The sequence below is a fragment of the Pithys albifrons genome, chromosome 3 (genome assembly GCF_047495875.1).
Source record: "Pithys albifrons albifrons isolate INPA30051 chromosome 3, PitAlb_v1, whole genome shotgun sequence".
Taxonomy (NCBI): Eukaryota; Metazoa; Chordata; class Aves; order Passeriformes; family Thamnophilidae; genus Pithys; species Pithys albifrons.
The window spans coordinates 37,717,542-37,822,464 of record NC_092460.1 but is presented as its reverse complement, the minus strand read 5'-3'; the positions used below and the strand labels follow the sequence as shown (position 1 = coordinate 37,822,464).

Below are 104,923 nucleotides of genomic sequence, written 5' to 3'. Positions count from 1 at the left end.
CACCAAGATATAGAGCATCATATAAAAAGTGATTCCAGTCAGGAAGGTTTGTGTACTTGTATTCCAGTATCAGAAGGCAGGCCATTTCTCCCAAAGGAACATCAACTGCAACCTGAAACATACTGTGCCTGCCAAATTATCTGTGCTCTCCTACCTTCAGCCAGCAGGATGCCAATCCCAGATGCTTCTTGTATTCTCCACCTACTACTCAAAAAAACCCTGCCAAAACATCATCTCCAATATTTCCAATTATCTCCAATGAGATAGCTGCCAAATTGGACTGTCAATCTTTGCCACCATGGAAATGGATCTCTTCTGTCAAGAGCCATTTTCTTTTAACACAAAATAGAGGCCTGCTAATCTGGTATTATTTGGAGCAGTGAGTGCAGGTGGAATTGAAACAATTTTTGTGCTAGTACTGATTTGACCAGCCCCAAGAACATGATTTTTCTGTTTCAAGCTCAATCTTTCCTGTAGGCTGGAAGTCCTCTTCACGGGGTGTCCTACAGTATCACAGGAGCTCAGCTGCTGCACAGTCCTGAGAACGTCTAGGAAAAGGCCAACAAGGTGGGGCTGAACTACAAGTTCTTAAATTAAAAACACAAAACAAAACAGCCACTTTTCATTTGAAGAGCTAGAAGACTATTTGTCCTTAATTTCTTTGATCAGAAACCCAGAGATCTGTCAAATCACCATACAAAAACAAATGCTATGAACAGTTCTAGGCAGGAAGAACTCAGTTAGCAGGAATTCTAGGCTCCGGATATCTACTCTTTGATCTTTCCACTTTACCTTTTAGGAGATGAAAGGAAATCTCTGCTCCTCTAGGTAGGGAGTGTGGTACAAGTATGGGGATACAACAGATGTTTATTTTACTGTAACAATTCCCAGATCAACCTAGCATAAATGAAGTCTCGGCCGTTGTCTAGACTGCCTCTTCCTCTATGTCAGCCTTATTTAATTATATCTGCCCTTGGAGAAGCAATCCAAAAACATTATGGGTGACAGGGTTTTCTATAGCTCCCTTCCCATGCTTTCTGACAACAGTCTGCTTGTGTAAGCTTGAGCATCTCTGCCCCTTCACTCAGGTGCTTCTGTGTTTTTCCCCTCTATTCCCACTCTCACATTTCACTAACATCCAAGCCCTCTGTCAGTTAAGTGCTGTACTGTGTCCAAGAGCAACCCTTTGCAAATTTTTCCCTGCTAAGTCATCCAGTGAAATACAGAGAGTGCCTGTTTACAATGCCACTCCACCCTGAGTGCTCACTAGTTTTCCTTCTGCTGCAGAGCAGTCTGTCTGAAAGTCACCTCATGTAAAATTCCTACTGTGAGAATGGAAAATTTCAGACAAACATTCATAAAGTTACAGTGAAATGAAAACAGAGGAAACCAACAGAACCTGACCTACACTATTTTAGAAAAACCAACCCTCAATATTAACTTTTTGTCAGAACACACTTGTCACAAAAATGTTATTTCCCAGCAATTCAACATTGCCCCAAAAAGTTTTTCAAGCTCAGACAAAGCAAAGAACATCTGCTGTTCAGCATTTTTAGAGGCCTTTGGGCTTCTGCTTATCAACTTAGAGATACATGAGAACACTACTGGAGCTGAAGGTTTTGTATTTGCTTTTAAGCCCAGAATTTAAAGTGATTACAACCAATTTATATCAAGAGAATCAGCATTAGAAGAGAATATTGCTTTGACTCAGACACTGATTCTCTTTTCCTCATGTTTTAAGTTAACTCAATCTTGTCTGTTCAGACTACTGTAAATTATTGTAACCAAAAATGTTAAATCTGGTCTCAGTGATAGGAGAAAGATTTAAAAGAAGCATTTTAAGATTACAGAATCTGTTCTCATGTAATGGTTAGTATTTATCAGAAAGAAAGGTATTAAGCAGTCATACTAATTTCAATTTTTTTTTATCAGTATCAGTAAACAAACCACCTATTGCACAAATACTTGGAGAAAACCAAACATGGAAGGAAGTCACCCAACATTAGTCACTGCTTTTACCAGGGCCCAAATCCATTTTATGAATAGTAAGAAGCAGCTCTCAGATGGCAACAACTTTAAAGCCACTCTCTGCAAGTATTATGAAAACCATAAAAAGCCCTAAGGGACAAACACACATACCAAGAGATCAGTATAAGCCTATTTTTCTGTGTTCCCAGAACACAGCACTAAGTTTCTGATTTGCAAGACCATGACACAGGATTTTCTTAGAAACCCATTTTTACTATATTTGCCAGTGATACCTTGTACAAACACAGAATTCCTTTCTGTTATTATGTGCTGCCTACCAGAGAGGGCAAGTTTTCTACTGCTTGTTAGAACAATCGTATAGGTTGCTGAGTGAACTTCAAGTCTTCAATGGGGTTAATTTTCTACTAGCTAAAGTATACTATTCATGCCAGTAAAATAAAAATTTAATTAATCATTAGCATATTAGTTGTCAGACACCCCAAAGTACCTGCCCAGAGAGGTGGTGGATTCACCATCCCTGGAGATTTTTAAACGCAGATTGGACGTGGCGCTGAGTGCCATGAACTGGTAAAGGGACGGGAGTTGGACCAAGGGTTGAACTCGATCTCGGAGGTCTTTTCCAACCCAATTGATTCTATAATTCTATGATTCTATTCTAAGTAGCTCTGTTTAAAGAAATGCTCAACAGACTCGTTGGTCACAAATTCATCACACTCAGGTGCTCTACAGGTACAGTACCACAAGAACAGTAGACAGCTGTCATAGAGAAGTCATTAATATTGACACCAGATGGGGGACAATTTTTCTTGCTTTTATGTAATCTCTAGAGACAGCTGATATAACCCAGCTCCTCCAGGATTTCTACTATTAGAGAACTGCTGAAAAAACCATCTCATTACACATAGTAATGAAACTGTATTTTATTATAAGCAAACCCAACACTTATATCACCAAGAAACCAGGATCTATACATACACTTTTCAAAAAGCTACTCATGTAGGAACTGCTGTACTTGGACATCAACTTGTACTTCCAATTAGAGAGTATGGAGTGTTACAAAGAAATAAAACCAAACCCAAAAGTAATCAGAAAAAAGCAGACCTCATTTATATTCTGGTCCTTCCAGACAACAGTCACTAGCTTCAATTCACAGTATTCCAAAATCACAGTGACTGCTTTTTCAAACTTGCTCAATGTTTTCTGCTTACCAATTGCAGACATGCTGTTTGGCAATGACAATCTACCAGTCCACACAGTGTGCTCTTGAGAACCATTTTTGTATTTCCTTCTTCCAAAAAAGAAAACAGCACAAAGTCACTGAGTACATATATTGAATCTTTCGGGGGGAAAAAAAGATTAAAAAAAATGGGTGTGTGGAGGGCTGTCTGATGCAGTGAAAAAGCTACATAGACAACTCATAGGCAACAGCAGAAGCATATCTGAGAACCTGGAGAAAGGCAGGAAACCATCTTCAGTATTCTGCATAGAAAGGGTAGTCCTTGTGATTTTTGCACCTGGAAAAAATCAAAAAGCAAATATTATCTTTTGTTTGAAAGACATTATATGCAGCTGTAACCACTTCAAAGAACCACCAAGGGGGGCAGATGAACCCCATAAAAGCAGAGTCAGTTTTTCTGTTTTCTCAGTGACACGCTGTGTTTGCAAAAAGATTTTGAGTACCCTCTGCAGTTTGGGCTCCAAGCATCTCAGGTGGTGTGACCTGGGTGCTTTGCAGACAACTAACTCAAGGTTTTGCTGTTTACTGACAGAAGACCTATTTTTGCAACCTTCTGACAAAGACTTCAAATCTCACTTTTGAGAGTTCATCTACTTTCCGACACCTCCTGAAGAACATACAGGTTTTGTAATATACCTGAAGTCATGGCAGAACAACAAAATACCATAAGCAAAGTTAATCAAGAATTTAAGCCTCCACTACACTCATTCCTCCAATATGAATAAAAAGCATCCTGTTGCAGTTCCAGCTACTAAAGGTTTCTTGGAGACTGAAATGAAAATGAGGTTTGGTTCCTAAAATGGACATTTAAAAATCTTACTCTGGAAAGTTATTTTGAGAATGATCCCTTTGGATATTGAGTTTGCGTCTTCTGAATTTCAATTCAGCATACTATCTATAACTTCATATACTGAATTTTGTCATAACTTGACAGTTTCTTTTCTTTAAGCTGTTACTTACATGGTCATTTCACATGCTCTCCAGTTTCTATTAAAGCTGAGAATAGTTGCCATCTCCTCTTGAGTCAATTCAAAGTCAAGCACCTAACAAGAGGAAAAGCTGAAAATTATGTCTCTGAAAAGTCAGTGCTTGTAAGCTAAAAAAAAAAACCAAAAAAAACCACAAACCCAGACCACCAAAGAAAAAAACAAACCACCACCCCCCCCCAAAAAAAAAATTAACAAGTCTACAGTGTGGAGTGCTTGTTCAAAGAAGTCACTTTTTTCTTGCAAGGAAAGAGACAACTCTCTGAATTTCTGAGACTCCTCTAGCTGCAGTAGGGAAGGGAGGTAAGAAGGGAGAGGCAGGAATTAAAAAAAAACAAAACCCAAAAAACGACCAAACCAAAAAACCAAACTCAAGTTGCAGTTACATGCACCAGTTGTTTTGAGAGTTTGGACAGGACTGAAGTGTTGCACAGTGCCTCCATTCTCCATCTGGGAAAGATGCACCTTTCTGTCCTATTCCAAAGGAACAGTTGCAACACCAATATTCCACTAAATGCAACTAAGTCCAAGAACACTGAATTGAAAGCAGCAACATAGTGCTGGTATCCATAAACCTTTTTCTTAACAGATGCCTTTTGTGGTGTGCTACTGCATTCAGTCTCCAAACAAGCTGTCAGATGACTCAGTCACATGGCACAGAACAGGAAGCATCACATAAAGTGACTGTTCAAATCAACAGAATAGTGTTTCCAAAAGCTTTGTTCACATCTGCTCTTCAACTGTAATTTTCAATTCAGCCCTCAGTAGACAGTAGGTAAAAACAAGGAGAGAAAAACCCCAGTATTCTTGTCAACTGGGAAGGGTGAGAAAAGACCACTACTTGCTCTGCAAGGAGAAGCCGTGCCATCCCTGAAGGGCAGCACCCAGCTCACTGCCAATCCCTCACCTTGAAGTTCTCCACAATGCGCTGTGGTGTGACAGACTTGGGAATCACAATCACATTTCTCTGGATGTGGAATCGAATGAGAACCTGCAAGAGGCATATCACTGTGTCAGAGAGAAGATGGCTCTTGTTCTGGACAAGCAGAGCCTGTTCCAGCAGTGATTTGCTGTAAACAGTACAATTGAGCAGAATTAACCCATTACTTGAAGCTGCTTTTCAAATCATACCTGAATTTATCTAAGCAGCACATTCTGAAGCACAAATAGAGAAGTGGTGGAGCCCTACATAGGTCTCCTTTCTCCTCTCCCATACAGTTTAAGTGATACTCAGTTCCTTTCCACCCAGACTTTTTAGTAGGCTACTCAAGTGTTCACTTCTCTGCAACAGGACTTGAGATGGGAAGGCTGAAGCATGGCAGCAATTGAACATGGATCAACAGTATGTTTCTTGTGATGGTCAGAGTGCTTTTGTGAGCACACACACTGAAGGCCTCATAGTAAACATACCTGCATTGCTACTTAACACCACAGGTGACAGGGAAGGAAGAACCATGCTGTCCCTTACACTGTCATTAAACTGTCCTTTGTGCTGTCCTACAGGAAGGGGTACTCTGGCACCTACCCACCTGTGCTGGGGTTTTACCGTGCTTGGCTGCAATCTCTTTGATCTTAGGGTCATCCAGAAGGGAAGGATCCTCTGGCTTAGCCCTAGATAAAGGAAAGAAGGTGAGTGGCAAGAAACTGCATAGATCCAGCCTAGCAGAGATGTGTATCTGAATAAACATGTAGTCTCAGTGCTTCAAGCATAATCCACACTAGCTTCCTTTCAAAGCAATCTTACCATGGTCTGTCAGGAGAGCCAAGGGGACTGTATGCTGTCACAGCAATCCCTTTGGATTGACAGTACTTGATCAGCTTCTCCTGGGTAAGGTATGGATGACATTCCACCTGGCAACATAAAGTATAGAGATTAACAGAGATTGTGACTTAACTGCTTTAACATGTTTCAGGGATTAGTTTTTAACCAAAGGCTAATTTTTTGTTCAATTTATAGTCTCTAAGCAGTGTTATGCAGCCTTTGTTTTCTGTATGCCATCATCCCTTTTCTACTGTTTCTAGTTCTCCTTACAATGAAGGGTCCAAAAACTAAAAAAACTCCTTAAAACTTTGCTGATGCAGATCATCTCCAACATATGGGATGACCAGCTGCATAATTGCTTTAACGAGACAATTCAGTAAAATGCACACACAAGAGAACTGTAAAATCATAGCAAATAGGATTGCAGACTTGAAAGTTTAAAGCTCTCTTTTCATCCTTAATTAAACATGCCATAATACTTTTTTACAGCTACCATATTAACTTCAATACCACTCTTGTTTTTATTTGCTTTGTGTCAATACTCACTTCTGAACACCTCCAGTCTGCAAGTGGTGAGAACAGCTACCTGCTACAGATTTTAGACCTTCAACCCACTATCCATTACAGACTTCTTACAAATGCATGGATACTTCATATGAATTTCCATAAGAATAGCCACGTAACAGAATACAGACTCCTTAACAGTGGATCTGTATTCTGACAAGGACATGCACAGATATGCAGTATGAAAGGAAATTATTCATGTGTCAGAAAGGAGTGAATGAACATGAATATTTCATACGTTGCATAGAGGGACCTTCAGGATAATTTCACATTAGAGAGTACTACTTTTTTTTCAGCCATCACCATCAAGAACCGTTTTGACTGCTCTGCCATTGGAGCCTCCTGCAGCTGCGCTCTGAGGGAAGTCCCTGGAAACTTGTGCTGCTGGCAAGTGTAACAAGGGAATGCAAAACACAGGATCAGTTTACAGCTTTGAATACTCTATTTGTGGTTCTAGCTGCTTGCTGTTTCAGAAGCCTGCATGGCTGTTTCCCTTCTGAGACATGTTGGAACATTAAGTAGAATATGTAGCTCAGTTTTTGGGACAGGTTCGGCAACTGCAGAAAGACAGTTACTCGCGAGTATTCAATAGGCAGAATTTATGTGACATAAGCAAGGCAAACTTATCCTTACCTGTCCACTGGCACTCACATTGAAAAATTCTGAGGTACATTATCCAGTATTACATTTGGACCAGGATGAAAAGCCAATGTTGTCCATTTAAACAAGTATCTTAAGATATTGCAATCCATGCTGTGTGATAGTAAGTACCTAAGAGTCAGACTTCCTTACTGAATTAAGTACTAGTATCATTGTAGTGTAATTACTACCTTGTCAAATTAATTTCTCACTGCAAATGAAGCCAACATGCATCCTGATTGCATTCAAATTAAGAATGGGAATGACATGAAGACAGTAGATATATATGAAGTATCTGCACAGATGAAGTGTTTTCAGGAAGCACTACCATAATTAGGCCAACAGGTAAGTGTTAATAATAGACAGGCTTGACAGCATTTCTTCAGAAGCAATAAGTTATGAAGGACATGGACCAAAGACCCATTGCTCTGACCTAAACTTGCTTACAGTAATCAGAGCTTGAGAACACTTACAAGTGGGAGAGGTCCAAGATCAGTGACCTCTATGCAAGAGACAAGGGCAATTATTATACAGTGATAGTGGCAATGAAACGTGACAATGTTGAAAGGTATCATAAAACTTAGATACTAAGTTTTCTAAAAGTACATTGGGGCTGATAATGAAAAAACACATTAGAGAATTATTAACTTTGCTCTTGTCAGAACATTTCAGTTCTATGTTGAATACACTTCAAGGCAACAACCCTATTAAGTTTTCTGAAAAAAGGTGTTAAACCCTCCTTTCAGTACACATGCTCCAGATGCCACAATAAATTACCCAGTTCAAGCAATCAGGTATTAATAACTGAGACTCAAGTCCTTCAAATGCCATAGTAATCAAGGTCGACTAGATAGACCTCAGAGGGGTCTATCCTGGGACCTGTTCTCTTCAACAACCTATGCCAGGCTATAATTGTGTCAAACTTGAAGGTGATGCCAAACTGAGGAATGACCAATGAATACACTCAAGGGCAGGGCTGCCACTTCAGAGGGACCCGTTCAGGCAGGAAGAACACACAAGTAAAAACCTTAAGGAATTCATTAAGGCTTCTGATGAAGCCCTGCACCTGGGAAGGAATAGCCCAAAGCCATGTACCTGGGAAATTAAGGTTCTTGGCAACAACACAGGCTGGAGCCTGACTGCCTGCAAAGCAAGTATGCTAGAAACAACCTGGGGGCCATATTAGGCTGAGCTGGACACGAGCCAGTAGAGAGCTCTGGTAGCAGAACACAGCCAGTAAATTGTGGGAAGTGATAGTCTGCCTTTACTCACACTTGTCAGGCTACCTTCATAATACTGTGTCCAGTCTTCCCCCCTTCCCAGCCCCGCTCAGAAGTAAGACTGACAGACTACCATGAATTCAGCAGAGGAACACCAGGCTGGCTAAGGGCTGGAGGACCTGCTGTCCTGGGAAAGGCTGAGTGAGCTAGGCTTGTTCTGCCTGGAGAAGGGAAGGCTTCAGGCCTCCCAGCAGCAGCTTTCAGTGCCTAAAAGAATGTCATCCAAAGACAAGCCAAGCTCTTCAGTGAGGAATGGAGGAAGGCATAAGACACAAGCTGAAACAAGAGAGGTTGAGACTGGATGCAAGAAACCTTCCTCCCTCTGCCATACAACCACGGCAGGGGGTCAGGCAGCACAGCACACTTCCGAGGGAAGCCATGTGGCCTCCATCCTTACAGGTTTTCAAGATGGATAAAGCTCTGGACAGCCTGGTGCAATCTCACAGCTGATACTGCTCTGAGCTGCGAAATATGAGATTATCTCCCAAGGTCTCCTACTGTCTGAATTTTCCTAAGATTTTATTCAAGTGCTGCCTATGTACCTGGATACTTCTCTGCAGTCTACCTTGCAACTCTATTTCCTCCTTCCTCCTAATCCTCATTAAGTCTGGGAGCAGTCCATAAGGCACGTTCTTGATCAATTCCCTCAGTCAACAGCAACAGGAACTGGCTTCACCACAGAAGAGTTACAAAGTGGACATCCAGTTCTCTATATATACACCAAGTTTTATTCTACATCAACAAAGTTTTCACACCTCATCTGATTTTCCCCTGCTTCACCTTTACCAGTGATTATGGAGCTGGTCATTGTCAGATTTCCAAGCAGTGATGCAGAAAATCCATAAAAAAACAGCACCTTGTGCATTAAGAAGCAGGCGGAGGGTGGGACTGAGCGAATACGTTGTGCATACTCCATTCCCTCTTTCTATAACCTTATTTCAAAGTAAGATCTTATTCTTTAAAAAGAAACCATCATACAAAAACAAAACCATCCAAACATGTGCTTGCTGTCACTTTGCAACGTACCTGGTTATTTGCAGGCTTGTATTTCAGCCCTGGCTTGCTCAAGATTCTTTCGATCTGCTCATGGTTGAAGTTGGAGACTCCAATGGCTTTTACCAGACCAGCATCCACCAGTTCTTCCATTGCCTAACAGAAAGAAACAAAATCAGCATCTAGCATACAAGGCAGGACCTGAAGAACACAGTCTTTCTGATATGGCTTATTTCCTTCATGAGAAGCCTGAAATAAGTGTTTAGATTTTCAGAGTTCAAGTTTGAGGAAAAAAACCCAGAACACTGGCGTACTTGTGCCTTGTCTCCCCTGTCACCAATGCTCAAAAGACTAATTCTTTGAGATTCTGGATAGTCAACAGCAAATTAGAAGGGGAAAATAATGAAATTATACTCAAGAAACTACTATTGTATTAGTGAGTCCTTACAAATAGATATAAGTACATGAGCCTGTTTAGACTGCTGAAAGTAATAAAAATATGGTAGAGACTGCTAAGAACAAAAGGCATTCTCATGCTGCAGTTAAAACTTACCTCCCATGTCTGTAGAATGTCTGTGTTGCTGGGGATAGCCATGCCTTTGTCATCTGTGGGGAACAGCTCCTCTCCTGCCTGTGAGGGGAAAAATTGCTTGAAACACTCCTTACCAGAAGGCTGGGTTAACACCAGCTGAAGAACATACTACAAATTTGTATTGCTGGACATTAAATTGCTGGCATAGAGAATGTCAGAACAGCCAGTATCCCAGTTAGGGCTATATGCCCGTTATCAACTTCATTCAAAACCAGTTATTTTCTACTGATACATTATTACACCACAACGAATTTTTACTTTGATAGTTCTGTCCATATGAAACATTTTAAAAATACAGATGCTATGAAGAACAGCTGATCTCAGAAGCAAGAAGCATGAAGAAGATTTTGATCAAGCTCTAACTGAGAGACTAACCTTGGACATATTCAAACAGTCCTTTGCATGCAGTCAGTAAAAGTCAGGAAGTAAAAAGTTCAAACTTTTGAAACCCAAGGTCTGTGGAACACTAAGGCTTCCATAGCAAAGGCCATTTAAATTTGTATTATATTAAAAGACTTGGTGATTAAGGACACAATCTCTTTCTGTGATTCTGTAACATGCAAAGGAACTGATGACTGTTTGAATATAGCCCTCTTCCCACAAAGGAGGAACCACACCATTGTCTGTTGAGCATACTTTTGATTCATGGAAGGCAACACAGGCAGTAATCAAAAGGAGAGAGAGATAACTTCAGATTGCAGCAGGGAAACCCACCCCTAATTCAAGGTCTACTTCTTCCATAATCAAAAGGGCAGCAGGTGCCACGCAAGCAGAAACCTCACAGGTAAGCATCAACAGCCTGGCTCACGTGGCCACAGTAAAGCTGAGCACCAGAGCAATGCTGACACACAACAGACACATGATCTGTACCAGTTGGAACAATCACTGGGCTATAAAGCCACAAAGCTCCTGAAAACGGCCAGTCACAACAAAGCAAACGGCACTGCTGTTACTGTACCTTAAAACCAAGAGGCCAGTGGATGAGATACAGATCCAGGTAATCCAGTTTCAGGGCAGCAAGAGTCTTCTGGCAGGCTCCCTTCACCAAAGGCTTCTCATGAAACGTGCACCACAGCTAGAATCAAAACATAAAGGCACACTATAACTTCCTGGGTTAAATCTCTTAGAAGCCTTCTGTACTGTTCAAGAGAGCGCCTGGCCCCTTTAGAAGGTGATATGAAACTAGGTCATACTACAGCTCTTTAAATGGAGGTTGGTCTGTGAGCAGGACTGGCCTGGGATAGTGTGGCAGCACACATGACCACATAGTGTCCTAGCAGACAGCAGAAGTAGTCTTCTTTCATTAAGACTTAAATTAAAAAACACCTACTAAAAGGTTAGATATTGGATGAAAGACAACAGCATAAATTCACACCAGGAAAAGTTAAAAGCATCACCTGTATTGGTGATACATACTCTGCATAATTCTCAATAGAGAATGAGGTAAAGTAGGAAGAAGGAATGCCCTAAGTGAGGTTCTGAATGCTACATCACTGGGCAGAAAAGAACTGGGAGGTTACTTTGGGGGAAAAAAAGGTGCCTCCTGGTATCCTGTATCACAAGATCCATACCTTACTGACAACAAAGAGGTCCTCTCGTTTCACAACACCTTCTTTGATTTTTTGTTGTATTCCTTCCCCAACTTCATTTTCATTTTGGTACACGTAGGCACAGTCAAAGTGACGGTATCCAGCATCGATAGCAGCCATCACTGCAGCTGTTACCTTTCCTGGTTGGGACTGAAAAAAAGAGATGGCAAAAAACCTCTAATCAATATATTATTAAAGACCTTACTCATAGCAAGTTAAAATTAAGAAAACCATTCCCTTCAAAGCAATCTCCAATTAAAATAAAGCAAAGCGGGGAACCCTGGCGGCGGCCCGCCCGAGGTGTTGGTGGCGTCGGCAGCGCTGCACGACCACGACAGGGCCCAGACCGCCCCAGCCGCGCTCCTTCCATCCCCACCGCCCTCCTGCTGCCGCTAAAGGTGAGTCCCGGTACCTTCCATGTGCCCAGCCCGAGGATGGGCATCTTGGCGCCAGTGTTGAGCTGCACGTACGTAGCCATGGCCACGAACAGGACTGCCACAGCTATCGCGGCCACCGCTCTTTTAACAGCGGCCGGAGGGGCCCGCCCCGCCCCGGCGCGGCGCGGGGTTGGCGGGGCGGGGCCGGCGCTGAACCCGGGAGCGCAGGGTTCGGACGGCGGCCAAGGGATAACGGCGGCTATTTTCGAGCCCACATTTTGGAGTGAGCGTCTTAGAGCGCCCCCTGCTTCCCTCTCTCTCCCCTTCCCCCCCTTTTCTCTTTCCGTCCCCCCCTCCCTTCCCTTTCTCTTCCCCCCTCCCCTCTTTCTTCCCCCCCTCCCTCCCTCCCTTAGCTCTCTCTCCCCCCTTCTCTCCCCCCTTCCCTCTCTCCCCTCTCTCCCTTCCTCTCCTCTCTCCCCCTCTCCTCTCTCCCCCTCTCCTCACTCCCCTTCTCTCTCTCCCCCCTCCCTCCCCCCTCCCCCTCCCTCCCCCCTCCTTCCCCCCTCCCTCCCCCTCCCCTCTCCCCCCTCGTTCCCCCCTCCCCCCCTCCCTCCCCCCCTCCCCCCTCCCCCCCTCCCTCCCCCCTCCCTCCCCCCCTCCCCCTCTCCCCCCTCCCTTCCCCCTCCCCCTCTCCCCCCTCCCCCCCCTTCCCCCCTCCCCCTCTCCCCCCTCCCTTCCCCCTCCCCCTCTCCCCCCTCCCCCCCCCTTCCCCCCTCCCCCTCTCCCCCCCTTCCCCCCTCCCCCTCTCCCCCCCTTCCCCCCTCCCCCCCTTCCCCCCTCCCCCTCTCCCCCCCTCCCCCTCTCCCCCCCTCCCCCCTCTCCCCTCCCCCCTCTCCCCCTCCCCCCCTTCCCCCCTCCCCCTCTCCCCCCTCCCCCCTCTCCCCCCTCCCCCTCTCCCCCCTCCCCCTCTCCCCCCTCCCCCCCTCTCCCTCTCCCCCCTCCCCCCCTCTCCCCCTCCCCCCTCCCCCCCTCCCCCCTCTTCCCTCCCCCTCTCCCCCCTCTTCCCTCCCCCTCTCCCCCCTCTCCCCTCCCCCTCTCCCCCCCTCCCCCCTCTCCCCCCCTCCCCCCTCTCCCCCCTCCCTTCCCCCTCCCCCTCTCCCCCCTCCCCCCCCTTCCCCCCTCCCCCTCTCCCCCCTCCCTTCCCCCTCCCCCTCTCCCCCCTCCCCCCCCTTCCCCCCTCCCCCTCTCCCCCCCTTCCCCCCTCCCCCTCTCCCCCCCTTCCCCCCTCCCCCCCTTCCCCCCTCCCCCTCTCCCCCCCTCCCCCTCTCCCCCCCTCCCCCTCTCCCCCCCTCCCCCTCTCCCCCCCTCCCCCCTCCCCCCTCTCCCCCTCCCCCCCTTCCCCCCTCCCCCTCTCCCCCCCTCCCCCTCTCCCCCCTCTCCCCTCTCCCCCCTCCCCCTCTCCCCCCTCCCCCTCTCCCCTCCCCCTCTCCCCCCTCCCCCCCTCTCCCTCTCCCCCCTCCCCCCCTCTCCCCCTCCCCCCTCCCCCCCTCCCCCCTCCCCCCCTCCCCCCTCTTCCCTCCCCCTCTCCCCCCTCTTCCCTCCCCCTCTCCCCCCTCTTCCCTCCCCCTCTCCCCCCTCTCCCCTCCCCCTCTCCCCCCCTCCCCCCTCTCCCCCCCTCCCCCCTCTCCCCCCCTCCCCCCTCTCCCCCCCTCTCTCTCCCCCCTCTCTCTCCCCCCTCTCTCTCCCCCCTCTCTCTCCCCCCCTCCTCTCTCCCCCCCTCCTCTCTCCCCCTCTCTCCCCCTCTCTCCCCCTCTCTCCCCCTCTCTCCCCCTCTCTCCCCCTCTCTCCCCCTCTCTCCCCCTTCCTCCCCCCTCCCCTCTCCCCTCTCTCTCCCCCCTTCTCTCTCCCCCCTCTCTCTCCCCCCCTCTCTCTCCCCCCCTCTCTCTCCCCCCCCTCCCCCTCCCCCCCTCTCTCCCCCCCTCCCCCCTCTCTCTCCCCCCCTCCCCCCCTCTCTCTCCCCCCCTCTCCCCCTCTCTCTCCCCCCCTCTCTCTCCCCCCCCTCTCCCCCCCCCCCCCCCCTCTCTCCCGTACTGACTGCAAGTCCTCCCGCGACGCTTCAAGGCTATGGCGTCACGTTCCCGGGATGGGGATGACAGAGGAGACGTGACACAGTCTTCATAAGAGCTGTTGGTGGGCTGCGAAGGGCTGAGCCCTTTGCTGGAGCAGCATGTCCCTGCCACAGTGATGGAGGCCTACGCTGGTCCCCCTTGTCGGACCTGAGTGCTGATACAGAGAGATAACATGAGGAAACTCGGTGTGTATGGCTTGCCAGAGCCAGAACCTGTTCTCTCTTCCAAGTGGAACAAACGCAGTTGACACTACCAGTAATTCACGATATACTGAGTTTAATAAAAACTTTGAGTTTTGGAAGGGTTTTTTTTTGAAGTGTTTTGAAAGTCACAGACGAGAAGCAGACTTTTTAATGAGTGACATAGTTGTCCCTCTGTCTTTAGAGACATACCAAGGACATTTCAGAATAAAATGGATGATTGTAATCATATGTGGTAGTGGCCAGTGATCTCACATGAAAAACTGGCTTTGACGTTTTTCCAGACAAGCATATGCTGTTCTGCTGAAGAGGTCACAGTGTAGTGGAAAAAACCAGACTTGCCCAGGATGCTTTGTTGCTTATTCACAGGGAGACAGTTTCTTCAGGTGTAATCCTTTGCTCTCGGTGCCTCTCCCTGCTCTCTGCAGCTTCGTATTTTTTGCTCCATTTAACTAAGGACTGGCAAGGTAATTGGTTTTCCTCTTTAATGTTCCTCCTGTTTAGAGTCAGCACATCAGCATCCCTAGTAGGATGGGATGCGTTTTTACCTGTTTCACAAAACTATTACGCAACTTGGTGCTTATCTCTTACCATTTAGGTTTATTTTTCCCTGATGGTTTCTTGTCAGAGAGATGCTTCCATCTTATCACAAGAGGCCTCAGGCAGAAGTTCTGTATTTTGTTTTTGCTGTTCCCTCCTGCGAAATGGGAACTTCTCCCCTCGCAGCTGTAAGTAGTCAGCTTTCTGTTTACCTCTTCCAAGGGTCTGGCAAGGGCCATCACATGATGGCAGGGCCTCGGAGGAGGAAGTACTGCAGTGTGACAGCCATCCTGCTAAATCTTACCTACTCTGTCCTTGATAACATGGTCAGCTGTTTCTTTACACTGAGCTGGCAATGAGGAACTGTGCAGGGGAGGAGGGATTTTTTTTGTTTTTTTTTGTTTTGTTTTCTTGATTAACGTGTGAGGTTTTTCACTGTAACAGGATATGTAGTATTATGAGTTTTCAGTTTGTTTTGCTGACTTTGCATTTAGAAACTGTAATTGCACCACAAGTTGTGACTTTGGAGACCAGCAGTGTTTGGAATCTGAGAAAAGGACCCAAAATAATGGAAGCGGGTATGTCCTTGTGGAGGCAGTTTTTACCAGAAGACTGCAGAAAAAAGCATAAGAAACAGGGAGGTGACAGAGCTGCAAGGTGCAATCAATCTCTGGTCCTACAGGAGAGTGAGAGCTGCAAGAGTCTGCAGCTTCAGACGTACCAACAGACACAGGCATAACTTAAGCCACGCTTTAGAGGTGACAGCATGCACGTTTCAAGCTTGAATCCCTGGGACACGAAGTGGAGCCTTTAAACAGGAGATTTATGTTGCTCTGGGGGGGTGCTCCAGTTCAGTCTCTGGTTGCCAGGAGTAGATCTGAAGGGCTTGGCTGGCCCTAACTGTGGAAGACCTCAGCCTCTTTTTTGCTCTGAACTCAAATCGGTCTAGGGGCACGTCTTGGTGGATCTCTCATCTTCTCAGAGCTGATGAGGCTTTTTGTCCCTGAGCTAGGTACCCTGCGCTCAGAGCAGTAGGTGCTGCCAGGGAAACTGGCCCCTGAGGCTGGCAGGGCCAGTAATTTGGGCTCTGCTCCCGGGCTGTGTTACAGCTGAAATGTCCCCAGCACCGTCGGGGCTGTGGCCGGCGGGGAGGGGGCAAGACGGGTCGCTGAGGGCTGGCCGCTCTCTGGCGGCCGCTAGAGAAAGTGCTGAGGGGCTGTGCCTTCCCGGGGAAAATCCACACATTCAGCCGGTGGAAAAATACTACCCACTGCACACGTGTGTTTGCTGTTTATGAATATATTTTTTAAAATTTCTTTTAAGGGGAAGTTGTGCAAACCCTTTTCTCAGTTAGTTCTGGAGTGATAAAACTGCTGGTTGTCTCACTCATCCTAAGGAAGTGAATCTTTAATTCACATTTCTCAGATTTTATTCCAATGCTCACAACTGCTGACTAGCCTCCTTAGCCTGTCATGTTGAAGCAAGATAAAGTGTAAGTGTGAAGGTGTAGTTCAAAGTCTCTCCCTGGTTTCTCATTAATTCACATTTTCAAAGAAAATTTTTATTCTTTTAGAACAATTTTATTGTATCTTTCTTTCAAAGAGAACCAACAGAATATAATCACTGAATATATGCACTGTGACTTCATTGGCTGCAGGAGGAGAGATGCAGTAAGAGAACTAGATAAATGGATAGGAAGAATATCAAACCAAACTCTGAAGGAGGGCAGGATATGACAATCTTCAGTATTCGGCACTGAATGGGTAATCCTTGTGAGTTTTGCCTCTGAAGGGAATAAAAGACTTCATTTTAGCCATTATATCTATATATGATATATATATATATATATATATATATATATATATATATATATATATATATATATATATCAAGCTCTAGTAGTGCTTAGGGAAGCCACCAAGGTGAAGGCCTGGGAATTGTCAAAATGACCTTGTATTGTTTTATCTAAAGTCTTTGATTTACTGTCCAGGGACAGAGCTGAGTGCTTAGCTATGCATAGCAGTGCAAATTAATAGTGTGTAGGCCAGCTGGCGTGTGTGTATGTGGCTGCAGCTGTGGTCTGCCTTGATTTGCTTAACTGCTCCCAGTTGCAAGTGATTAGTATAAAAACCCTGGATCATTGATAATAAGCTGATTTCTGTCTATCAGTCAGAGGTCTGTCATTCCATCTTACCAATGCGGGATCTAGATTTTATAACTGTAGAATGATTTTTTTCCCCAGATTTGTTTTCCTGTATAGCGTGTACTTTTTGTACATTTGGAACATTCAAATCCCTTCATCATTCAGGTTCTTGGCATTCTAGGCAATATGTAGATATAAAACACCTGTGTATATAGTATTCATTATGTATGTATGTATGGTTAGGCTTCATGAACAAAGATTTGGGAAGGGCTCTACCCACCTGGGTGTGTCCTTTGAGCCTGTGCAGAGGATTTTTTAGGTGAGGCACAGCATGCGCAGAACTGGCCCCACCCTTTAACTCCTAAGGTTCATCTGCCACGGCTGAGCGAGCTTGGATGGTGACAGTGAAGTCCTTAGGACTAGAACCTACGGCATCTGGTATTCCCAGGAGGTCTCCCATCCAAGTATACTAACCGGGGCTGACCCTGCTGAGATCTGATGGGATCAGATATCAGGGAGGCATTTAACTGCCTATTCATTCTTTTCATTCATTATGTAAGGTTTGGGAAAAAACAAATACTGAATGCTACCACTTACGTGCTCATTGTATAGACTCTCCAGTTTCTGTTAAAACTGAAAATAGTTGCCATCTCCTCTTCAGTCAATTTGAAGTCAAACACCTAACAAGCGAAACAGATGGAAATCATCTCTCTGAACAAACCAGAGACTGTAAGCAAAATCTACAAAATTAAAGAACAAGTCTAAAAGGGAGAGGAGTTGTTTAGAAGAAATAACTGTTTTATGGAAGAGAAAAAGGCATCTCTCTGTATTAGTAAGAATGCATGAGCAGAGGGAATTGAAAAAAATATATCCAAAGTTGCAATTACAAATGCCTGCTGTTGCAGGACACTTGGCAAGCACTTGCATCTGCTACTTGTGCATCTTTCTATTCTGTTCCAAAGGAACATCTACAAGACTTCCATAATTCACTCCATCTATCTATTTTGAAACCTCAATGACCAGATTCAGTCAAGGATCATGGAATTAACAATGGAGCAACACGGTTTATGGACACCAGGACTGTTTTCTTAATGCTACATAAGCCTTTTGTGGTGTGCTTACTGCCTTTGAGTGCCAATCAAGCACCATATGCCAATTCATCTGCAGAATAGAAGACCTCATGTGACATGACTACTAAAATTACCAACATACTGTTACCAAAACCTTGGTTTGCTCCTGCTTTTCAGCTGTAGCCTTAAATGTAGCCCTCAGCAGAGTCTGTAGGTAAACAGACAAAAATTCCAGTCCTCTTGTCTGAGGAGAAGCTGTGAAAGGTGAGAAGGCATCACTGCTTGCTCTGCAAGGAGAAACCATGCCATCCCTGAAGGGCAGCATCCAGCTCACTGCCAATCCCTCACCTTGAAGTTCTCCACAATGCGCTGTGGTGTGACAGACTTGGGAATCACAATCACATTTCTCTGGATCTGGAAGCGAAGGAGAACCTGCAAGAACAGACAACCAAGTCAGAAAGAGGGTGGCTTCTGCTATGGAAGAAGCAGAGCCCGTTCCAACAGCCACTTTCCCTAAGCTATACCCACTTCTGCAGAGCTGCATTTCAAATCATTCCTGTCCCACCACTCCAGGTAGCTCTGTCTGGAGAGCAAAGAGGAAAGTGGTGGAGGCCCTCATGGAAGACATCCTTTCCTATTCAGTTTTGGGACAAACACATCTTTTCTTGCCCACCCAAACTTCTATCAAGGTTTCATTCTCTGCAACAGAACTTGAGATGAAGACTGAAACATTACAGCATCTGAAGATGGGTCAAGAAAATGTTTCTTGTTGACAGTTAGAGGACCCTTCCAAGCATGCATTGCAGGCCACACAGTAAGCACACCTGCATGGCTACCTAACACCACAGGTGACACGTAATGAAGAGCGACCTTGTCCTCTACGTTGTCATTAGCTGTCCTGTGTTACAGAAAGGGGTACCCACTGTTTGGAATCTGTGTACCTGTGCTGTGGATTTCTTGTGCTTGGCTGCAATCTCTTTGATCTTGGGGTCATCCAGAAGGGAAGGATCCTCTGGTTTAGCCCTATGCAGGGGAAAGATACAATAGCAATCCATATTTAGATCAAGGATCTAAACAGTGTCAGTGCTTCAAGCATAACCTGCGCCAGTTTCCTTGAAAAGCAATCTTACCATGGTCTGTCAGGAGAGCCAAGAGGACTGTATGCTGTCACAGCAATCCCTTTGGATTGACAGTAGTTTACCAGCTTCTCCTGGGTAAGGTATGGATTACATTCGATCTACCAAAGAAGAGTAGAGAGACTGACAGTAGTACAACTGCTGTAACTCACTCCAGGGATTATCTCCTAATTCACTTAGAGGTTGGTATTTGTCCTTATGTGCTAGTCTTTTACAAGATATTATTCAGTCTTAGTTTTCTTCGGCACCTACGTTTACAGTGAGATTTCTTGTAATTCTGGGTGATTGCTCCAGGGAAAAAGCATTTCATAAGGCTCATCTCTGAGTTCTTTAACACCAAGAAGGCACATTCTGAGGTGTTTCTCAGACTTCTAAGCAGTACTTTAACAAATACTGAAAACCCCAATGCATTGTATGTTCAACTGTAATGTGGAGTGGGATTAGAAGGACATGTTGCATTTGCTCTCTAACCCCTCCTTATCTGTTCTAGTAAAAAAAATCCCTTTCTTGTGTGTTTGTGTGAATGCATTCCATACATATCTGTAGTTTGGGACATAGATGTATTTTACCCTTCTCTATTTTTGTAACTACATGCAGAGAAAAGCTCTGGAGTTTAGTACTCTAAGTGAACTTGCAAGAGCTAATGAATTCAGAATTGTAAGAGATGTCTGAATCTGTGAAATGTCCCTTGGAGAGATGAGTATCTACAGCAGGTTATGGAGCATATAAGAGGGCAATGGCTCTGTGTGCAAAGACTAGGTGATTTTTTTTATATGTGTCTATATACACACTTTATTTTTTATTTTACATAAATAAAAAATCTTCAGGGCAGGAAGCTGCTGGTATGCCAATACATGATCTGCTTCTGCACAACAGTTAAAACTGACCACCCTTTTCCAGCTGGGTGATTGAGTGAATTGTGCATGCCTGTAGGAGAAGAAATGTGTTGTGTGAGCAGTTATCTATAAGAGATGGGTACCATTACTAATAACAGAACAAGTGTTGTATTTGAAGAAGTTCTTGTTGTAATTTGTGTACCACTACTTCATTCCCTATCTGGACACAGGAGATCTACAACATCTTTAGGTATACCCCAAAGTAATCATAGGGTGTTATTGTGCTGTGTCTGTTTTCTCCTCCCTCTTTGCGTCTCCTCATGCAACTGTAATCAGATCTTTAATAATCCCTGAAAAATCTAGTCACCTGCAGTCACTTTGCAACTTACCTGGACATTTGCAGGCTTGTGCTTCAGTCCCGGCTTGTTCAAGATTCTTTCAATCTGCTCATGGTTAAAGTTGGATATTCCAATGGCTTTTACCAGACCACAGTCCACCAGCTCTTCCATAGCCTGATACATAGGGGAGCAAAGTCAGCATCCAGTATGCAAGACAAGGCCTTAAGATGTTATTCCTAGTATGGCTTTGTTTCCCTTCGTGGGAAGGGAAAGGCAACTCTTTGGAGTTGCAAAGTTTGCTTCTAGGAGGAAAGCGCAAAAGTGCACACTGGTGTATTTGTGCCGTGTCTTCCGTCTCACCCAAACCCAAAGGCTCCTTTCTTGAGATGGCATAAATTCACACTAATTTATTCACATATGGAAAATAAGGATAATCAATAATGTGTTGCTGAGTGAGCACCAAAGGGCTGTACTGCAGGCTGTGGGCAAAAATCACAAACCAATTTATTTCAGCAAAGTGTATTTGAGCAGTTTAAGAACGGTAGTAAAGTTCTGTTTCTGTTACGGCCAAGCAATCTGGTCTGCAGCTCTGCTGAAGATTATCGGCTTGACTAAGCATATATGTTTTAAAAAACAAGACTGTATGATAACACAGTATGATAAATACATAAGACCTTCGTGACTGCTGAAGGTAATGAAAGCATGGAAAAGCAGAAAACATGCTTCTCCCACATGGGATTGAAGTGATTGAACTTACCTCCCACGTATCCAGAAAATCTGTGTGGCTGGGTATAGACATGCCTTTGTCATCTGTGGGGAACAGCTCCTCTCCTGCCTGCCAGTGAGAGAGAAAATGCTTGAAACACTCATTATTAAGTTAACAGCAAGACAGCTGAAGACTATAATAGTTTTAACTGCTACTACAAAAAATATCAATATTTGTCTACATCATTCAAGCAGGTTTTTGGCATTTTGACAGCAACCATTCCTATTAGGAGGGACAGGTGTATCTCCCAGATGCAGCAAAGTGGTGACTCACTAAAACACATGCAGATAAAGAAGTCACACCACTTAGGGAATAAAGCAGAACAAACAAGCTTCCTGTACTTCTCTATCATACCTTTAAGAGAGAACAGGTTTTTTGAAGGACCTGTTAATGTCCCAGAAACATTTAAGGTTTGAACTTAGGCTGCTAGAAATATTAGCATACTACATTTGCTTTTTTACTACAGTTACAAGTACTTCTAAAATCCATAAAAATAAAAAAATCAAAAATCAAAAACCCCTTTGGTATCAAGGGCAAGCCACATCTGCTGAAAAAGGTATTATGGTAAAACACACAGGTTTCCTATGAGGGGAGCCTCAGTTTAAGTTGGTGACATTCAGAAAATCCCAGATGTACAAACTCAGATTCCAACATCTCCATATTGCTCCACATCTAATGTTGTGCAGATGTCAGAATATTGTGCCATGACACTTTTACATAAAGTCTTTGTTCAAATACAACCAATCCATGGCAGCTTTGAAAGTATGTCAAACAGTTGACAAGGTCAAAAGCAGCAGATAGGATGGAGGCCTTAACCTGTCTTTCTGTAGCAGAAAAAAAAAGCCAAGACCAGACACAGACTCAGCTATCAGCTCCTTTGAAGTACATGCAGTATAAGATGCACTTTATGTACTTCTGACATGGATGTCAAATACTCTCACCCTTTGAAAACCAAGGTCTGTGGAATAACTTTTAAGACTCCTACAGCATAGGTCAGCTCAGTCTATACTATATTAAGGACTCAGTGATTAAAGAGAGAAATGGGAGACAGAAACAGTCTCTTGTTCTGTGATTCTGTAACGTGCAAAGAAAACAATTTCTGTCAAGTAGCAAAGTACAGCCTTCCTTCCTACAAAGCAGGGAAGGATTATTTAGCCAGAAGTAAAGCAGCAGAACTCAAGCTTGCAGCTGTGAGGTCTGATCTTAGTCTGCCTCCCTGTTATCAAAAGAGCAAAGGACACTGTGCAAGCCACAGTCTCAGTGGCAGAGATCAGGAGCCTGACTGATGTGGCCAGAGTAAAGCTGAATGGGCAGTATCAGCACACTGCTGGTACACACCAGACACATGCTCTTTCTGGACTGAAGCAGCAGTGGTGCTGCGAGTGCAACTGACAGTTTTGAGGAGCTCTCCCAAGAGGAAAAGCCAAGGGCATTGCTGTTACTGTACCTTGAACCCAATAGGCCAGTGGATAAGATAGAGATCCAAGTAATCCAGCTTCAGGTCAGCAAGAGTCTTCTGGCAGGCTCCCTTCACCAGAGGCTTCTCATGAAATGTGGACCACAGCTAGAGACAAAAAATAAGGCACACTGTGACCTCCTGGGTTAAATAACTTGGAACCCTTCTGTACTGTTCTTGCAAGAACCTGTTTCCTTTGGAAGGTGATGTGGAATTAGGCCACCCTGTTGCTTTTCAGATGGGGCTTGCTCTGTGTGCAGGACTGGGCAAATGGCCAAAAGGGCACTATGTGCTGTGGTGGCAAATGTGATCAAACAGGGTTGTAAACCAAAAAACTGATACTGGTCCATTTGTCAAGATATGCAAAGGCCACTTATTACAGGCAGATAAGGGTTAAAGAGCTCTTTTAAAATTAATAACTTCAGTAGTGAGCCAAAGACAGAATTTCTGGCAGAAGCAAGGAAAAATCAGGATACTTTCTGTGACCATTTAAGCTTTGAACAATCCCATGAAAATAGAGACTGTGAAGCATGTCTTAGATAACTCTCCAAAACACAGTGACAAAAAGAAGTTTCCATCAGTGTTGGCCTGAACTATGCTCCAAATTACTCCACACTATAGCATACAGCCTTTGCCCCTGCTCTGAATTTCGCTCTACACAAAGCAGACCTTCCCCTTTTTCCTAGGTCACCATATCCTTACCTTACTGACGACAAAGAGGTCTTCTCGTTTCACAACACCTTCCCTGATTTTCTGCTGGATCCCTTCCCCAATTTCACTCTCATTCTGGTACACGTATGCACAGTCAAAGTGGCGGTACCCGGCATCAATGGCAGCCATCACTGCAGCTTTTACTTGCCCAGCTGCGGACTGAAAAAAGAAGGTTAAGATCCCAAATCAAAGCATACATGCCATTTCCTAGTTATTTAGAAAGTAAGGAAACACACACAATGAGGTTTTAAGTAAAGTTCTTCCACGCCATGTTCTTAAAGCTAGATTCATCTTACAAATGCAGGCTGATGGGTTTGAAGCCAGCCTCCAGCCATTTAAATAATATAGCCTTAGTCCCACGCAGGCTCAGTCCAACAGCCAGGCAGAGTAGATCCTTCAGCACCAGGGCAGCTCACCAGAGTTGGACCAGGGGAACAAGTTTTGTGTAAGGGCACTCTGCAGTGCTTTTGTCTAGAAGTCCTCGCTTCCCAGTGCTGTGTCTAAGACAGCCAACTGCCCACCTGAGGGAATTTTAGTTCTGTGGGGAGTGCAGTGGTCTACACCTTAGACATCCACATCACCATGGAGTGCTGTACTGTGCTCTAGCCCAGCTCCGGCTGAGGCACATCTCACTTGTAATTTGAAGCTTACGTCAGCTGCTCCCTTCAGAGACAGAAGAGAGGTATGTTTCTATATCCTGTCAGGGCACATAAGAGCTGTGCACAATGAAATGTTGGCATATCTTGTTCATACAAATCCAGCAATATTTGTTTTCAGGCATTGTACAGATCACTGACTTTGTAGTCATCGTAACAGCAGTTCAAATCTCTTTGTCAGAACTTGCTTGAAACGCATGAATTGTCTTCTATAGCTGTATCTTATTACCAGATGATTCCTGGTGACCTCTCCCAGGATTAGTTATTCAGCACTGAAGCAGCAGGCAAGCCTAGTACCCCAGTGCAGCGGCACAGAAGTCTTGACAGCGGGAAGGGCTGGGGAGTGGGAAGGAGAGGGACCCGAGAGTTTGTAGCCTCGGGGGTCTGGCCGGGAAGGGAGAGGATGAGACCCGCGCATCCCTTGCGGGGGTAGGTGAAGGAGGGAGCCGACTCAAGGGGCAGGGAGGGACCCAAAAGTCAGCTCTCCGTTGTGGCAGGAGAGGGGGCGACAAGGACAGAGGGCACGCTAGGGAAAAGAGTTTCAAAAGCAGCGTGGGGCTCTGCCTGCGGAGGCGACCAGAGCGAGAGGGTATCCCGGGCGGGTTGTCCGGGGCGCCGTCAGCGCAGCGCTCCAGCCCGGCACGTCGGTGGGAACCGAGCCGAGCTGCTCCAGCTTCATCCCCAATTCAGAGCGCTCCGTATCCCCTCGGAGGTGATTGCACCGGGTGCAGACCCAGCCCTGCTGACAGCATGGGACCGCGGCTCGGTCGAGGGCACCGCCGAGATCCCCATTACCTTCCATGTGCCCAGCCCCATGACAGGCATCTTGGCTCCGGTGTTGAGCGGCACGTAGGTCGCCATCGCTCCAGCCGGGAATGCTGCCCCGTAGTACCGCCTGCGGAGCCTTTACTGTCGGCCGGGCCGTGCCGGCCCGTGCCGGGACCCGCCCGCCCGGGACAGCCACCGCCCCACTGCCGCCAGTACACCCAGTTTGGGCGGGTTCGTTCTGCGTCTCCCCAGGTCCCCGGAGCTGGTCTCTCCGCGGATGCGGGCTATGAGCCTCGGGATAAGGAAGGGCTCTGAGAGCTTGCCCCCGTGGCAGCGATGGTTCGGGATCTTGCAGAGCTCCCGTGATGCCGATGTGAATCTGGAGCTTTCAGCTCTCAGTGCCCCTCGGAAGGTGGAATGATACTTGAGGTAACAGGAGAGTAAAAGTGAGCTGCTTTGTGGAAGTAAGTTAGAAAACAGTGAATTTAAAGAAGAATGTTATTTTAGTGTTTAATTTTTTTTTTTGAAAACTGCAGAAGAACAGGAGAAGGTGTTGTGTTAACACCACCCGAGAAACTTTGCTGATTACTCCTGCTTGGAGAATTTATTCAGGTGCAAGCACCGCTGGGAGTATAATAGTTCATTTTTCTGTGTGTCCCTTTCCCACAGCAAATCTTCAGCTGCTTTATAGCTTTGTAATTTTGCTCTGCTTACCTGAGGGCAGACAATTGCCACTGTAATCTTTCTCCTGTTTTTTGTCAGAACCATCAGCCATCCTCAGAAAGGTGTGATGTTTCAGGTTACATCACAAAATAGTTATATAATGCAGTGTTTGATTTTTTTTTCCTGTATTCCTTCTCTGTAAATCTGCTCTGAGCATGCTCAAACTCCTGAGATTTGGTGCAGGAGTCAATGAAATCAATGGAAAGACTGGGATAGTAGGAGTGCTGATGGCAATATTAAAAGAAAGCTGTTTGCTGGAGGCCTGATGCCATCCTAGTCTAGGGGGTTTCACACTTCCTTTTCTCCTTCCTACTGTCCCTTCCTCAGTTCAGGGAAATAGACACTGTCCATCTGCAGACCTGTACAGAAGTCCCCTGTGACTGGCATTGTGTCTGGTGGGCATTCCTGGTAAGCACTGCTGATGGTGGGTGAGGGACTGGAGCAAAGGTTATCAGAGGGACAGAGCTGGTGTGCAGAGTGCATACTGTTGGGGAGGTGGGCTACATGGTATTAGCTGGGCTCAGAAATCAGTTTTCCATGCCTGACCTCTGTCTTGGTCTTAATTATTTGCAGAAGTCATGTGGAAACTTGTCGTAACAAAGATTGCTGTCCTTCACAGAACCTATTTTAAAACATAAAAATTATCACCTGCACTAGCCCCTTCTTGCTGATGCCTACTAAGGGCTATGCAATATGCACTTCACTTTTTTTTTTTCCCAAATAAAGTGTTGAACCATGCCTGTGATTTGGTTTTTCAGGGCAGATGAAGCACCAGTTTGCCTCTGGCTCTCTTATTTCCTGAATGTTCAAGCTAGTCGTGTTCTGCTTTTGAAAGAGGAAAGAGACCAAAAAACCAAGTTTTGTTAAATTTCTAATTCTGCTTTGCAAAATGTTGTTTGCATAGCAAGGCCACTTAACTCATGAAACAGCATGAAGTGATGGAGTCGCTTTGTTCTGGTACGCACTGTCTAACAATTATAGAGACCAGTGTACCATGTATTAGAAGTCATAAAGTAAGCTAGACACTTCAATAGGATGAAATGGTAAAGATCCAAGATCTTGTAGAGTTAAAGTCAAGATGTTACAAGTTTGACAGGTCATGTCATTGAACAAAGAAAAGGCATAAGTCCAACAGTGATGAAGACGCTTCAAGACCACCCGAGGGATGAAGTCAGGAGACCACTACCCAACTTTCAAGCCAAAAGGAAAGTTCCACCCAAGATTTTGCCTGGTCATTAATATGAAAATTAGAAGGTGTAACTATAAACTCAAGACTGTGTAAATGGCTTATTTTACACAAACAAGTTAGGCAAGTTTTTTCCCAGTATGAACTTGCCTCCAATGTTGTCAGTAAATACCTTTGCTGCTAAAAAGATAAAAAGCTTCTTAGCAGTTATTTATTTTGAGGCATTTTTTGCTATAAGCTTTGACTCCAGATGTAAAAGGTCTCAGTGTAGGAACTGCCAAAGTCAATCAGATTTTTGTGTTGCTTCTGCTGCAACCTGTGAGGGTGGGTGCTTGATTTCCCCCAGTGATTTCTTGGATAAGAGGTATCTGTCTTTTAAGAGAGGATTTTAGGCAAAAGTTTTGCATTTTGCTTGTTGTTTGTTCCTGTTAGTGTGAGACTTTGCTCAGATCATGCTAAGACACAGGAGCTGTCAGCTGTTTCTCTGTCCAGAAGGTATGTCTGAGATTGTCAGATGATGGCAGGGCCTTTGGTAAAGTATTGTGTTTGTTGCTGGATGACAACTAGCCTGGGAGATACTGCAAACTGTGTGCTTGATGACATGCCCAAAAGTGCCTTGCATGAGATGAAGAACTCTGTGTGTAAGGGTCTAATTTGACCTGTGTGCAAAGGTTTGTAGTAAAACCAGATGCTTATTGTAGTGCCTTTCAGGTTTGTTGTGTTGACATTTGCACTTAGGAATTTTATTTCACCAAAGATCACAGCTTCAAGAGCAATGTTTGGCAGCTGAGAAATACCAGATTCTAAATGATCAAAGTGGGTAGGTCCCAGTGGAAACAACCTTTACCAGTAGGAAGGCTGTCTGGTTTGCTCCTGGCCTACAATGACAGAAATTCAAGCCTCCTCTGATGCCTGTAGGGAAAAGCACTATAAGGTTTTATTAGTGGGGACTGTCCAAGGAAGAGTTTGTGTTCTTTAAGTGCAGGTGACTGCAGCGGACCTCATCTCTGCTCTCAGGAGTGGGAGAGACAATGTGCTAGGTCTGCAGAGCCAAGAGCAGCCCTGGCCATGAGCATGATGAATGGCATTAAGGCTGCTGCCTTGTTTTGCCCAAACATCTCGGCAGTGACAGGAGCTTAGAGGGTGGCCCTGAAGTGGCTGCTTGCACCTACACTGTGGACATCTAAAGTTAGGTGAGATGAATTCCCCCCAACTGTTTCATGTGACTCCTGAGTAAAGGACAAGTATGGCCAGTACAGAGTATTTCAAATACGGAAATGTGTTTAAAACCCCCCCACAAACAATGTCCCATGAACACACCATAAAAATCAAAGGGGAAAACAATGCCCCATATAAATTCTGATTCTTTTGTTTGCCTATGCTAAATAATACTGAGCATTAAGATTTGTGCTCCAGTACCTATTTTCCCTTGTCTTGAGACAAACTTCTATTCTTTTGTAAGTTTTTCTCCATCAGAAAAGCATTATTGGTATTTATATATATGCACACATAAATCCCTAGAGTATATTAGAATCCTATGTGATCTCAACATCAGTGTATTGAGATGAATGTTTGCATGTTTGGAGTTTTTTCCCTGTTGGAATGATTGCAAGTAAGTATTATCAACATCCAAAGCCGAAATGTATCTGAGGTCCATTGTCCTGTCTCTCTCATAACTACTGCACAAACCAAAAGGACAAGTTTTGTTCACACCTCATTTGAAAACAAAAGCTTCTTTCTTTTTATTCACATAAAACAGCCAAGTTGTTTTTGCATTATTTATGTGGCAAGAGAGGACCAAACAATGTGAGTTGGATTTCCCAAGTGGACCAATGGAAGGAGAGCCTGTCAGGGAGAGTTACATATGTGTTGAAGGAGTCTTGATACATATGACCTATGGATGTTAAAAATCACAGGAGAGTGACACTGCAAGTATTCACAAGGTGTAATGTTATGTGCCCCTCATAAAATACTCCAGTGAGTCAATGTGGCCTCACTCCGGGGCAATCAGTACTCAACTCTGACCTATGTCAAACACTGGGCAGTGGCTCAGCACTAACACATGCTATTACATCTTGTGTTCTCAACATTTTGCATATCTGCACAGGCATAGTGATGTTTCCCCATAGTCTCTTCTACTGTGGCTTTTTAAAGGTAGATGTCAGCACAGCCTGGCAGCCAGATCAGTCCACACTATCACCATGTAGCTTTCCAGCACTTCTAGGTATTGTTCTCCTGTAACTTTTACATCCATAGCTTTTATGTACCAAAACTCTTCATCCAATTCTTGTTTGTACTAGCTGCTTAGTCATGGGTCACTATATCCAACATCATTTAACTCCTGATCAAGGCAAGATCTTGATGCTCCCATGTCATTCAATCTCTCGGCCTTTCTGTCATCTGTCAAACATCTTCCATACGTGCAGTCATACTTAGAAACCAATGATGCACAATTCAAGTAGCTCAAGGTTGTGTAAGCGTATTTACTTGTTGCATACTAAATTGCAATGGAAGTTAGTACGGCACAAGCAGGGAGGAGTCAGCATTAGGTCCTACTAATATTAATCTTTACAAAAGCAGTTTTTGGTTCATCGTCTTGTTCTCAGTAAAGTCTCCTGACCACTCCCTTGTCAGCACTGCTCTGTCAACCACAGCTTATTATACTAAGTTCTTCATCTTTTGATGAAGACAACATCTTCATGCTCTTGTGACATCATTTAAAATTGAATAGGGATGACATTGTTCATGCAAATTGCTTGATTTGTTAACTTTCACATTACAATAGAACTTCCAAACCAGCAGTAATCCAAACATTTCTTTTTTATTTAAGAATAAAATTGAACACTGATCTTTGTCCAGTTTCAGCCTGTAAAAAATATAACAGAATTAAGGCCTAGTATGAGTTGGTATGCATCAGTAGGTCTGGACATTTCTCCCATTTAGTCTTCTTTCATAGAAAGCTTTGGACTGTGCTCTAGGAATAAAATTAATTGTCACCTTTTATCTTCAGGTAGTGATTATGTAATTCATTCTTTCAGGATGGATCTTCCTTCTGTGCTCACACCCTGCAGTCTTAAGTAGTGTTGATGCAAGATAAGATAAAATCAGTTGCTGGGTTATTCTTCTGTTTTCTTATTTACTATTTCAGCCATGCAGAGACACTCATCTAACGAGAAGAGAATTATCGTCACCTGTATTTTATTCTTCAGAACAGTTTCACTATTTTGTTCCACCAAAGAAGGAAAACTCAAAGTAACTGAATACAAATACTGTGCCTTTGCTGGTAGGAGAGAGACAATGTGCAAGCTACATAGCAGGCGATTTAAGGCAATGATAGAAGCTCATTATACTTAAGAGGCCTGCAGGAGGACAGGATAAAACCAGCTTCAGTATTCTGCATTGAAAGGGTACTCCTTATGATTTTTGCACCTGGAGAAAATAAGAGAGGAAAGATTACTTAAGGCTGATAATTGCTATATAGAACAACAGTGGATGAATAGAAGAGCCTTCAAGGGAGGCTCTGAATCGAGTAACAGCAGAATGAATTTAAGAGACTTACTAGTATAGAAAAAGCATACAGGACCAAAATGTTCATCTTTTTCTATTACTCAGGCACTGAACAGTGGTGGGACCAAATTACTTTCCAGATTAAAAATTAAAATTCAGGCTGCTTACAGAGGAAACAGCAGTTTCTGTGGCCTTCCAGCCAACACTTCTTGTCTTGCTCTATGCTTCCAAGGTGCCTATCTGCAAGCAGTTGTGCTTTGTACTGCACAACAAATGGTCACTCCCTCCCCCAACCACCTATGTAAGAGCTGACATCAGTTTGTAATACCTCACAGAAAAAATTACTGTAAGTTTAAAACTGCCTAAGGTTCATTTCTCCCATACGGACATAGCCAAAGTTATCAACCAGAACCCTCATTTTGGAATTCCTGACACACAAGTTTCCCGGAGAATGGATTTACAATGAATACACAGTGTGACTTATGATCATCCTTTAGTCAATAAAACAAAAAATGTAACTCCACTAAGATGTTAAATAAGAGATGCTTCATCCCTCATTTTATTTCAGATTTCAAAATATACCCAGTTTAAATAGCTACACCAGTTCCTATGAGATCAAAATGAACATAATTGAAAATGTAGGAGTGTGAAGGAGACAAAGGGTCACTTACGTGATCATTTCACAGATCCTCCAGTTTCTGTTTAAGCTGAGAAGGGTTGCCATCTCCTCTTTAGTCAATTCAAAGTTAAACACCTAAAAAGAGAAACAGCTGGAAACTACCTCTTTGAACAAATCAAATGAGAAGCAAGATTCACAAGATCAAAGAATAAGTTCACATCAGAAAGAGTGCTGGTTACAAATGACAACTTCACAAAACAAGGAAAGGAAAAGGAGTTTCTTTGGATTTTGGAGACTCTACTGACAGAGGGAAGAACCAAACAAAAAAGACTGACAGTTGCAGGTACACGTGCCTGCTGTTCCAAGGTGGTTGGTGAGCACCAAAGTAACAGATACAACACTTCCACATTTCTATAAATCAAGCTACGTTACATCTGAAATCCTGATGTCCAATTTTAGAAACTGCCCCCTGGGACTTAACAGTCAGTGGAGCTGTGTGGTTTACCGGGACTCTTCCCTTAATGTCGTTTACTCTGTATTTTGAGTACTGTTACTGCCCACCATTCTGTCCACAAGTCCATAGAACAGGAGACACCATGTAAAGTAATGGATAATGTTACTTGCACACTGTTCCAAGAGCTCTATCTTTTCTTCAGCTGTAGTTTTCACTGTAGCCCTGACTTCCAGACAGAAAGAGTGAGCCCAGTCCTGCTGCCCAAGAAGGACATGGCAAGGATGAGGAAGGATCTCTGTTTGCTCTGCAGGGAGAAGCCGTGCCATCCCTGAAGGGCTGCACTCAGCTCACTGCCAATCCCTCACCTTGAAGTTCTCCACAATGCGCTGTGGTGTGATAGACTTGGGAATCACAATCACATTTCTCTGGATCTGGAAGCGAAGGAGAACCTGCAAGAACAGACAACCAAGTCAGAAAAGAGGATGGCTTCTGCTATGGAGGAAGCAGAGCCTGTTCCAACAGCCATTTTTCCTAAGCTATACCCACTTCTGCAGAGCTGCATTTCAAATCATTCCTGTCCCTGCAATCCAGGTAGCTCTGCCTGGAGGGCAAAAAGAGAAGTGGTGGAGCCTCACATGGAAGGCCTCCTTTCCTATTCAGTTTTGGAACAAATCCTTTTCTTTCCAGTTAGGCTTTTAGCAGTCTATGCAAAGCTTTCATAATCAGCAAGAGGACCTGAGAGGGGATGTGATATCTGAAGATGGGTCAAGAACCTTTTCCTGTCTGAGGGTCAAATAGGTAATAGTAGGATATGCTGTAGGCCACAAAGTGGACAATCTGCATTGCTTGTTAATGCCACAGAACAGCACTGCAGTTTACCATTAGAGGCTGCTCCCTCTCTTCAGACAAAGTTTCTTTAATGGCTGTGTTACAGGAAGGAGCACCTATTCACCTGTGCTGGGGTTTTGTTGTGCTTGGTTGCAATCTCTTTGATTATGGGGTCATCCAGAAGGGAAGGTGCCTCTGGCTTGGAACTAGACAAAGAGGGAGAACAAAAAGGAAGAAACAATAAAGAATCAGTCCAGAAAAGTTCTATTATCTAGCCCATCAATTAATATATATATATATGTACACCTGCATCATTACTCAATTAGTCTGAATGTTTCAGGCTTAAATCGTGGTAACCCACTTGGAAATTACCCATCAGGACGGCCAAGGGGACAGTATGCTGTCACCGTGATCCCTTTGGATTGGCAATAGTTGATCAGCTTCTCCTGGGAAAGGTATGGATGACATTCAATCTGCCAACACAGAAGCAGAGACTGAGAGCTGTGGAACTACTGTAGTTTTCCCATGCTCCAGAGATTCTTTTAAATCCTGATTTCCTAATTACAGGTTGCCTTCACCCTTCCCTGTGTGTAGTCTGTGTAACAATACAAGACAATAATGTTACAGGGCACCAACTTTTACAATGAGTACTCAAATCCTTTATGGATTTTGTTCTGAGAGGCTTTATAAAACTCAATGATTATTGTCAGAATGATACCTCGTATCTGGATTCTTCATCTCTCCATAGAGAATGCTTCCTAGGAAAATAATCCAGAATTTGTAAAAAGTGGTTCAGCAAGGTGAGACAAAAAGGAAATGTTTTGTTCCAGTTTGTACCAAGAAATATCCACAGAGTGGGATTTAAAGTACACGCTGTGTCTACTTTCTTTTCCTTTTCCCATCTCCTCATTCAACTGTAATCAGATCTTTATAATCCCTGAAAAGTATTCACCTGCAGTCACTTTGCAGATTACCTGGTTGTTTGCAGGCTTGTACTTCAGTCCTGGTTTGTTCAAGATTCTTTCAATCTGCTCATGGTTAAAGTTGGATATTCCGATGGCTTTTACCAGACCAGCATCCACCAGCTCTTCCATGGCCTGACATAAAGTAGAGCCAAGTCAGCATGCAGTGTACAAGAGATGACCTGAGTGTATTTTTCCTGATGTTTTTTTCTCTTATTTCTCTTCATGGAAAGCACAGTTTTAAAAGCTACTATGTGCTTTTGTGAATTCTTTTTAACTAATTCTGCATATGTGCATGGGCCATTCTGCAACAGCTAAAGCCAAGACCAGTGCTGAGGACAGATGATGTGACTCTTTACTCGGATGAGCTTACCTCCCATGTCTGTAGAATATCAGTGTTGCTGGAGATAGCCATACCTTTGTCATCTGTGGGAAACAGTTCCTCTCCTGCCTGTCAGTGACAAAGAAAATGCTTGAAAATCTGTTGAGAAGTTCACTTAATACCATGAGAGTTCACAATCAAAACAGCTTAAACTTCTAATGCAGGCAAGAGTTCCAATTCTTAACTACATTCAGTTATTCCTTCTTGAAAAGTGGAAGGAATTTAAGGCATTTTGCTAGTGACCATTCTCTTAAGGACAGTTTTTATTGCTGGACTCCCGGAGGTCATGGCACATTCCTCTACAGGGAAAAAAACCACTCAGAACTATAAACTCCAGTCTCGCACATGTTCACCTCAGGTATTGTTCTTTAGTTCCCACTTAGGAAGAACTGTTTGGTTCTTTTTCCAGAGGGCCATCAAGGGACATAAGTAGGTATTGGGAACACTTTGGTCAACACAATGCCAGGTCTGCTGAAAAGACAGTTCTTCCATGACAAAGCTCAGTGTAAAGCCACCAGCACTAGCAAAATTAAAAAAGCCTTTCTGTACAAGTTACGAAAAGACACAAAGACTGAACTTTATTTAGAAGCTGTTTGTTGCTGTCACCATGAGACAGCTTCATTTTCATGACTTTGTTAACATAAAGCTAAAACAGAGCATGAAAAAAGATAAGCATCTCAAATACAACAGGTAGAACAGAGACAGATCAGACTCCAGCATGACAGAAAGGCTAAGATGAGAAATATTCAAACTGAGACATCAACTCCCCATTAGTCTTGGGGGCCTAACTTCTCTCACTGAAGCTTCACCTTTTAAATTCCTGTCTCAGTGGAACAAGCAAGGATAGCTCAATCTGTACAACATTAAGGACTTGGTGAGTAAAGACAGAAATGGAAACCAGAAGTATTTCCTTTTGTCCTTTGACTCTGTATCACATAGAGGAAAATTTCAGATAGGCAGCGAAGTACAGCCCTCCTTCCTACAAGGGGAAATTTGACATGAACATAGACTGGATTTGCAAGAGGAAAGGAAAAGCAGCCTGTCTTATGCTTGTAGCTGGGAGACCTGCCCCTAGTTTTCATACCATCATTCCCAGGATGAACGGGTATGGAAACAGCAATCTCAGGAGCAGAGACATGACTGTGACTCACATGGCCAGAGTAAAGCAGTACAGCAGTGCTGACACAGATGACAAACATGCCATTGTCTTTCTCAGTCAGAGCAACTGTTGGGCTGTAAAGTGAAAGTGAGAGGCACGAGAATCAAAGCTATGGGTATTGCTGCTACTGTACCTTGAACCCAAAAGGCCAGTGGACAAGGTAGAGATCCAGGTAATCCAGTTTCAAGTCAGCAAGAGTCTTCTGGCAGACTCCCTTCACCAGAGGCTTCTCATGAAATGTGCACCACAGCTAGAGACAAAAACCAAGGCACACTGTGACCTCCTGGATTAGAGCTCTCAGGTGCTCTCCTGTATGACACAGAAAGGCTCCATCTCCTTTGGATGGCAAAATGAAGTCATGTTAGTGCTCTTCAGATCTGGTGCTCTGGGATGGGATAGGCCAGCCACTGAAGGCAATGTGTGTGAAGGAGCAGCACAGTGTTTGAGCAGGATCATAACTAAGTTCCCCGGTTCCATTAGTTCAGATATAATTTGTGCTGCCCACTCCCTCTTTTCCTGCAGATTGGTCTGCAGTTGGCATCTTCTCCTCCATCCCCCAGCATTCTGTCTTCTCAGCAGAGTATCAGAATGCAACAGGGCTGTGGTACTCAAGGTTTCTGAACATTGTGGAGGGGAAATCAGACTCGCCTTCCTTCAGTGATATTGGAATAAAGTGTGGGGAAGCTGCCACCAGACAGTTAGGGTAAGACTGATTCTTCTGAAGGAACACACTCTTCCTATCCAATGGCTCCAACATTAACAATTACTGTCAGTGGACCAGAAAGGATCAAACTCTATCTCTGTGGTCATGAAGTGGACCAAGACAGTAGTATCCGGCATGATCTCGTTTACATTATTAGTTTCTCCAATGCCACAGCATTAAACTGCTTTCAGTTCCTACTGTAAAAAATATCACAGGTAAATCCAGTTTGTCCATAATCCATGACCATCTGATCCATACCTTACTGACGATGAAGAGGTCCTCTCGTTTCACAACACCTTCCTTGATTTTCTGCTGGATCCCATCCCCAACTTCCTTCTCATTCTGGTATACATAGGCACAGTCAAAGTGACGGTATCCGGCATCGATGGCAGCCATCACTGCAGTTTCCACCTTACCTGGGGGAGACTAAAAAGGGTAGGATATGTTTCAGTTTGGGATTTTCACGTGCTTCCTTCGTTAGCTACCGAAGAACCGCCAGGGTGCCGGTGCCTGGGTTACCTTCCACGTCCCGAGCCCCAGCAGCGGCGCCGCAGCGGAGCCGAGCCGCGTGTACCGCGCCATGGCCGGTCCAGCAGCGCTCGGCCCGCCCCGCCCCGCCAGCCAATCAGCGCTTCAGCCCTGCCCAGCTGGCAGCGCCGCCCAATCAGCAGCGGAACCAGCAGTCAGTGGGGATCCCATGGTGATGTCACCGGTGCCCATGGTAACATCCTGAGGCGGGGCTCTTTGGAGTGTGGGTGGCTGCGGACTGCGACCTTTTCTCCTGAGGAAGGGTGAAATTCCTTATCAAAAGATAAGGACAGAGGGCAGGTGTGACCCGCTCCGGCAGGTGTTTGTGCAGGGATCAGCTCCTGCAGCGCCTTGGTCCTGTGCTGCAGGATGTCCATGCATATCTTGCTTGTGCCAGTTCCCACGGAGCTGCAACACACTATTGCAGTTCCCCCCACAGCTTCTGTGAGAGAGATAGTTTCATTAAGGGGCACTTTGGCCCACAATTTGTCATCGGTAAAGCCTGGGAGTGTCCTGAAATGTATTAACAGAACATGCTGAGTTGGAAGGGAGCCTCAAGGATCACCTGAGTCCCACTCCTGGCCCTGCATAGGACCATCCCCAAGAGTAACATCATCTGCCTGAGAGCATTGTCCAAACTCTTCTTAAACTCTGGGGAGCCTGTTCCAGTGTCCATGCACCCTCTGGGTGAAGAACCTTTTTCTGATAGCCAACCTAAACCCCCCCTGACACAACTTCAGGCCATTCTCTCAGGTCCTGTCATTAGTCACTACAGAGAAGGGATCAGTGTCTGCCCCTCCTCTCCCTCTCACAAGGAAGTTGTAGACCGTGCTGAGGTCTCCCCTCAGTCTCCTCTTCTCCAGATGGAAGAGACCAAGTGACCTCAGCCACTCCTTATACAGCTTCCCCTCAAGGCCCTTCACCATCTCTGTTGCCCTCCTCTGGATGCTCCTTAATAGCTTAGTATCTTTCTGCACACAATATTCAAGGTGAGGCCGCACCAATGCAGAGCAGAGTGGGACAATCCCCTCTCTCAACTGGCTGGTGATGCTTTGCCTGATGCACCCCAGGACACAGTTGGCCCTTCTGGCTGCCAGGACACTGCTGATGCATGTTCAACTTGCCATTGACCAGGACCCCCAGCTCCCTTTCCATGGCTCTGCTTTCCTGCATCTCATTTCCCAGTCTGTACAAACAGTCAGGGTTGCCCCATCCCAGGTACAGAATCCAGCACTTTCTCTTGTTGAACTTCATATGGTTGGTGATTGCCCAGCCCCCTAATATATTTAGGTCTCTGCAGAGTCTTCCTGCCTTCAAGGGAATAAACAGCTCCTCTGAGTTTTGTGTCATCTGAAAACTTGCTTTCTATCCTTTCCTACATCCAAGTCATTTATGAAGATGTTGAAGAGCACAGGGCCTAAGATGGAGCTCTGCAGAACCCCACAAGTGACAGGTCTCCAGTCTGATGTTACTGCATTCATTACCCTCTGTGCTCAACCCATGAGCCAGTTGTTCACACACTGCATGATGTGTTTATCCAGCTTTGTGCTGGACATTATGTCCAGAAGGATACTGTGAGAGACAGTATCGAAACTTTTGCTGAAAGCCAAGAAGATTATATCAACTGGCTTCCCATGATCAATTATCTTGTCATAGAGGGAAATCAGGTTTGACAAGCACAACTTCTCTCTCATGAAGCCGTGCTGGCTGTGACCAGTGACTGAGTTGTCTTTCAGGCATTTTTCAATATCTTCCAGAATAATCTTCTTCATAAATTTCCCAGGCACTGAAGTGAGACTGACAGGCCTATAGTTTCCAGGGTCGTCCTCCTTGCCCTTCTTGAAAATCAGGACAATATTCACCAGCTTCCAGGCAGCTGGGACCTCTCCAGATTCCCAAGACAACTCAAAAATCATTGAGAGAGGTTTTTCAATGACATCAGCAGCTCTTTGAAGGTTCTTGGATGAATCTCATCAGGCCTCATTGATTTGTAGGGCTCCAGCTGGAGCAACAGATCCCACACAGTTTCAGGGTTGGCTGGGAGTTGATCATTCTCACAGACATGGTCTTCCAGCTCCCTTGGTTTGTCATTCTCATTGAAGACAGAAGCAAAGAAAGCATTAAACACCTCTGCATTGTCTCTGTCCCTGTTTGTGAGGTGACCATCCTCATCCTGTAATGGGCCAATGATATTTCTATACTGCCTGTTGTCATTTATGTATTTGCAAAAACTCTTTTTATTGTCCCCCACACTTCTGGCATCTTCAACTCTAGTTGAGCTTTGGCCACATGAATTTTCTCCCTACAGTGGCAAGTAGAATCTATGTGTTATTTCCATGTCACTTGATTTTCCTTCCACTGGGTATACACCTTTCTTTTTTGCCTTATTTCCAAGAGAAGATTCCTGCTCAGCCAAGCTGGTGCCTACTTGAATTCCAACATTTGGGAATTGTTGCTCCTGTACCCTTAGGAGGTGATGTTTAAAAAGTGACCAGCACTGATGGACCCCAGCAGCTGCAAAAACATTTTCCCAGGGGACCTTACTTACTAATTTCCTGAGCAGCCTGAAGTTTGCTCTGCTCATGTTCAGACTTGAGGTTTTGCTGGTGCTTTTCCTATTGTCAACAGAGATTTTAAAACTCTGTCACCTCGTGGTCGTTGTGGAAAAGATGGCCACAAATCTCCACTTCACTCATGAGATCCCCTGTGTTGATAAGCAGCCGACCAAGAAGGAATCTTTCTGAGCTGGCTCCCTTAGGACCTGTTCCATAAAGTTGTCATCCAGGCTTTTTAGGAATCTTCCGGCCTGGCTTGTACCAGCTCTGTTGATTTCTGACAAATTGAAGTCCCCCATAAGGACATTTGTGCATGTTGACTTGGAAATGTCCCTTAGTTCCTTAAAAAATAGTTTGTCCATGTCATCGTCCTGGCTGGGAGGTGCATAGTAGACTCCCAGGATGACATCCACATTATTTGTTTTAGAAGCCAATGCATTCATAAAGAAGTCCCATAATGCAGAGAGAGACATGGGAGTGTACAAGAGAAAGGTGTTCTGTTAGCTACATGGTTGTGGTCATTGTGGATGGCATATATGATTACTGTTAGAAACTAACACATCCTTTTGCATAAAAGTAAAGCAGGATCCAGGGAACGGATGAGAGGTTGTGTTTTAATGTTTGCACACACGGGGGCAGAGTTGAACTTGTGTGTGGCCACTGCTTTTGCTTAGGTTGGTAGTGATTTCTTCAAAATTCATCTTTCAGTGCTTCATCACCAGAGATCTCCTCTGTTCCCCACAGCAGTTCATGATGCATCAGGGCTGGTGGCTCACTCACAAAGAGGGAGACAGAATTCCTCAGGATCTGCATCCCAGTTTTGTCCTGACCATGTCGGCATCTGAGGGATGAACCAGGAATGGGAAGAAGAGAAAGAACTGATATTTTGCCTTTTAACGAGCACTTTGCGCACTCTGTAGTGTAAACCAGTGGACTCAAGATGACGGAATAGGTGCTGGGACACCATGCCAGTCTGAGAAAGTAGAGCTGCTAAAATGGTTTAAGGACTTTTTTACACTTTTGTTCAGTCACTGTATGTCACCCTCTGGAGCAAGATGGGCTTCCCAGAAGTAGTCACAATCTGACGTTTTCACAGCATCGGACACACGAGAAGCCTGAAGCAATATATTTTGGTTTCTGAGGAAAACCTGGCCAGTCTGGTTCTGAAACTGGAGTAAGTATTACTGTTACAAATAGAGAAAAGGGGAAAATCTGAGCAACATCGAGTTGAAAATACCCTGAGGAGGAACCTTTGAACTTAGCAGAAGCTACAGTTCTTGAAAGCTACATCAAATGGAGTGGTTTGGTAATAAAAAGAAGTGTAATTTGCCAACAAGTGGGTACCTGAGGGTAAACAGGACAGGAAGAGATAGTTAATAGAACTGTCAGGCAGTGGGGAGCAGACCTCTCGAGGAAGTGGAGGAAATGTTGACAGCAGACGAGCAAAGCAAGGCATGTTAACAGTATTCCCAAAGAATAATATGGTTACATTTTCTTCTGATTCTTGTCTACATGAAAATCTTGCACTGTTTCATTATGTTGATGCAAGTGCCTTGTTTGGACACATATCAGCTGAGGTACGTTGTGTATTTATTTAGCTTAAATCCATTCCTTATCACTTGAGTTATAAGAGTAGAAAACATTCTAGCAAAATAACATCCACCATCCTACAGACTTTGCGTTGATTTATTTTTTTGAACTGGTTTAATTAAAGTGCAACTTCCTAGCACAGTCCACGACTGGTTGCTGTAGAAGCAGAAATATGTTAGCAACTTTTGTGTCTTGAACTTGTGAAAAGAAACCATCTGACTGGAGAGGTGGATTAATGTGGGATTGGCAAATACTTTGCTTGATTTTCTCTAGGTCAAGCCCTGAAAAATAAACAGGTACCACAGCATCAAGAAAGACCAAACCTTCTCAGTAAGAAGAGTAAAAAGAATGGGCTTTGTAATAAGGGGATAAGCAACTGAAATTAAATTAATCTATAAATGGAAAATTTGACCATCCCAGACCTACATTCCTGTCCAGTTTTCTTGGTAGGCATGGTTATTACAGGAATGAGATTTTCCTCTCTCATGTATGCAGACTTGTATGTTTGCCAAAGCTCATAACTTTAGAGAACAGTCTGTTATTTTTCTTGCCAAGCGGATGCTCTTCGCGTGGAAAAATATTTTCATGCTCCTTTTCAAGTTTCAGCAGTAAGCTACGTCTAGCTTTGACAAGAAAAGGGATGCTTCAAATGTCTTAAGAGTAGAGAAAGAGATATGCTTTCCTTTTGTAAAACACAAAAGTGTCGAAAGTACTTTCTTCACGTTTGAAAAACAGAACAAAATGAAGCACACAGTAAAACCAATGTGTTCATCTAGACTAGGATCAATATGACAAATGCTGCTGTGGAATCTGAACAGTTATAGCTGAATAGAAATTTCTTTATAACCTGAACTCTTACACCACAGGAGAGCCAGATTGTTTTAGCTGAGTTACTCAGATTTTGTAAATGTGAGAACAAAGTGTTATGTGGTCTTTCTACCATCACGTGGCAGGGCCCATGGGCAATAGTGGGGATGCAGAAGGTACAGTGATCCCCACAGAAGTTTGTTTTATTGTCCTTCACTAATCCATAGATCTGCAATTATTTCACTGTACGCTCCAGGTTTGCTATACGGTTGGTCAGATGGGCTTCTGCACTCTCAGCATCTGTCATTTCCAGAAGTAATTCAGGACAGGTAGGGAAGAGGCCATGAGCTGCAGATTGTTCTAGCGTGACGCTTCTAGCCATTGTCTTGTCTGGGGTCTCCAGCTCGTCCTGTAACCAGAACATATCTGTAACCCAAGGGGCTGGGAAAAGATGGTGGCCGGGTGTGGGTTGCTGCAGAAGCCAGGAAAATTAGCTTGGTCAGTGTGTGCTCCCAACCGCCCCTCCAAACTAGATATAACCCATAAGGTCAGATAAAGTTGCTTCTTCATGTCTAAAGTTTGTAAGTACCTGTATCTTTAGAAGGCCAAGACACGTTGGTCCAATAGCATGGGCCTCAGTTTGTGATATCTTTCTAGAGGTATTATACCCCACCCCCACAGAAAAAAACAGTAGTTTATTGCCAGATATGTCTACTTCTGCAAATGCCTTCTTAAGAAGGGCAGGACCATACTGCCCATTTTTTTTACTCACAGATCCATTGTACTGATCTTGGTTCAGTCCCTTTTTCACTATATTACAGATGCAGACTTTGACAGAGACAGATGATAGCAGTACTGAATGTCTAAACAAGTACTTGACCTATCCAAACTCTTAAATGTTGGTTAATGCCTTGTCTCTCTGGGAAGCAGAAAAGTGTCTTTCTTTGTAACATAAAAAGGAGCTACTGAATTACAAATAAAATATTTTTCCAGGTTCTTCTGTGAACTGCTAGATCTGATGGCAGTAGAGAAGAATGGACTAATTCTGAAACAAAAAACGGTGGAAATCAGGCACAAAATTATTGAAATTAATGGGTTTATATCTAAGTAAAACATATGTGAGATGAAAATTTGGATTGAAAACTCTGAGAAACTGGATATTCTGACTCCCCGCCCTTGCATGATTTGTTACTCCTGTCTTTCTACTCATGCTCTTTTTTTGTTAAAGAAATTAGGTGGGGTAGCGGGGAAGGAAGCATAAATTAACCTGTGATACACAGCTATGTATTTAGCCAGTTAACTCCTGAAGTTTTCTGAGAAACAATCCTGTAAAAAAGAGGTCTGATTTTGTTGCTTTTTAAGGTCAGGAGTAACCTCATGAATTCTACAGTAAAGTGTAAGACTGTGACTCAGTCCTTTATATTATCTAATCATGACAAGGACAAACATTTTATATAGGAAACTCACTTGTGCTCCATTCAAAACCAAACTAAACATCAGCCTGTCTTGTTTTGTAAACTGGCATGCTGCAAGAGAGCCACATACCAGAGACAGAAATGTAAGCACTAGAAGATCAGTCTGTGATACATAATGTTTGTGAGAAAACAAACATAAACACAGAGGTAACTGTGTATATCAACAAGGATTCATCATAACATGGAAGTAAAGAACTTTAGAGAAGCTTTTTCTGAAGTGAACCATTGATTTTTAATAGAAAGACATTAATACAAGCAAACTTGAATATGTCTGTTGTGTGTGTGTTATGCTCACCATTCTCTGCAATGACATTGGAGTTGCCATTTTACCCTTTTGGTTGTATTTTTCCAGATTTTTAAATGTTGTCACCATGTTCTACTATCTGTACTGTCCAGTCTGTTTTCCAACTAAATTATCATGACTGGACTAGACACCCCCCTGCTGCTTTCTTTTTTTCAAAGGTCTTTTTAAATTATCTCTTCACAGACAGTTTCTTACTGACGTCAAATATCTAGAGCACTTTGTTTATCATGAGGGAAGAAAAGGCAGATTCGTCATATGATTTTTTTTCTTTCGATACTGCTACTGTTAATTTGTACAATATTGTGATCAGAAATCAGTGAAATGCTCTGAACCAAAACCTGAAATGTAAACCCCTTCAAATCCACAAAATTTAAAAGTGAACTTTGTAAATCTTCAAATTGTGTCTCTTGTTCTAGAAATGGAAAAACTTTTTATTTTGAGAGTTTTGATTTCCCAGCCATTGGCACCTTCCAAAACTTCTTTTAGAGCTATTTTTGGGGGGTAGAATTGAATCCATGAGAGCTCCTTCAGAACACTGTGTTCCACACATTCCCCTATCATCTAGGCAGCTGTTGGGGTAAGGTGTTTATCTGAAGATGACAGTGTAATGGTTTTGAGGGCATAGAGAATGTAAGGTTTTTTCCCAAGTATATGTTCTTAGCCAAGGGTATGCAGAAGTAAAATAATTTTTTTTTACTTAAGATTTCAGAAGAACAGACAGAACTCATCTTTTTAAATTCAGAATAACATTACCAGTACACAGACATTGGGATTGCATAAAAAATTCAGTTCCCACTTCAGATTTAGAATACAATGCCTGACATAGTAACTTGCCTTCAACTGTTTTGCATAAAATGAAGGCTTTTCTCTTTCTCAGTCATTTATTTGGTACTTAATGATGCAGAAAAACTTCTGCACTTACATAAAGACTAAACCCATAGTTTTCTGATGACAAATGCATGGTTAATTTAAGTGCTTACACACTCCTCTTTTTTTTTTTTAACAGATCTTCTCTCTGAGCAATGAAGTTTGAGAGAGTTAAAAAAAAGCAGAGCACTTTATTTTCTTTTCACATGGACTTGTACTTCTGGTTTTGACATAAAGAATATCTACTGAGATACTGAAGATATATATTGCCTCTGTACCCAAACAGGATTAAAGCCCCACTGTATTTACATGAAAGCAGCGTTGTATTAACCACTTGTCAAACAGTGCCTAAACTAGTTTAAAAAAAGGTGAAAAAGGCCCTTTGCTAAGCAACTTAAATTTTATTTGGGTGACTAACTGGTGTGCAAGGTACCCCTCACTGCCCTGTCAGGTACACCCCTGATTTTAAGACGTGGTGGCAAATATGTTGGCAAATAGGGGTAGGTGTGTGATGAAAAATTACCCATGCATAGGTGTGTTTGAGCCAAGAAAATGTTGAGGACCACTTGTCTGGTTAATGCAAGATGTGGTGATGGCTCTAACAAGAAGAAGCCTGGCACATCCTTGCCTGCTACAAGTTCTCTGAACTCTGACAGAGAACGCTTTGTTTTCCTTGTGTAAAAGAAATGGAAAAATCTCACAACGAAGGGCACCATTTGTAAAAGAAAACGACTGTGAGTGAGTAGTAAATCTTGAAGAGGAGGGAAGATTAATTAGGCCACAGCTTACAGGTGATTCACTCAAAGACAGTTTAATTCAAGAACTCCATGGAGAGACAAAAGACAGGTAAAAAAAGCCTTAACTAACTTCTAATTACAGCATATATCCTAACCTTCTTCCCACCGATAGCTGCATTTCATAGGTTGAAACCACAGTGTCCATAACTCTCATCACAGCTTTAATTGGATGATACTTTTAGCACTATTGCTATGACCACACTATCTTCCAAATTCCTTTGCTGTGAGCAGAATAACTCAAAGCCTTCTTATCTTCCTTGGTTTTGCTACTAATTGGTCTCTTTCCCACAGAATTAACTTGCACCTGCTAACAGGCTCTAAAACTCTGTCTGTTACTCTCAACTCCTTTTTCTTAACTCCAAAATCAAATTATTATTCCTACATCCTTGTATTACAGAGCAAGGTCTGGTGTGTAGACATATAAAGACATGGATTTAGCTTAAGTGATTTTATGATGTGCCAGTTCTGAATCCTCTGGAGGAAACAAGGATGTTTCTCTGCATAGTGTGTTATACTCCCAGACCTGTCTCCATACAAATTTAGCCTTGACTAAAAGTGGACCATCAGAATAGTTGAAGAGGAATCTGAGGTAATATCACGGAGAGCAGATAGAGAAAAGACAGGATCTAGGTCTGTTGTACAGGAAAAAAAAGTGTTGACAATCGCCTGAATGGGCCTGCCTCCAAGAAAAAGGTGAGGATTCCCTGGGCACACATATGGCTGACAAAGAGAATGGACATGCTGCTGGTGGCAACCAAAGGTGGAGAGGAGTAGGGAGAGTCTAGGAAGGCAGGCATAAATTCATGCAGTAGAAGAACACCCAGAAGGAAGTTTTAGAGAGAAGGTTTCAGATTAAAGAGTGCAAGGACTTGATTACATAAGTTTCTTTTGAAGATGAAATTATTAATGTAGACAGATCATATATCAAATAGTTTTAAACAGAGTTCAGGGTTTTCTGGAAATGCAGTGGGTATGTCTGTGGTGCTTTACGGCAAATACTTGATCTAGATTCTATGAAAAGGTACCAAGGGCACAAGCAGTGAACAACACTCCTGTTTGTCATACTTTTCATCAATCTTTCTTCTTTCAAGTTTTGTTTTCTTCTGTTTCTGCCTTGCTTAGCTCCAGGCCTATACAGTTGCACTGGTGCCCCAGCAGAAGTTTATGTGTTGAGGAAAGAAGCTTCCTGAACTGCTTCTGCCATGAATGTTCCAACTAAATGCTACTGTCTGGAAGGGCTCCAGAGCAGAGATCCTGAAAAACACAGCCCAGCTGGTCTGAGAGATAATAGCTGCCAAATGAGTATAGCTGTCTGCAAGAAATCACGCATGGGGATATGGCTTTGGCTCTTCTGTCCTTGTATAGTTTGAAACATGAATCAAATTCATTAGGCTCTTTTTGCCATGCTAATGAAATGTTCTTGCTCTAACAGTAATGGAGACAAGAAATCTGTATGTAATAGCAATGGAGGTCCTGCATTGTGGTATGGGTTGCTGTCTACTCCATTGTAGTTAAGACTGAGTATCGGCATATGTTTCTTTCTGTTAACTCTTAATGATTGATGTACAGCCAATACACAGTGCTGATACTCAAGAACAGATGTTTTTCTTTCTAGGAACTTTGCTTCTTTTCCTTGCACAATCAACCAGTTTGCCTGGAGGCAGGGTGACTGCAGGTGTGTGATGGTGCAGTGTGATGTGGGACTCAGAACTTGAGTACTGCATTGATTACATAATTTATACTGGTTCTGGCTTAGACAAAGTTGACTGAAACTAAGGAATTGTTAGTGGGTGAGATGAAAAGGATTTGATGTGTAACTGTAACTACAATTCACATCCAGTGAAAATATTCTGCAGAAGCAGCAGATTTTATTGTAGTTCTGGGTTGAGGTCAGTCTCTTTTTATCAGGAAAGGGATTTAAAATCTCAGAGGTGGTTTCCAGAGTTCCCAAATAAATGAAGGACAAAGTCAGTGCAGTAACTACCAAAGAGACATAGGATGCTGTTCACTAACAGCCTGGTCACTCTTACTACACTTAAGTGCTGTGCTGTGCTGAGAGTCTAGTGAAATGGTTTCATATGCCTCATCCTTCTTTACCACTCACATTTTAGGATCTAATCCTTATAAATGCAAAATTAAGCACCATTTCTCCTCACAGCACTTTAATGCCTCTACTGCACACTGTCTTAAATTTCCGTGTGTTGCTTTTTCATATCAGAATCTCAGTCTTCTATCTTTTATTTTCATTTTAATGTATTGAAAAGGGAAGATCACCTCTCTCTCTCCCTCATGAAGAGGATGATAAGTTTATGACCCTTTAAGCATTACATTTTGGTTGTTCAAAGGATGAGCATTTAGAGAAGAAAATGTGAATCTGATTAGGTATAAAAGATTTAAAAATATAAGCAGACCTATGGCAATAGGTGCAGCAAAAGACACCACCTTCCCACAGCACTTCTCTTTGTTTCTAGGCAGAGCTGCTCCATCCACTTAGTTTTGATTACTCTGAATTGGGATTACAGCCTGTGGGTAAGAGGGAGCTAGCATGATCCGTAGGAAGACTCACCCCTATTTATTTTTTCGGCTGATTTCACTATGAATAATGACATTTTTGACCCTTCCTTTTCACCAAAACAAAAAAGTCCTTAAGCCAGAATTAAAATTGAGTCCTGCCTGGGAAAAACCCCGTCTGACTGACCCTGTGCCCCGTTTCCTCAACTCCTGGGAATGAGTGAGGGGGATGTTGGACGGCAGCCCCATGGCATTGGTGCCACACTCCTTCCTTGGTATGGAGGAGGCTCGGGCAAAAGGATCCACCGGCCGCAGGCAGCCTAGCACTTTCCTTCGCCTCTTCCCTGACGCGGCGAAGGAACGAGCCGACATCCTCCCTCCTGCTGCCGCAATGCCCACCAAGGCGGTGGGCGAGGAGCTGGAGGTGCTCTGGGGCGGACGGAGGCCCGGGGCAGCCGTGGCTCCGGAAGAAAGGAGCCCACCTCAGTTAAGCGAACCCGGAGTGGTTTCTGGCGAAGCCAGAGGCCTGACTGCCTCCGACTGTCTTCTGCCAGCGCTGGCGTGATCCTGGTTCTCCATTTCACAAAGAGCTGAGCATCGCCCGCGCCAAGCGCCGTCTGCGTACCCAGACACACGGAGGAAACCTGCATCTCTGCTGCCATCCCTCGTGGAAAAGGGAGCTGCTCTCAGCAGCCGGGATTTCCGCAGGAGGAGGAGCTGGATAACCCCAGGATACCCGAGCCCCGCTGAGGCGCTCGGCTTGACGCGGGTCAGGCGCGCCCGGAGCCCTCGCGTCCCCGCCCCCAGAAACGCTCTCATTGGCTGGGGGCCTTGCCCATCCTCCCGAACAGCCAATCGGACTCCATTCAATTCGCGTGGGCGCCGCGACCGCAACGAGACGCGCGGTCCGCACCTCTTTTGGCTGGGTGGTTGTGACTCCGGCGATCTCCTTGAGGTAACTTGGATTTAGCCTGATAGTTCTCTGGAGCCGAGGGACGAGCGCGGTGAGAGGCCGTGGGGAGGGGTTTTAAGGGCCCTGGGCTCGGGGGGGCTCCCTGCGGAGGAGGGCGGGGGCTGAGGGCAATCATAGAATCATAGAATCGATTGGGTTGGAAAAGAGCCCTCGGAGGCGGTGGTCCTGCGCTCCAGCGAGAGGAAGGATGGTATTTTGGTCCCCCGGGCAGGCAGTGGTTTCTGGAGGGGACGGTGGCGGTGAGTGTGTTGATGTCTTTGTGTGCGAGTTGTTTCCCCGCGCAGGCAGCTGCCTGTGTTTGCGTGTGTCCGGGAGGTGCTGCCCTGCCTCTGGATGAGCCTCTCCGTGCTCAGGGAGGGCCGACACACGGGCATGCATCGCACAGGGACATCACACAAGGGCTGAGCAGGTGAGCTCGTGCTGGCTGGAGCAGGAGCCCTTGAACGTGACAGCCTCTGGTAGTTAGACCTTAAAGCTCTGCCGATGTAAGATGTTACCTTGAGCAATGTGCGCTGCTTTCCTGTGCTCGTGTTTCTGTTCTAGCTAGAATAGTAGCTTTCCCAGCTCATACAAGGAGTGTGTACTCTATTTTCTTACAGCTCTGAGGGCAAATGATGGTTGGTATGGCCATTTGCAGTTGTGGTCTCTTTCTGTGAGTGCTCGGTGTTTATTTCATCCCTGCAGGTAATCAGCCAAGAGCATATGGTGGCCTCTATAGCTCTTTAGTCCGCAGTGGGATTTGTGTAGGCTGTTCCTTTTCCATAGAAAAGGTGAGTAGAATTATTTCCATGTGTTGCTCTAAGGCTTTCTATCTTAAATGCTTTCATAAGTGGACTGATATGTAAATAACCTCGTGACTGCCAGTCGTTTCTAAATTTGTTTGGTAATGTATTTAAGTTAACTGAACTGGAGTTTATGGTCCCCAGATGACATTAGGTATTTTTTAAGTTTTTTTTTTTTAATTCGTTAAGCTTTTTATTGTTTTTGGCCAAAAGTACCAACTAAACTTGTGCACCTCCTCTAATGCTGGGTCTTGTTTTTTTTATTGGGTCTTAATTTGATTTTTGTAAAATATGCAGTCTGTTCCTGTGGATAATGCAATCAGTCTGAACAATGAGGTATTTGCAGAGATAAAGCTTTCTCGGGGGCTGTTTTTTGTGTAATAGGTCATACTGTGCACACACTGCAATTTTTTAATCATATCTGTGGGATGCTGGAGAAAGCATTTCCCTCCAAAATCAAAGTGGTCTATCTGACACTTGGTTTTGTTACTAACCTGAGATCTTAAAGGGTGTAGTTAAGAGTTGTATATGATGTGACATGACTCATGAATCCTAGCAATAATTCTTTTCTTTGTTTAATGTGCAACCGATAGTTGTGAGTGAAAAAAAATGGAGTATCAGGGGGTTTTGTCTGAGATGTTCCTTGCCATACACAAATTTTGGCCTCCCTTTGCATGAAATAGGACTTTTCTTTGTGTTTATCAACTGTCTATTGTGTGTCAGACAGTACCTCCTAGTATTTTTTTAAAATCTCAGTCCTCAAAGGCTTTTTAATCCTGAAGATGTACCATTAGGCAGAAGTTAGAGCTGGGGATGTTTTGCTTAGTGTCCTTTTGTGGTTATGTGAGATTAAAGGACACCTAAGCTGCTGTTACAGTCAAGATTAAATTACTGAGTCTGTTAATGAATTAAACTTTTCTTGACACTTTTTGAAAGTCTGATAACAATGAATACTGATATTGGGCTTGGTGTTTCCCAAAATCCAGAGTGCATGGATTTATCCCATCTTGCTGGCCTAATTTGGAGTCACAGTGCACCTGGATTTGAGACACTTGAAGTGTAATTGAAGCAGGTGATTTGAGATGATGGCAGTTCCCTTAAGTGTGCCTCTTATGGAAATCTAGTCTAAGATTGGATGTGCAGAAATTGGACTTTAGTCTCCCACTGTCCATGGCTTTGAGACCTCTTAATATTCATCTGAGTGTACAGCAGTGCCCCAGTGTGAACAGTTGTATTTCTGTAATTTTTCCCCTGCCCTGTCCATTGCAGTCTAGTCTGTTTCTCAGGTCAGAGTGATCAGGTGGGACTTTTAGAGTTGTGGTGCTGTGTTAGGTGGACCTTTCCAGCGTCATGTAATCTCCTTAGATATCTGACCACCTTGCAGACCCTTTTGACCAGCAGTCAGTATGTCTCCCACTGAAGACAATCCAGCAGAGAAAGGTACTGTTTTATCTTATGAGTGTGTAGCTCTTATTTAATGAGGACAGCAAACAGGCCTTTTTTGCATACTGCAGAAGTAAAAACATTAACCCTGGTGCCTGAAGAACTGGCATCGTATTTCATAGGCAAAAGAGGAATATTATACTTGAAAGTCAGGAAGGGGATGGAATAATTTGTGAGGTCACTTCTGGATTCAGTGAAATGAGGACCTGCTAGTTGTATGTTGTATCCCAGGTATATGTGTTGTAACACTTGAGTGTGGAAGAATGATGGAGGAGGTGGCCTGCACAAAAACCAAGCAGAAACTGGCATAATTAGCAGGACAGGATGGAGATATGAGGAAACAAATTATTCCAAGCATGATTATGATATCTCCTTTGAGAAAAGCTGATAAGGTTCTGTGTGTCGCCAGTTCCAGTTATGTGGTCCTACGTTCCAGCCCTTCTTGCTGAGGGTCACAGCTGCTTTTTGTGCCTACATTCCCTCAGAGCCAGTGTGGATCTGGGAAGCCCTTGCATGATTGAGCTCCATGTGTCATTTCTGAGTTCACCAGTGAGAGTGAGATCAGCATCTCTGGGAGCCTGTAATACTGAGTCAGGCTCTTGAGGGAAACCTGTAGGCTGGAACAGGTTGTACAAATCTGCTCCTCATTAATTGGTTAAGTGGGCTAGTTGCAACAAGCTGGGTGGAGGATGGTGCTTTTCCTCCCACATGAGGGTGGGAGGACTTCAAAACTGGGAGACCTCAAATGTAAAAACATACTTAGTGGCTACTTGTTTCTTTGATTGTTTTTATTCTGGTAGTTGTTTATTTTTTGCTGCCATATTATGCATTATCTGTGGGATGTTTGATGTGTCTATCTCATGTCTTTGTCCAGATTCATCATTATTAGATGCCACACCAAGTTGCCAGCTGTGCTAAGCTGCAACCAAAATGGCTAAGTATAGGCTTGTTCTCTTAAGACACGGGGAAGGAGCCTGGACCAAGGAGAATCGCTTCTGCAGCTGGGTGGACCAGAAGCTGAGCAGTGATGGGATAAAGGAAGCTCAGAACTGTGGCAAACACCTTAAAGCCCTGGGCTTTGAGTTTGACCTGGTCTTCACCTCTGTACTGAGCCGCTCCATCCAGACTGCATGGCTGATCCTGGAAGAGATGGGCCAAGAGTGGGTCCCCATTCAGAGTTCCTGGCGGCTGAATGAGCGTCATTATGGTGCACTGATTGGGCTCAACAGAGCAGAAATGGCTCTGAATCATGGGGAGGAGCAAGTTAAAATATGGAGGAGAAGCTATGATGTTACCCCACCTCCCATATCTGAATCTCACCCTTACTATGAAGAGATACACAATGATCGCCGATATAAATGCAGTGATGTCTCTCAGGATAATCTCCCAAAAGCTGAAAGTCTAAAAGATGTACTTGATAGACTCCTTCCCTATTGGAATGAAAAGATAGTCCCAGAACTGAAAAGTGGCAAAATGATTCTCATCTCTGCTCATGGTAACAGCAGCAGGGCATTGCTGAAGCACGTGGAAGGTAAGGGTCTTTGTTTTAGTCTTGCCCTCTCCTCCTTAATCAATGACATGGAGCTTTATATCTTGTTCTGTAGTGTATGTTACTTATCTGGGCCAGGATGTAATGTTTGTAGTCTCCAAGGAGAAAGTAAAGAGTTGGTCAGGTATCAAACTGGGGAATGTGGAAGCAGAGAGAGTTAGTAAGGTTAATGTAGTTAAGAAAAGAGCCAGATGCTTTATTCTTGTTTCTCACTCTTCATTAAAAACTATTGTATTCAAATTAGTTTTATGATTGGTCTAATTAGACATAAACTCTTTAGGCTCAAATTATTTTTTGATTTATTCAGCTGCTTTGTCAGGTTTGAAATCATCATCTGTTCATTAAACAAGCATTGATGTAGCACAAAAGTGCTTGACTTGGGTTGTTGAAGATGTTCTTTAGTATTACTGTGGTGGGTCACTTTGAAGGCTTCATTCCTGGTAATTTTTTACTTAAAAGTTACGTGACAGGGCATAGTGCATAGAGTAGGTACCTGCTAAAGCTTATGCAAATGCTGTATTATTTTGCAATATAGAAAATGCATACCAATAAACAGCCAAATTGGTAGCTTAGCATAAGGTTGTTTATTTATGTTTCCATTGGGAGATACTTCTAAAGATCGTCTGCTCCAACCTCCCTGCAATAAGCAGGGACATCTTCAACTAGAGTAGGTTGGTCAGAGCCCTATCCAACCTGACCTTGAATGTTGCCAGGGATGGAGCATCTGCTACCTCTCTTGTCAGCATGCTGCAGTGTTGTACCAATCTCATCATAAAAATTTCCTTCCTTATATCTAGCCTGAATCTACCCTCTTATTTTAAAATAGTTACCTCTTGTCCTATCGCAACAGGCCCTGCTAAAAAGTCTGTACTCATCTTTCTAAGAGGCCCTCTGGAGCCTTCTCCAAGCTTAACAACCTGAATTCTCTCAGCCTTTCTGCACAGGAGATGTGCTTGATCACTCTGATCCATTTTTGTGGCCCACTTCTGGTCCTGCTCCAACAGGTTCCTTTCTTGTGCTGAGGATCCCAGAGCTGGGCTTGAGAAGGACTTACTTGTGACTTAAAGATAAATCATATCCTTTTCATCGTTAGATTCTTCCCCCTTCTTTCATCTCATGGCTTCCAGGTCATCCTAAACTGAAAGATGGAATATATTTATTTCTTTGTAGGGAGAGTAACTTTATTTACTTAATTTAAATTTAATTTATTTAATTCAAATTTTGTGATTATGTTTGTGTGAATACAGCCTACAAGAATTGTAATGGCAAGTATGCATAGACAGGATTGTGTCTCCTCAGTTTTTTTAGTTACAAAATCTTCTGTTATGTGCCCCTGTGGCTCTGACTGCTGAGTACTTTGTGCATTTGGCTATGTTGGAAGAGTCAGGACAGCTGATGCTTTAGCAGAAATCATACACCTGAGAAATGAGGATGTACAAGTGGCTTCTGGAACTATAAATGCTGTGAATCCTGTGGTGCAGGGTGAAGGAGGAAGGCTGGTTCAGTCAGTTCCACTCATGTGATCAGAGTGGTTGTCCAAACTGTGTGAAGTGGTTTAAAATTACAAAGGAAAAAGAGGGAGCAGGATCTTCAAGCATGATGTCGCCCCTGCACCCCAGGAACTGAACCAGTTCCATGAAACCGTAACAGCCGGGCCCTTTGGGGGTGAAATGCTGACAGGTGACCAAGGTCCGTGGGCCACCTTCTGTGCAGGCATGCACTGAGGCTGGAGCTGATAGCACCAGGGACTGGTAAACATTCCTTTGGAGTTAGTTTGTGGTTCTTGCTCCATTAAGATCAGAGAAAAACAGTGCTTCAGAACTTTTCTTTGGGACAGTGTTAACTCTGACTCTTCCAGGACTGACCACACTCAGCCAAAGTAAAAAAAGCTGTCTTTTTTCTGTCTTACAGTGTACCTTGACCCTCACAGCATATGCTTACATAGGGAAACGAGAGGAATCCTTGGCAGGGGATCTACTTCTGTTGACTAAGGACTGTCCATCAGCTACCCTACAGGAGCAATTGCCTCATACCTGCTGGTTCTCCTGGTGTTTGTGTAGTGAAGATCGGGTTGCTGAAGAGCTGGCCTGAAGGGTAGCATGGACAGAGACCCCTGTTATTGCAACCTGCTTATTTATTTTATTATTATTATTGTTGTTATTTTTTATTTATTTAAATGTCCTTAGCTGGGTCTAAGAGTTCCTTGTCTACATTGCTGGCTGTCTCCCTTTCTCTTTCTGAAAGGTTGTGAGTTGCTCTGCAGTCTTGCTGGAGTTGGACCTGATTCAAGAGTGCTGTTTGCCAGTTTACTGTATTTATAGCACCCAGTGTGAAATGGGCTTTTGTTTTTGTGGATTTTTTAATAAGCTTAGTGTGTCCTGTACTTGAACGGAATTTTCTTGGCATCTGTAGCTTAACTAGAGCCATTTCTTTTTTCTTTTTTTGGCGTTTTGAAAACTGGGCTCCAAATGCCTCAAGCAGCAATCTGACATGACTACTTGGATGTCTTAGTCATAGAGTTAACTTAAAGTTTCTAAGCTACATCTTCCAAGATTAACTATCTGTAAATATCAATGTTTTTATTCTGCTTAGTCTGCTGAAAGAATTCTAATTGTTTGTCTGAATTTTAATTTTACTTTCTTGAAGCTACCGTTTTGAGGAAGTATTTTTTTGGAACAGGCCTGTGATTCTTGAAATCTGAATGTTTTCCTTGTTCTGAGTAACTGGTGAAGAGCTGGAAATGTAGTTCTGATTGCATGCAATCATTAGAACAGCAGAGTATTGTGCTAACAAGGCTTTGATGTGGTTTTGGATTTTGTTCTTGTTTTCTCAGTGCACAGAATGGACCTCATTAAGGTGAATGAAATGCCTGCAGGATTTGCCATGCTAAATAAGCATCCTAGATGCACAGGATGTATTTACAGCTGATCTGCTTAATTCTTTGAAGGAGGAGTAGTTTTTTCTTTAATAACTAGTGTTTCAGATTGGAAACCTCTAATCAGTGTCCTGTTGTGAAGACATTATTTTGACCACTTTGCCCTGTTTGTGTTGAAGTACTAACTGGGAGACCAAGTCCAATGGACAGATTTATCAGATGACTTGAAAAAGGACTAATGGGTTGTCTCAACTTTTTTCTTTCCTCTCAGCTATTGGACCCTGAGAACTGGTCTCAAGTACCTCAAGACACAGTCCTGTGTAAGGCCTGATTCTAGAATTTCTGACCCATTGAAAAGTTTCATTGGATGTGATATGGTGGTCACTGAACCTTGTCATGCTCAGGTTTAAAAATGGAAGAGGGGAGTTACCTGGTCTTTTGAAGATGCAGATGTTGTAATCACTGGGCTTGACTGGTTGTCATAGGGCTGGGACAGATCTCTGGAATGGGGCTTGCAGGTAGAATGTGATGACTGTGAAGGTCTCATGCTAGTTTTGCCTGTTGGTGAACAGAGAGATCAGTGCCCTCAGGATTTTACTTTCTTGCACTACACTAAGTGTGATACTTGTGCAGTTACAGTATTGTAGTAGTTTACATGCTGGAGCCACACACTGTGACCTGGTGTGGATTGTGTGTTGAGGGCTTCTTAACAAGATCATTTTGCTGATTTTGCTGCTTGACCACCTTAAGGAAATAATTCTGTGCCTGTAGTGTCTGAGTTCATTTACAGGGAACAGTTTCAGGTAAAACAATTCAATGCTGTGAAATGAGATGGCCTTGCTCTCCCTGTCATTCATGCCAGTCTTTGCTATGTGCTTCTGCTGCTTACTTCTTGTGAGCTTGTTGGGCCTTATTCCAAGTTAACTTGGGCTGTATTTTGGCCTTGGCTGAGCAGTGCTCCCCAGAGTATCAAGGCTGTCTCTCCGACATTGTCCCCCAGTAGATTGGGTCTGACCAAGTTTTTTGGGAGGGGATGTAGCCAGGAGAGCTGACCCAATCTGATCAAAGGGGTATTCCTTACCATAGGATGCCTGCTCAACAGTAAAAGCTAAGAGAAAGGAAGAGGGGCATTTGTAATGACATTGGAGTAACTGCTATGCATACTGAAGCCCTATCAGGAATAGACTGGACATTGCCTGCTGATGGGAAGCAGCAGAAGAAAAAGTACTTTGTTTTTCTTCACTTCTATGCTTGGCCTTTTGCTTGTGTGTTATTAAACTGCTTTTCTCTTGACCCACAAGTGTTTTTTTCCTGTCTCTTCTCCCCTCCCATCCTGCTGGGTAGGGGAATGATAGAGCAGTTTTGTGGGCATCTGGTGTCCACCCAGGGTCAACCTCCCATAATTCTTTTTGATGCCCTACTGTAGCCCACCTGCTACTGAAACCTTGTCATGCAAACCTAATACAGGTATGGCAAATCTTGATGGACATAAAGATGAAACAAACGTAGATGATTTGCTGCAGCCATGGTTGTAGCCCATCATCTTCTTTCTTTCCTTAAAAGGTGCACAACAACCTAATACTCTGTAAAGACCAAAAGCCAGGTTCTCACACTTCTCTCTTCTATCCTGTTGAAGTTAGGTCCTCCTCAACCTACAGAAAGGGCAGAAATTGGCTCTGAATATTTAACTTACTAGGGTAAAGCTTCAGCATTTTCATTAAGCATGTGGGAAGGATGCTATGACCTGATTTGAATCTCAATTACAAAGCAGCGGTTCTAGAGCAAGTCCATTGTGGCTGAATTTATGCATACGATCTTGTGTGTTTTATTGGATGAATCATCTGGCCTCAAGTGCAGTTGACATGCAGGGGAAGAGGGCTGTAGTTATTCTCAATAGCTGTTGTGGTTTTTGTGTTGCTCTGATCATAAGAATAGAAGGAAGGAACTTAGCAAGAGTAGGTGAGAGGGAAGGAAAAACTGAACCAGCCTTTGTAGAAGTTGGCTGCAGGTGCTCAGCATCAGTGGGATTTGTCTCTGTAAGACTTTCCAAGGTATGAGTATTTCAAAACACTTCATGGGCTACCACATAAAAGTGAAATCTTAAGCTTGCACAGAGATATTTCCGGTCTCTGTGGGTTTGATCACCCAGTTCAGTTAAATGGAGCTTAAGTGAGCTGGGAAAGAATTCTGAATGTGATTTTCAAAGGTCTTTTTTGTAATAATTGCTGTACCAAATTATTACAATGTTCATGTACCTGACTACTTCCTGCTATACAGCTGCTGTTAAGGGACAGTGTTCAACAGATGATCATGAAAGAATATGGAGATATCCACTTGAGGAATGTAGTTGCTCAGTCAGGATTTTATCTGGGGTCCTGAGGAAGTAATCCTGAGTAAGCCTGGATTCTTATGGCTGTAAGTAGGTAGGATCTGAGTTTTAAACCTTCTTGGTTCCAGCAGCACAGTACCCTTCAGCAGTGCTGAGACCCAGGCTTGGGATTAAACTGGAGGGAAGAGCGTTGCTTCTTGAGTGGTCCTATTTCTCATTGCACCTTGTAGTCAGCAGTTTAGACCTTGTCCTGATTTCACCCTTCTTCCCAGTAAAGATAGGATAGGCTGTGACACAGGCCAGCTCAGATGAAGTGCAAGAAAAGGTCAGTTGGTTTTAGTTTCAGCACATAAAGTAACTGGATAGCAGTTAGTTTGCAGTTTCAGTGGCTGAAGTGTGAGATGTAAACCTGTAGGAATCCAAACTCAACATTTGGTAGACACAAAGCTGAAAAAATTATCTTGCAAGCCAAGCAAGGAGGCTCAAGGAGATACAACAGAACCGTGTTTGTCAATGCCTAACTATGTTTTATGGCCCTGTCTGCCTTAGTGAGATAAGAAATAGTTTTCTAGTGATGTTGCAAGTGTCTGAAATCTCCTTTGTTCCTACCTGATTTGCATAACCCTTCCCTTTCATTTACATGTCCTGCCTGCAAGAGTTTTTATATTGTGAAGCACGTGTTTAATGAATTATTCAGTTTGTGCTCCCATAACTGGATTTGTGTAGTTTTCTTGAACCTCACGTAAACGCTTTGCTGGCCTACTAGGTGGAATAGTGTTCTGATGAACTAACCCTTCCTCCAGCTGAAGAGTTTGTGTGACAAGCCTGCTCAGCTTTTTGCTTCCTGAAGAACAGAAATACTTTACAAATACACTACCAGTGCTGAGATAAAGCTACAGGATACTATTGGTTGTTTAGAATTTTCTTCTGATTTCAGCTTGTGTTTTCATACTTCTGGCTGTGAGGCAACACTTCTATAGGAGGAAAAATCCTAAGGAAAAAGCCATTGTGCTTGCTGCAGTGTTTTCCTCACAAACTGCACTCTTTTGCTTTGTAAATCAATATTAGTTGACAATGTGGTCAATTTGTGTTTTGTAAAAACAGTAAAATGCATTTCTGAATTTGTGTAGCTACAGCTAGTTTTGTTTAATCCATCTCCAGGGGAAAAACCTTTTAAATATCATGGCTTCTGACCATGTTATGTGGATTGCCTAAACTCTCATGCATGGCTTCACGTGCTTTGTGTATACGAATGGTTTAGTCTGGGAGTCTGAATCTGGGAGGTGGGCAGAACACTTCCTATGCCCAGATACTCTGTGGATACATAGGGACATGTATGTTGTTAAAATGTGATGTTTAAGAATCCTTGAAATATAAGCTCGAGCAGTTTGACTGCTTGTTTTGCAAGCCAAAGTCCTTGAGAATTGTGCTTAGGCGTGGTAAGTGGATTCAGTATTTTTCCCATTGATTTCTGTGGTGGGTTAAAAATTTTAGATACTCCTTGAGTTCTTTTCTGTAAATCTGATTCTTTGGCCTACAACAGTTGAATTATTTATCTCTTGTATGCAAGGATTGCTTCAACTGTTAAGAATGTAAATTCTTTTAAAGTACTGATGCTCAGTATTGTAACAAAGTGTTATTTTCTTGCAAAGGTTTATTTCTGGTGCTCCGTTCTCTCCTGAAACTCTGTGCTAACTAAGTGCTTGGGCTAATCTAAGCAAGAATAGGTCACTGCAGAAGTTGGAGGTTTGTGTAGTATTTGGGCAAGGAGTATAATGATTCCTACTTCATGATTAGTTCTGTTTTTTCTGACCTGTTGTCATCCCAGTGTTGCTGAGTGTCTTGCCTGGTGTGGGTTTTCTTGTTAATGTGCTGGCTCTGCTTTTTTCCTTATTGTAAAAATCACTGGTAAATTTGCACCTGAGAACCATCTTGTTTTGTCAGCTGCTTAGGGGGATGTTTTCTTTGTGCCCTGTGGTCTAGTTTATTTATGTGGTGTTTTCACTTTAGAAACATGACCGTGTGTATTTTCTAAGTGTGAATTGCTCAAAGCTATCCTGCTTTACAACAACTGGCTGCTTGCTGTGACCTCAGTGCTTGGGAAAAGGGGAGGAAAAAAGAAATACTGGCATTCCCAATGACACTAGCTGTCTTTTGCCTCATTTGCTGAGAGATCTAGATCAAAAACTTTGCAGTGCTTCTTGATGTGACTGTTTAGACTTGTGTGAAACCTTCATTAGGATGTTTGGTCTCAAAATTCCCTTGGAAGCTTTGGAGAGTTTTGTGTTTGATGTAAAAATAACCAGCAATTTCACTGAGATTAGAACCTCAGATTATTTTAATTAAGCACATCTGAATAAAATTAACTTTCTCTCGGGTACACATCCTTTTAGTGAAGGGGGAAAAATATAGGAAAATAAACTGTAAAGTTGATTTCCTCCCTCCTTTTTCTTCCCCATTCCCTTATCTGAAAGTGCAAACGAACATTCTGTATGTAGTAATTTTTAGACGAGTACTGTAGACAGTGCTATAAACTTACTTATGAGAGATCAGATGTGGGCAAGGAGCAATCCTTATGCTAGAGGAATTAAATACTGACTTCTAAGACAACTTGTGTAAGAAGCTTTGTGTAGAAAATTGAAGAGGAAAATTAACCTTGGTATCCTGCCTTTTTAAAGAGGCTGTGTGTATTGGCTGCATAGCAGAGGTTGTCTCATGTAATCATTTTTTGTGATGTGTGAGTTGGGAAACTGCAGGAGAACCTATTGTCCTCCATGACCTGTATTAAAGGAACAGTATAGTCCCCAGGACAGTCTCTTCCTGGTTTTTTTTTCCACATGTGTAGGCTGAAAAAATCAAGAAACTCTCTTCACCTGGATGAAAATTCTCTCTTTTAGCTGTTCCTAACGCACTAACCAAGCTATGACTTATCTGGGAATTGACACTTGAGGAGCTGATGGTGTTGATGGAGTCTGGAACACGTCCTTGACTGTTCGAAGATTAGATGGTCTCAAAAATAAGGCAGTAGGCAATTAGGAAGCTGTAGGTGTAACTCTGTGTTTTTCCTTTGGCAGGCATCTCCGATGAGGACATCATCAATGTTACTCTGCCTACTGGTGTGCCCATACTTCTTGAACTTGATGAGAATTTGCACCCTCTGGGCCCTCACCAGTTCCTGGGTGATCAAGAAGCTATCCAAGCTGCCATCAAAAAAGTGGAAGATCAAGGGAAAGTGAAATCTGTTGAGAAGTAAATGCCATTGACTAACACAGCTGTGTTCAAAGTGTGGTAGTAAGTGACAATGTACTTATGACTGTTAGGTTGCACTGTGTGAAATGTCTCAGTTTCAAGCACTACATAATTGGAAGGGACAATTGTTGAGTTTCAGGTTGATAGTTTAACCCTTTGCCTTTTAAAAAACCGGACTTTAGATAATGGTACGAGGTTAGCAGTACTGAAAAAAGAAATGAGATGATTCAGGTAATGGAAACTTACAAGGCCATCTGCCCCAGATCTGGGACTAAGGATGGCCCAGCACAGAAATAAGGTCTCCCAAGAATCAGTCCTAATCTGTTAAGGAGAAAAGCACCAGTTTATTGGACTAATCAAGTCCAGGTTGTTACAGGCACTAAAACTTTCTCACTGATAAAATGGCACAGACAACTCTGTTATCAGCTGTGGTTCTTCTGTGTCAGTGGCAGTGATGATTCATCCTGAATGGATTTCCCTCCATCTCTCAGAACACTGAGTTGAACAATTCTCTGCCTTTGTTATTGAGTCTTCCATGGCCAGTTCATGGTCCAGAGAATTTTGTAGAGATGTTCTTACTGTTATAGTTAGCAGTTGTTTTTTGTTACCCTATATTCCACTTTTTTAAGGAATCTAGATGAAATTCCTTTTCCTACACCATCTTTGCAAACCTGGCATGACTGCATTTTGCTGGCTTGCAGTAATAGGATCTAACTCAGACTTTTGTTCACAAAAGAAACACAAAGGTTTCCTGCTCAGTGTTTACATTAGTGAGGGCTCTGAATACCTTTGCAACACTGCTGTAGCATTTACTAGAAGTTTGATCATCGCTTAGTCAAGGCATTGGAATAATTCATTAAAACTGAATATATATTTTTATATAGATATGTATGTAACTCAATAAAACTGGACATAGGACCGCCCCCCCAAGCTTTCCCAAGTTGCAAAGATATCCTGATAAATATGTTCCACACTAATGTTACTTTGGTGTTATCTGTATCAAATTCTCTGAAGGTCTGGAAGAGATGCATGAGGCATGTAAGAAGTGTTACATGTAAGACGTTCATTCAGGCATCCTGCTGGTAGGGAAGGATATTCTGCCATGCCTGAAGTGTTCTATAAACCTCTCCTCACAATTTTAGCTTGATTCTTGCTCAGTGTTGTTTGGCACTGGATTTGACCCGTTCAGTGTGATTGGATGTGGTGTAGCATGTATAGCAGTCTGATACTCTCTTTATGTACACAAGCATCAAAAATTCTATTTTTGAAGATTTGCTCTTATCTCACTTGCAAATATGAAACTGTTACTAAAATTTGTATGCAACTGTCTTGGGTTGAGCTTGTAGAATTCCAACTGCCCAGTACAGAGTTTTAGTCTCCCTCCCCTTCCCGCCAAGAAAAGGGAGAAAGGAAAAAAAACAACTAGAAACTCAAAACAGGTTTATATATTTATACATAAAGGAGAAAATTAAAAGAAAACCATAATATAACACACACACAAGTCAGAAATAACAAAAAATAACTCTCCACTTCCCATCAAACCCAAATCTCACTATTTTAGCTACAAATCACTCCAGAGAACTCAATCTCCAGAGGGATAGACTCAAGCAGAGAGAAGGACTAAGAACAAATGTTTTACTTCTTTAAGATAACATGGTGGTGAGATGGTGCTGGGCCTGGTCCTCTCTCCCTCCTGGGATGGCACAGTGCGTCCTCCTGGGACCACAGCTTGAAGGAACTGACCAAGCCACTCCCACACCAGCTTCTATATTTTGAGATGATGTTGGAATGTGGTATGGAATACCATTGGATGTCAGCTAGCCCAGCCCAGCTCAAGTCAGCTGACAGTCTCAGGCTCACTCTGAAATATAAAGCCTAAATTTAGGCCTACACCAGCTAAACCCGTAACAGCAACCCCCTGTCTCAACACGTGAGCATCTTCATTCTGACCTCACATACTGACATGGGTGTCACTTGTGTGTGCTGTTAGAGCTGAATGTGTTCTCAGCATAGCCTGCCTAAAATCTTCATGAGAATTTCCTTGATATGATGATAGTATAAATTTTGGCAATCCTAAGGTAGCTCCTGCTTTGCAGTGAGCAGCTCTGTAGCTCACTTTGTTAGAAGATGTTTTTTTTTTTTGTTTTGAGGAGAGCAATGTGAAAGTGTGGTGTGCCTCTCTGACAGTTTTCCTGATATGTGGAGCAGGACTCTCCAGGTCTGATGCAAGCTCACGTTAGTGTAGCACATAATCCATAGAAGACTTCTTTCTGGAAGGCAGTTTTTCTTGCATGAATTATGCTTGGGCTTCTGTTTGGTTTTGTTTTTGTAGCCCTTGCAGTAGGAACAAAGCTACATGTTTCTCTTTTGAACATAAAGCTGGTAGGTTTCCTCTTTCTTTCTACAAGAAAGGGTATTTCAATGTTTGTTTTGGGGTTTTTGTTCTGTGGTTGTTTTTTTTCCTCTGAAATACTATTAGCAGCTTCTCTCCTACTGTATTTCATACTGACTTATTCCTTTCTGAGTTTTTAGTTTTCTGTGTGTAGAGTAACTCTGAATCTTAGTTGATATTTTACAAGTCAGTATTAGAGTTAAATTGTTGATCTGCAAATGTTCACCTGGGAATGCCCTGAGAAGGGCCCCTGGCATTCAAGTGATTCAATTCTTTCCCAAACATTAAATAATGTGTAAAATTTAGTATCAAGTAAAAGTTACCATAGGCATGTAAACATGACTAGCAGAGCCACCTGTTGTCAGTGGGAATTGCATGCATCTAGATGTGTGAGCATACAGGCCATGTCCATATCGCTTTGGCATTGTGGTACTGTAATGTAGAACCTCTTCAGGACTTGATGTGCAGCCAGAATACATGTGGAAACGAACCAAGCTGAACTAGGAGACATGCTTTCTCTTCCCTTTGTCTTACAGAAGTCATGTGCTCTTCTGAGAAAGGTAAGGTAGATGAGAGCATTATTATTTCTTCTTGCAGCTGAATGGATGAAAACATCTTTTCAAAGAGTCATGGACAGTAAGAAAAGAACACTAGTGTGATTTTTTTAGGTGATGCTGTTTTTACAGTGCCGCTTGAGGTGTGAACAGTGATGGTGCCCTGGGAAGTTTGACTGTGACTCCAAAATGCTGACAATTTTATGTGCACATCTGGCAGCAATAACATCTCACAAAAGTATCAAATGGAACCAGCTGTGCTCTCTAAGATTATTTTCACACCTTGCAATGCTTCCCTCTGAATAGCCTTTTAATTAAATCCTGATTCATTAAACATGTATATTGAAGAACAGAAACCAACTTCCATCAACAGTGGCATAAGGATTTCTGATCTTCAGGCATAGATAGCAACATGAGAGGGAGAAATGAGAATCTTGCTGGTGACTTTAGAGATCAGTGGTTGGGAAAGCATTTTCCCCCTATTTGAGTATGCCTCAAAGTCCTGTAAGGTAACTGGTGTTTTAACAGCTGACAGATGTGATTAATTTCGTTTGTTTATGCGTTTTCAACTTGTGGATCAGTAGCAGTAATACCTCTAGATTCTCTTGAAAACCTTTGTAAATATGATGGAGCTGGCAAGTTCTTTGTAACTCAATAAATGCACCTGAAATAGAATTCAGCTTGGTGTCAGTCTTTTTTCCTTCTACTCCCATCCCCTTTGTCTCCCTTTCAGGGCTGATAAGTAAGTAAAAGTGACCTTCAGGGTTCCAAAACTCCTGAAATGGTTGTTGATTACACATCATGCAGACAATTGGGCTAAAATAGTATTAGAGCCAACATACCTCGTGTTTACATGTTAAGAAGTTGGGCTGGAGGGAATACACACCTTTTCCAAAGTATGGGGGCACTTTCTTGGGAATAATGAACATTTAGTTCCAGAACAGTGAATCTAAACAAATGCTTGCTGTTTCCCATGCTTGTTTTTCATTTTAATAAGAAGTGTTGCTTTTTGATGTGTTTGCAACTCTGGTGTCTGAAGACCAAGCCAGGCCCTTCACTTTCCAAAGTATTCTGATGTCAAGCAGAGGTAACTCAAATGACAAGCACAAGGAACTGCAAGCCTGCTGAGGGCTGTTTTTTGTTCCTGAGCTTCACACGGCCGGCCTTGGATGCTGGGATAATGAAAGGCCATATGAAGGTCCTAAAAGTTGAATATTCAGATAAAAGTGAAAAGACACAGCAGTGTGGCTTAAAACAAATGCATAGTGCAGAAACTAGCTTTAAAAAAAAGTTGGTCTTGTGATTGTGTTGAGAAGGAGTGGGGAATGGAGAGATCTGTCTGAGCCATTTGTGTACTGATATTTAACATTTTGAAGTTAACATGGCTGCCAGCCAGTTCAAAATTCTATTGGTGTTTTAAGGTGTATTCCACCCTTTCCTCCAGTCACTTCTTGTACTTTTCTCTGCCTTTGTAACACCTCAGATTGTTTCAGAGTCATGTCCGCTATTTCCTGTGCTGGGAGAAGACCATCTGAAGACTGGCTTTGTTATAGTCCACCGTACTTTTGTGCCAAGGAATTTGCTTTGAACTTTTTTTTTTTGGTGTTTTTTTTAAATGAAAATTTTAGTCTATGGTAAGTCTATGGAAAGTGTCTGAGTGCCAGTTGTTTATCAAACCAATCTGGCTCTGCCTCCACAAGTTTATGATCACTCTGTTTCAGAGCTGTTAGTTCTCAAAGTCCATAATAAATGACACTTGCCTTGTCTGTCTTTTGTGCTGGCCCCACCCTCTCCTCAGCCTTAAATTCTTGTGGGTAGGAAAGGAAGTTGACATGACAACTCAGCTGCTCAGGAAGGTGCAGGGCTGGGTGGGAACTAACTAGTGATTCAAATGAAGACTGTAGAAGTGTTTGGAAAGAAGGCATCTCCCTTTGAGAGCTGTGACAAACAGCTGTTGCTGCCTCTTCCTTGTATGATGGTGGCCAAAGGTTCTAGAGGTGGGTAAATAAAAAGGGGATTCAGCATCGCACAGAGGGCAGAGTGGATATGACATGACACTTCTCCCTCCTGCTGCCTTATTAGCTTGTTAATCAACACTCAAGCCTTCTTGGGGCTATTGTAGCAGAATTTAGCAGCCAGGTTGTGTCCCCAGTCTACAGAAGAAAGGAGTAGGGGAAGAGGCTCCCTGTTCTGGTTCTTCCTGTTGCACAGATAGTGCAAGGGAGGGCAGCAGGTAGCCGACTATGCATGTTGCTGTGCTGTGAAGTCCTACTCAGGGCAATGAAGAGGTCTGAAGATGATGTCTGATGGCTGTTTTGAAAACAGGGAGCTTTGACCCACAGCTCAGTTGGAGATGGCCATATACATACTGCAGTTACTCTGCTTTAGAAGGCAGCTGTGGCCCTAACAGGACCCCTGGGGGCATGTGTATGCTTCATGAACAATAGCCATGTTTTTCCACGTGTCTCTTCCATCTTCAGCACGCCTCAGCATGGCGTGTATTTCCTCACCTTCTGTCTGGCACTTGGGTGAAAGTATTAGTACACGTTAATGAGTATGGAAAACATTCTTGTGCTGTCTTCTAGAAAAGCAGTGTGTCCAGTGACAGCAAATGCTTACGTTTTGGTTGCTGTTGTCTTCAGAGAAGCCAGGCAATACTTTGCTGTCATCTTCCCGATTGGTTGTCTCTAGTCATTAGAAGCAAGCAGCACAACTGAATACACATGAAGCACCCTGATGCTGCCAGACCTGTTTAGTGGAAGTGCCTGTTTCTTTTAATGAAGGACATCTTTTCTCCTCGTTCCCAGTGATAATCTAGCAGAAGTGCTTTAAAGTAGCAATATGCATGGGCTGTGAATCCCATAACCTAAATTTAGGATGCTTTGCTGAGGAGTTAATTACCTAGTGAATCTTGTTTTCCTGACAGACAGCTCTCAGTAACTAGCATACTGTCAATAAAGCTGAGCTAGTTCTCTAGGTCACATCTGTGGCTCTTCAACTGTTCCTGAACTCTGCGGATTGGCTTTCTTCTGGAATCTGTATGGAAGGCAGTGGTACTGGCTATGATAGGAGTGAGAAAGAAGGCATAAAAATTCAGAACTGTCCCTAAAAGCAAAGCAATTGCTCTTGCACAAATTGCACCTGTAGAAATGAAAGTGGCCAACAGGTGGAGCAAGTGCATTGTGCTAAGTGTGTGCAGGACACCAACAAATTTTACACTCCTGTGTGTGTATGGGGACAACAAGCTTTAATCAACCTCTCCTGAAAGGCAGCATGTTTCATTTCAGCCAAGGCTGCTCGATAGTTTAACAAATGGTGTGGATGTGATTTAGTTCTGTTGTGTAATAAATTGCAATCATCTAGGGTTGCTTGTACGGATGGTCAATTAGTCCTACTTTTGTCTCACATCAGCAGCTTCACCAGACGAGTAAGTGTTGCATGAGAGAAGGAGCACATGCCAAATTAAAAAAAAAAAAAGGAACAGAATTGGAAGGGGCCTTGATTTTCAGGCATCTGATTTCAGATACTCTTGTACTAATTTTTTCAAATGATTGTGCATTTTTCTCTCTCACCTGTTAGGGTTTTCCAGATGAGGAGATACCCCTGAAGTGCTTTATACCTAATTATCCTCTAGTTCCTTATTAGCTCCTCTGTCTTTCCTTTCTTCTACCTTAGTAACTCAAATTCCACTGGAGCTTTGATTTTGCTACTGTTTTCTAAGCTTGGAGAGTATTAATCAGATTTGGTCAGAATCCACCTGAAATACTGGCATCTTTGTTCAGAAGAGGACATAAATTAAAAAAAAAAGTGAACACCAAACAAGTGCCAAAATATTTTCCATAGAAAGCTGCTCTCTGTGTAATAAACAATTGCCAGTTGGCTGGAGACTCACACAGTGTTGGTTGTTGTTCTCACGTGTTTGAGAAGAGTCACCACTTGGTTCTCAATGATCCCATTGGCTACTGTATTTTTCACATCTTAAGTTTGTGGTTTTGTCCCACCCTCTGATGTGGCCCAGCCCTAAATTTTTGCATCCAACCACAAAGTACCCTATCCAGCAGCTCCAACACAGCATTCTTCCATGACACCTGCCTCAACGTGTCCCCTGCCAGCTTCAGAGCTGCTTATAAGAGGTGTGTAGATAGGACGAGACAGGGTCAAATGTGTAATAGGTCTGAGAGTGAGATACATCTGAAAGAGCCTGAGAAATGCTGTGCCAAGGTTGGGATTTCCAGCTGGATCACATTTTGTATTTACAGTCCCATCTGCATTTCTATGATGCACAGGGGAAAATGAAGATTTTTATATTTTAGCTGGAAAAAAGCCAACCACATGAGAGAAACATTGTGACTTGTTTTCCTCTTAATATTTTTAATCTGTTTGTTCTTTCTGTTACTCCAGTGAAACTCTCTCCCACGAGCAGCTGCTCATTCATAGCAGTTTTTCATAGCTGACAATGGGGGAGCTACTTGCATGGCAGGAGTGTTCTATGACCTGATGGGCTGTTGCAGGGCATTTCTGTTGTCTGTGGGCTCAGCAGTGCTACGTGACAAATGACTTTTTACTTCTGTGGCTTGCCAAAGACCAATTTGTGCCTCTGCTGGTGAGATTTGTGGTTGTTCACCACCTCAGAGATCAGGTCTTTTGTTAATGATATGCCTAATAAAAGCTTCATACGGGTGCTTCTTGATGTTAATTCCTTCAGCGTCCAAGGGTAGTGTGCCAGGAATGAAGAATTGGTTAACAAATGGAAAAACTGATTACAGAAATATTAGGGGCCCTATATTAGATATGCCTATACTCACAAAAGGATAAGTTTAGGGCTGTCAAAACCCTGTGCTCTCCATTTTGCAGTTTTATGTAGCTTTGATTTGGTTTTCATGGAGATGAGAAAAAAAGTCTTCATAAAGCCTGGTTATTTGGTCTTGGTTCAAAAGGTGCTTAATAGGTTTGCCTCCAAGGTCCATGTTTTTGAGCATTATGCGTAGTAATTTCCACTGATCTTAGCATTTCTATAAAACTAGGTCACTTGAAGAGCTGTCTACTGCATGCAGACAAGTGTGAATATGTGATCTTGTCTAGCTGTCCAAGGAAGCTCAGGAAAAAAGATGAGGCAGGGGAGTGCTTTTGTCATGCAGGTCCAATTGCTAGACAAGTGCTTAGCCCTTATGTGTTCAACATGTCCATTGATGACTTCAGAACTCGTCATTGAAAGTGCAATAGTCTTTTGCTGTGTTCACCTTGATTTTTATAACCTGGGATCCTGATGCTTGTTTTCCTAGCAGTAAACAGTGTGAGTACTGCTGACTGCAGAGGGAGAGGGCCAGACTTTCCACAAACTCTTTTTTCTCTGGATGCAGAAATAGAGAGAAGATTTTGAAAGGCAACCTTTATAGCTTGCCGGCATGCTTCTTACTAGATTCTTGGGAGCGCCCATAAAGACAGCAGCCTGGAACATAAAGACAGACAGGAAGAGGGCTGGATGTTTCAAAGCATGAATAATCCTGAATTCTAGCCTGGTCGTCAATGTAATGGAGCTCTGAGTAATAAAATGAGGGTTCTGAGAAAGCTGAGATTTCTACCTCACCTTCTATTTACAAAAGTTTTGTGCCTTTCATTTTTGCAATGTGCTTAAAAGATTATTTGCTTTCAAATTGGAGTTTCATGTCCCTTCACCCACATGTGATCCCAGCATCCCAACTGCCACCGTATAGTGTAGCCTTTGCTTGCTTTGTGAGAGCACATGTCACCCCATGATCATGTCAACAGTCACCCAGTCTGCAGATGTATTGCTACTCAGTGAGCAAAAAGAGGTTATAGATCAAATAGCACAAGAAACACTTTGGGATGTATTGAGCAGGACAGAAGAGTGGACAGAGCCCATGTCCACATTTCTCACATCTGCTATCAAAATCACAGTCTCCCTGTTGCAACAGTACGGGATCTAGTTCTGGCAGACAGACTAGAGACAGAAGACAGACCACTCTGGTGTGGAAAACTGTTTGCGTAATTATAAGCTGTGGGCAGTGATCCTTTCAGGAGGACTTCTGCTAAGGTAGAAGTGTGTGTTGCCCACTGTCTCCTTGGGAGTCAGAGATCCCAGCAGCCATGATGAAGAAATCCATATACACTTATTGTATTTGTGGCTCCTCATTGTTACTACAGGAACTGTAATAAGCATGTTTTTAATGTAAAAATTGTAAAGAGATAAAGCTCAGAAGTCTTCAGGGTCAATTTGCATTGCATTGGTAGGTGCCAGCTGGTGTCCCTTCCAGAGATAATTCATAAAAATAGATATATGTCCGAAAACAGACCACAATTGGCCTGTCTGACTGCTTCCAGCTGCACAATAGTCATGAAGATCATTCTCACAAGTCTTTGTAATGCTGTTGCAAATGGCCAGCAACTTTTTCAAGCTCAATTCAAACAACTGTGATACAAATTTAGAACTGAAGGAAGAGTTTCTGCTTTTTTTGATGCAGTGCTTCAGGGCATGTTCCTGATAATACTGTTTTCTTTACCAAGGGAGACTGATGGGACAGGCTTTGCCTCACCTCTTTGTACATGTCTGTAGTTTAAATAATTCCATTTGAGCAAGGCCCTATTTTGGCTCTTTTTATTGACAAGAGGGACTAACAGTCCTTTTTAGGATGTGAGTCATCAGACCTATTTTAGACATTTCATTCAGGGGAAATTAATGGTGGCTTCCCACTATTTCCTTCTCTCCAGTGACTCAGGGAGCTCCAGTGTGACTTCAGTGTGAGTTCCAGTCTGATTTAGGATGTGTTTTACAGAAGCCTGCATCTGCAAAGAACCATCACCATGCTTGATTAGACCTAGTTTCTGAGTTGCAGAATTGATTTTGATAGCTTATACACATAACATGCAAACAAAGCCATGGATGGCTACATTTATACTCTATTTTCACATTGCCCCAAAGCTGGACTTTGCTGTCAGTAAAGATGATGACCCAGCAAACTTCATGCTGCATACGACTTCAACTTCTCTTCTACCCCATCCAGGGCCATGGGTCCAGCTTCCAGTATTCCTTGCAACTTCATATGCTTCATGTGACCCTCCTGGTTTCAGGCCGTGATTGCACAAGTGATAATTACATTAGGGTAAATATAGTGTGACTCAGGAAAGAAACAGATCCACGCTTTTTCTTAGAAAGTCAAACGCTTTACAGACTTTGGTTTTCATTTGCTGTAGTCTCCAGCAGGTCCTGCTAGGGAGATAGGTCAAGTTGGAGGGTAATGGATGCTTTTCTCTTATTATAGGAGTGTTAAATATTTTACAAAACTACAGTGTTGGAAGCTGCAATCTGAACAGTTGACAAAAAGTTCAGACCTGCATACTTAGCTTCTGGAAAATGCCCACATGAATTTCTGTGATTGAAGTGGAGCAACTAAAAGGGAAATTCTCAGGACAGAAAAATTCCAATTCTAAATAGAAATGTAACAGGAAGTTGAAGTTAAAAGGAAAGACATATGACCAAAACCCATAAAAAAAATCATTTGAGCAATGTCTAGATTTCAGCTTCGTAGCAAATCTAAGAAAACCACCAAGAAATATGTTTTTGTTATGCCTTTACAGTTATGTTTTTCAAGCTCAAATCACTTGAAGTAAACAAAATAGACTCAGGAAATAAGTGTTATTATGGTTTTCATTGATGCAATTGTAAGTGTAAAACATACTTTACAGTGCTAATGTCAACTTCTAGTCATTATTTTGCAGACAGTTTAATTGGATGCATGTGATAATTAAGAGCTCAATTGTGATCCCATTGATCCTTTTAGAATTGCCCCCTTTATGCAGCTGAGCCTGTCAGTGGCTGTTTGTGTTTGGTGTGTATGTAGAGGTAAGAGAGATGATGAAAACTCCAGTCTTCCTGACAGCAATGTCTCAGTTGTCTTTACAGAAGCCTGGATCTGCAAAGAAGCATCACCATGCTTGATTAGACCTAGTTTCTGAGTTGCAGAGTTGATTTTGATAGCTTATACACATAGCATGCAAATAAAGCCATGGATGGCTGCATTTATACTGTTTTCTCATCGCCCCAAAGCTGTTTGTGTTTGGTGTGTATGTAGAGGTAAGAGAGATGATGAAAACTCCAGTCTTCCTGACACCAATGTCTCAGTTGTCTTTATAGAAGCCTGTATCTGCCATGGATGGCTACATTTATACTCTATGTTCTCATTGCCCCAAAGCTGGATTTTGCTTGGTGATGATTTTGTTTTTGGGAGACAGTGGATACCTACCTGACATGAATGAGCAAACATTCAAAAGCTGCTGTTTCAATCCACGAAACGACTGTACAAGTAACTTCTTACAAGTTGGAGATGAGTCTTCAGCATTGGGTCCCCAATACTCTGGATCTTTAGGGTTCATAAAACCTGAATGGCAATGCTGCCACATGCACAGCACCACTAAATAGCACCTAAAAATACAACAGAAAGATAAAATTACCTCTATTTGTAAGCCCAAGAGAAAAATAAGACCATTGCAAGCTTACTGTCTGTCACGTGAAAGGGAGGAGGGAGACAGAAATGCACAGATTTCTAGGTTTAACTGTATTAATTAAAAGTTATTAGCTGTAAGCAATCAAATCCTTATGTCCCCAACACTGTCTGTCGACTTAACAGACAGCACACAGGTTGGAAGGGGTTCTGACCTCTGATATGAAGCCACACTTCAGCCAGGGAGAAATTATTAGCAATAAGCGCCTCCAGAAACATTAGAGCCTTATGAAAACCAACACTGCCCAACCACACGGCCAGAACACAGGTCGGAACGACTTCTAACCCCTGCTATTGAGGCAACACTTAATAGCAACAAAAGAAAAGAACCTTTCTCACGATAGCTTTCGAAATAACATTTATTAATACAGGTACGTGACAATGACTATATGGGTTACTTAGTCGGTGATAATATTTAGCTGCAGGATTGTACAAAATACCCCCAAAGACACCGGCACAACACACATTTCAAGGATCACCCCAGCAGTATCCCACTCCCATAGCAAACTTAACTAACAGAACTTAACTAACTAAAAGCAACAGGAAAAATATAGCCACTTCCCATTAACACGCATACACCCAGTGAGCTATAGCAAGTTATAATTAGTGAGGTGTAAGAAAATAAATTAAGAATTCAGTTGCTTACCCCTGCAATGTTGATGGAATGGGGAAGACAGGGTAGCTCATAGGTTGCCCTCCCGGAGGTGGAAAGTTTTCTCCCCCTGTTGCAGTTAAACTGCACTTCTTTTTATATCTTTTTTTTACTTCTTCAGGTGTTTGTGTGACTAATAATCAATCTGTTGGGGGAGGGGTGATACAGATGCCTGAGGCGGGGTGGCCCCTTGAGCAGTCATAGAAGATATCACAAAGGAAGGCCGTGCTATTTTTTTAACACTCTATCCTTTGTTAATCTTATCAGTTTGCCTTGCTTTTGTCTTCTGTGGGGAGCCTCCAGGGGGCTGAGGTGTCTCCCTCAATCCATCAGGCCTTATCAGCTCATCACCCCACACTGTCTTGTTGTGCTTTCTATTAGGGTTAATATTTCTAGACATTCAGTACTAGAAAATTTTGAAATTAATATTCTAGTCTATAGTATGTGAGCGCACCCATATATATAAATATGCACTCATATATGACAGTAATTGTACTGTAAAATTGTACATCCTGAATACACTACTGTTACTCCATTAAAATTGCCTGTTTTGGTGCGTTTGTGCTCTAATGAGACCCCACCTGGAGTACTGCATCCAGCTCTGGGGTCCCCAGCACTGGAAGGACATTGACCTTCTGGAGCGAGTCCAGAGGAGGCCACCAAAATGATTAGAGGGATGGAGCACCTCTCCTGTGAGAAACGGCTGAGACGATTGGGATCGTTCAATCTGGAAAAGAGATGGCCTAGAGGTGACCTAATTGCAGAGTCCAATACCTGAAGGGAGCCTACAAGAAAGGTGGAAGAGAGGCTATTTATTTACAAGGCCATGTAGTTACAAGACAAGGAGTAATGGCTTCAAAAGAATAGGTTTAGATTATATATTAGGAAGAAATTCTTTACTGTGAAGTTGGTGAGGCACAGGAAAAGGTTGCTCGGAAGCTGTGGATGCTCCGCCCCTGGAGGGGTTCAAGGCCAGGTTGGATGGGCCTTTGAGCAACCTGGTCTGGTGGAAGGTGGCCCTGCCCATGACAAGGGGGTTGGAACTATATAGTGTTTAAGGTCCCTTCTGTTGAAAACATTCAGTGGCAGTGGCTTGGGGGCAGCTGCACTGTGCGCTGCAGACTGAGCTCTGGGTGGGAGCCTGAAACAAGAGTCCGTGAATGGCCAACGCTTTGCATAATGAAGGGCATCGGGACTGATGGCCCACTGGGCAGTCAGAGGCATGGCAGGAGGTGACGGCTTGAGAGGATGAGTGAGACTTTGGTACACTTCGACTGTGAGGGGGTAAAAGCCATGGGTTTCCTTTGTTTGGGGGTCCCTCCCCAGAGGCACCAGCTCAAGCGGTTTCTGTGTTACTGCACCGTAAATAAATTGCTTCATGAATCAAGATATGCAATACTCCTGTTGGAAACCTGAGGTCAAACCAGTAGGGAGTTATGGTCTGACTGTCTGAGTGGGGTGTATAGGCAGTCAAGCGGGAACCTGTTGGGTCACTGGAGGCATCCACAGTGAAGGGGCTTCGGTCTTGTTAAAGGTTCAAACAAAAGTGGAGGGGGACTGGAGTGAAATTTTTGTCTCCCTCCCAACACAAAGGTTTGGGGGTTGAAGTGCTGAGACTGAGAACAAAGGACTGCTTGATGACTCTAGATTCCAACTTAATGGTGGGGGGGAGGTGAGGAACAGATGGCTGGTTTGCACTTTGTTTTCTGGTGGCTGCAGGGACTGCAAGCTGGTTTGCCGAGCTGGTGAGCTCTCCTTTTCCTAGCTTGGTTCTTCCTGCTTTCCCCCTCAAACTTCTCCATGCACCCCTGGGCTTTGAAGGGAGAAGAAACGCTTTGAGTTTGCTGTGGACTTCCTGAGGACCAATTTTCAGCTTTAAGAGTTTGCTGAGAACCACCACCCCACTTGCCCTCAGGTCCTAGCACCTCCTTCTTCAGACAAAGGGACAAGGAGAGAGAGAGAGAGTGACCCTCCTCTGCCCTGAGAACAGTTCCATCCTGCTCCCCCACCGTGAGACTGCTATTACCACATGAGTCATTTGGAGGAGTCAATACCTCACCCCCACCCTTTCATCATCTTTGTCTTACTGGAGGACTTTGCTACCAGCCAAGGCGCAGCAGTGACCCCTGCTGTCTGTAAATATAATTGCACCAAAGGACCAAAAGACAGAAATTCGGTTTCATTTAAAGGAGTTGTTCTTTTTTTGGGGGGTACAGTGTAGTTGTTTGTTATCCTCTGGTTTTTTATAAATTTTTCTGATTAAAACTCCTAAATTTCAAAGCAGTGGTGATTTTTTTGGAGAAGCTTCTCTTTTCCTGGTCCATATAAATATCTTAGTTTCTTCTAAACTAAGACAGGTCCCAGCAGTGAAAGTCTCTGGTGATGGGAGTGTGGCTGCCAGAGTGGCTCCTGCATGGTCAGACTGGGAAGTTTCTTTAACAATTCCAAGCCAAACCCTTCTATGATTCTTCAATTTTTACAGGGGCTTAGGCGCTGCTTCATTCAGTTAGAGATTAAGATCACAGGTAATTAGGAGCAACTTGTGAATCCTCCACCCTTGCAGGAACTTAAGGGGGTTCAAAATATATCAGGGCCACCATGGTGCACAGCATACGGTGCATGACTGATGATCCCATTTGCCACATAAAACAAGGCGAAAAAATTAGTAGGTGGGGAGATAAAAAGCATTTCTCCAAAGCCCATAAGATAATGAATACTTCTACCTCTTCCCCATACATGAGCATAAAGGCTATATAAAGTCTGACAGTGAGAATGCAAGCAAACATGAGTTAGAGAGATTGCAAAGCAGTTTGAGGTGTGTAAGCTGTCTGCTGCTGCAGAAAGAGCAATCCTCCTACCATCTCCTGTGTGGCTTGTAAGTCTCCCATCTAACCCTGCAGCAATCCTATATATGTTTAGCTCCATAAAAAGCCAGCAGGAACAAATATATTTCAAAAAAACCAGCACATGCTACTATTGTGAAGAGCTTAAGGTTTTTTTCTACTTAGAGTATTTTAAAAGCATTTATTCATGCATTAAAAAGAGAAGAAATTAGAAACCACAACTTTGGGGTACTAATATTTTGTTTATAAAAACTGGAAATGATTTTTGGAAGTGGATTTTCTAAGGATTCTTTTTTGATAGAAAATGGTCTAAGAAAACAGAAGAAAACTCAGTTTTAAGTCTGTGCTTCTTTGTCCAAAAGAAAAACATTCTGTAAGGACAAAAAAGGAGGAGAAAAAAGCTTTCATAATCTGCTACAAAAATACTTGACATTTTTTAAACATTTCTATGTCTTTGTTTGCATCTTGCTCTGCCTCTTATTTGTCATAATTTATCCAGGCATTTTGTAAAATACATCATACTGTCAAAGGAAGGTGACAAATGGACGGTTCCTGTCACAAGACAGCATTCCTGAGGGAAAAATCACTCTGCTACAGCTCTCTGTAAGGCAGTTAGGTATGTTAGAAAGAGCTTCCTCCCACAAAGACAGTTTGCTGTGAGTTGCCTTTTCGTTTCTTAAAGTACACCATATACATCATCTTGCCATACCATTGTTCTCATGTCAATCACTTTCCATGTTGAGATACTGTAAAATTGTAGCTCTCCAAAGGCAGCTGAAAGTTCAGGATGGTACTGGATTATGAGGTGGAATACGTTGCTGCTTCTAAGCATGAGTATGATTGGGAAGAAAGGTGACTTTTTCTCCTCATGTTTCACCAAAGAGACTCATTCTAATCCTGAGTTATCAAAGACTGGGAACAAATGATCCTTGCAGTATGACTTATTTTTAACATGAGATAGTTTTTGTGGGCCTTCATCATTTTCTGTGCCTGTGGGTTTGGTTAGTTTGTCCTTTTGGGGGCAGACACAAACAGCAGAAGTTGATAACATATCTGATAATTAAAGTTGCCTAACATTAAAAAAAAATTAGTTTTGTCTACATCCTATGTTCACTTGTTAATACTTTTGTTAAACTTCAGTCCTGCAGAATAGTGGTGGTATTTTCCAGAGCAGAAGTTTTCCTCAAAATGGAGTGTCAAAAGTCAGATCATAAAGGGCTTTCTTAATCTCCAATTAGGAAATAAACTGGGGTTTTGCCACTGTCAAGTCTCAGGAAGAGGAAGGAGAGGATGCAATTTACCCTGAAAGTGGAGGGGCTGGGAGGAACCTGGGGTGAAACCACACTGCTTTGCTATGGATCTTCCACTGTGCGAAAACAAGAATAACCCTTAGCAGTGGATTTTAACCTGTAGCTGCCACATAACCTGCAGAATATTTCACTCTAGCATCAGTAGTGCCTATCCCAAGAGACACTGCAGTCCTCCAGCTTTTGTACCTAGCTCTCTCTGAACAGATGGTACTGTTGCCTGTTCCTGTGAAAAATAGACACTCGAAAACAGTTTTAATGGAAACAGATATACAGGTTACCTTTTATTAGAAGCTTTCAGGGTGTACACCTGAAGGTCTGCCCCTTGTGACCAGAAATGTTACAACTTTTATAACTTTTCTAGTAATTTACATATGAGATATTAATAACTAACCATAATTCTCATTTCCCTCTGTGCTCCACCCATGACGGTCTTCAGGACAGCCCCCTGGAGATCTTCCAGGACCTTCTAGGCCTTCTTCTTATGTTTTGTCTTCTTGCTATCTACAGGTGGTTTCTCAGAAACACCACGGCCTTGGCAGGGCAGGAGAAATCTTGTAATCTTGTGGGAAAGAGTTTTAGTAACTGACTTTAGCAACTGATTTGAGCAACTTAGAAGAATCTATGTAACTTATGTGGTTCTAAAATCTACCAAAACCACATTAAATCCTTAGGCATCAGTACTCCTTGCTAGGAGTTATATATGCTGATAATATTCATGAGGAGTTTTATTAATGACTGAAAATGGCACTTCGTTCTGCAAGGGAGAACGAACAATAGCTGTACAGAGGTGCCTTTCTTGCCTTCAAGCCAAAAATAAAGTCAGCTTCCTGCCATAGGATTGGAGTGGGTGAGGTGTCCCTGTACCACTAATAACTTACAGGCAGAGAGCCTTGCACAGTGGGGCTGTGCTGAAGAAGAGATGTGCTTTCACCACGGAAAATTAGTGTTACTCAAGAAACTAAGCCAGTAGGAGCATGGTTTGTAAAGGTCTGTCAGTAACAGCATTCTCGACAGTGAGAACTAAGAAAGAAGTGGATGACAGGAGCCCCTTTCAATTTGAAGACCTTCACCTTATCAGTACTACCCAGGGAATTCCCCCTAATTTTCAAGTTTTGCTCAGCTACTGAACCATGGCACTGACATTACTGGAATAAGCCTAAGTTGTGGTGTCACAGTTCTGAAACTTCCATTATGGTACTTTGGCATACTTTTTCCCGTCTAGATACTTCTGCTCCATCTAGTGAGTAAATTTATTGCTCATCCTGGCTTAGTTTTGACTGGGGACAGGGCCTGGGAAAAACCAACATAATGTATGAATTTGACCTATACAAAGATGGGAATTACCCAGGAAGATTCTAGGTTTGATTTTGGTAGAAGACTAAGAATGACAATGATTTTAGCTTGCAGCTGCTCATTGAGATGCCTTTTAAATTCTTTAAAAAAAAAAGACTTGAGGGTTTTTTTTTAAAGAACTTTCCCATGAAAATCTAGTTGTGTTTATATTCAGTGGGTGTATTTGCTTGTTATGTGAATCAAATGGGGAGAGGAGGGAAGAGATAAAATGAAAAAAGTTGGTTTAAGCACTTTAACTGTTATAATCCATCTTTACTGTTCTTGTTCAGCAGCCAAAGCACATTCCTTTTATAAAAGAAGGAACACAAGGGCACCAGCTCACAGATCTGTAATGCAGTAAAGCCGTCTGTGAGGCCTGTGTGAGGGGCTGCATCCAGTTGGACACTGAAGAAAGAACAGCGAGACAGGGCATGCCAGCACAGGGATGCTCAGAATCCTTTCAGGTTCCTGCCTAACCTCTGTTAAGCAGAGAGGGGTCAGAATTTGCCTATTCTTTCGTCTACCCTGCCTTGTCTTTCTAGGACACCATCTTGCCCAACCCTTGCCAGAGTTCATGTTCATATTCTCCCCTTTTCCTTTTTTTTTTACAAAAGACATTCATTAGAACTGTGAGTGGAAAGCAGAAAGAAGAGGTAAAAAAATCCAAAAGACTATGGCTTTTTTTTCTGAGAGTTTCTTTTTGGGGTCCCGTTGGATAGTCATGGAAGTAAATAGCTATTTCCAACAGTCTGCGGATGAGACCCAGGGGTTTGATAGGCCCCTTGGTTCACCCCACATCCTGATCTGTGTCTCACAGTCCTGCCAGGCATTGCAGCCTCCGCTCTCTATCCCTGTCATCACTTCTGTGGTGGGTGCCCATGGCCAGTGAGGTGACCCTCTTGACAGGGTGCCCAAAACTGTTGCCAGTCTCATCCTCCCCCACCTTGTGCCTTAGCCCCCTTGCCATGCATTAGAAGGCTGGAAGCAGCATGACTGAGACCCACTTGGTCTGTCTGAGCATGCATGTGGCTTATGGAGTGGTGACAACATGATGTGCATATTTTGCATATTTCAAGCAGATGTGATGGCTGCGTAGCATGGTAGCGGCAGGGACACAACTGCACAGTAAGTGCCATTTTCTTCGGGAAGAATCTTCCTAATTTTGTTTGAAAACTCCTGTTACTACTTCTCAGTTTGGTTAAGCTCCTGCAATAGATATATATACCATATATTAAAAAAATATATATTCTGAAAACATACAAGCTGAAGACATAGGGCTTCCATGTCTAATGGGATTTTTTGCTTTTGAGTGAAAATATTTTTTTAGTGTGAAAAATGATTTAATAAGGAAGGTTCTGTTCCTCTACCCCCTACCCCTTGCAAAAAAAAAAAAAGAAAAAAGAAAAAAAAGTCCTATTTCGTCCCTGTTAAGGCCAAACTTCTAGAGGCTATCTCGGTGCTTTTGCATGGCCTTGGCTGCCTTGTTTATTGGTCCAGCATTAAATGCCAGGGTAACAGTAAGCAACTCATATCATAACCACCGAAAGAAGACCTCATTCACTTGTTCTCTTTACAGAATGGTCTGTGCTATTAAATACCCCTGGTATAATTCTTTTTGCCCAGTACCATTTTCATGTTTTCTTGAAAAGCAAGATTTTATTTGTATAAATTCTGGAGTTGTGAGGGTTGGAAGCAATGGTAAGGGAAGTCTGTTCTTATGTTTACCTTCCCAAGAACACAATGCAGCACTGGGAGCTTGCCTGCTATAAATCTGATGGTCTTATGGTCTGCTCAGACCAAAAAGACTCAGGGCCATGCTGAAAGAAATATATCAGTTCAGTACATTGTGCTGTGTGTCTATGACACCTGTTGCTATCGACAGTATCTGGGTGCTAAAATCCTGCATTTCTGCAGAAATAAAAACCCAAGATCTTGACAATGAACACTGAGTATGGCCCAGGTGACAGTTGCTGCAGTCTTTGTCTTGGAGTCCTATCTTAGCCATATTTCAGGTCAGGCAGTTTGATTTTCTTATCATGCAGCTTTAGACCAATAAACCTCTTCCATTTTCAGTAATTATTTTTATGATTACTGACCATTAGATTTCTTCACTTCTTTCTTTGTGCTGAGTTATTTCCTTTGTGAGTGATACACTCCCCAGGAACATAATGGGGGAGGTAAAGGATGTCATTACTTATTATTTCTAAGGATCAGAGCTTTTTCACTTACTTCTGGTGTTCCGGGCCTTGCATGACCTTCACAGCTCACAATGAAAATGTTCTCACACTGTCATGAACCCTGTCATCTTTGATGCTGTCATCAAAAGCTCATGTCTGACTTAGTAAGCAGAACAACATTTGCAGGTAAAATGATAACAAAAATCAGAAACCTGTCTAAGGGAAATCAGGATCTGCCTTCCTGAGCTAAGGAATCCATACAGAAAGGACAAGGGAAGGAATGCAAGTGGGGAAAAAATCTGGATTAATTAGAAATTGTAGAAATCTGACAATGAATGGTTATTTTTCCTCTAAAGCAATCCTAAATGCATTCAGAGGGCAAAACACAGGCAGTGCAAAACAAAGTGACTGACCACTCATTTTTTGACCCCATGGAAGAGAAATGGATGGACTTGGTAAAAAGCAACAAAGAAAAGCCTTCAAAGTATCTGACCACCGGAGCTCTCTAATGAAGTACAGGAGTTGGTAGGAACTCTGTGAAGATCTATGCCACTGCTACCCTGGTAGGGTCTTCAAGCATTGCCATGGAATAAAGATATTGTGATTGTATTAGGGAAATGTGACAATAAGACTGGTCTGAGAACTGTTTTCAAAAGACCAAAACTGTCCTGGAGGCTTTTGGCATTTAATTAATCAGTTTACCTAACGGATAACCAGGCATTTCCCATCATGAACACAACCAAAGGCTGTGCCTGGGAAAATGTGGGTGAATTAAAGCTCAAATGGTTCCTTAACAGAAGAAGATGGATTACAAAAAAAAAGATAATGAATTTACAGAGTTCCTATGTAGAAGAAATCAAGATGTTATAGTGGGGTGGCAGCTACTGAGCAGAGTTTTGGACTAGCTAATATAGGTAATTTATCAAATGCAAAAGAGGCTGTTGAGATTTTAAAAATATACCATGGTTTCCTCAGTAAAAATGAACCAGTCATCTGATCAGTCTTTTTACTGATCTTTTAAATGTTTTACGTTGGAGGACATTCACCTCCTTTGAACTAGTTTGTATGTGAACATAGTCAGATTGACTTGGAATCAAACCTACCCTACAGACCACTCAAGACCATTTTAGCTAATACTCTGACCTGAAAATGGAAATGCTAAGAGGAGACATCTGAGGAGACTGTGTGGTGTCTTCAGAATGGGCTTAGCTGGATATATCATGTAGCAGAAATACCAAAAAGAATTGAGGAAGAGAGAATGGGGCAGAGGCTCTGAAATGCAAGGCCCATTGAAAATCCAAAAGTAATTTAGGAGCTCTGTGTCTCTTGTGCTGACTGGAGTCTTCCCATGGGGGAATGGGAATGAGGGCAGAGATTCCTCTGGTGGCAAAATGTCTAAAGGAACCTTTTTATGGACCACACAGTTCCATCTTTAATCTCTTGGAAGTTCTTTAGACTTGTGATCCAGTTTCTGGGGAATCACTGCCATTAGGCTTGCCAGCACTTATGATTCCTTGGGGCTGTGTCCTGCTCTTGCTGACTATTGGTGGATGAAATTGCTCTGAGGATTTCTCCCCAAAGCTGGGAAAGGCTCCCTCTGCGCCAAGCCAGTCCAAGCCCCCGAAACGCCACAGCCTTGAAGGAAGAACAACTGGAGGCCAGGAGGTTTGGTGGCAGAAGAAGCAAAGTTTATTTAGACGCCAGGAAAGGTTCTGGAAGGGTGGCCAGTACAAAGCATCCTATTGGTCAAGGGACATGCAAATGAAGGATCAAAAAGGGACCAATAGGGTAAAGGGGGGGATGCATCCCAAGCTGAGTAGTTGTGCTGGAAAAGGCTAAGGGATGGCTTTGCTCTGTGCCCCACAGGTCACAGCCAAAGCTGGGTCTGGATCTCAGGATTTAAATCAGTGTGAGAAATCCCAGGATATGGGTCCTTGAGATCTAGGAATTATGAACCAGTTATTTTAATCACATGATTCGAATTTAGATAAACAGTCCATGAGTAACCAAGGCATGTCCTTCAAACACAGTGAGTCAGACACACCATTTAAGGGAAATGAGAGGGAAATACCTTAATTCCAACATAAGGCTTATCCTAAAAGCATTCCCATCCTCTGCCTGAGGCACTGTCAGGAGGAAGCTTAGCTTTGTAGGCTCCTTCACTCCTTTCTGCCTCCAAAATATTTATGCAACTTCGCTGCTGTACCATAGTCTGCCAGACAGCACATTACCTCTATGATATGCTAACATAGTTTTTTGAAGTAGCTCCTATGTATGCCTCAGATCAATAAATATTTGTACTAACTGTGCATTGAAGCTCTACTTTCTGCGTTCTCCTGAAGAGAGAAAGCAGCTGAATCCGACTTTAAAAGAAAACTTCTGAATTTTCTCACTTAGAGATCTAAATTCTAGAAGTAGATGTGCCTTATCTGTTTTTTTTTGTAGCCTCCAAGGAATCAGCCTGACCATGACAGTATGGCAGAGCAAGTAAAGGGGAACTGGGCATGCTTGTTAGTCAGCTCTGCTTTCATGTCTCACCCTCACTCTGATTAGGCATCCTGTCTTTTCTCCTCTTGTTTGCTGTTTTGAAGGATATGAGGTAAATTTAGGGTGAATTCAGGCATGGAGAAAATGTGGGGTTTTTTTTGTATTTTAATGCAAGTCTTGTCTTTTAATGCATGGAGATTGCTGCCTGGTCTCCTGTGAAGTCAGTTTATACTAAAGTCAAAGTCTTGCAAACATTCAAACAGGAGACCAGTCAAGTATGTGGGATTAAGTTCTTTATATAAATGTTTGCAGAACCAGAGTGTGAGTTCACAGGCAGGCATTGGAGCTTTGGTTTCCCAGCTGATCCATAACAAACACAGCATACTGATAAATGTAGTATACCTGCAAAAAGCTGGCTAACCTCTATGCAGTCCTGACTGGGGTTTCCAGTACCAATTCCCAGCTGTTTATCAAGGTTAAGTTGGAGGCTGAGGAATCTGAAGGATGTATAATTTAAAAACAAATTCAAACTCTTCCCTGGGCACTGCTGCACATCACTATACATATATATGCAGTTGGGAGTAAAAGCAGATTCTTCTTTAAATAAATCAAGAGCTCCCACTGACCACCAAGAAGCAGCTCTAGGGTGAGCTGCTGGAGCAAGCAGGAGTGGAAGAGTCCCCACAGAATGAGATCTGAAGATACAGGGTAATATCACTCCCTGGAGTTTTCTGCATTCACTTCTCTTTGTTTCTGCTTCTGGTATCAAACTCCTGCGAGATGCTACAGAAAGCTCCTGGTTTTCAAACCAGGTGAAGATAAAGGAGAAAATTAATTCCCTTATGGAGAGAAGCAAATGCTTTCTCAAATCCAATTTGAATTTTGGTGAGCCTTGGCAAAAGTGATGGAGAGTACTGTGGAAGACAAAACTGGACAAGGGGGTAAAAGGTGAAAAGAACACAATTTCACACAATTATGTTTTTACAATGGAATTTAAGAGTGGTGTCATTTTTACGATAAATTGCTACAGTCTCTCAGAAAAGAGAAAAAGCAAGGACTCCAATGTTCTGAAAGTGTTTGGTGCCTGGTTTCCTGCTTTCCCTGCTGGTCAGGGCAGGGAGACATGAGGCCATTATTGAACAATTGAGACTTTACCCAACCCCATGGGCCAGAAGGAGGAGTATTATGACTGTTTTTTCTACCCTGTGGTTAGCTGACATGAAACTATAGGGAAGTTTGTTACACCTTCATGTTTTTTAGGGTAGTTTCTTTGGACAGCTTGTGATTATACTTTTGAGGCTATGCGACCGGTATGTTTTGAGAAGAAAGGTGCTGTGTCAGTGCAATATGTTGATTTTGCTCCTTGAGTTTTTTTTAAGTACTGCTATCTGTACTATGAGAAATAAATCAACATGGTCTTATTACAAGTAAAATTAGTTGAGCCAAGATAGGATTTTTTTAATTCTTAACCAAATCATGGGTTTCTTTTTTCTTTATATTGTTTTGATTTTATTGGGAACTTGTAGATGTACCATGAAGACTGGAAGGTACCAGGTTCTGTCTGAACCTGGTGCCAGGGGCTGTTATGGACGGGGAAGGGAAACTACAAAGTACCCCAAACAAAAAATGTAGAAGCCCCTATATACAAAAGCCTCTTTTGCCACTTGGCGGGCTCTGTGAACAAAGGAGACCCTCCATCCTGTGTGAAGAATCCTCCCCAGCCAATTAAGAACAGGATGACATCCCCTTCCTTTGGAGAAGACACCTATCATGGCAACACCAGCGAGCCAATGAATATGTATTATCTGACAAAGACAAGCAGGGCTTTGTAAAGCTACAAAAAATGAGAGGTTTGAACACGAGGTGTGCTTCCAGACCCCCTGCCTTTTAAGGCCCTCAGCACATGCTGAAAATAAAACTTTCCTTTCTGTTATACCTCCTTTATTTCATAGATTATTCCTATCTTCTACACTTAGAAAAAGGAGAACTTTCTCACATGTATTGGAGTTATTATTAGACTGAGTTGTTCAAACAGGGATTCTTCACCCCTCCCGCTGCAAAATATGTACTGTGTTCCCATGCTATAGCGTATACTGATAAGTTACAGCTAATACAGTCTGTTTTTCACTAAGTGCATCAGTGAACAATCTTTAAATGAAGTTAGAAAAAAAAAAAGCACCGGCAACAAAGAAATGCCTTATCATTTGCAACTTTAAAAGGGAGCCTGCAGCTACATGAATCTGGAAATAATATAAACTTAACCCACAAGACTGCTGAATTGGTTTTAGAAGAACTTACTTTAAAGCTGGTATGTGGGCTCACTAAGAGACTGAGTGGTTGGCAAGGATGCTAACCATTTATGGAATGTGTCTTTGGAAAGGATTAAAGCAAAAAAACCTGTTGCTTCCTACCAGCTCTGAGTTAGGAATATAGCTCTAAGGGGTGAGCATTAAATTTTAAGTATCCAGTATGTAAAGCTTTTAAAGAATATATTTTTTTCTTTCCTTGCCCTGGTGCTTGGGATCAAATTCAGTCCAGACTGGACAGACTAAAAATCATTCCCATCTGAAGTCCAGGAAAAGGTCAGGAGTTAAAGCAGTACTGGCAGTGATGAAGCAGTTCCCAGCTTGCATAAGTACTATTTGTGAACTGCCAAGGATAACAGTCAGCATTTTAGCCCAAAGTATCCCAAGCCTCATATAACTGTGCCTCTTCATTTACTCCCTCTAAACTGAGTTTTAAAAGCTGTTTGCACCAAGTAAAATAGCAGTGAAAAATCTAAGTGGCATCATTTTCGTCTAATAGAGGTTTTTTGCTACTAATGAAAACAGCTTTCTATTCTCCCCTTGTGTATGTGAATGGTTGTAGTGCTGCATTTATGTATTTGCAGAAGGTAGTAAGACAGGACTTGCTGCGAAACTCAATTTTCTACCCTGTACAGAGGAGAAGAGAGGCATGATGCTGTTCTCAGGTCTAACATCTAACAAGAGCAAAGATGTCTCCTCAAAAATATAACTGCTCAAGTGCTGCCTCCATAGCAGCTGCTGTCACCAGTGATGAGATGCCATGGTTATTGGTAGTCCAAAATGCTTTCAAACCTACAGCAAGTCATACAAATTGAGGACAACTACTATTGGAAATGGGACATAGGGGTCTAAAAGCTGTTAGAAATAACTTCCAAGATACATAGTATCTCTTTTCCTGCAAGCACATCTGACATCCCCATGTCCTCTTCTCTTTCTCCACATGCTTATTTGGCTGTGCAAGAAGAGACAAGATTCATGGTGGCAGTACAGTGTGGTGCTAAGGCATGTTATCTGCTACTTGTCAACACTTCAGGTATTATTGTCCAGGTGTGTCCTAGTGCCTTTTATTCCAGTGGTCCTAGACTCCTTAGAGGCGTGGGCTATTGTAGGAGGAGTTTCACAGGTTACCCTGGAGGCAGGTTTGTCTTTGTGGCCCTTACCTTTGTATCCTTTTCTGAAAAGGGCAATGTAGGAAAGCTGAGCTGGTTCATGTGAAGTTACAGGTTCAAGGACCGAGCTGTCCTTACATTTTTTCTTCTGTGGCTTTACTTCACTTATGATCCCTAGAAAACCATCTGAAAAAGAATCTGAAACTAATTAAGTGTCATTTTTTGTTGCACTGGCTAAATTGGACATGGATTTGCTTTCTATTTGCATAAACAGAGGTCTGGCAGCAGCTGCAGCCCACTGTACCTTGCTAGAAAGCAAAATGGACATAGTCTGAAATATGTTTCAGAAGAAACACACTTGTTTAAAATGAAGGTTTACAGATCTATGTGGCTAGATAAGAAATATGTGCCTTCACATACTCTGTTCTACCCCTTAGTGCTGAGGAACATCTTCAAACATCTGACCCAGGGTGGGAATTTTCAAAGCTGTTTAAGGACATGAAATGTTTAATACCCCAATACCCCACCTCTCCTACTGCTGCATGACTAATAATGTGAAATTAGACGCTATCGCGACATCAGAAGAGGGATACTTAGGTTGCCTTCTGCATTAGGATGTAACTAGAGTCATTCTGGGTTATTTTGGCAATGGTTTGGACTTGAAACAAAACTGTTGAATTTGAAATGAAAACAATTAGATCCTTTATACTACTTATAATGAGTTTTCAGTATATTACTTGTAAAGGAGATTTTGTTCTTCATTGAAGGTAGTTCATAACTGCATGGTAGACATGATTGAATCTGCTCAAAATCCAAATCTAGATCTGAGCTCAGTCCTGCTGTCCAGACTGAAATGCAGAAAGGATAGGTGTGACAGTGAGTTTATCCAATATTGACAACACTGAACATTCCAGTATCATGAGTCAGGCTCCTCCCAAATCCTGTACTTGGCATCAGTTAATGAGACTTAAATACCAAGTTATCAATTTTTTTCCCTTGGCAGTAGTAAAACCATAGTTTCCAAGGAAGCCTGCAATTCTCACATAAACTTTTTTCTCCAGGTGCTCTGAAAATATGGCCAATTATTGAAAAACTTGAAATAAAATATTATTACTTTCTGACTTTAAGCTAGAACAACAGATCTGTTAAAATATTTATAGTTAATGTTGGGGTACTCTGTGGGAATTGGGTTTGAAAATTTCATTCAGATTCTTCTATTTTATACCCACATTTAGGTTCTTACTGAGTAAGCATTGGTTGTTGCAGAACTGGGAGATAGGTTAGGTCTGATACCTCTGCATTGTAGTGTTTTAATTTTAAGCTGTGGCTTTGGACAGTAAAGGGTATTTAAATCTTCTATTTAGCATAGTGTGCATCTGATGATCTGGTAAATGTTTTTCCCTGGTAGTTGATCATAGCAGTGTTTATGCTGTGGTGCTTTCTTGCCCTTCACAATTTTGCACTCTTGCTGCTCCTGTCCCAAGATAATTGAAAGTATTTACAATTCCCCATTGCTTAGTGTTCTGTGAGGACAGGAGGTGCTGATTTCATTTAAAAAGAGAACCTGGCATCCTCAGATGGCCAGGATCCTTGCTCACATCATGCAGTAAGATGATTTTTTATGGCAGGAGCAAATTGTGGGAATCCTGAGTTGCAAGGCTTTTTTACACTGGAACATTTTCCACTCAGTTGAAGTACTACAGAAACTGATGAAGGCTTCCCTAAACTGTTTGTATTTTATAGCATGACTTTTTACTCCAAGCATGCAGAGATGTAACTGAGTCTTTCCCAAGAATTAGCTAAAATTAGGCAAGGTCTAATCAGATATTAAATAGTTCTACCTGAACAAACTCTACCTTTTGTGAAACCACACTTACAAACAGTGTTTCTGTTTCTCCTGCTCCAACTACAGGAGAATGTGTTCTCATAGGAGAGGACTTCACTGTTTTCAGTTTATCAATGGAGTGTGTGCAGAATCTGGTATTTTTTTTACATGTCAGTTTTATTGCAGGGGACTTTGTTAATTCTTAAGTCTTTGTTTTCAAACTAGACAAACCCATGTAATCGATCTCAGATCCAGTGTTCTGCTTACCTACTGTTGCCCAAACCTATAGACTCTGTTTGCCCTAAAGCTTTTTTGTCTTTTGGCAGCTGCTCTCACTCCAATTACAAAATATCCTTGGAAATTCAATACCTCATTTTTCTATTATTTAAATTATGGCTTACATTGTAGTTCAATGAATTTAATTAAAGCATTTCCTTACACATGTGGCGTCCAGGTGAATAGGGACTAAGAACTTTTAGTCTTAAAACTAGGCATATGTAATAATTACAAGATTGTTCCTTCTTATTACATCCTTCAGGTGAGATGAATGTTTATATTGCCTGGAGAAAGACATAATCTGTATGAGTTGGCTTTAAATCCTTAGGTAGCAAGAGGAAATAATCTTTTTTTAGAAACTGTATTGTAAGCTATGACCTAGTTGAAAGACTAGGAGTAAAAAGCTATGCGGCTAACCAAACATTTGGCTATTGTGTAGCAACACTGCCAAACAGCAATGAAATCTGAGACTCAGGCATTCTCATCCAGAATCAGTGGTGATGGTTGGGTGGAGATGACAATGTCTACACCTTTTGGCTTGGATGCCTGTGTTTCTGTTCAGTGAGCCAGGTTAATTTAAACAGTGGAAAGAGATGTCCTTCAGCAATATGGATCTTTTGAACAGCAGTCAGCTAGGGAGCAGTGTTAGTGAAGGTGAAGGGAGTCATCCTGCATGGATGGAGCTGGACCTTAAAGTTCATTCAGAGCCTTTAACTACCTGCCCTTAGCCAGGCTATTTTACAAAATAAAAAGTGAACATGCAAATTGTATATCATCAAGGACCTTCCACTGAACTAATGTGTTGTGTAAACTGCAGCCAGGTGTGAATCAGCTGTGAAACCAAAGCATCCTGTGTTGTCTCCATGCACCAGCAGCCACTGAGCTGCTGGTTTGTCTTCCCTAAACTTGTGTTTGCTGCCCATTGTTGTTTCAGTCACTTTTTCCAGTATTGGCCTGCTGACCCACTTATGAAGCTCAGATCTTTATGAGATGTTGGAGGAGTGGACCAGGACCTGCAGATCTGGAGGCTACCTATTTGGGTTGTGGCTGCCCCTCTGCTGCTACCTCATCCCTGGGATCCTCACCAGAGTTATTCGCTGCTCAAAGGGGGGTTGTGATGAAAAGAAGTCTAACTTTTCATCCCAATGAAGGTTTTCAGATCTGAGTGCTAGTTTTGTAAGAGGAGATGAATCTCCAGAATATCCAAAGCTGCCTGGTAAACCGTTTTCTTGAAGAAGTTATGATTTTGGTAAGTTCCCTTTCTGATGCACTGAGGAGGATGTTTAGCTGATGGTAGTCCCACTCTTTCTCTCTTCGTGTCCCTTCAAGCCTGTTGGTTAAATTTTACTGGATTTCTAATTTTTGCCCAGCTTCAATATTCCTTGTTAAAAAAAAAAAAAACCAAACAAGGAAGGAAATCCAAGACAAAACCAACATCTTTATATGACAAATGAAGGCAACATAAGCAGCATGGATTTCATGTATATTTGGTTTGTTCCACCTGCTCTCTGGTCAGCCGAGGACTGAGATTGGTCCCTCAGCTCATGCTACTTCATTGGATGCTGTGCCTTGGCTGACTGGTGACTGGGGACCTCATCAGGAGATGAGTGGGCTGAGATGTCTCTTCCCAAGGCAAAGGAAGTGAATTTTTAAGTGAAGTAAAAAGTGAGGGTTATCATTATTATGGGGCTGGAGCTGAAGACGCTGTAAATATTTTGGGCTGCTGGGAAGTGAAATTTAAGGATGTGGGCTATAATCCAAAAATAGCTGGCTTTCTGTAGTACTCTTGCTTATGTAATGACTTATTTTGTTTTCTTTGGGACTGTACAAGTTATGATTATGGAACAAGCCAGTGGTCCGTCAACACCTCTGAATGGACAGCATCAGAAGTATCAAGAGAAAATTGTAGCTGATAGTTGCTGAATAACTACTGAGGACTAAGCAGTAGCTACTGTAAACCAATCCTCCTTTTCCATCCTTTAATACTATTACTTGTTTATTGCTGTTGCCTTAAGGAATTGAAGACACTGTGCTCTCAGTGGTGTGTGAATTTTTGGGATGGCTCCAGCTTCTTCTGTCCCAGACAGAAGTTGATATTGTGACTCTACAGAAGAGTCTCTTTGCTCTCTTGTCAAGCCTGGAGTGATTAAGTTTTTTCCTTTGCTTGCTTTGCTCGCCACTGCATGTGGCATGTGTTTTCCTAGACAAAAAATACAAAGTAAATGCAAACGCACCCACTACATATTTATAGTAACACAAGTAAATGCTGTCAAGAAATTAATTAGGAAATCTGCTAAATTAAATGCGCTAAATTACAGTGAAAATGTGTCAAAGAAATGCTGTGCATGTTGCTCTTGAAAGCTCAGTGTGGTGATGCGATGTTCTCCTTGTCCCTCAAGAAGATGAAAGAAGAATCTGTTTAATTTATAGTTCATCCTAAACAAGTATATTCTGTTAAACAGACTTGGGTTGGATTTAGCAAGGGAAAAATGTATATGTTGAGAAAATTACATTCCAGTTCTATTAGAGGGGTCTCGTGGTGACAGAATTAACTCATAATTGAGATGTTATTGGTTCATTTCATGTGTCTACATAGCACTCTGGGCCCTATGGAGCACTGAGGCTGAAGTCCTTACCTGTCTCATAGAACCCAAGTGGATGCTGTTAGACACCAAAGCAGTAATTATTGGGTCAGAACTAGCTAATGGGTGTGTGTGTGTGGGGGGGGTGGTCGAGGGGTTGTGTGTGTGTGTGTGTGTGTGTGTGTGTGTGTGTGTGTGTGTGTGTTCGTGGATGTGGTTGTGGAGGGGGAAGGGATAGGTCGAATCTCATGGAGTCGGGATGGTGTGGTATCCCTCTTGATAGGCCCCTGGACCCCACAAAGGGAAGGCCACACATGGCTGTCAGTCACAGACAGTCTGGGAAAACTATAACACGCACAGCTCCTGGAGCCTCTAACCCAGGCTTGGATTGCCAGGGACAGTGAGAACACTACCCCTCACCCTGACCCAGAACCCCACAGTGGCCAGTGGGTCAGAGACCTCGCCTGGGGGGTTTGGCCACAGGGACCAGAGCAGATAAAACCAAAGGCACATGTTTGCCATGTGTTGCAGCCCTGCCATCTGGATGTGTGAGCTGGTGTTCCACTAGGTTCCTGTGGTAGCTATATGATTTGTCTCTCCTTCTTTCTCCTTCTCTCTCTTTGCTCCCTCTGATTCTCTTTTTTTGCTCCTTTCTTGATGCTTTGGGTGGCTTGGAGCTGGAGAGATTGGGTTTTGACATAACTGTTGTGGAATAGTATATGCTGGGTCAGTATTGTGGTGGAACATCTTATTTAGCTTGTGTGGTGCCCTTTTGAACTTTTGCCAAGTTCTCTTATTTTCCTCCCTAAATTATTAATAAAAAATACCTCTGGGGAACAAGTCTCTTGGCTTATTCTCTTGACACTATTTCGAGGTATTAAAGAACCTTAAATAGAGATTTTAAAATAAAACTCCTAGCTGAGTCCATGAGCTTGCAGCTCCCAAGGCTGAAGTGTTACAGATGCCTGTCATGGAGAGACTTTACCTGAATCATTGGCTCATGAACTGGTTTGCAGCCTGGTGGTTGGTGCTGTCTATTGCCTCAGTGTGGTCCCTCCTAGCACAATCAGCCTGCAGTTCATTTGGAAACCTATGAGAGCAGGAGCTTCCAAGGCTGAGATGTTGAGTTATTGCAAGAGAAGGCCTTTGTGCAATTAGAATCCTAAGTTTGTCTGGGCGTTAGGTTTAGGATAGTCTCTACAACTTTGGGATAAATATAGTACATGTTTTAGTACTTCTTTGCTAAAGCTGTCAGGAGCCTCACTGTGTTTCTGATGGATCACTAGGATTAATTATCTAGGTCCTAGTCTGCGCCTCATATTAATGGCTTTGTCACCGTCTTGCTGAGAGGTTAAACTGTTTCTTAGCTCTCCCTGACTCCTTGCTTATCTACACCTACAATGCAGTTAGTAGTGCCATGCTACTAATTCCTAGAATGCTTTCATAGAGGGCAACGCTCTTGTGTTGTATCTTTTGCCAATGCTGCCTTCTGTGCTTGGGCTCTCGTAGGCAATCTGTCAGATTTGTGGACTTGGAGTAAACTGCGTGTGAAAAATATTACTCCTGCTCATTTTAAGGGAAAACGGATCCTAGAAAGAGCAACCTCCTGATCCCCTTATATGGAGGGAATGCCTTGGAATGTTTGGAATGGCTTCTTAATTCTCAATAAATGCATGCCAACTAGCCTAAAGAAAGACAAAGTCCTTTAAGTTGCTTATTAATATATGGAAAGCCAAAATTACCACATCTTTTTGTCTATTCAGGTCTGGTACACTCTATAATCAATGCCTTCTCCAAGTCATAGGCATATGGCAAGAAATTATAACTTTTGCTTAAAAATTAATTTTAATTTTTTCAGTATCTCGCATGTAGGACCACTTGTTCTGTGTAGTTTGAGATTCTCAGTGACAAGTACATGCACTAGGAGGGTTAGGAAAAGTGCATGAATGAAACATTTATGTAAATATAAAACTCAGAGGGAGACCATGATTGCATATTTTAAAACCAGTCTAGTATCTCACATTTCTGATTTCAGTCACAATGAAAGCTTTTTGAAACTCCCATTTAAACCATTTAATACAGGGATTGCCTTAGGCTATTTTTATGCCTAAATATCCAGACTGAGACACAGACCAACAGAAACCTTTGCCTCCCCAAAATGAATGACACTGCCTCTGTCCAGTACGTTTATGTATGTGTTTTCACCACAGTCAGATGCTTGAATTTTTGTTGGAGGACTGAAAGCCAGAAAACTGCTCACAGAAGTCTGGGCAAGAATGTAGGTGTTTGAGTTAATGTTGCCAAATGTCTTTTTGAGTGCAAGGGTAAATACTTAACTCCTTTGATTTGGTGGAGTGTTGCATGGGCTTTGTACATGTGCAAGTTAGCACACAAGGTGAAGAGCCATAGAAATAGAGACTCTTTGGAAAGGGTTGAATTAGTCTTGTGGGGATCTTCTGAAAGCATTTGTGTAATCCTTGCAATATTCTACAAGAGGTTTGCCACTAAATCAGATAAGGGAACCAGTCCTCTACGTAAAATCTTGTTTCCTCTATTTGGTCATCTCTTTGAAGCTGTTTGCTCTTAACACAGAGGGATGTTCATCTTCGATTCCCTTTGAGGATCTTGTGTGTGCTCAGGCAGTAGTTTCACTTTGAGGAGTGCCTAAATGGCAATTCTTTTTGCAAGTAGCTTGAACTGTTGTTGTAGTTTGGGATTATTATGTAAATTCTCTCCCCTGCCACTTAACTGCCCAGGCCAGCGGTTAACAAAAGAAGTAGTTAACTGTGATCGCTGGGGTGGGGGCAGGTTTGTCTCTTTTGGTTTTTTTTGGATATTCTCCTCAGTCTTGGCTCGGCGGAACGGGGGAGTGGGGGCTCCAAGGAGGCAGGCTGCCCTGCTGGTTACTGCTGGGGTTTTCCCTGGCTGTCTTGCCGCTGCCTACTTCGGATTACTTTTTCCTGCCGTGCTGCTACCTGCCTTGGATTTGCTGCTGGTTGCTCGTACCTGTCTGCTTCTTGGACGGGGAACACAGGGGAAAGAGACTGAGTCCATCTGAAAGCCCACTGCTCGTCTGTTTCGCTGGAGAGGGACTGAAACTCACTCTGCAGCCAGCGGGCTGTGACAAGGACACTTAAGTATAACCTTTTCTCCCGGAGGAAAACCTGCTGGGTTTTTGTTGTTGTTGTTTTTTTTTTTTTTTCCTCTTATGGTGTTGGGGAAGTGGGTTGCACTAGTCTGTTTACATATATATATATATATATATAGCAGTTATCCTTCTTGTATTAAAATTCCTTTTCTTAAATTTGATAAAGAGTGGTGTGATTATTGAGGAGGAGGCCCCTCCCCTGCTTGTGGGTAAAACATTTTGGTTTTTCCCCTCAAACCGAGACATTTCTTGGCGCCCAACGTGTGGGGCTTGTAAACAAAGAAGGATAACTGCTATTTTGTGGCACCATGTGGGTCTTGAGCTTAGAGTTCATCAGGACCATCCTGTATAATATATTGGCTTTTTGTTGGTACAAATTCATGCCAAAAGGAGCGGCAGGTTTAAGTCTTATCAACAAATCAATGAGCAAAACTCAAATAGCCGCAATTATTATTGAGTTCTTACTCTGGATTTATGGTGCCATGAATTCGATGCCTTTGGATGTCATGTGGGTGGTGCTCTCCAGGCTGTTTTCCTGCCGCAACCTAAGCTGCTACCTCTGGGGATTCAGTGATAATAGTACGGACCCTTGGGAAGGAACAAAGGGGAATCTCTTCTCCCAACCCTTTGTCCATTCCCCATTCAAGTCTGCTACAACAGCTTTTGAGATGTTTAAATTCTCCCTGGATGCCAGAGATATCTTGCTCTTTATGGTTTTTCTGCAGGGTTGTATCCCTGCAGCTTACAGAATGTTTGAAGGTAGGGCCAGGGTTTTTCCAGAATGCATTCAGAAACCTAGCCCAGTGAAGGGGGAAAAGCGAGAGAATAAAACCCCTGATGCCACAGTGAAGGGAGAAAAGGATGAGGCTAAACCAGGAGGACAGGCCAAGCCTATGGAAGTTGCCCCTATTCAGAAAAGGAAATATAAGACCAAATTAGACCATCCAGCAGACGATGAGGGGGCTGCTGCACCTCCACAGCAAGCAGACCCAGAGCCTGAGATCATCACTGAGTCATTGTCATTTGATAATCTCCGTAGTTTGCGGAAAGACATTGCTCGACACCCGGGTGAGCCCATCCTGACTTGGTTGATCCGAGTTTGGGACCTTATGGGTGAAACCTTACAACTGGATGGTGCTGAAGCCAGGTTTTTGGGGGCTCTGGCCCAGGACGTGGCTATTGAACAGGTGTTCGTGAGGGAATCAAAGCCCCTTTCACTCTGGGCACGACTTCTAACGAGTGTAAGAGAGAAGTTTGTTTATAGAGAAATCCTGCAGGAACATCATATTAGGAAGACTTGGAAGACGATGGAAGAAGGAATTTTACGTCTGAGGGAGATGGCAATGATGGACGTGCTTTTTGGAAGAGGTGGGCAAGCCAATAATGACCCTGACAAGGTCAGATGCACACCACATATGTGGTGGGACCTTTCACGCTCGGGGCCAGCTGAATACACCGATTTCCTGGCATCCATGTATAGGGAAGAGAACCATGAAACAGTGGGCGCAGTAGCAAATAAGCTCCGGATATATGAAAGCATGACCCACAGCCCAATGCAGGCCCGTATTTCTGCTGTAGAGACATTGGTTGAGAGTCTCAAGACGCTGCCTGCAGAGGTAAAAGCGATCAGAGAGGAAATTAGGGAAAGTCTCCAAGTGGCACCAGTGCAAATGAGAACCTCTGAAGTCAGAGCCAGACGCCCCCCAGCCAGAGGAAGTGGACAGACCTCACGAACTGAGATGTGGTACTTCCTGGCCAAACATGGAGAAGACATGGGACGGTGGGATGGGAAACCCACCCGTGCCCTTGCAGCCCGAGTACAAGAACTGAAGGAGAATGGAAGAAGGTCAGTGAGAGTAAGTGCAGTCCCAGTTTCCCACGGGCAAGAATCTGACCCACAGGAGGGCACCTCCCAGGTGTACTCATCGAGAAAAGGTTCTGACCGCTATGACCAGGATCAGTGTTAGAGGGGCCCTGCCTCTAGCCAGGTAGAGGCACGGGACAACCGTGTCTATTGGACTGTGTGGATTCGATGGCCTGGTACATCAGACCCACAAAAGTATAAGGCTTTGGTTGATACTGGCGCTCAATGCACATTAATGCCATCAGGACATGTGGGCTCAGAAACTATTTCTATTTCTGGGGTGACAGGGGGATCTCAAGAGTTGACTGTGCTAGACGCTGAAGTGAGCTTGACAGGGAGAGATTGGCAGAAACACCCCATTGTGACTGGTCCAGCCGCCCCATGTATCCTGGGCATTGACTACCTCAGGAATGGATATTTTAAGGACCCAAAGGGGCATAGATGGGCTTTTGGAATAGCCACTGTACAGACAGAAGGGATTGAACAATTGAACTCATTGCCAGGTCTCTCAGAAAGTCCTTCTGCTGTTGGACTGTTGAAAGTTGAGGAACAGCAAGTGCCAATTGCCACCACGACAGTGCACCGTCGGCAATACCGAACGAACCGTGATGCTGTGATCCCCATCCATAAGATGATCCGTGAACTGGAGAGCCAAGGGGTGGTCAGCAAAACCCACTCACCCTTCAACAGCCCCATCTGGCCTGTGCATAAGTCTGATGGAGAATGGAGATTGACTGTGGACTATCGTGGCTTGAATGAAGTTACCCCACCGCTGAGTGCCGCTGTGCCGGACATGCTGGAGCTCCAGTATGAACTGGAGTCCAGGGCAGCAAAGTGGTATGCCACTATTGACATTGCTAATGCGTTCTTCTCCATTCCTCTGGCACCAGAGTGCAGGCCACAGTTTGCTTTCACCTGGAGGGGCGTGCAGTACACCTGGAACCGACTACCCCAGGGGTGGAAACACAGTCCCACCATCTGTCATGGACTGATCCAGACTGCACTGGAGAAGGGTGAGGCTCCAGAACACCTGCAATACATTGATGACATCATTGTGTGGGGGGACACAGCAGAAGAGGTTTTTCAGAAAGGAGAGAAAATCATCCAGAACCTTTTGGGAGCTGGCTTTGCCATCAAACGGAGTAAGGTTAAGGGACCAGCCCAAGAGATCCAGTTCCTGGGAGTGAAGTGGCAGGATGGACGCCGTCAGATTCCAACAGAAGTCATCAATAAGATCACAGCAATGTCTCCACCTACCAGCAAAAAGGAAACACAAGCCTTCCTGGGTGCCATAGGGTTCTGGAGGATGCATATCCCAGCATACAGTCAGATCGTAAGCCCTCTCTACTTGGTAACCCGTAAGAAGAATGATTTCCACTGGGGCCCTGAGCAGCAACAAGCCTTTGACCAGATCAAGCATGAGATTGCTCAGGCTGTAGCCCTTGGACCAGTCAGGACAGGACCAGACATACAGAACATGCTCTACTCCGCCGCCGGGAATAATGGCCTGTCTTGGAGCCTTTGGCAGAAGGTGCCTGGTGAGACTCGAGGCCGACCACTTGGATTCTGGAGCCGAGGCTACAGAGGATCTGAAGCCAACTATACCCCCACAGAGAAAGAGATCCTAGCCGCCTATGAAGGAGTCCAAGCCGCCTCAGAGGTGATTGGCACAGAAGCACAGCTGTTTCTGGCACCTCGACTACCAGTGCTGAAGTGGATGTTGTCAGGACAGGCTGCCTCTACACATCACGCCACTGATGCTACCTGGAGCAAGTGGATTGCCCTGATTACGCAGCGCGCCCGTATAGGAAAATCAAATCGCCCTGGGATCCTGGAAATCATCACAAACTGGCCTGAAGGTGAAAATTTTGGTCTAGCAGATGAAGAGGAAGAGCAGGTGACACGTGCGGAAGAAGCTCCACCATACAATCAATTGCCAAAAGAGGAAATACGCTACGCCCTCTTCACCGATGGCTCCTGTCGCATTGTAGGGACTAATCGCAAATGGAAAGCAGCTGTATGGAGTCCCACACGACAAGTTGCAGAAGCTACTGAAGGAGAAGGTGGGTCGAGTCAGTTTGCAGAGCTTAAAGCCGTGCAGTTGGCCCTGGACATTGCTGAACGAGAGAAATGGCCAAAGCTTTACCTCTACACCGACTCATGGATGGTGGCCAATGCTCTCTGGGGATGGTTAGACCGATGGAAGAAAACCAATTGGAAACGCAGAGGGAAACCCATCTGGGCTGCCGATATATGGCAAGATATTGCCACCCGAGTAGAGAAGCTGATTGTGAGAGTCCGCCACGTAGACGCACACGTGCCCAAAAATCGGGCCAATGAGGAACATCTCAACAACCAACAGGCAGACCGAGCTGCGCAAGTGAAAGTATCACAGACAGATCTGGACTGGCAGCACAAGGGAGAGCTGTTCTTGGCTCGATGGGCCCATGATGCCTCGGGCCATCAGGGCAGAGATGCCACTTATAAATGGGCACGAGACCGAGGGGTGGATTTAACCATGGACATTATCTCTCAGGTTATCCACGACTGTGAGACATGTGCTGCCATTAAGCAGGCTAAGAGAGTGAAGCCCCTGTGGTATGGTGGACGCTGGGATAAGTATAAGTACGGGGAGGCCTGGCAGGTTGACTACATCACACTGCCACAGACCCGCCAAGGCAAGCGCTATGTGCTCACCATGGTGGAAGCAACCACAGGGTGGCTGGAGACACACCCAGTGCCTCACGCCACTGCTCGGAACACCATCCTAGGCCTGGAAAAACAAGTGCTGTGGCGACATGGCACCCCAGAACGAATTGAGTCAGATAATGGAACTCATTTCAAAAACAGCTTAGTTGCTACCTGGGCGAGAGAACATGGCATTGAGTGGGTGTATCATATCCCCTACCATGCACCAGCTGCCGGGAAAGTTGAGCGGTGTAATGGACTGTTGAAAACCACTTTGAAGGCGTTGGGTGGAGGGACTTTCAAACACTGGGATCAACACTTAGCAAAGGCTACATGGCTAGTCAACACTAGAGGCTCTGTCAATCGAGCCGGCCCTGCCCAATCAGAACCCCTTCACACTGTAGATGGAGACAAAGTCCCTGTAATACACCTGAGAGGTATGCTAGGGAAAACAGTCTGGATCAACCCTGCCTCAGGCAAAGGCAAACCCATTCGTGGGGTTGTCTTTGCTCAAGGATCTGGTTCCACCTGGTGGGTGATGCAGGAAGATGGAGAGACACGATGTGTACCTCAAGGGGAACTTATCTCTGGGTAAACGACTCATATTACTGTATTTGTAAACACTTAATTATTTGAAAGAAAATTTAAGTTTAATGTAGAGTATCGGCATGGAAGAGAATTTAGGGGTGGATAATGTTGTAGTTTGGGATTATTATGTAAATTCTCTCCCCTGCCACTTAACTGCCCAGGCCAGCGGTTAACAAAAGAAGTAGTTAACTGTGATCGCTGGGGTGGGGGCAGGTTTGTCTCTTTTGGTTTTTTTTGGATATTCTCCTCAGTCTTGGCTCGGCGGAACGGGGGAGTGGGGGCTCCAAGGAGGCAGGCTGCCCTGCTGGTTACTGCTGGGGTTTTCCCTGGCTGTCTTGCCGCTGCCTACTTCGGATTACTTTTTCCTGCCGTGCTGCTACCTGCCTTGGATTTGCTGCTGGTTGCTCGTACCTGTCTGCTTCTTGGACGGGGAACACAGGGGAAAGAGACTGAGTCCATCTGAAAGCCCACTGCTCGTCTGTTTCGCTGGAGAGGGACTGAAACTCACTCTGCAGCCAGCGGGCTGTGACAAGGACACTTAAGTATAACCTTTTCTCCCGGAGGAAAACCTGCTGGGTTTTTGTTGTTGTTGTTTTTTTTTTTTTTTTCCTCTTATGGTGTTGGGGAAGTGGGTTGCACTAGTCTGTTTACATATATATATATATATATAGCAGTTATCCTTCTTGTATTAAAATTCCTTTTCTTAAATTTGATAAAGAGTGGTGTGATTATTGAGGAGGAGGCCCCTCCCCTGCTTGTGGGTAAAACATTTTGGTTTTTCCCCTCAAACCGAGACAACTGTACAAATTGCTTTAGTGAGCTTAAGCACCAAACATTTAATTTGGAAACCAAACAATACTTTTTTTTTTGTTTGTGTATCTGCAGCAGTAAAGATTCTGCAGCATATCTTTATTAAAACCACTTTTTAAAATGATCTCACATGTTTCTTTTCTCCCTGTGTCCCTGGCTGGTCCCATCAGATAGTGTGGGCATGGACCAAAGTTTTCTGTTCTGGAAATCAGCCTATGTGTGACACACTGCCCTTTTGTAGGTGTATGAAATTATTTTTTTTTTTAGGTTCTACATGTATTACCTTTGGATAACAATTCCTGCTGTTCCAGATCACTTGTTTCCAGCTTTGCAATGACTAGGTTTTTTCATTAGCTTTTATGGAAAGTAATTCAAACAACTTTTTAAGAAAAATAGTACATACAGTAATCAAAGTCTGAACTAATCTCCATATTATGGATTTTAGCATAATTATATAGAATATAATCTCCATATGATATTAATTTTGGATATCATTCTAGCTTGGGAACTGTAAGCTATTACTTTATAGCAACTTCTACATTTTAGTGAGTAGAGCTCTACTGAGATTTCTTGTCTCAATTTTTGCTATTTTAGAGTTCAAATTAGTATATTAGAGAAAATGCTCATATTTATTTAATATTTATTTCAATAAACTTTGTTCAAAGCTGTTGCATGAGGTATGATTTTGATGGATAGACTGCTTGGTGAATAAGTAGTTGCCTAGATGGTTGTATTCAGACTTGTGGTCAACAGCTCAATGTCCAAGTGGGGTGCAGTGACAAGTGATGTTCCTCGGGGGTTTGTATTGGGATCTGCATGTTTAACATCTTTGTCAGTGACATGGACAGTGGGATTGAGTGCACCCTCAGCAAGTTTGCTGATGACACCAAGCTCCGTGGAGCTGTTGGCACACTGGAGGGAAGGGATGCCATCCAGAGGGACCTTGACAGGCTTGAGGGGGGCCCTGGGTAAACCTCATGAAGTTCAACAAGGCCAAGTGTAAGGTCCTGCACCTGGGCCTGGTCAGATCCAAGCACAAGTACAGTCTTGGGGGGAGAATGGCTTAAGAGCCTGAGAAGGATTTAGGAGTGTTGGTGGACAAGAATCCCAACGTGATCTGGCAGTGTGCACTCACAGGCCAGAAAGCCAACCACATCTTGGGCTGCATCAATAGCTGTGTGGCCAGCAGGTCAAGGGAGGTGATTCTGCCCCTCTACTCAGCTCTTGGGAGACCCCACCTGGAGTGCTGTGTCCACATCTGGGGCCTCAACATAAGAAGGACATGGATATGTTGGAGTGAGCCCAGGGGAGGGCCACGAAGATGTTTAGAGGGATGGAGCATCTCTCCTATGAGAAAAAGTGGAGAGCATTGGAATTGTTTGGCCTGGAGAAGAGAAGGTTCTGGGGAAATCTTATAGAACCTTCCAGTACCTAAAGGGGGCCTGCAAGAAAGCTGGAGAGGAACTTTTTACAGGTGCATGTAGTGATAGGACAAGGGGGGAGTGACTTTAAAATGAAAAAGGTCAAGTTTATATTAGATATTAGGAAGAAATTCTTTAGTGTGGGACATGGAAACAGATTGCCAGAAGATGGGGATGTCCTGTCTCTGGAAGTGTTCAAGGCCAGGTTGGATAGGGCTTTGAGCAACCTAGTCTAATGGAAGGTGTCCTTGCCCATGGTAGGGGAGTTGGAATTAGATAATTTTAAAAATCCATTTCAATCCAAACCAATCTATGACTCTGTGAATAGGTATTTTTGTTAGCATTGCCTGGTTACTCTGAGCATTGGTATCTGTTAAGACATTTTTAAGGTTGCTAACCCTGACCCTGTGGAATTTGCTTGATGTTTTGACTGCTGTATCCTTAAAAGATCAAACATAGCTGAAGCTATCTGGTATTTCACATAGTATGAAACAAATGTTCCCTAACTAGCCTGCTGTGTTGCACAAGTTGCCAGATCCCAAAGGGAGAACTTGACCTATGCTTTGTGTGTACATATTGAACCATAGTAACTAAGCAAACTGGGGAGACCCAAGGAACTTTGCTGTGTACCATCCTGGTCTTTATCAGGGGGGATCACAGGATCATAGAATAACCTGAATTGAAAAGAATCTACAAAGATCATTGTGGTTTGACCTTGGCAAAATGCCATGTATTCACCACAGTAGTGCAGCTCCCTCCCCCTGCCAAGGGAAAGGGAGAAAAAACCCCTGAAACTGAAACTTACAACAGAAAGGCTTTATGTATTTCCACAGAAAAGGGAAAATTAAAAGCAAAATGCAATATAACACACACACACACACAAAAGTAAAAGATAGCAACAACTCTCCACCGAATGGCAAAATCCACCACTCCAGACACCCCACTCACTTCCCGAGAGATATCCGAACAGAAGAAAAAGAGAAGCTAACAATAAAATGTTTACTTCCCCAAGATAATGTAGCGGTGAGGCAGTAGTGAGGCCTAATGCTTTGATACAGTCACAGCATGTCCTCCCCGAACAACGACCATGAAGAGGAGAGAAACTCCTCCTCCCCTTTGCTTTTATATTTGAGTTTATGTCAGGTGCTATGAAATATTTCTTTGGTTGCATAAGTCAGGTGACAACCTGTCCCTTCTAATCTACGTAGCACCTTAGGGCCTACTAAAATTAAGGCATACTAAAACTAAGGTCTAACTAGGCCAAGCTACCACAATTATCAAAGTTCAACCCCTGGTCTTGCACAGGATAACTCCAAGAATCCCAACATGTGCCTGAGAACATTGTCCAAATGCTTTTTGCACTCTAGCAGACTTTGTTCTAGGACTGTTTCCTTGGGGAGCCTTTTCTGGAGCCTGACCACTCTCTGGGTGATGAACCTTTTCCTAATATCCAACCTAAACCTCCCTTGACATGCCTTAATGCCATTCCCTCAAGTTCTGTGGTCACTAGAGACAAGAAATCAGTGCCTGCCCCTCTGCTTCCCTTCAGGAGGAAGTTGTAGACTGTAATGAGGTTTCCTCTCAGCCTCCTGTTCCCCAGGGTGAACAAGACAAGTGACCTCAGCTGGTCCTTGTACAGCTTCCCCTCTAGACCCTTCACCATCTTACTCCTCCTTTGAATGATCTGTAATAGCTTGATGTCTTTTTTATATTGTGATACCCAATACTGCACACAGAACTTGAGGTGAGGCTGCACCAGTGCAGAGCAGAGTGAAAAAACCACCTCCCTTGGCTTGCTACTGATGTTTTGCCTGATGCCCCTCAGGACATGGTTGGCCCTCCTGTCTGCCGGGGCACACTGCTGACTCATATTACGTATGCCAGGAACCCCATGTATCTTTCTGCTGAGCTGTTCTTCAGTCTCTCGTTCCTCAATCTGTCTGTACATTCAGGGTTGCCCTGTTCCAGATGCAGAATTCAGCACTGTTGAATCTGATGTAGTTGGTGATTGCCCAGCCCTCCATTTTGTCTAGGTCTCTGTGCAGGACCTTTCTATCTCTTAAGGAGTCAACAGCTCATCACAAATAAGTGTTAGCAGGACCCTGAAGTTCTGCATCCAAGAAATTTATGGAGACATTTAAAGAGTTCTGGCCCTAAAATGGAGCCCAGGAGATCCCCACTAGTGACTGGTTGCTGGGATGTGATGGAGAGGATTCCCAGGGAGACTGGCATGGCTGAATTCTCATGGTCTTGCTAGTGATTTGCTCCAAGTAATCATTTCCCATTTTTTGGAAGGGAGTTTTTTCTCTAAAAACTGATGATTTCTGAATACTTGCCATTATAATGAGATTTTTTAAATTTATAAGGAGAAGATCACTCTCAGATTACTCACATGGTGTGATTCTTGGGGATAGTCCTGCTGTGCAGGGCTGAGTTGGATGAGTTGGACTCAATGATCCTTGTGGCTCTCTTCCAACTCAGCATAATATGCAAAGAAATTAGGGCTATTGCTAACTAAGCATTCTTACCTTGGGTTACAACTAAAAGTGGTTCAGTTGGCTATGGTGGTTTTATTTGTTCATTGGTTTATTTCTTTGTTTTGGTTTGGTTTTTTTGGAGTTTTCATATTAAATTGAAGACAAAGGTCTGAGAGAACTGTAGTACTTACACAGTTTTTCTGGTTATTGCAGTTTGGACAAAGGTCTGCATTTGGCTGGTTTCTAGTCGTGATTTATAATTTTAGGAACTAACCTGACCATTGAATATGCTGTTATTGATTATTCAAACAGCAAGTGAAAAATTAATTATATACTTATCAGATGCTCCTCTGTTTTCTGGGAAACTGTCAAAAGGCAAACTTCTCCCCAAGTAAATCATTAAAACAACATTATTTTTCATGAAATGTCAAATAACGCTTGCAAATCTTTTCCAAAGTCAATAATGAAAGTTGTACTGATGTTCAGAGATGTGGAGTGACCCCAAATCCAGTGCTTCACACTTTTCAGATTCAGGTCTTACAGGTGCACACCATATTTTCTAAGGTAGTGGTAACTGTATTTATATTTTGTTGGATCCTTCCTAGAGTGACCATATTACAGGAGATATATGTGATCCCCCTGCGTGACCGTGGTTGCATAAAGTGCTCATGTATCTCATGTGACCAACTCTGGGTTCCAGTCACTCTAAAGGTACCAAATACCTTATTTTTAATTCAGCACTGGAGAAATGAATGTGATTTACTTGTGGACTGACATAAGAAAGAAATCTGGTATCAAAAGTGTGGCTCTTTCAGCAGTGGTAAGAAATGGAAAGAAATAAACATTACCATTTCCCCATTAATGCAATTACTGTACACCATTGAACATGTGCTGATAAATTTGAGAGGTTTATACTATTCTTTAGGTGTAGGCATTCATTAGTATAGCTGTCATAAAATAAACAGGGGAGTATCCAGATTGGGGAAAAGTTCAGAGAACAAGAGTTCACATTACAAGGTATAATGAGAAATGTCTCCTGTGCATAATTTTAACTCTTACTATCTGTTATTCCCTGTTGCCAAAGCAACTTAAAGTAAATACTAAAAATAGTTTGAAACTAGGAAAAGCACAGCAGGAAATGTCTGTCCTGAAAGAAAACAAGCTCTCAATGTGACCAGGCAATAGCAGGAAAAAGGACTGATGAGAACTTCAGGAGACTTAGCTGGAGAATTTTCAACATGCAGGGGTGGGTGAAAGAAGGATCTCAAAACAGTGTTTATAAGCAGTTGTAGCTGGGCTACCAAAACATTATCAGATGCACAGTACTTTACTTGCCATCTGTTTTCAAATTGGAACTTGAGATGTAATTTTGCTTTAACTGTTAGAAGATTTGTATATATATACATAAATATGATTTTACATTTTTGACAGATGTGGGTTTTTTGTTTTTTTTTTTTTTTTTTTAGAGCTAGAGAGGGATGAAGAGCTGTTCTAATGTAGTCTTTAAAAGCTGTCAGCATTGCACTGGTGTTCATCAAATGATGCCATTCAAATATTATTTAACTGAGTGTTCAGGCCAAAAACAAGGCTTAAAAGGAGAGCTGCATTTTCATGCCATGCCAGCACAGGAGCTGCTTCCAGACACTCCA

General features: G+C 43.2%; 4 protein-coding genes across 5 annotated transcripts; 1 reads left to right on the top strand and 3 right to left on the bottom strand.

The window, feature by feature from the left end:
• Nucleotides 1–2,894: 2,894 nt before the first annotated feature.
• On the bottom strand, nt 2,895–12,298 carry LOC139670133 (aldo-keto reductase family 1 member B1-like). The gene is made up of 10 exons (XM_071551417.1): nt 12,044–12,298; nt 11,614–11,781; nt 11,001–11,117; nt 10,004–10,081; nt 9,484–9,606; nt 5,957–6,063; nt 5,742–5,823; nt 5,120–5,203; nt 4,187–4,269; nt 2,895–3,503 (listed from the first exon to the last, which is right to left on the bottom strand). The coding sequence occupies exons 1-10, from the start codon at nt 12,107–12,109 to the stop codon at nt 3,461–3,463; spliced, it is 951 nt and encodes a 316-aa protein (XP_071407518.1). The 5' UTR covers nt 12,110–12,298; the 3' UTR covers nt 2,895–3,460.
• Nucleotides 12,299–16,450: 4,152 nt separating this feature from the next.
• Nucleotides 16,451–24,943, bottom strand: LOC139670132 (aldo-keto reductase family 1 member B1-like). Its single transcript, XM_071551416.1, has 10 exons — nt 24,785–24,943; nt 23,325–23,492; nt 22,614–22,730; nt 21,158–21,235; nt 20,452–20,574; nt 19,221–19,327; nt 19,032–19,113; nt 18,439–18,522; nt 17,618–17,700; nt 16,451–16,662 (listed from the first exon to the last, which is right to left on the bottom strand). Exons 1-10 carry the CDS (start codon nt 24,848–24,850, stop codon nt 16,620–16,622), a joined length of 951 nt encoding a protein of 316 aa, XP_071407517.1. The 5' UTR covers nt 24,851–24,943; the 3' UTR covers nt 16,451–16,619.
• A 4,525-nt stretch (nt 24,944–29,468) lies between these two features.
• Nucleotides 29,469–35,886, bottom strand: LOC139670131 (aldo-keto reductase family 1 member B1-like). The gene is made up of 10 exons (XM_071551415.1): nt 35,800–35,886; nt 35,539–35,706; nt 34,711–34,827; nt 33,410–33,487; nt 33,049–33,171; nt 32,447–32,547; nt 32,199–32,280; nt 31,612–31,695; nt 30,845–30,927; nt 29,469–30,095 (listed from the first exon to the last, which is right to left on the bottom strand). The coding sequence occupies exons 1-10, from the start codon at nt 35,860–35,862 to the stop codon at nt 30,053–30,055; spliced, it is 942 nt and encodes a 313-aa protein (XP_071407516.1). The 5' UTR covers nt 35,863–35,886; the 3' UTR covers nt 29,469–30,052.
• An 11,702-nt stretch (nt 35,887–47,588) lies between these two features.
• Nucleotides 47,589–63,535, top strand: BPGM (bisphosphoglycerate mutase). 2 transcript variants are annotated; one of them, XM_071551413.1, is made up of 4 exons: nt 47,589–47,669; nt 48,372–48,457; nt 50,787–51,443; nt 59,740–63,535. In XM_071551413.1, exons 3-4 carry the CDS (start codon nt 50,843–50,845, stop codon nt 59,916–59,918), a joined length of 780 nt encoding a protein of 259 aa, XP_071407514.1. In that variant the 5' UTR covers nt 47,589–47,669; nt 48,372–48,457; nt 50,787–50,842; the 3' UTR covers nt 59,919–63,535. The 2 variants fall into 2 exon arrangements, with proteins under 2 accessions (XP_071407514.1, XP_071407515.1); XM_071551414.1 differs by lacking the exon at nt 47,589–47,669 and adding an exon at nt 47,807–47,926.
• Nucleotides 63,536–104,923: the final 41,388 nt, after the last annotated feature.

Excerpts from the sequence above, each read along its gene's own strand:
- LOC139670133 (XM_071551417.1), bottom strand. The coding sequence starts at position 12,109 with ATGGCTACGTACGTGCAGCTCAACACTGGCGCCAAGATGCCCATCCTC. Across the intron at positions 11,118-11,613 it reads ACCTCTTTGTTGTCAGTAAG|CTGTGGTGCACGTTTCATGA; the intron begins GTATGGATCTTG and ends TTTTGATTCTAG. Across the intron at positions 6,064-9,483 it reads ACAAGCCTGCAAATAACCAG|GTGGAATGTCATCCATACCT; the intron begins GTACGTTGCAAA and ends TTATGTTGCCAG.
- LOC139670132 (XM_071551416.1), bottom strand. The coding sequence starts at position 24,850 with ATGGCGACCTACGTGCCGCTCAACACCGGAGCCAAGATGCCTGTCATG. Across the intron at positions 18,523-19,031 it reads ACAAGAAATCCACAGCACAG|GTTCTCCTTCGCTTCCAGAT; the intron begins GTACACAGATTC and ends CTGTTCTTGCAG. Across the intron at positions 17,701-18,438 it reads GCATTGTGGAGAACTTCAAG|GTGTTTGACTTCAAATTGAC; the intron begins GTGAGGGATTGG and ends TTCGCTTGTTAG.
- LOC139670131 (XM_071551415.1), bottom strand. The coding sequence starts at position 35,862 with ATGGCGCGGTACACGCGGCTCGGCTCCGCTGCGGCGCCGCTGCTGGGG. Across the intron at positions 33,172-33,409 it reads ATATTCTACAGACATGGGAG|GCCATGGAAGAGCTGGTGGA; the intron begins GTAAGCTCATCC and ends ACTTTATGTCAG. Across the intron at positions 32,281-32,446 it reads CCCCTTGGCCGTCCTGATGG|TTCCAAGCCAGAGGCACCTT; the intron begins GTAATTTCCAAG and ends CTCTTTGTCTAG.
- BPGM (XM_071551413.1), top strand. The coding sequence starts at position 50,843 with ATGGCTAAGTATAGGCTTGTTCTCTTAAGACACGGGGAAGGAGCCTGG. Across the intron at positions 51,444-59,739 it reads ATTGCTGAAGCACGTGGAAG|GCATCTCCGATGAGGACATC; the intron begins GTAAGGGTCTTT and ends TTCCTTTGGCAG.